This window comes from Gossypium arboreum, chromosome 13, assembly GCF_025698485.1.
Source record: "Gossypium arboreum isolate Shixiya-1 chromosome 13, ASM2569848v2, whole genome shotgun sequence".
In the NCBI taxonomy this organism is placed as follows: Eukaryota; Viridiplantae; Streptophyta; class Magnoliopsida; order Malvales; family Malvaceae; genus Gossypium; species Gossypium arboreum.
In genome coordinates this window covers 12,368,684-12,512,862 of record NC_069082.1, presented here as the reverse complement: position 1 = coordinate 12,512,862, position 144,179 = coordinate 12,368,684, and the positions used below count along the sequence as shown (strand labels likewise).

Sequence of the window (144,179 nt, the reverse complement as noted above, 5' to 3'; positions counted from 1 at the left end):
GAAAGGAGGAGGGAGTCATTTGATGTTGGAATCGTATAGAGAAAAGCATTGGATTGTTGCGCATGGATTGGCAGGTATTGTCCATGTGTTAATGGACATGACCAGATGAGGCTAAGGATGTAAAAAGCCTTATTAGATATAGGTGTTAGCCTCAATTAAAGTAAAGAGAAACATGATGCATTGCAAGTAAAATATCGAAGAAATATGTAACACCCCAAAAAATGTGAGTTTTCTTTTTAGTTTGTGTCAATGGAAATGTGGGGTGTTTCTGTGATAATGTGCTTTAGTTGCTCACTAAAGGTCTTAGGTTCAACTCTTATGTTTAGAAGTTTTGCGTATTCTTTAATTGAATTATTAGACTTGCACGTATCACTTAAGTTAGATTCTGTGTGTTGAAGTTTAAAGAATGAACTTGTTCGTTCAATGGTTCAGCATATGTGTAATAGCCCAATTTTCAGTAGTATCGAAAATAGTGATTCGAGATCACTAAATCCGACGAGTAAGTTTGAAAATTTAATAAATTAATATTTATGAGTCAAATGTGATTTTTGAAATATTCTTGAATTAGTGAATTTTGTGAATTAAAAGAATTTATTAGGTAAGTTGGGTCAAAAATGTGGTACCGAGACCTTAATTTTATCAACCGAGCTGTAAATATTTTTATAAATATTTACGGAGTGTTAGTGAATTAGTATTAAAGTTTCGTTAGAAAATTTTAATGTTTTGATAGTTAATTAATTAAAAAGGACTAAATTAAAAAATGTACAAAACTTGCAAATTAAGGAAATAATGATTAAATAGTTCAAGTAATAAATAAATAAAGACTTAAAGGGCAAATTAGCCCTAAATTGAATGGCTGAAACGGTGAAGGCAAAAAAAACCAAAGAAATTGGATGATAAAGGGGCAAAATAGGAAATAAAGAAAATTTTAATCAGATAAATTGGGACTTAAAAGAAATCTAGACATTTCCTCATAATTCTTCAGCCAAAAACACCATGGGAGGTCTCCAAGAAGCTGGATTTTCATACTTTTACGCCATGTAAGCTTAATTCTTGATTATTTCATGTAATTTTTATGTTTTTGAGACTTTTACAATTAGGTCTAACTATATATTTCATTAGTTTTTGATTCTATGGGTAATTTTGAAAATTCCATTGATTATTTCTAGGTATTTATGATGAATTAACATGGAATTAAAGCTTTAATTTTCTTATATGATGATTTTATCAAGTAATTTCAATAGAAATTGATTTTAGGACCTAATTATGAAAGAGTTTAGAATTAGGGTTTGGTGTTGAAATTCTGAATATCAAAGGCTGTATAGTAGTGTAAAATAATTAGATAAAGTGTTAATTAAGAAAAAAATTAGCTCAATTGATGGATTAATTGATTAGGGATTAAATTGTAAAAATTGTAAAATTTAAGGTAAATGTGTAATTTCAAAAATTAAAGGGCATAAATTGTGAAGTGAATTAGAATTGAATAAGATGATAATGAATGAATAATTTTACATTATAGATCAAGAACTCGAAGATAAATGCGAAAAAGAGAAATTAACAGAATAGTCCCTAAATTTCTACAACTTTTACAATCTACCCCAGGTAAGTTCATATGGTTGAATTTTTATGATAAATTTTTTATTTAGGAATGATATAATGTATTATTTCATATTTTTATTATTTATTTATGATTATAATAATAATAATTGAATGTTCAAATTAAGTGGAACGCAGGATTGAGTACGATTGTTCCGTGACACAAGATGAATTGACGAATAAAACCATAGCTGGGCTATGGCATTTCATTGAAAAGACCATAACTAGGTTATGACATTGTGAACGTAAGACCATGGTTGGACCATGGCCATATATGTATAAGTGTAAGACCAAAGTTGGGCTATGGCATTCTGATGGTAAGACCATAACTGGGTTATGGCACTCGAGTGTAAGACCGTGGCAGGGCCATGGCATTATATATGTAAGACCATAGTTGGACTATGGCATTAAGAAAATGATGTACTTAAATCCGTAAGACGTTCTCTAATTTGATAAGTATTGGTAAGTGTCATATGGATTTATTGTGAAAGAATCTAAGAAGTTATTTATATTGAGCTCAACCAAGTGAATTTTATTAATTGAAATTATGACTGGTAGGAAATATTAGTGAAATGCCTTGTTTAATGTTTTATTATAGTTTGTTTGGTAAGATTTATTTTTAAAGTCTATGAACTTACTAAGCTTTTATAAGCTTACTCTTGTGCGTTTAATGTTCCTTATAGATTGACGTGAGTTCGGAGGATCGGATCAACACATCAGGCCACATTATCCAAATTTCTCTGGTAGATTTTTTAATACAATCCTATGGTTTATATGGCATGTATAGGGTTGAGTTAAAAAAAAATTAAACTTGAAACATAGTTATGAATGATACATATGTGTATATTTTTTTGTGTGCATCTAGTAGTAATTTTTAGTAAACAAGGAATGGAGTTATTATTGTGAGTTTATGCAACTGAGTCTTATGATTACATATCATGTTTAAAACACGAATTTTGACATGAATTGGTTGCTTGGTTGGGATATATTTGTGTATTTCTATGTTATGCGCAAGTTGATGTTAATAAGGATGAGAAAAGTGGTCTTAAAATGGCCTATTTTTGTCCACACGGGCGTGTGTCTCAGCCGTGTGTAACACACGACCTAGCACATGGGCGTGTAGTCTGACCGTGTGTCCCCTGCACCTTGAAATTTCAAAACAGAATGCCCAGGTTATTGCACACGGCCAAGCACACAGGCATGTGACTTGGCTGTGTGACCCCTGCACTTTATACACGGCATAGCACACTGAGGTGTGGTTGACCTTATCACCCAAGTCAGTAGCTACCTTAATTTGGACACAGCCTACGACACTGGCATGTCTCCTGGCCGTGTAAGCCACACGGACTTGTGTTCCCTGCTCCTAAGAAAAAAAATTGAGATTTTGGGAAAAATTTCCTAAGCGTTGGGATTAGTCTCGATTCACTACTAATGTGTATTTTAGGCTTTGAGGGCCCATCTAAGGGACAATATGAGTGTTTTATGATTGATTTTTGATATGAATAATAAAGGTTGAGAAATGTCTGTAATTAATCTGTAAAGTTCGGTAATGCTCAGTAACCCTATTCCTACAACAGATAAAGGTTAGGGGTGCTATATTTATTGGTATCAGAGCTTCGATTCAATCAATTCTCAGAATGAATGTAACGTGTAAAGTGTCTAGTAATACATGTCATATAAATTTGTGATAGTGTGATATGTATAATCTGATTTAATCTTTGTATTTCTTATTGATTGTAAAGATGTTTGATAGATCTGAACATGCTAAACTGATGAAGCTAATAGAATAGTACAAACATCTGAACATGGGACAAGTAGTAGTGTCCTAATTTCTTCAGTGCAAGAACAGGAACTCAAACTTATGTTCTATGGGTTTATGAACAAATGGTTTAATGGAATGATGCAAGAAAGAAATCAAGCTCAACAACCTCCTCCTCCTACTACACCAACTATAGCACCTTCGATTGCTCCTCCTCCTTTGATAATTGAATCAAGTAAGCTACTCCAGTAGAAAAACTCAAAAAGTTTAAGGCCGAAGAATTTTGGGGTAGGACAGATGATGACCCAGTCAAAGCTGAGTATTGGCTTCAAAATACAATGAAAGTTTTTGAAGAAATGCCTTGTTCTCCAGATGATTATTTGAGGTGTGATGTTTCCTTATTGAAACATATAATTAGTGGATGACCATTGTGGCTGTAGCACCAAGAGAGAAATCACTTGGAATATTTTCAGAGTGAATTTAAAAAGAAATATGTCGGTAGAAGGTATTTGGATAAAAAGAAGAGAGAATTTCTTGATTTACGACAAGGTAACCGATCAGTAGTTGAGTACGAAAGGGAATTTGTATATCTCAGTACATATGCTCGGGAAATTGTATAAACAGAAAAAGAAATGTGTATTTAGTTTGAGGAAGGGTTAAATGATGAAATCAGAGTGATGATTGAGGGCACAGAGATACGGGAATTTGTTGTTCTGTCAGATTTTGCTCAAAAAATAAAAGAGGTGTACAATATAAAAATACAATGACAAAGAAGGAATAAAGAATCATATAAGAAAAGCCCTTCCAAATTATTTTCAACAATTCCGGCTAAAAAGTTTAGAGATGATTCCAGTCGATCTACCACAATGTTAGAATAATCAAGTAAGAACAAGTTGAATCAACAGGATTTTGGGGTAACTGTTAAACCTACAGCTAGTGTTGGTAGTGTACAAAATACTCCTAGGCCTAGATGCAAGTATTGTGGAAAACCTCACTCCAGTTATAACGACCAGTTTTTAGAGAAATCAGAACAGTGGTTTCGGGACCACAAATCTGATGTCATAAAAATTTATTTTAATATTATTTTGAGGTCTACAACATGATTGTATTATTGCATAAAAATTTCGTTAAAAAATTATATCGTTTGTATACTCAAATTGTGAAAAAGGACTAAATCGCGTAAAATATAAAAGTGGCATTCTATTAGATAAAATATTAAATAGCTATAGAAATTTAAAGTGGAGGTCCTTGTAAAGTAATTAGACCATTGAAAGTGATAGAGGATGTGCATGGCTTGGTAATTGTGTAAATTTTAAAAGTAGGTAAAGGTAATTTGGTAATTAGGTAATAAATGATAAAAATAAACAAAAAAAAATTAAAGCATCATCATCATCTTCGTTGCTTCAGCCAAAAATACCAAGGGAGAAAGCCATGGAAGTGTTTTAGCTTGTCATCCTTGTGTTGCTTGCATGTAAGTGCATTTAGGTACCATTTTTAATGATTTTTATGTTTCCGGATCGTGGTAGCTTAATCTAACTAACTAAGGGATTAATTTTCAAACTATTGAATTGTTTGAGTGTTTCCATTGATGAATATATTGAGTTTTTAAATTTTTATGGTAGGAAAATAGTAGTTGTTGATATATATATATATATTTTGTTAAGATGTTTTAATGAAATTCATCATTAGGGATTAAATTGTGTAATGTGAGAAATGGTGAAATATATGGGTTTCTATACGCATGTAGTAAATTCGGCTAGGCTTGGTTAGGGGTGAAATTACATGAATTTCATTTTACGAGCCTAAAGACTAAATTGTAAATAAGTTAAAAGTATAGGGGTAAAATAGTAATTTTGCCATATTATGATTTTTTGGATTGAATTAAATTGAATGAGATTTGAATAAATTAAATTTGAACATATAGATCAAAGAAAACAACGTACGGACGAAGATCATGGGAAGGATAAAGCTTTGGACTAAACGGTGGTTTCTTCGTGCGAGTAAGTTTGTGGACTCGAACTTAATTACATTTATTTTTATTATATGAAATGAGTAATGTCAAACTTAATTTTGATATAAAACGTATGTATATTATTGGATTAATGTAAGGATAATAATGAGAAATTGATGTATATAACCGTTGTATAATCGTCGATACCTTTGACTAGCACTGGGCGCAAACCTTGTCAGCTTGTCTGCCCAGTGCTGGGCACAAATTGTCGGTTCATCCGACTCATGCTGGGCAAAAATTGTCGGTTCATCCGACTAGCGCTGGGCGCAATCACTGTTGGTTCATCCAAGTAGAGCTGGGTTCAAAATCAATATCGTCGATATACCCAACTAGCACTGGGTGTAAATATCATTGGCTTGTCCAATTAGAGCTGGGCTTACTTGCATTATCGTCAGTTAATCTAACTAGCGCTAGGCGCAACCTTTTTGCAGTTTTCCGCTAGGCACCAAGTGCCACATTGTTAATAAGTATTACAATAAGGTTAATTGAATTATTAAAATCTTAATTGATTAAGCTAGAAGTTCCTATTAATAGTGATTAGAATGGAGTTTAACAAATAATTGGAATTTAATAATAATCAAAATTAATTTACATGTTGCAGGTTAGATAAGTAGTAGATTCGGACTCTGCATTCCATAAGAATCTCACACTCAATGTTGGTGACGTCTTCCTTTTTATGTTTTTGACATGTACCTAGGATGCAAACTAATGTAGCGTCTCTTTTGGTTTATGGAGTCTTAGGTTAAATGATTTTGTAAGTGCAAATATTGTAAATACATGTTTGAAGTATTATGTTATATCATAAGTGAAGTTTGCTTAAAGGAACTGGTTATTTAGGTAATTTATTTTATTTTGTTTAATTCTGTTTTTTTTTTTTACATATGTGTTAATGTTATTTATGTGATGTTGAATGGTTGAAATGCTTGAGAATTTAGATCAAATGATGCATATTTGTTAATGGTCTTTTTGATGGAATGAGAAGATAAGGATTTGTATGAACTTAGATGGCATAATGTGGTACTTTTGATTTGTGTTGGTATGATTTGAAATGGCATGAGATAGCCTTGGTTGTGGTTGGATTGCATGCATATTTATGCCTTGTTTTGGTGTCATTTGAGATTGATCTAGATGTGCACAAATTGGGTGGAAAAATGGCTTGGAAAACGGCCTATTTTGTTTACACGGCGTAGCACACGGGCGTGTGGCTTGGTTGTGTTGCACCCAATTTTCACACGGGCGTGTGGTTGGTCATGTAGTACAAGTCAGTAAGCTCCCTAGTTTTGGCATGGCCTAGACACGGGCGTATATGGCACACGGGCTAGACACACGGGCGTATGGTCTGGCCATGTGAGGCAAGTCAGAGAGTTACAAGGGGTAAGACACGGGATGGGACACGGCCATGTGATTCCATTTCGAATGTCCACACGGCTTGAGACACAGGTGTGTCTCCTGGCAGTGTGAAGCACACGGCCGGGTCACATGGGCGTGTGACCCCTGCAGTTTGAAAGATTTCCTAAGCTTTGTAAAAGTTTCTCGAGTTCCTGGTTTAGTCCCGAACCACTCCCAGTGTATGTTTAAGGCCTCGTAGGCTCGTTTAAGGGACACTATGATTGATTATGATTGAATTGTATTTGAATTGATAAATTGTATATGAAATGTATGTTTTAAAGTGTTGTAAGTTCGATAATACTCCGTAACCTTATTTCGGTAATGAATACAGGTGAGGGGTGTTTCACCAGTGAATGTAGAGGTAAGACAGGAGCTTGTTACAAGTGCAAGGCTATTGATCGTTTTATTCGAGATTGTCATTAACTGCTAAAAGAGGAAGGAGAACGAAAAGAAAAGTAATTAGTCACTCCTCAAAGAAGTAGATGTTTAGGTCAAAGTAGTGTGACTGGGACTACTCGTTCGGGTATGAGAAATTTTTTTGCCCGATTAGAAGTTAGAGCACCTGCATGTACTTATGCTATCCGAGCAAGAGAGGAAGCTACAGCTCCAAATGTAATTGCTGGTACATTCTATCTCTTCGATGTTACTGTGTATGCATTAATTGACCCTGGGTCTACACATTCTTATGTTTTCACTGCATTAGCATCAGACAAGAAATTGTCTGTTGAACCTACTGATTATGATGTTCAAGTCACTAATCCATTAGGTCAAAGTGTGATGGTTAATCTAGTGTGCCGTGACTGTCCGCTGAAAATAAAAGGTTGTGAATTTCCTGCTAATTTGATGTTGTTACCCTTTCAAGAATTTGATGTTATTTTGGGAATAGATTAGTTGACGAAACATGATGCTGTAGTAAATTGTAGAGAAAAATAAATTGATCTGAAATGTCAGACAGGTGAAATGATTATTGTTGAGTGTGAAAATTTCAAAGGAACTGTCAGAATTATTTCAGCTTTTTCAGCTCAGAAGTTAATGCGGAAAGGTAATGAGGCATTTTTAGCCTATTTCTTGATACTTAGAATTATGACTCGAAGTTAGAATAGTTACTAGTTTTTAATGAGTTTGCTGTTGTATTTCCTGAGGAATTTCTGAGTTTACCACCTGATCGTGAAGTTGAATTTGTGATTGATGTAATTCTGGGAACAGCTCCAATATCGATAACACCGTACCTTAAGCCACTAGCTGAGTTAAAGGAATTAAAGACACAATTGCAAGAGTTACTAGACAAAGGGTTTATCAGATCGAGTATGTCTCCTTGAGGTGCACCTGTTTTATTTTTAAAAAAGAAAGACGGATCTTTGATATTGTGCATAGATTACAGATAGCTGAATAAGGTCACAATAAAGAATAAATAACCTTTACTGCGTATTGACGATTTGTTTGATCAGCTGAAAGGTGCTGCAGTATTTTCGAAGATAGACCTCAGATCCGTTTATTATCAGTTGAAAGTTAAAGAATGTGATGTGCCAAAGACTGCTTTCAGGACTTAGCATGGTCATTATGAATTATTGGTAATGCCTTTTGGTTTGACTAATGCTCCTACTACTTTTATGGATTTGATTAATCAAATTTCCCAATCATATTTTGATAGATTTTTGGTTGTGTTTATTGATGATATACTAATCTATTCTAAGACAGAATCCGATCATGCACAACACTTGAGAATTGTGTTACAGACTTTGAGAGAAAATTAGTTGTATGCAAAGTTTAGCAAATGTGAATTTTGGTTACATGAGATTGGATTTCTGAGTCATATTGTGTTAGCCGAAGGGATTCGAGTAGATCCGAGCAAAGTGTTTGTAGTGGTAAATTGGAAAATTCCAAAGAATATAATAGAAGTGAGAAATTTTCTTAACAGGTTATTATCGTTGTTTTGTTAAAAATTTCTAGATGATTGCTTCACCGATAACCCGATTATTACAAAAGAATGTTGAATTTGTATGGTCTAATGAATGTCAACAGATTTTTGAATAGTTAAAGAAAATGTTGACTGAAGCTCCAGTATTAACCCAGCCAGAATCGGGTGTACCTTATGTTGTATATAGCGATGCATCTCTAAATAGATTGGGTTGTGTCTTAATGCAGTCAGGAAAAGTAGTGGCTTATGCTTCTCGGCAGTTAAAACCGCATGAGAGGAATTATCCTACACATGATCTTGAGTTGGCTACAATCGTTTTTGCTTTAAAAATTTGGAGACACTACTTGTACGGTGAGAAGTGTTATGTGTATACAGATCATAAGAGTTTAAAGTATTTAATGACTCAGAAGGAGCTGAATCTAAGGCAGAGACAGTGGCTAGAGCTACTAAAATATTATGATTTGATTATTGACTACCATCTAGGAAAGGTTAACATGGTTGAGGATGCACTCAGTCGAAAGTCATCCTTGTTTGCACTTCAAACAATGAATACTCATTTATCTATTAATGAAGACGGCTCTGTATTAGTAGAATTGAGAACGAAACCTTTGTTCCTTCAACGGATTCGAGAGTTGCAAGATTATGATCCAAAATTGGTGTTGAAAAGACAGATGGTGTAACAGCTCAATTTTGGGCCTAGTCGGAACAGTGGTTTGGGACCACGAATCTGACGTAATGAAATATGTTTTTATTATATTTTTATGGTCTACAATTTTATGGAATGATTTCGTGAAAATTTCGTTAGAAAATTTTGACGTTTGAGCACTTAATTTAGTAAAAAGGACTAAATTGTAAAAAGTGCAAAAGTTGAGTTCTACATGCTAGAGGTGTCTAATTGTTATGAAATTTTAAATTGAAGGTCCTTAAATGGTAATTAGCCATTTTACTTTAAGTTGGACAAAAATAGACATAAGGTAAGAGAATTTTACTGTTTTAAGAAAAAGGTATTTTGGTCATTTAGTAATTAAATGAATTAAAAGCAAAAATTAAGCCAAAATTTAGTCCATCTTCTTCATGCTTGAGCTGAAATTTATAAGGGAAGCCATAGCTAGGGTTTGGCCACTTTCAAGCTTGATTGTAACTCCGTTCTTTCCCTTTTTTTAATGCTCTTTACATTTTTTAAGTCGTTATCACTCAATCTATCTATTTCTACCATTAATTTGAGAAATGATTAAGGCCTAAGTTTTGACCCATGTTGGATATGAGTTTATTTTGATGTCTAATGGTAGAAAATGTATGTTTGGTGTATGATAAACAACTTTTGCTAGGTGATTTTTGATGAAAATGTCAAAATGACTTATTTATAAAAAAAAAAGTTATGAAATGTGTGTAAAAGTGTGATTTAATGAAAAATGTTGGCTGTTATAAGCATAAAAGAGGTTCGGCTAGGCTTGGGAATTGAAGAAATTGAATCTATTTCATTTTACGAGCCTAAGGACCAAAATGTAAAAATGTCAAAGTTTAGGGGTAAAAATGTAATTTTTCATAGTGTAATTTTTTTACTGAATTGAATAATGTGAGTAATAAGTGAGTTAAATTTTCTATTACAGATCAAGAGAAATGGGTTCGGACCTAGATCGGGGGAAAAACAAAGTGTTTGACGATTAGGTCCCATTTCTACTAATTTTGCACTGAGGTAAGTTCTTATGTAAATAATGCATTGTTTTAATTCTATTTTAAATGCTTTATTATTGTATGAATTGTGATTGACTCATGGACATATTCGACAAAGTTACGACAAGTGTGAAATCCCGGTTGAACCTTAAGAATAGATAGGATACAAATGTCATGACATTAGGGTTACTAAGTCTATGTGTAAGACCATATCTAAGATATGGCATCAATATGAGACTTCGTGTAAGACCATATCTGGGATATGACATCAATATGAGATTTCATGTAAGACCATAGCTAGGCTATTGGCATCGATATAAGATTACATGTAAGACCATATCTGGGATATGGCATTGGTATGGTACCATGTGTACAGGACTCCCGAGTATCCTTTAGTATTCCAAGTGGTTCAACGGGTAATTTAATGAGTATGTCAAAGATGAATTATGTGTAAATCCAATTCTAGATGACTCAGGAATGTACGTAAAAGTTATACGTTATGATCTCGTTATGTAATGAATCCTTGGTAAGGTTATGATTGAGTAAGTTATGATTATAAGATCTTAATAATATTTATGTCAATTATCATCGTGTTGATTGTATGTTAAATGTGTGTTTATTATTCCTAATATTTGCATGGGAACTTACTAAGCTATATAGCTTACTCCCCTTTCTTTTTCCTTGTCTTATAGTGTCGCCAAGCTAGCTCAAATTTGGGGATCGTCGGAGACTCCATCACACTATCAACTAATTATTTTAGGTACCAATGAATTTGACATTTTAAGTTATGGTATGTATAAGGACTTGGTTATTTTGTTGTATGTCACAATTGAATTGGCCAAATGGATTGGCCTATATTGGTTGATAATTCACTTTGTAAATGGCCATATGGAATTGGCTAATATTGGTTTAAGTATATATGCATATGATGAGGTTTTCATGGATGTGGAAGTTTGCATGATTGAAGTTGATAGGTATGTGATGTTGTGAGAAATGGTAACATGTGAATGATGTGTGGATGTTTTGATTGTGGCTGAATTGGTTAAATGTAATTGCTTGGATCGATGTTATGTTTTGTTGTGTAGGTGTGTTCATAAAAGGGTGACAAAATGGCTTCATAAATAGCCTTGTTTTTATCCACACGGGTAGACACATGGGCATGTGTCTAGGCCATGTGTGACACACGGCTTGCCCAATGGGCGTGTGTTCCAGCCGTGTGTCTGCTGCACTTTAATTGTTGCAAAATAAAATACTCAGAATTGAGCACATGGGCGCGTGTTTCAGCCGTGTGGATGACACGGCCTCAGGCATGGGCGTGTGTCCTGGGCGTGTGAAGTTTGCACTATTTTATAAAAAATTATGAAAATTAAATCAACCACACGGCCTAGCACACGGGCGTGTGACACGGGCGTGTGACTTGGCCGTGTGTCTTCAATTTGTTCTTGAGTGACAAATAGAGAGTTATACAGGTTAAGGATACAGGCGTGTGTGACCACACGGCCTGCCCACACGGGCGTGTCCCAAGCCAAACGGGCGTATGGCTCTTAAAATATGAAAAAAAATTTAAGTATTGTGAAATTTTCTAAAGTTCTCAGTTTAGTCTTGAACTATTCCAATGCATGTTTTGAGCCTTATAGGCTCGTTTTAGGGACGAAATGAATGTATATGAAAAGTTTAAAATTTGGATGTAAATTTACCTCTCGATTTTGTATGATCGCTTGTGTATAAGTCCGGTAATGCCTTGTACCTTGTTCCGGCATCGAATACTGGTAAGGGGTGTTATAGATGGTTCAGGACAATTTGAGCACAGAGTATACCATTGATGATAGTGGTATGTTATATTATCGTAACAGAATTTGTGTTCCGAACAATTTAGATCTGAAAAATGATATTTTATCTGAAGCTCACAGTAGCATGTATTCCATTCATCTATGTAGTACGAAAATGTATTGTGATTTGAAAAAGATGTATTGCTGGCCGGGTATGAAACGGGAAATCTGCGAATTTGTGGCAAAGTGTCTGATTTATCAGCAAGTCAAAGTAGAGCATCAAGTACCAACAGGTTTGCTACAGCCTGTCATGATTCTTGAATGGAAATGGGAGCATGTCACGTTGGATTTTGTATCCGAATTACCTGTGACTCTGAGAAAACAAAGATTCGATCTGGGTGATTGTTGATAGATTGACTAAGTCGGCACATTTTATCTCGGTCAAAATAAACTTTTCACTTTAAAAGTTAGTAGAAATATATATGTCTGAGATTGTAAGACTACACTAGGTTCCGACATCTATTATTTCGGATTGAGATTTGAGATTTACATCGAGATTTTGGAGTAAACTACAAGAAACCTTAAGTACTAAGCTAAATTTTAGCACAACATTTCATCCTCAGGTTGATGGGCAATCAGAACGAGTAATTCAGATTTTAGAAGACATGTTGAGATGTTGTATACTCGAGTTTGGAGATAGCTAGGAAAGGTATTTACCTTTAGTTGAATTTGCTTATAATAATAGTTATCAGTCCAGTATAAAAATGACACCATTTGAAGCTCTTTATGGAATAAAATGTAAGACTCTATTGTATTGGTCTGAATTGAGTGAATCCAAGTTATTGGGAGTCGATTTGGTCCGAGAAACTGAAGAAAAAGTTCGAATCATCCGGGATAGTTTGAAAGCTGCTTCAGACCGTCAAAAATCATATGCAAATTTGAAAAGAAGAGATATATAATTTGCGGTTGGCAATCGAGTGTTCTTAAAAGCTTTACTCTGGAAGAAAGTGTTACGGTTTGGCAGAAAAGGGAAACTGACTCTAAGATTTATCGGACTATATGAAATTGTTGAAAGAATTGGTCCTGTGGCTTATCGGTTAACTTTACCTCCGGAACTTGGGAAAATTCATAATGTGTTTCATGCATCTATGTTGAGACGGTAGAGATCAGATCCTTCACATGTGATTCCTCATACTTATCGGTTAGCTTTACCTCAGAAACTTGGGAAAATTCATAAAGTGTTGTGGCATCGTCATAGTTCGTAGGAGGCAACCTGGGAAACTGAGGAATCAATGAGATCACAGTATCCTAACTTATTTTTAGGTAACAAATTTCGAGGACAAAATTTCCTAAAGAAGGGGAGAGTTGTAATAGCCCAATTTTCAGTGGTATCGAAAATAGTGATTTAAGATCACTAAATCCGACAAGTAAGTTTAAAAATTTAATAAATTAATATTTATGAGTCAAATTTGATTTTTGAAATATTCTTGAATTAGTGAGTTTTGTGAATTAAAAGAATTTATTAGGTAAATTGGGTCAAAAACGAGGTACCAAGACCTCAATTAAATAAACTGAGCCATAAATATTTTTATAAATATTTACGGAGTGTTAGTGAATTAGTATTAAAATCTCGTTAGAAAATTTTAACATTTTTATAGTTAATTAATTAAAAATGACTAAATTAAAAAAGGTACAAAACTTGCAAATTAAGGAAATAATGATTAAATAGTTCAAGTAATAAATAAAGAAGGACTTAAAGAGAAAATTAGCCCTAAATTGAATGGCTGAAACGGTGAAGGCAGAAAAAAAACAAAGAAATTGGATGATAAATGGGCAAAATGGGAAATTAAGAAAATTTTAATTAGATAAATTGGGACTTGAAAGAAATCTAGACAATTCTTCATAATTCTTCAGCCAAAAACACCATAAGAGGTCTCTAAGAAGCTGGTTTTTCATAGTTTTACTCCATGTAACCTTAATTCTTGATTATTTCATGTATTTTTTATGTTTTTAATACTTTTACAATTAGGTCCACCTATTTAGTTCATTAGTTTTTGATTTTATGGTAATTTTGAAAATTTCCATTGATGAGTGCTGGGTATTTATGATGAATTAACATGGAATTGAAGCTTTAATTTTATTATATGATGATTTTATCAAGTAATTTCAATAGAAATTGATTTTAGGACCTAATTGTGAAAAATTTTAGAATTAGGGTTTGGTGTTAAAATTCTGAATATCAAAAGCTGTATAGTAGTGTAAAATAATTAGATAAAGTGTTAATTGAGAAAAATTAGCTCAATTGATGGATTGATTGATTAGGGATTAAATTGTAAAAATTGTAAAATTTAAGGTAAATGTGTAATTTCAAAAATTGAAGGGCATAAATTGTGAAGTGAATTAGAATTGAATTAGATGCTAATCAATGAATAATTTTACATTACAGATCAAGAACCCGAAGATAAACGCGAAAAAGAGAAATTAACAGAATAGTCACTGAATTTCTACAACTTCTACAATCTACCCCAAGTAAGTTCAAATGGTTGAATTTTTATGATAAATTGTTGATTTAGGAATGATATAATGTATTATTTTATATTTTTATTATTGATTTATGATTATGGTAATAATAAGACCATCGTATGTGCAGGTCGTGTGGTAGCCGTGTTGAAAGTTGAGTGGTGGACCATGCAATAGACTGACTTCATATTTGAGACACACAAATGAGCTACACGGGTGTGTGGTAGGCCTTGCGTGAAACATTAATGTGCAGTGGTCACACAAGCTGGCACATAGTCGTGTGTCCAGACCATGTGACTTATTATTTATGTATTAGGGACACACGGGTGTGTGTCAAACCGTGTAAGGTACACGGGCAACACATGGGCATGTGCCTAGACCGTGTAACTCACTGACTTGGTGAACAAGGGCACATGGACAACCACACAGCCGTGTGTCAGACCGTGTAGAGTCACACAGGCACCCACACGGGCATGTGAACCTAAATCACTAAATTTCAATTAACGCCATAATTGTTGTACGAGTCGAGTGTAAGCCGTTTGTAAGATATGTATGAACTAAATTGACTTGTATGATCTGCTTTATCATGATTATAAACTGGCCCTACATACCCGGATAAGACAATTCGTAAGAATTTCAACCCTCTGTTATATTAGAACTGTATGATTGTATCTGCATAAGTAAATATATATATTGGTCAATTGTTCTCTACATTTGCATGAGGTGAAATTTACGAATTAAAGGAAGTGTTTTGTACTGATTTGGTGGTCAAATGACTTGTAATGATATTTGATCTAGCAGTTAGATTGTAAACGCTGCAACGTGTCGTACCAACATTATGATGTGTATAAGGCTAGAAGGGTATTATATACCTACTGGTGTGTTAAATTGGTCGGAGATGGTCTACAACAGATGGGGGTAGGATAATTGCATTTGTATCTGTATTTACATCTGAATCTGTTTGTGTATCTAATCTGCTGAGTATTTGAACTACTCTGCATCCTAAACTATTGGGAATTATTAATCTAATCGAATAAGAGTGAGTGTGCTATTTGAAATCTTAGTGATATCTGAGTCATTTTATGTACTTTGAGTAATTATACTTTACATTAGATTTCAATGTACTAACTACACTGGATGAATTTTAGGAACCTCCCTGAACTAGGCGGCCGACGGACATGGGACTTCGTAATCTAATGGTCCTATATTTAAATATATGTGTATGTGTTTAAAATTGTTGTTTGTTTCCAACTTAAAGTTTTAAGATTGGATTGTGTTGAATGGTTGGTGGTTTTAAGATGTATCTATGCATTGGTTAAATCGACTTTGTGTGCATGTGTTTTCTGGTAAGTTCAATTGACACCTTAAACTTGATCTATCCATTTAGGTCGGGTTTAGGACATTACAAAATATTAGAACATAAATGTCGCCATGTGTTAACTCTAGGAAAGAAATATATTGTATGAAGAACAAATGTTAACTGAAACTACTCTTAATGCATTGACAAATAACCAAGCATTACTAACACGTCATACTTGTCACAATCCTCTGGGATTGTTTTAATATCTAGGTATAGATAGATAGATAGATTATAGCTACTAGAGAAAGAACTACGGCATATTCCTAGTCCTAGAATTGCTAGATTTATTGGAATAACTTCCATCATTAAATATTAAGCATTAATGGATTCACCCTGACTTGTATTTGCTTGCAACTTTAAGTTCAATACAAAGTAATTCTTTCTTCAAGGTTTTGCTACTAAAAGAAATAAAATTAGCAACAAACCACAATCTTTGTATCGTGACGGAATTAGAATTCATTAGAATCTGTGTGTTCTTTAGGTCTTTGGAGATGATGAAATTCTTGAAGCAGCAGAGGTGGTGTGGAACCGCGGGTTGCTGAAGCGTGTAGGAATTTGCCATGGCATTAGTGGGAATGCTTGTGTTCTCCTTTCACTCTACCCAAAAACAGGCAATGTAAAGGTTTTTTATAGGGCAAAAGCATTTGCTTGCATTTTGCTTGATCAGGCTCACAAGCTTATATCTTCTCCTAGACATGGTTGAGCCCTTGGGGCCCCAAACTCCCTGCATATGAGCTTTAATTTGTACACAAAATACAATAGGTAACGCTTGTCTACTTTCCTGGAAGACATGCTTTTGGATAACACTTGCAATGAATTATTTGCAATTATGAAATGGTTGAAGCATACATCTTTAAGTTCCGGATTATTTGGTCTCTTATTTGTAGTGTATGTGAACCTGATACTAACGCACTATGTTTCCACCTCCAATACTTTAATCAGCTCAAAATTGGAATTTGTGGCCGTTCTTATCTTCCTCACAAATTCTGCTCTTTTTACAGGTATCTTTTTCTCTAGCTTCGTTTAATTAATGGAGCTGGTAGCATACTTGTAAGCTTCCAATTTGGCACTCAAGCCTGTTGATTTGGATTTGGTTGTTAAATGATACCGTCAGCTAATCTTGGTGTAAGAGTGAATACTTAATTGAACTGAAATGAAGATTCTCAACTCCCAATACATTCAAATTTGACCATTTTGAGGTCATATTATTCTTTATTTAAATGGCACGAGGTCCTTTTATTCAGCGGTGAAGAAGGAAGAAGATGAAGAAGCAACTAGGTCATCAGTTTCCTCTATTCGCAGTGCTTGTTAAGGAAGGAGATAATGAGATGATTCACCTCCTCAGGAAGTTGTTCTTGGACGAAATGGGTCCCTTGTGCCAAAAATGTGACATCCAAATTGGGCACAAACTCCTTGACTTTGCCGCTCCTGATATAGTCTTCCAGCCCTGGGAATTTCATGATATAGTCCTTCTCTCCCATGATCACAAGTCCTGAAGCTCTGATTTTCCCATCATCCAGCCCACAGGGCAGCATCATAGTCCTGCATGTAAGATAAGAATATATATGTATAAAATACATATTTGATCAAAACACACCAGTTATGGCATAGGACTGGTTTGACTTATTGGAACATAATCAATCATGCTTCATCCATGTATGCAGGCTTACCTGTATGGAACTTGCAGTGCCGTGCGGAATCCACTTTTCTCGTATAAAGAACCATATTCTGCAAGATCCTCCTCGCTCAACCATCGTGGGAGAGGTGCAGATGAGTCGATCAATTCCATTATCTCTTGATTATCAGCAGCAACCGGGGGTAAACTTCCAGAGAACATAATATAAACCTTGCGAATAACCGTCTTTGTGTCAAAGCGGCCAAAATCTGCTTCAGCTCCTCCTGGCACCTGCAGGTAATTTACAACACAACATGATGGAAACGAGAGATGGGATTGAAAAAGATTAGCAGCAGATGAAATGAAATTACTTACCATCCATCTTAGCATATAAAAGCCTGGTGGAATGAGATGAAGTTGAGACTGGAGTGGAGAGAGACCTGGTAGCAGGAAAGGAACGCCTAGTAAAATGATGGTGGACACTCTATCAGGGTGAAGTATGCCCACCATGGCTGCTACAAAGGCCCCAAAATCCTTGGCAACAAGATGCGCCTGGTTTCAACAGTTAAAAAAAGAAGCTTCAACATATGTGCTGAATTTAGCTCTTATACACATCAAAGCCATTAATGGTACCTTAGTGATGCCCAAAGAGTCGAGAACGGCAACGACATCATCAACAAAATCATTAAAGGTTGCCTTCTCTGGTTCTGATGGATGCTCTGAGAGTCCATAGCCCCTAAAATCAATGGAAATAGCTCGATAGCCAGCATTAGCCACCGCAACCATCTGGTGCCTCCATGAATACCAAATTTCCGGGAACCCATGCAAGAATACCACCACTTTGGGACCTGCATGCCCACACCCCCATCATCATTAGAAGCTAGCTAGCCACAAGTATTATTAATTAGTCAAATTACGTACACTATATATATAAAATAAGCAAATGTAAAGAAGAGAATTGTCTAACCAGTTCCAATCTGGGCAACATGAAGCTTTAGTCCTTTAGCTTGTACATGGTTGTGCTGAATCTTTTCCATTGTTTAGAGTGGTGGATGAAGCTTTTTTTTCTTTTTGTGCACGTATACTGGTAATCGGATCAAAGCTATTTAAAGCGCAATCATGTATGTATTATATAATGCTTATTGATAATGTATGAGATTTAATATTGTTATATTCCTTGAAATGTTAAATTAATTTAAAACGTGAACTGTGCATGGACTATTTTTATTATTATCACTTCGTTGTGGCCAGTTAGTAGTGGATGAAGTTCAAATAAAATCAAAATAGTAATTAAAAATTTCGACTGCAAACAGTCCACTTGCCATTGGACAGGTTAGCTTTTATCATAATCTGATGTCTTTCTGGCATAAAAGAGGACAATGATACCTGCAGTTGCTTAGTTGTTGACCGAATCTAAGATTTGAATAATTTGGATTGGATAAATTAATTTTTATTTTTTAAGGAAAGCGTCGTTACATATCTCCAACAATTTTTTAAGATTATTTTTCACGGTCTGTTTAGAATTTGACAACTTCACAGGAAAATATCTCGTATTTGACAAGTCCACACAAAAATACCTCTGCCTAAAAAGTCCAACCATGTTGATCTAACTCAACCCATCACCCATGGCATATAGATCATTAATGAAGGAATCATTAATAAGTTTATTGGCAGAGATTCATCGACAAGTTTAAATCATAAGTCAAACAACTCTTGCCGACAAAAATCGATTGGTCTGCTGTTTTTAGAAGTGTTGATGGCCGAGCTACCTTGACCCGAAGGCCTGCTCAAAATGTAAGAGTGTTTGAGTAAAAATATAAATTTAAAAAATAGGTTTCGACAAAAAATAAGGCCCGTTTAAAAAATGGGTCTGACATTGAGTAAGGTATTTTTAGTCCAGGTCTGGCCCGGCCCGAATTCACTCAAGGACAAAAAATTATTTTTTTTATTTTTGAATGTTATTTTCTTATTGTTTTCTCCCTATTTTACTACCATTTTATTATCATGTTACTACTATTTTGTTGTTATTGTTTAAATATTGTATAAAACTTATTTTATTGTTAATTTTGTTATTATTTTAAAGGTATTTGTTAATTTTTTATTATTTTAGAGGCATTTACTTGTTAAGTTGCATCTATCTTAGTGTTATTTAAGTCTACATAGTTTTTAAAATTTATTTTAATTTGTTGAAAAATATTTATTTTGATGTTTTAGTGTTTTTAATGTATTATATATTTAAAAATAATATAAAAATTAATACTGGTGGACCGGCTTGGACTCGGGTTTTAGTATTTTTATCTGAGTCGGGTTTGAAAAAAATTTTGGCCTATTTTGGGCCCAGCCAGCTTGAGCCCAATAAATGGGCCTAATTTTTTAACTAAGTCCAACTCAAACCCAGCCTGGCCCGACCCATGAACACCTCTAGTTGTGTTTCTTTAGGTTTAATTGTTTTTCTTAGGTTTTGTTTTGTTTTCTTTAATGATAGGAATTAAATTTGCTTATAGGTGGAGTTACTCAATTTACCATAAAAGTAAGAGAATTAAGGTAAAAATATAGGTTCAAAAAATAAATTTTAAAAAAATATATTTTAAAAACGAACCGAACTTTAAGTAAGATATTTTTGCCCGAGCTCAACCTGGCTCAAATTCCCTAAATGATAAAAAAAAAAAGATTTGTCTTTTTTTTATTTCAATGATATTTTCTCGTTGTTTTCTCTTTATTGTACTATCATTGCACTATTATGTTACTATTATTTTGTTATTATTGTTTAAATATTATATAACACTAGTTTTATTGTTAATTTTGTTATTAGTTTAGAGATATTTTCTTATTATATTACATCTATCTTATTATTATTTAAATATACATACTTTTAAATTTTTATTTTTAATTTATTCAAAAATATTTATTTTAATATTTTAATATATTATATATATTTAAAATTTATGTAAAATATAATATAATATAAAAAATTTAATATGAACAAATCAAATTAAATCCAAATTTTAACATTTTAATTAAATCATATTTAATAAAATTTTTAAACTCATTTTTCAGTCGGGCCCATACCTCACAAATAAACTTAAATTTTTTATTTGAATTAGAGTCTACTTATTATCACCTCTAATAAGAATCAGTACGGATGTATTTAATGCTTTCTTCTCTTTTCTTTTGTATTGCCACCAACCACAGCGAATTGTTTCTGGACGGCTGGCAAGTTGGTAGTATGTAACCGTCAGTTTCTTCCACTTAATACATCAGTATAAATCATACAAGGGTAAGGATGGAATGTTGCTATGTCCATATTATTACACTTCTCTTGATACAAATAATATCCCCACTATGCTCTGCTTTACCTGAAAGACTAATGTAGGAAAAAAGCATAAAAATTGTACATGGGGTGAAATTCCTTGGTAGGGAACTTTACTCTTTCACCAGTCACTACAAGGAATCCTCCAAGTCGCCTAAATGATGTTTCTCATCTCTCTTTACAACTGAGATATCGATTCGTTTATTCCTGACAAATAAAATTGAAGATTGAAATACATTAGTACAACATGAAAAGGAAGTGAATGCCTAGAGATGAACTTCAGTACCATAAATCAATTACTATGTAAACTTCATTTATCATTCAAAATATATGCCAAAGGATGCAAAACATTCTTCTAGCTCTACCTCAGGAGGATTGTTTAATGAATTCGAGTCTGCATCCATCATTGGCTCAGTTATACGTGCTTCTGATTTCTCATTAGAATAACTTCAAGATGAAAACACCAGCCCGCGTTAGAAAGAAATTCCAATCGAAACAAATATAACAAGCACGGAAAGAAACAGAAAAATGATTAAATTCTGTTGCACGCTATTCAAAACATATTACCGTGGAATTTGTATCAGTTTATATGACAAGCGAATATGTAGTTGTACCATGTATGAAGATTTGTCAAAAAGATAGACCAACTAGAGAGAAAAATGGCCAACAATCATACAGGGATTAATGAGAAAAGGATAAAAAGTAAGAAGCCAGAATAGCATATAATCCTGGTTCTGCAATTTGGTTGTTAAGAATGCAGGAGACAAGACGAGTACAGAAAATATAGTGAAAAGTACACACAACACCTAATAAATGATTATATGGTTGTAGCAACTAAATGATATACTAAGAATGTGCTGCAGAAACAGTGGCATATGTCTTCACATATTAGACAAGATGGCAGAGATACGTACGTTGACAATATTGTTACCCAGATAAGCTCCACACAATCAACCCAAAGGAGCCTTTGTTCAACAGGTATGACACCATAGGTAATCACATGAGCAAATGGCCAAAGCTTCCAACCTGCCTGTGAAGTGTGTGTAATTTATTAGTAATAAATCATGTTTAGCATGATATACAAATAAAAAAGGTGTTAACTGCACATTCATCAAACTCAAGTACAGAACAAACATAACAGTCAAATTTCCAATATGGAAACCCAGGGTAGATTTGACAGAGCAACCCCGGTTGCTAACAGCATAGAAAATTTTCGGAGTGTGCCAATGTTGGTGAAATGTTTCATCAAATGCACTTTCCTTTGTGATTTTTCATTTTTACCAAAAAGCCATAGAGATTTCATCAAAAATAACCATGGAGATTATAAAAGAGAAATACACAACTTCTCCATTCACCCTATCAGCAGAAATCAATCAAAACAGTTCTCAGCATAGGCATGGTTTCACAGTTAGCTATGATGTAGCTTGAGGTCAGTTATATAGTACTAAATTAAAATATACAGATTTCTCCTTCTCCGCACAGCATTTTTTCTAAGCCGATTTTAAGGTCGACCTGTTAAGAAAGCTTGAATCCTCCAATACATCATGGAGAAGAGGTAGACATTTTACATTGACAGTGATTAATGTAAAAGAAAAAGGAGCATATATGATAAATCCTGCTCTAACAAATAAAGCATGAAATAGAATTCCAGCCTATCAAAAATCATGGGTAGAGTAGACTACATCGTTTGCAATGCATACCACAACCATTGACACCTAAAATATGCATCAAAAGAAACAGAAGAAAAGCTTCTTACAGTCAGCATAGGCCAAAATGTTGCCTTCAGTTCTTTATAGATATTAGCCGAGGACTCAAAACGCAAGAACCCCAAAACTACATAATATATACTGTTCCAGATTGCAGCCCAAACTGTTTGATCAAAGATAACTTTTGCTGGAACCACCCACCAGTCATTGAAAGGAAACAGAGCCTGGAACTCAAAGTGTTTCAGTGCTCCATGGAAAAAAATTGACTCAAAGCAGCAAAACATATAAACCATGAACCACAAGTATTACCTCACAAAACTGGTAATAATGATGAGAAAGGGATCCATGAAGAGTAAATCCAACAAGGCCCGATCTGAACATACGTGTCCGGTCAAAGTCGAAAAGAGGCTTTCCTTCATAACACTACACACAGGCTATACAATATGAGCTGAATGCAATATATGTTTAAGTTTAAAGGATTAATAGAGAGAGTGGAGAAGAGAGAGAAACTACTTGTGCAATCCAATCTCCTATTGAATAGACTATCCCACTTATTGCCATTTTGGCTATCACTGGGTTGGCTTTAAGAGCTTGTTCGTATGCAATCCAATTATGTTCTGGAACATATCGGAGTACCTCATAAAGTGTCCATCCCTGTTAATCATTCATAAGAATCAAATAAATACTGAGATAGGAAAAAAAAACAATATTGTAGCACTTAGATTTTCACTTCATTTTATTTTGAGGACTCCAGCTTTCACTTGGTTTTTGAAAGCTAATCTGCATAAAACCTCAAATTTCCAGGAAAGCACAAATCATAAATGAAGACCCCCTTTTTTTTTACAAGCAAAGTTTCAGATTTCATGGTTAGTTTAGAAAGTTATAAACACCTCAACAATTTTCAAGAATAAAATCATAAAATGACGAACGAAAGAGATTAACCAACTCTAGCAGAGAGAGAAGTGAAACCAAGGAAAACTACTACCAAACGAAAATACCCTTCTCAAAACAAGAGCATACCAAAGGAAAGCTCTTTTGAAACGAATCATTATTCAACTCTAAGTAAAACAGGAAATAAAATTAAAATGCAAAAAAAATGAAAAACCTAGGAGAAAACTTACATGCCAGTAATCATGATCAATTGTAAGCAACTTGGATACAGCAAGCGTGCCAAATCCAAGAACAATAGAGGCATTGATTGCTCTACTACTCAACTTCTCGACATCATCATGGCCATCACCATCATCACCGTGACCGCCTCCAACCTCTGAAGAAGAAGCCTCCAAAGTTTTGGAGCCATTTGGGAACAAAAGCTTCTTAGGTTCATGGGAATGACTGTTCTTCTTTGGAGCCAATTCTTTGTCCTCTGTGACTGATTGAATGACCCAATTTCTTCTGTTTTTGGGGTTGAGCTTTAACAGGTTTGAGCTGGTTTTGTGAGAGAGACGAGTGGAGGGGAGAATTGGAGAGAAATCGGGGAAACTCTGGGATTTAACGATGGGTTTACGGCAGGCGATACTGTTGAGAGCGGCCATGGATAGGGAGGTTTCGTGTAGTACCAGAATTTCAAATTTGAGTTTTTTTTTTTCTTAAACTTCTATTATTGGCTTATTGAAGATCATTCTGATTAGGATAATATCGGATTACAGTATGCTTTTTATGAAAAAGAAAAATTTATCACTTTACACAGTCTCACTGATTCCTTTTTGCCTCTTTTAAATTTCATTCAACCAATTTACACATCAAAACACCAATTAATGTTCACCTCGTTCAGCTTCAACGTGGTATACAGTTGTTTGTGGTAAAATCGGATTTGAATTGGGTACTAAAAAAATTTTAAGTTTGATTGTTTAGTTTCGATTAGGTTCTTTTGGATAATTTTTATAATTTCAATCTAAATAAAAATATTAAAATTTAAGTTCAACTCAACTTGTTTTATTTTTTATATAGAAAATTTTAAAAATATAATACATCAAATACACTAAAAGATTAAAATAAATATTTCTTAACAAATTAAAAATAAATTTAAAAAATCTTTACACTTAAATAACTTTGGATAAATATCTCTTAACAAGCAAATATTTCTAAAATAATAATAAAATTAACAATAAACAAGTGTTATACAATATATAAACATTAACAAAAAAATAATAACAATATAATAATAAAATAATAACAAAAAGTGAGAAAATAACAATAAAATATAAAAAAATAACAGCAAAAATAACAAAAAAAATTTATTAAAAATTCAAGTCAAATCGGATCCGAACAAAAAAAACACCTTATCCGAAATCTGATCCATTTTCTAAACTTACATTTTGGATCTACCTTAAACCATCTCACTTTTGGCATGAAGAACTCTAGTGTCTTTAATTTTGACCGCGTTGTGTGTTGAAGAAATTTTAAACGTTAAGTTTGAGGAAATTTGTTAAATAAGGGCAGAGCCGAAACTTTGAAGAACAAAAAAGTAATGATTTTAGAATTGGACGGTATAAATCCAAGCTGCAGGGTTGAGGGGGATAAAATATAAATATTTACGACCATCCCTTTTAAACCTTTAATTTAGAACAGGGAAAGATAATGAAGCAAAAGAAAAGCAGAATCTCCGGTATCATGGAAATGTAAAAGGAAAAAAACATCATCTTGGCAAATGGAAGTAATACATACATATAGCATAACCACAAATGGGGAAGAAACTTTATCACTTTCAATCGATGGCTTAATTATGAACATGGAGGGAAACTATGATTGGGTTTGGTCCCAGCCATATTTTACTCCAAATCCAGGAGAATCTCTATCTGAAATGATAAACTCCGTCACTTGTGGTCTATAACCCATCGTACAAATTCCATGATGGAACTTCTGCAAACAAATGGAGGTTTGTTGAGCCTTTCAATAAGGGACAATGACCTTAGCTATTATAATTAGGCCACAGGCATGAATGTGAGATTTTCGACCGTGGGCTCCCTCCTTTCCTTTTGTGTATTTCTGATTCTGAGACGCACACACCCAAAAAACCACAACCTGCTACACCAATATATATGCACACGTATTCCTCATTTCTTTGGTTTTTGTTTTAGGCTCCTCTGTTGCTTTTGCAGCGCTTGATGGAAGCAGCTCAAGTTGTGACCAGTAATGGCAATGCCGATGGTAACTACCAGTACGAAATTATCAGTTGGTTCGATAGTGTATCGAAGAACGCCGCCATGGTCCAGACGGAGACACTTGGTCAGATTCTTCATCTCAACTATGGTGTGGAGTACCTGAAAAAATGGTTTGGGGACATGAAGATCCAGGACATGGATGCTTGTGCATTGGAATCTCTTTACGCCTCTTTAGTTCCTCTAGCCTCCCATGCAGATTTTGAGCCTTTTATTCAACGAATTGCAGATGGGGACACTGCTCCTATTCTCACCCAACAACCTATTACTACTCTCTCTCTAAGGTAACATCTTTTTCAGTACTCCTTTTCTCTTTTTCTTTTTTCCTTTATGTTTCGGGTCTTCACTGTCCCAAAAAGCCATCTTTTAGATGAGACTCTTGCCTTGGATCCGTCTCTCATAACGTTTTTATTACGGCTTATCTGCAATTTGTTTGTAGCTCCGGTACCACAGAAGGGAGACAGAAGCTTTTACCCTTTACTCGCCATAGCTCCCAGACCACCTTGCATATATATAGGTTGGCAGCAGCTTACAGATCAAGGTCATCCATCCCATACTCAGATATAAATGTATAATTTGTTTTGCAATGCGTGCTGATCCCATTATTCCCATACTTTTTTTGTATTTTTTTAAAGGGTTTATCCAATAAGAGAAGGTGGAAGAATCTTGGAGTTCATATACAGCAGTAAACAGTTAAAAACAAAGGGAGGATTAACAGCGGGAACAGCAACCACCCACTATTATGCTAGTGAAGAATACAACATCAAACAGGAGAAGACCAAGTCATTCACTTGCAGCCCACAGGAAGTGATTTTCGGGGGAGATTATAAACAATCTACTTATTGCCATCTATTACTCGGCCTCTTGTTTTGGGATGAGGTCGAGTTAATCGCCTCAACCTTCGCTTACAGCATAGTCCAAGCCTTTGCCACTTTTGAAGAGCAATGGGAAGAAATATGCAGTGATATCAAGGACGGCACATTGAGCTCAAGGATAACACTGCCCAGGATGCGAAAAGCCGTGTTGGATATAATTTCTCCAAGCCCATGTTTGGCATCACAGATTGAAGCCATTTGCAGGGACTCCAAAGCTTCCAACTGGTATGGCATCGTTCCCAGGCTGTGGCCGAATGCAAAGTATGTGTACTCTATCATGACCGGTTCAATGCAACCCTACTTGAAGAAGCTTAGGCACTATGCTGCCTCGTTACCGCTAGTGAGTGCTGACTACGGGTCAACCGAGGGTTGGATTGGGGTGAACTTGGATCCTTGTTTGCCGCCTGAAGATGTCAATTTTGCTGTAATCCCTACTTTTTCTTATTTCGAGTTTATACCCCTGAACAAAAAGAAGCAAGATTTGACTTCCGGCACAGTTGGTTACATAGAAGATGAACCAGTCCCACTCTCCCAAGTCAAGATTGGACAAGAATATGAGCTTGTCCTTACAACTTTTACTGGTATATTATATATGCTCATGTTTCTTTCACTAATTTAATTATGAGATGGTCTAACATGATTGTTACATCCATGTCCGACTGCACTTCGCTTAAGTTTCCTTCTTTTGAAGATGGTTGGATGGATGATTAGATAACTTGTTTCACTTGTATGTAATTCTTGTCAGGGCTTTACAGATATCGGCTAGGAGATGTGGTGGAAGTGGCTGGATTTCATAATGGGACCCCGAAATTAAATTTCATATTCAGGAGGGAGCTAATATTAACGGTTAACATAGACAAGAACACAGAAAATGACCTGCAGCTGGCGGTAGAAAGAGGGTCAGAGGTGCTAAACAAGTATGGAGGGGAGCTGGTTGATTTCACGAGCCATGCGGAGGTGATGCATCAACCAGGGCACTACATGATTTACTGGGAAATAAAAGGGGAAGTGGAGGAGAGGGTGCTAGGTGAGTGCTGTGGCGTAATGGATGCTTCTTTTGTGGATCACGGCTATGTTGTGTCCAGGAGAACCAACTCCATTGGACCTTTAGAGCTTTGCATTGTGGAAACAGGGACTTTCAACAAGGTTTTGGATTATTTCATAGGGAATGGAGCAGCACTTGGCCAATTCAAGACTCCAAGGTGCACCAACAACCATATCCTCCTTCGAATCCTTAATCTTTGCACCATTAAAAGGTTCCACAGCACTGCTTACAATTAACAACAACACAGGCTTATCTACCAAGTGCTCTTTAATTTCACATATTATTCCTTTTCTCTTCCCACTATCAAAAATACCATCGATTTCAGGTGTAATAGGGAAAAAAACATATTTTAGAGTTTAGGTTGATGCTTTTTCTTCTTCTTTTTTTTTTCATTTTGCAACTTAGATAATTAACCTGCATTATTATTATTATGAGGGATGAGTGAATGCTAATGTCCATTTCAGAGTGTTGATGATTGGAACCAAGCATTCCATTTTTAGTACAGGTGGATGATTCATCTCTTCTGGGTAAACTGTAAAATGAGAAGGATTATTGTTATATACTGTGTAAAAACACGGGATGAGTGGATTTTCTTTAACTGGGTAGAATTTATAAAACAAATGAATAAAGGGGTATCTATTAATTACTCCAAACAGATAGGAGTTGAACAGGTACGGGTGGTGGACACAAGTTTTACCATTAAGACAACAATGTGGTAGATCCTGAAGATATTAATAGCTTTTATCTTGGAGAAAAAAGAAAAAGAGGGGCATAACTACTACGGAAACTGCATTAATCAACGTGTCCCGGCTTTCCATGTTTTAACAAAATTTGACACACAAAGTTCTTTCCCAACTTGTTGTCAGGTCGTGTTTTGGACAGCACAATGATTTGGAACCATACACGTGACTCACAACGTGGGGTGTTAAATCTCTAAGCTCCTTGCTGTCTTATATATTAAAGGGATACTGCTTTATTTTGTACTCCAATTTTATTAAAAATATATTTTAATCTTTTATTTAAATTTTTATGTTTAGCCTTTGATTTTATTTATTAAATCACCTTAAAATTAATAAAAAATTATCCTAAAATAAATGAAAAGGTTAACTTTTATTAATGTTGCTAACGTGAAACACAAGTGGATTATCGTGTGGATATCATATCAATAATTAATTTTTTAATATTTAAAAATTCAAAAATATAAAAATTATTAAAATTATTTAAAAATTATATAATTTTTAAAATTAAGTAATTGATAAGTAGCATATACGTGGATACTATGTCAGTAAAGTTAACAGACATTAACTTTTTCATATATTTTGAGGTGATTTGACAAACAATACTATTTAATAGCTAAAAGAGACGAAAAATTAAATGAAAAACTAAAATAATTTTTTTTTTAAAGTTGGAGGGTCAAATAAGTTATTTTGTCCATCTATAGTGGAGTGGGGCGAGTGATAGAACAGACCGGCTAACTGTGGAGCAGTGATGGATTTGACAATATTTGTCTCCACTCCGCTCCATTGCCATTCCTACTCATATGAAAAAAATTATATAATAAACATATTTATAAAAAGTTGTTTTAAGAAGACATAGTAAAAACATTGATAATAATGAGATTTGGGGTTCAAATCCTATCAATTTTTTTTAAAATTTCCAAATGACAAAAATATTCTCACGATAATATTTATTATTTTATAAAATGAATGGTTTTTAATAATTGTTCAATTAAATTGGATCCAGTTGAAGGATAACACCAACTCAATAAACCCCTTAGATATAGTACACATAAAAAGAAAGGGTTTTGAGTAATTGTTCAATTGAGAATTGAGACCTAATGAAGGACGACATCAACTCAATAAATCCCATAACCATAGTATAGATAAAATAAAGATTTTGATAATTACTCAATTGAGTTAAGACCTAGTTAAAAGGTGACACTAAATGAGTAAATCTATAATATATATAAATTAAAATTATCTTTAAAAAATAATTTTAAGCACCTAATAATAATATATCATATTATCTATTTTAAAGGAAATTCTAATTAATTTAATGCACTTTCTAGATAAATTTTGTAATGTTTTAACCTTAAGGTTTAAAGTTGACTAAATTTTCATTATCCAAAAAAACTTGAGTAAAATTTAGTGTTTCATATTTAGAGTTTAGAATTTAGTGTTTATAATTTGGTTAGGTTTTAAAATTTAAAGTTTAAGGTTTTAAAATTTTATAAAATAAATAATTAATTTTTAAAATCCTATACAAAACTTGATTGTGGGACTTACATATTTCGAGAGTTGGCAAATCTTTTGACTATTTGATTTTATTTCTTTGTTTGTTAGAGTTAAAAAAATGAGAATAATTTACATAATGACGATCCTAAAAATTAAGGTTTTTAGACACATCATCAAATTTTAAAGACATGAAACTATTATCATACACTTATCTATAGAGAAAATATTTTGTGGACCCTTCCCACTACATTATTCATGGTCCCTTTCTAATTATTTAATGATATTTCAACAAATTTTCTATGTCATTTACGCATGGTTTTGAAAATTTTTATACCCTAAACCCTAAATCTAGAATCTCAAACCTTAAACCCAACATATAGAACAACAAACCTAAACATGAACACCAAACTCATAACCCCAAATCATTGAACTCAAATCATAAACCCGAGCTCATAACCCATAACCCGAAACCCTTAAACATTGAACTCAAATCATAAACCTCAAACTCTTGAATCATAAACTTAACCTCAAACCCCAAACCCAAACCCAAACTCAAACCTTAAACCTTAAATCTCAAACCCTAAATCTTGGGGTTTGGGGTTCAAGATTTAAGGTTCAAGGTTCTGAGTATAGGGTAAAATAATTACCAAAATTATATGTAACATGGAAAAAGAATTGCACAAAATTTACTAATTTTTTAAATTGGTTGCACAAAAATAAAAATATCAATTTATGGAAAAAATGATTAAAATTTTAATTTAAAAATTAATAATTTTAAGTAATTTAACTTTACTAAAGTTAAATTAAGTTGGAGAAGATATTAGATATAGATGAGTGTATAATAATATTTTATTATCTTTAAAATTTAATGACGTGACACTATTTTATTGATGCCTAAAATTGATCCTGATATAATTTATTCCCTTAAAATAATCATAAAAGCTAACTTAGTATTTCTTGATATATTATATTGTTCATTCTCTCTAAAAAAATATGATATGGTATATTATTATTATTATTATTATTATTATTATTATTATTATTATTATTATTATTAAGGGTAAAATTAACTTTTAAAACATCTTGATCAAGTTAAGTTCTTAAATAAATATTAAAAATCATCTGACATAATATAGTTAAGATGATTGAGTGTTGATTAGTAACTTAACAAGCATCTAAGTTTGAGTTTCATAATACACGAAATATCACTTTCAGTTCTCTATAAAATCAATAGCATGTTTACTTGATCACGTCACTATTTTAATAATGAAATTGTGTAAATTTCAAATCAATTAACATGATATTCAAAATTCTATCTCTATATTCATCAAGCCTTTTTGTTATTTTTAGGATCTTAAACAAAATAATAAAATAGAATTTTAAATTTTTAAAAATTAGAAAAATTCTTTTAGGGCCCTTAAAAACTAAAAAAAAAGTTTTTTAGGCTCATTAGAAGTTGGTAAAATTTTTTATTTTAAAAGTTCAAAAAAGAATTTTTTAGGCCCATAAAAGTTGAAAAATCATATTTTAAATTTTGTCCGTCTTAAATTCTAAGCAATCGCACTTTCAGATAATCTTAAGACTAAATCTGTATTCATAAATCTCATTCCTTTTTTAAATTATGTATTCTAAATCCATAATTGGAATAATCTCTCTCATAATATGACCAGAAAAAAAAAATCCACAAAACTTAGCATATTAAATAATCAAATAAATAAGGATGTTGTGAAATGAATGTTTAGACAATCTCATTAGTATGGGGAGGGGCGTGACGAAGATTGATCGAAGGATAAGCGTTGTCAGTTGTGAGAGAAGGAAAAGCCTACACTCTATTATTTGTCGGGGCTAACCCAATTACTACTATTCAGTTTTTGAGTTTGATTTTTTTTTTTTTTTTTGCTTCAATCTGTTTCCCAAGTCTTAAAGCTACCAATTATTCATTTTGGTTCTTGCTTCTTGCTCAAGGATAGAACCTCCTTATGCCTGGCCTGCATTTTATACACTGATGTAGAATGTTTATGATCTATTGGTTCTTGAGGCTAAAAATATCTCCGGATTGCATTTTCTTTTTTATTTTTTATTTAAAATAAATTAATAAATTAATCTTTATATGTTGGGTTAATAATTAAATTAATTTTTTTGTTAAAAATTACATTCATTTTTCTTGTTGAAAACTGATGTGACTAATAGATAACTAGAAAATTACACGTAATATGTCACGTGTATCTCGTACTAAAGTACAAGGACCAGTTTTTTATAATAAAAATGTATGAAAATTTTAACAGACTGACTGGTTTACTCTTTAATCTAATATAAAATGATTAATTTATCCATTTTTAAGTAAAGAGGACAAAAATGCAATCTAACTTTTAATATATAAACATTTGTGATACATTTACCGATCTTAAAAGTTTTTTTACTAAATTTTTTCCACTCATACGCAAGTAGTTTTAATTAATTTTTATTTAAGTTAATTGCTATTCATTTTGCATTAATTCCTTTGTGTTTGAAGACATAAGCTCAAATTTTTAGAGACACATTTAACCCTGACAAAACTTTAATAAATTAATCGATGTCTAAAAAGGATGATACTGAACCATCCACTCATGATAAGATTGAATGAATTATAACAGGAGCAAATTCAGAATTCTTTTTGCAGGGGTTGAAATTTAATTATAAATTTTTCATAGACCAGAATATAAATTTATTATGTGTTAATTTATAATTTTATATATTTAAAAGATTAAACATAAATTATTTCATTTTTATGGGGGAGAAAACTAAAAACAAAATCAATTTGGTGGCCAAGCCCCTCCCCTTCATATTTGCCTCTAAATTATGATATTTTAATCACTATTCCATTTGGAATTTAGTGATATATTTGCAATGATGAAACACATGTTCGAAAATGAAATAGTAGCTGTGTTGTACTTTCACTCCAACGGGAAATCATTTTAATTCTATTTGGAATTCTGATGCTGTTTTTTATTTGCTACACTTCATGTCAAATGTTGTTATAACTCACACCGCATTTCACCATTAAACTTTTTTTTTTTTGGTTAAAAAATACTTTTAAGTAAAATTCAAAATTTTATCCTTCTGTTTTTTTTGTTAAAAAGTATTTTTATAAAGTCTTTTTTTGTCTCAATAATATTTTAAAAGTTAAAAAGCATCTTATTTAGTAATATTTTTATCTCAAAAGTACTTTTTGGTCCAAAAATAATTTTGAGAAACAATGTTAAATTGGCACTTAATCAATTTTTTCATGTATTGGATAAGAAACAGTTTTTTAAAAAAATTATCAATATATTACAACTATTAATTAGTAATTTAGTCTTTTATTTTATATATATATATATATATCATTTCTATTAAGTTTAACAAAATTTATTAATTAGTTTTATATTTTTAGAATATTAATATTTGATACACTAACAGTATATATATATATATATATATATATATATATATATATATATATATATATATATATATATATATATATATTAATTTCACAAGCATATTTAAAAATAATTGTGTCTAAAACTCCATTTATAATATATCAAATATTTTTCTTTTTTAAAATATTATTTTACTTACTATTTTAAATTCATTATATGTACAAATATTAAGTGTTTGCATAAGTTTGTTGTCACAAGTTAATTGACACCATCTCAATCATTATATTAACAAAAAAATTCTTATATTTTTTATCCATACGTTTATTTGGGAGGATATTTGGTTTCATGCACCATCAATTATAACAAAATGGCACATCAGTCGATTAAGTTTTAGCTTGATTAGTATCGGTATTGTTGTTAGTGGAGGAGGATGTGAGTTCGAGCGTGTTAAAGCGCATTATCCTCCTATTTAAGGGTTGATGGGGGTTATAAATAGTTCTAGGCATTGTATAAAAAAACAAATATAATAAAAACTTATAATGAGATTAATGTTAAAAACAAAAAAAAAAAAAAAATGGCACACCATTGGTGTAAAACAAAAAATATGGAAGGGTTTTCAATAATTTAAGTAACTTTTATTTAAAAAGTACATATTAATTATAATTATGAAGCCTAAAAAAATACAAAAAAAAAGTCAAATTTAAAATCCAAAATTCGAAACTTAAAACTCAAATCTAAAAATCAAAACCGAAATCCAAAAACAAAACTCAAAACCCAAAAAGAAACATAAAATTATAATTTATATTTAATTATATTTAAATAAAGTTCATAATATTTAATTCACTTAATACCTCTTTTGTCATTTACTGTAGTTAAATTATCACCTTCGTACTTGTCTTCTTATTTTATTAATTTGACCCTTGTATTTTCATTCTGTACAGCCTATTACCCCAATTTAGTTTTCAGTTAAAAATTAAACCAACTAATAACACGCTACCACATGTCAAAAAAAAATTACTTAAAATTTTAAAAGAAAACAAAAGAAAATAAGAAATATATTAAAATCCAAAAAATTAAAACAAAGAAATTATAAAAAGTAAAACAAAAATCTAATTTTGAAAATTACAAAAATATTTTTAGAAAACTTATAAGTATATGCGAAACTTCAAAGAAATAAAATTTAAAAAATTGTATGTTTGAAAATTTAGGTTTTTTGAAAATTTTAGAATTTCATGAAAATTTTAAGAAATTTATGGTGTTTTTGAAAATTTTAGGGTTTTTTTTCTGCATTTTACAAAATTTTCATATTTAAAGGAATTTTGAATTTTAATTAAAAATACTATAATTTTTTTAAAATTCCTAAAATTCTAAAATTTTCTAAAATAAAAATTTATGAATTTTTTATTTTTGAAGTTTTCTTACTAATAATTTTGTAATCCCTATACTTTAATTTGATGCATGAATTTTAATTCAATGCAATTATACACATGAATCTTTAATTTTGATTCAATCATACACATTTAAAGAAATAAATATATTTATTAGAAAAAAATACATCTATTTATTTTTATATTGGATCGATATAATTATATGAGTATGCAATATATAAACAGAAAATGATGTCATATAAATAATCGTATTAATAATTTATGAGAATTAGATCAAATCAAAATTTTATTTATAAAATTACACATCAAACTAAAATTCATATATAGTATTGAGATTTATCATATTGTAGTAACATCTTTTCAAAATAATGATGATATTATTGACTAAGTATCATTCCATCTAAGTACTACTGATTGATGATAAAGTGTCATCCCAACTAACTAATAATTAATGATTAAGACTAATTTACCAATAAATGCTAGAAAAAAATTACGTGAATAAATCGATTTTAGAAAAAATTACGAGAATAGGCCATTTTTGAAAACACCTCCAGATAGAAGCATTTTTTCCCTGATTTTTTCAACGTCATTTTTTTTTATTTTAAAATTACGGTTATTGATTTTTAGGGTATTTAAAGTAGGGTTTTAAGGTTTCTTTTGATTTTTTAATTTTTTATTTTGTATTAATTTTTTGAGATGTTAAATAATAGTTTATTTCAAAAATTAAAAATGTCGTATTTACGCCAATCGTATATTCGAATTGAAAAATTGAATTGGAATCATAATCGAAACTCGGCCTACTCGGCAGCGATGAAATATTAGTTATTAAAGTTTTCCCACCTTCTTAATATTAGTTTGATCTAATTTTTCAGTAAATTATTTATTCTCTTATCTATTATTTTCAAATTATGAGGTTCAAAAAATATATCTTGGGATATATATATGATGGGTTTCTTGGAATAAGGCTAGGGTTGAAATTTATAAAGAGAAAACACTTCAAGTAGTATGCATTGTCATCAGAAGCACTGAAAGTGCGTCCAACTAAAAGCTTTTTCAACTGACATGATACTGAAAACACTTCTAGCTAGACGCTCTTTTAGTGCTTTTGCTTATAGTGCGTCCTACTTGGAGCATTTTCTCTCTACAATTTTCAACTCCCCATTGAGCCTGAGGAATTTTTTGAACCAACTACGAGTTACTTCTAGTCTATAAAACCAACTTAATTCATCATCGAGTGGCAAAATGCATTTACGAGCAAAGAAAAATCGTAGAAAGATTAGAAGAGAAGAAGTTCGCACATAAGGCATAAGTTGGAGCAACCTATTTGTTTAAAGTAAGCATTGATTTTTGTTGTTCATATTTAATTACAACATTATTTCTCTGTATGATGTTTTTGTTTTGAACATGTGGAACAGGTTATCTGAATTTGAAAGTGAGTGGAAGAATTAATATCATTATTTACTACGATGGTGAAGTGCGTGACACCAAGAATGGTGTCACTTTTTTATAAGAGAACATAACGCGATTGGTTTTTAACCAGAACATTGAATTGCCAAAACTTTGAAAAAGAATTAGGCAGAAAATTTTCAGATCCAACTAGATGAGAGTATCGTCCCTTAATTGGTTTTGTGCTTCAGTCGACCCAGTCATATATGACGCTTTCAAAATCAAAGTTGCGAGGGGGTTGGAGACGATGATGCAAACATATATTGGCAGTGGATCACCATTTCTTGAATTATATTGCGAAGGGGTTTATGTTTATAAAATAGTCACTTATATAGTTTATTTTGAATTGATTTGGATGATATTTAAGTATAATGTTTGGAAATTGTAGGTTAAATAGTTATTGAAAATACGTGAGTTAAATCGTTATACTATTGGTTTTAGTATGTATTAGATATGTTTAATCATGTTTTGGACTAGTTGAAATATTGTATTTTAAATTGCTTGCTATTCAAGGTGTGCAGAGTTGGTAAATTTGAACTATAAGCAATTCAAGGTGTGCAGAGTTGGTAAATTTGAACTATAAGGTTCATTTTGAGTCCTCATGGCATGTCACAGGGGCGTGTGATCAGATTGTATGAGACACAAGGCTTGCACACGGGCATGTTGATAGACCGTGTGTCCCTTGCATCCTTAAATGTGAAGTCAGGATAGTACACGGGCAAAAGACACGGCTATGTGTATTAGTCGTGTGAAGGACACGGGTTTCAAGCATGGTCGTGTGTCAAAATTGTGTGAAAATAGCTTAAAAATGGTGAAAAATCAGTTTACCACACGGCCTAGCCACATGGGCGTGTGCCCAGGCCGTGTGCCCCTTTTTTGCTTAAGAAATTACAAGTCAGAACTGCCTACGGGCTGGCCACACGACCATGTGAGCCACACGAGCGTGTGCCCCTAACTTCAAGAAATTTTTTTCGAAGTTTTCCAAAGTTACCGGTTTAGTTCCAAATCACTTCTAAAGCATGTAATGGGCCCCGTAGGCCCATATTAGGGACTTTATGGTGAAATTTGAAAAGTTTTGATTTGGAATGCAAATTTATGACTCTATTTTGTATAAATGCTGGTGTATGAGTCTGGTAATACCTCGTGACCCTATTCCGGTGATGGATAGAGGTTAGGGGTGTTACATACATGAACATGAACCAAATGGTCACATTAAGCTCCCATCTTTCCAAACGTTCATGAATATGAATGTTGCATTGAATTTGGTCAATAACAAGCACATGCACCATTGAATCTGCCCCTTTGTATTTGAATGATCAGCAACCAATGTGAACAACCTGTAAAAACACATTTAAACTCGGCTTAAACACAATTTAATTTGTCTGAACTAAAAATAAGTATTAAAGACATCTAAACTAAGACATATTTAAAACATATATTAAAGATGTCCTAAACTATGACATAATTAAAAACCCTTATTAAAGATGTTCAGATTATGACATAATTAAAGTCTTAAACTGATTTTAACTAAATAACTAAAATGGATAAAAATCTTTATTTTCCCGTAACCAAATTAACAAACTAAAATTAAAAGCTTCATTTTGCACTTGGGCCCCTCGTGCTTAGGCCAATTTTGATGTCGTCGAATTGTATCAAGACATGATACGGCCTAGATCACATCAGTAATGATTTTGTTTTGAGATACCTATTAAGGTAACCTTATGGTATTATCATGAGTACAAATATTATGGTTTGATTGAGGTATACATATAATGATATATTATGATAGATGCTTGAATTGGTCTTGATATACTACTTGGATTGGTTGGTATTTGGATGTAAGTTTTGGTGCAGGATATTGATAAAATTTTGGATGAGAAATAAAGCTAGAAATGACTCTATTTTGTCCACACGGGTAGACACACGGGCGTGTGTCTAGACCATGTGTTATACACGGCCTGGTACATAGGCGTGTGGTTAGGTCGTGTGTCCCCTGCATCTTAAATTTAAGAAACAGAATGCTTAGAATTGAGCACACAGGCGTGTGTCTTAGCCGTGTGTACTACACGGCCTAGAAGATGGGTGTGTGTTTTGGCCGTGTGAACCCTGCACCTAATTTTTGAAAATTGAATTGATCACTCGGCCTACTCACATAGGCGTGTGGTTGGCCGTATGGCACAAGTCAGAGAGTTACATGGAGTCGAACACGACCTGCAATACGGGCGTGTCCCTAGACCATACGGGCATGTGAGCCCTGCACCTAGGAAAAATTTTAGAAATTTTGCGAAAAATTCTTAGAGTTCCCGATTAAGTCCCAACTCAATTCTAATACTCGATTTGGGCCTCGAGGGTCCATTTAAGGGTCATTAAGAATAATTTTAGTAAAAGAATAGAAATTAACGTGAATTATTTGTAAATGTTCCAAAAGTTTCAGTAATGCTCTGTAAGCTTGTTCCGGCGATAGATACGAGTTAGGGGTGTTACATGCCATAACAAGGCATTCAAAACAAGTTAAAAATCAAGTCTCAAACATGCATTATCACCACATACAACTAATATGTCTTTAGGCACCTTAAATGATAACTAAAAAAAAATGTCAGCCAAGTATCCAAACTTACCTATTTAATTTATCTAACCAAGTTACCAAAGTTCACTATAATAAAAACATACATACATATATCAGTTATACTAACATCACAATCATACCTTAACTTCATACCAATAAGTATGTTGGTTATATAAACAAAATATTATTCATAATATTTACATAAGCTAAACTTTGACTAAGTCTGTACAAAATCCTATACATGCCATATAAACCGTATTTAATGTTTCAAAAACTACTGAGATAAGCTGGATAGTGTGACTTGAGTGCTGATCTGATCGTCCAACCTTCGGAAAATCTACAAAAACATTAAACAATACAAATAAGCTTAATGAAGCTTAGTAAGTCCGACAGGTTAAACAAAATCTTATCGAATCTACTATAACAAGTCAAATAAATAAAATCATTCATTTCAATTCCATGTCATTCACTGTCAATTCTTGTCATTCACAACTTCCATTGATAAATACATTCGTATTCAAATCAATATAAAAATAAATAATATGTCTTTCAAATTCATTTAAAAAATCAACTTGCCGATTTTTTTTTCCATTTGAAGAATAACTTACGGATAGGAGTACATCATCAATAGAAGCTCACAAGAGCTGGTCCATCTGAATATGCCAACAGAAGCTCGAAAGCTGAATAGAAGCTCGTAAGAGCTGAATAGAAGCTCGTAAGAGCTGATTCACCCAAATACGCAAAACAGAAAGTAAAACACAAGAGTTCACAACAAATGCTGAACTTTAGTTTACTTGGAAAAAATGTCGTTGTCTCCTTCCAATAAAATCATACACCAAATTACGAACGTACTCAAATCTCGCGTTCCATTCAAACCGAAATCCAATTCAGTATTATAATTCCAACAATAATTCATTTTCAACAATAGAATAAATAAATAATATCATTCATCAATTTATAAAAATATTGAATTTTATCCGTATGAACTTACCTGGACTGAATTGTAGTAATTGCAGAAGTTTAGGGACTATTCTGCTATTTTTCCTTTTTCATGAGTATCTACGAAATCTTGATCTAAAATATAAAATTACTCATTCATTAGCATATATTTCATTTCCAATTCATTTCACAATTAATACCCTTTTATTTTTTGAATTTACACAATTACCCCAAATTTTTAAAATTTTTGTACTTTAATCTTTTAATTAGTTAATCTATCAAATTAACTAAGTTTTCTTAATCAATAATTTATCCAAATATTCTAAGCCATTATAAAGGCCCTAATAATCTAAAATTCTCTATCAAACCCTAATATTTTAATATTTTAAATTTAATCCTAAAATCAATATTTAACAAAATCACTTTATAAAATTATCATACAACACAATCAAAGTTCTAAATCCATGTTATTCATAAAAAATATTTAATATTCATCAATAGCAACTTCCAAAAATTTTTATTAAAATAAAAAAAACTAAGATAAGGTTTAATTGAACCTAATTGCAACAATCTCAAAAACATAAAAATTATAAGAAATGAGTAAGAATTGAACTCACATAAATCAAAAATATGAAAAACCTGCTTAAAGAGTTCTCTCCTAAGTCGGTTTAAGTCGAAATTAGAAGATGAATTGAATAGAAAGCTTTAAAATTCAATTTGTATGTTTTAATTTAATCAAAATTACTCTTTTGCCTTTCATTTGCTTTATTTTTTTATTTTATCTTCATATGCCTTCCCACCATTTAATTTAGGTATATTTGTTACTTAAGTCCTTTCTTATTTATTAATCAAGCATTTAATCACTTAAATATTATAAGTAGCAAGTTTTGCACTTTTTTTAATTTAGTTCTTTTTGATTAATTAACTATCGAAACTTTAAATATTTCAACGGAACTTTAATACCATCTTAATGACACTCTGTAAATATTTATAAAAATATTACGGCTCGGTTTATAAAAACGAGGTCTCGATATCTCACTTTCTAAAACCACTTGACTTAGGGCCTTACCACTCGAACCTAATAAATTATTATAAAACACAAATTACCAATTCAAAAACTTTTTTAAAACCATATTTGACTTGTAAATATTAAATAATAATATTTATGAACTTACTCGCTGGATTTGGTGGCCTCGAAACCACTGAAAAATTGAGTTGTTAAAATAAATTTCAAAATTCACATGATATTTAATTTAATATGCAATCTAATATGATAAAAATAATTTATTATGAAAATAAGGGAGTAATTCACTTACACCGATATAAAATTAAAATAAAATTACATCTTTTCATATATTATTATATAATTAATATTTTGACGATTGAATTTATCAATATAGTTATACTTGTTATGAATGTAAATTTTGAATCAATTCGATATTTCTATCATATTGATATAAAATAATGTATATAATAATATTTATTGAACGATTGAAAATTTTTACATAAAATAAATAGTTAGAAATTTTTAATTTATATTAAAATTTACATGTATAACTTATATGAACAGAAAATTGAATTTTGAAATATTAATTATAAAAAAGTGAAAATATGTAAAAACTAATGAAACCAATTCGTTTTACATAAATAAAAAATAAAATTGGCATTAAATTTTTTTATCTTCATGATTAATTTAAAAATAAAATTTTGTAATAATTCGATATAGTATTAAACAAATATTTTCATTTTAATACATTTTAAATTAATATAAAATCTTTTTAATTTTGATTTTTAAAGTAAGATAAATTAAGGAATATTGTGATAAACAGTAGTAATTAAAGGCATGGAAATTTTGTAGTGGACAACAAACGGAGGCCCAGTTCTCAAAATAGTGGGCCCATAATTTCATTACACGACCTAACCATCATGTTCTGTACTATACGCACACCGCAGCACCATCAAAAGAAGAGAAAGAATGAGTACTATGAATGATAGAGCCGAAGCAAAAAAATAAAATTAAAAAAATAAAAGGTGGTTAGCAGTTAAGACTTCACATGAGCCCAAGACTATCACAGGCCCAGTGAGCTGACCCCACATAAGCCCAAGGGCCATTGACGGAGTTGTGCGGGTGGCAGATGAGAGTTCAATAAGATATGGGCAGGTGGCATGATGGGACTAGTACTCAGATTGATAACACGTGTTTTACGTGGTCCCCCGTCCCCTGTGGCTGTAAAGTCATGCACGGGAGGCATGTGAAGTTTTCTACCTTGAGTTGGACACTCCGCACCGCACAACACCACATATGAATTTTTTTTCTTTTTATATATTTTTTAAAAAATTATCATCAATTTTGATTTCACAATTGTGAAATGGAAAGCTATAAAAACTAAAATTAATTAAAATATAATCAGTGGAAGAGTAAAGGAGTGTCCAGGACCTAAAATGAATTTTTTTTATTTAAGTATTTTATAATTTATAAAATTTTAAATTAATAATAATAAAATTATATTTTGGCCCCTAAAATAATAAAATTTTAATTTAATCTTTTAAAAATTATAAAGATATCATCTATTAAAATGATGAAATTAAATTTTATTATCATAAAAATATACAATTTAATTTCACCTAATTTTTTTTAATTCTGTCAATGAATGTATTTATTGAATACTAAAAATATTTTTTCATAATCTTTACTAACCCAATATCAAAAGAGTTTCAAGAGTGTGTGGATTTGATTTTGAATCCAAATAAAATATAATTTATGTTTAAAAAGAAACTGAAAATTAATCATTGTAGAATAGGGCAAAAACATCTAGAATTATGTGAATATAAAATAAATTTTTTGAGAAATAAGATAATTTTTACTGAGTGTTTTTCTGTGTGTCCCTTCAGATGAGTTAATTTTGTGTATTTATATGATATAATTATTATTCATAGATGTGACATGTTAGATAAGTTTCCATGCATGATGACACATATCCTACCTTAGAGTTAATACGTGTATACTCGAAGTGGATTCACGCCGTATGTAGGCAAACTATATTACGTATTACGTGTCCCCATCTAGGGGTCGCCCATACTACGCATGTACGAACTCATACAGAATGCAGGTCAAGACTTGACGGACTAGCAGGTTAGTGGGTTGATAATAGTTAGTATCATAACAATTTTATTTTAATTAATCGTGTCAAAATATTTATATTTAACCAACAAGTATTATTAGCAATGGTAAGGTATATTATATTTTCAATGAGAGATCTAGATTTGAACTTGAATACCACATTATTGAGAGGAGCAACTATGAACTTTAAACATAAAAATTTTATATAAATTTTGCAAAAAAAAATTAAATTTTTTCTCTTTCCTTTATTTCTTATTTCTTCATCGAAATATAAGAAAAATTGAAAGATAGATTAAGGAGAAATAAATTTGGTTGACATAGAAATGTCAACTATTTACTATATAGTACTTCAAAATTTACAATTAAAGGATGCACAAATTGATAAAAATCTAAACGGAAGTGATCCATAAATAAATTATTTTCTTTGTTTAGTATTTTGAGTGCTTGAAAATCAAGTTAGATGTGTAGTTAGATGTGTATAAGGGACCACCTCGTGGTTCATGTAACGAGATCCTCTGTTATTGGTTGCTTGCTACTAACAAATTTGGAGGCTCTAATTAGTAATTTTCCGTTATATTTTGTATATCAGTATAATAAGTTAGAATTTATCCAACACTTTTTATTACTTTATTATTAAAACTAAAAAATAAAAATAAAATATCAATATCTATCTTTTTAATAATTTTCTCATATAGCTCATATATATTTGTTATACTCCTACGTCTCTTAGACACGTATTAAAAGAATAGACATTGTTTATCTCTTGTTGACTTCACCTAAATATCACTTACTCTAAACAATGATGCATTACCCCCCTCATGTTCTCAACCACTCGCTATGCCAGGAAGGCTCTCAACCCTCTATTTTCCTGAATGGCTAAGCATCTAGCTTTTAGGTGAAAATAATCCTCAAGTATGAACAAAACCTTAAATGCATGTGGGATCCACCTGAGTATAACAACCTTGTATTGATCGAATACATAACAGAATGGGCTTCACAATGCATGCCCTTCACGTATCAAATGATGATTACTTCTTTCACGATGATTTGCCACGTTTCACTAGTGGACAAGATAGTTTCTTCTATAAATACCCTTATCAACGATGAAAAAAGAATCATTTTTCAATACCCTAAAGTTACTCTAAACAATTGCTTCCTCAAACAGTCAGCTTGCCCTCTAGTTCCTATCCTAACTATTTGTCTTTTTAGGTGAACCAGCTTTCATTGCCCCACCACTACCCCTTCATTGTCTCCTCCTTGCCTTCTTCTTTTGTTGTACACTATATCAACATCCAAATAAAATATATATTATTATTTTTCATTTTAAGGTTCTTTTTTTTCTGGTATAAAAGATGTTGAAACCTATAAAAATAGAAAAATGTTGAATCTAAATTTCTTTTAGAGTTTGAAGTATGAAGTTATTCAAAGAATGAATCTAAAATTTATGTTAATAGAATACTTAAATATAAATATTTTATCACTCTATTAATGTTTCAACATATAAAAACAAGCTAAAATTGATTCCTAAAACCATTATTCATTTTACTAAACTTAAATTTTTATTTTGTATGTTGAATATCAACGCCACTTGTTGCAAAATGTGTTTTGTTAGTGTTTATTGTTGTGGAAAGTTTAGTTTTTGTCTTTAGTTTTTAAGCACTAAGTTTAGTTTAAGTATTTTGTTAGTAGTGGAATAAATCTCACATCATTCAAGAACAAAAGGTAAAGGGTAATGAGTTTATATAAAAACCCATGTCTTATATAGCTCAAAAACATAAAGGTAGTGAGACTTTGGGTCTATATAAGATCTATGTTGTAAGTATTATTTACACCAAATCAAATATTAATTCTTCTATTTGGTTCTTTAAATCCCTTCTTTATTTTTTTATTTAGGAAGTGTAGCTAAATTTTAGTTTAACGGCGTCGTGAGCTTAAGTGTTTTACAATTGGTATTAAAGCTAGGTTAAAGGGGTTGAACTTTTCTTAGTATGCTTTGTGGTTGCGGTATTGTCTGATCTTCCACATCAGAAAAGAAATTCTCATACTTGAAATTTTCCATGGTTGCTTAGTTTTTGGAAAGAAGTGTGGTAGTGTGAAATTGCATACCTAGGAAATGTTCTAGTTAATGAAAGACTTGATACTTAAGAGTGTCCATTCTGACCCACATCTCTTTTCTAGGAACTACTTGGTACATTGTTCACGAAATACTTTCACCCTTTAGGTATTTAATTGTGAGAATCATCTGCCGATACAATGACGGAACTGTAAGTTTTTGGCTAAATGGAAAATAAAATTCGATAAAGTAATGTTCACATTGAAGACGACGGTTGAAAAGGATGTGCTCCAGATGCCAAAACTCTCAAAGAAGTAGGAGATACATTGGCAAGTTTGTTCTCCAAGAGAAATGACACAAAAATTTAACTCCTCGAGGGTACAACATGACACGACAATCTCACAATATTTTCACAAGGTGAAGTTGTTATACCAAGAGATTGGTGATTTGGATCCACAAGCTCCGATTAGCGACACTAGTGTAAAGAGGATAATCATCCGTGGTTTGAGACCAGAGTTTAGAGGCTTTGTTATTGCAATACAAGGATGGAAAATCCAACTATCACTTGTTGAGTTTGATAATTCATTTGTTGGACAAGAAGCGTTAGTAAAGAATACGGAAGGAGTAAGCATTCTATGCCAACAAGAGCAGTTGGAATTCCAATGAGCAAGGTGGATTGAAAAGGAACGAGGACAATGTGAAGAGTTTTTGGGATAAAAGAAGTTCTCATGTAGGGGGAGTTGCGAAGCCATATGTCAGTAACAGAAAGTTTAGAAAGAGCCGTTACAATTGCAGTAAAAAGCGTCATAAGGCACACTCTTGCTGGTTGAAGAAAAAGCCTATGAAAGGTAATGTTGCTACCGTCAACAGTGAACAAAAATGGGATGTTGAGGCATTATTTGTTGCGAAAAAGAAAATGGTTCTTACAACTGTAATGTCCAATCAAATTGATCATAAGAACCATTAGATTGTTGGTTCGAGCTATTCAAATCACATGATAGGTGATAAGAAGAAATTGAAAAATTTGTATGAGTACAAAGGAAGCCGTGCGTAGTTGACTGTAAACTTGTTTACAAAAGGCTTTTCTAACAACAAACTCAGAAGCTTCTGCCATCAGTTTGGCAAAGTGAAAGTTAGTGTTGAGTGGGAGTCTTGAATATCAATACTAACTTACTGAAAAATATATTTTGTTAATGTTTATTTTGTAAAAATTTTAACTTCGGTGAGTAGTCTTTAGGTATTAATTTTAGTATTAAGTTTTATATTATTAGGGGAATGAATCCCACATTATTTAGGAATAAAAGGCAAAGGGTTATGAGTTTTTATAAAAATCCATATCCCACATAGCTCAAAAACATAAAGGTAGTTAGACTTTGAGTCTATATAAAGACTTATGTTGTAAGTACTATTTGCACCAAACCAAATATTGAATCTTCTATTTGATTTTTTAAATTCTTCTTTTTTTCTTTTTTTTTTTAGTTTTAGGAGGTGTAGCTAAATTTTAGTTTAATGTTGTTGTGGGCCTAAGTATTCTACAATTGGTATCAAAGTAGGGTGGAAAGAGTGAAACTTTTCTTAGTATGCTCTGTGGTTATAGAACATTCAAGTTCATGACACCATTAAACTAAAATTTAGCTACATCTCTTAAAACTCCAAAATAACAAAATAAAGGAAGACTTTAAAGAACCAAGTAGAAGATTCAATATTTGGTTTGGTGCAAATAATACTAACAACCTTTTGATTTTTGTTCCTAAATAATGTGAGATTTATTCCACTACTAACAAAATATTTAAGCTAAACATAGTTCCTAAAAACTAAAGACAAGTTCAACTTTGAATAACGATGAACACTAACAAAACACATTTTCCATCAAGCTGGTGTTGATATTGACCTGCCACAAATTGTAGTGGCAATTTAAGTACTTTTTGACACTTAACAGGCTTGTTTTTAAGTCGTTTAGTGTTTAATTATTGCATTTTAAGTTTTATTAGTTTAGATTTAGTTTAGATTTAAATTATTACAAAATAAACATTTTTACGCAATATTTCGAGTTAGTTAACCTATTGGGTCAATATCGACTTTAAGGTAGTTTTAATGATTTAATTGAGTGTGCATGGCACCTATTTTCAGGTCCAAAAGCATCAGGAAGGACAACCGAGTCGCAACACAAGCTTCTGGTGTCGCAACATAGTTGAACGAGCATAAGAATTTATATTTGAAGTTGTGTATCGCAACACGCACTAGGCTGTGCCGCGACATAGGTCTGATAGAGGGAAAAAATTAAGCAAGGGTAATTTTGTCCGTACAATCAATATTTAGTGCAATTGAGGCTTGTAATTAACCTAATTAGGGCTGCTAACTTTGCCTATAAATATGAGGCTTATGCTCAACTAGAGAGAGCTTTTGCCAAGTCGTTTTAGGGCTTTAGTTTAGTAGTTTAGGATTTTAACTTAGTTTTATTTTATTTTAAAAATAGTTTTATTTTTTGTTATTCAACTTGGATTCGATTTGAGTCCAAGTCTTTGTTATTAAGTATTTTCATAATTTTCTTTTACATTTCTCTTGCAAACGACGATATCTCGACAACTATTAAAAGATTTAACAAATTCGAGCACATCCATTTTATCAAATGGATCAATTTCTATCCTTCTTTTGTTTTAATTTAATTTGTGTGTTTTGCATGATTAATTTAATTCTAATGAAGATGGTAATTGAATCAATGAATGGCTAAGTCCTTTAGGGATATTAACGAGTGGATGTGGGAGTGATTAATGGAAGAATGAGAGTTTCTCATACGATTTAGTTGGTATAAATTTATGTGTGCTTAAATCCTAGGATTGAAACAAGGCCGAAAGATAAGTTTGCTGAGTAAATCGTGATTTATCCCGGTTAGAAAAGTGAGATCGAGAGATAAGTGAGTACTAGTCAATTAATTAATTAGTAAAGGCCGAGAGGTAATACGGGTTAGTTAATAATTCACTAATAAAACCCGAACCACTGAAGCAAGTTAATCTTTTGCTTATTATTAGAGAGTTTTTCGTTTGTCAACTTCATTTTAATAATTTTGTTTTTATTGTATAACCTTAATTTTTACTATTACTTATCATAATATAATTTTTAGTGATTACTGTTTAGACCTGTTACCGTAGAAGATAATTTTAGATTTAATTCAACCTCCATTAGGTACGATCCTCGAAATACTTACTGATGTTTCGTTGCAACACTTCTATATTACAATTTGACCTGTTTGCTTTCAGATACTGCACTTTAATTATATATTTTATTTGTACGATCTTTATTTTAAATGTTTGCACGTTTAGAGGCGGTTAGATATTCAACACTCCCCCTCTAAACCAGCTTACTTCCTTTCCAACATACCTAGTTGGTGACAAAAACTTCAATCTTGTTGCCACTCAAACCTTTCGTGAATAAGTATGCAACTTGCTCTTCCATCTTAACATGTTGCCACTTAATCTCTTCTTGCAGCACTTTCTCATTAATGAAGTGATAATGAACCTCCACATGTTTAGTTCTTGCATGAAAAACTAGGTTCTCTGCCAAACGCATTGCTGACACGTTATCAAAGAACAGATTAGCACACTCTATTGGTTAATGAAAATCCTGTAACACTTGCACTTTCTCGAGCTACCATCGTTACTGCTCGATATTCACTTCTGTTGTTGACAAAAAAAAAAACAATCTACTGCCTTTTATTGCATCAAGAAACTGCTTTCGACCTAAACAAAAACACATACCCAGTCATTGAGCGTTTGGTATCATGATCACCCACATAATCAACATCACAAAGACCAACCAACTTGCAGTCTCCTCCTGTATGAGAACCCCTTTCATCTCATAGACTCTCTGCCTTGTCCTTGTTTCTTTTTTGTCCACAATGCTGCTTGAAATTCCAACTGCTCTTGTTGGCATAAACTGTTTGCTCCTCCCATATTCTTTGCTAACGTTTCTTGATCAGCAAGCAAATTCTCAAACTCTGGGTTTGTTATCCTTGTACTGTAGTAACAAAGCCTCTGAACTCTAGTCTCAAACCATGGATGATTATCCTCTTCACCCTAGTGTCCCCTATCAGAGCTTGTGCATCCAAATCACCAATCTCTCAGCATATCGACTTCACCTTGTGGAAATACTGCGAGATTGCCATGTCACATTGTGCCATCGACAATAATTCGCCCTTAAGGATTTGAAGCTTTGTGTCATTTCTCTTGGAGAACAAACTTGCCAATGTATCCCATGCTTCTTTGACAGTTTTGGCGTCCTAGATGTGCTCTAGCACATCCATTTTTCTTAGCGTACCACTTGCATCCTCGACTTCTAATTGTGTCCCTTCATTACTGTTGACAAAAGCTAAACTTCACACAACAATAAACATTAACAAAACACATTGGGGTTGATATTCAACATTGTATTCCTAAGTTCAAACGCAACAATGCTGCCCAAAAAAGTTAATCCAGAACTAATTTTGTAATTAATGAACCGTAGATGCGTATCTATCTTGCTAAGAATTACCAAATCCGGTCTGAAAATTTTTAATACGAAAATTTCCAATAATTAAGACAAAAATATGTACTAAAACCTTAGATTTAAGTAAAGATTCTAAATTAATGTCAGCCAATAAAAAAAAATCTAAACTCCGGTAATGATAGTGGTACTCGTATAGTGACAACTTTGCGTAGCATCATATTTGGAGTAAATGCTGCATTAATAGTAATAATGATTTTATTTAAAAAAAATTTGAAACAACAGTAACTATATCTATATTTTATATATATACAGGAGAATGCAAAGATTGAATTGTAAGAGCCAAGAGGTGAGTAAGAAGAAGCAATAAAAGGTCTATTTTTCAGACGACCCAAAAAAGCTTTCTCATTTTCAACCGGCGGTAATACCCTGTTCATCCATCCTCTCTTCTTAAAAGGCTTGAAGGGCAAAGAACATTCAAAGTGTTGGTGCATATTATAAACCTTGAGAGGAAGAAGATCCAGTGCCTCAAACTTGAAGTGGTGTTTTTTTTTTTTTTTGTTGAGGCATGTTATAATTAATGGAGGATAGGATACTATCATACTACATGCATACATGGGAATAGGATGGCTCTCTGATCATGTTTACAAGTGTTTTTGCTTGATTCTGCTCCTTATACAACAAGGTTGGTTGGTGTGTTTTTGGGTTAATGGGTGGTGAATATTACTGGGAAACGGTGCCACCTACTGCCACAGTGGATCCATTGAGTTTAGAGAGGGAAGAGCATTGGAGACGTTTCGACAACTCGGTGAATGCGGTGTCGTTTGGGTTTGTAGCTACTGCAATTCTCATATCAATGTTCCTTGTTATGGCTATCTTCGAGAGGTTCATCAGGCCAACTTCCGATACCTCTACAACCCCTAATGACCTTGAGTCTCACAATATTTTCAATGCCAAGCTTAATTACCCTTCTCCCAAAGTAAGCTCTCTCTCTCTCTCTCTGAACTTTCCCCCTTTTTTTTTTGGTTGAATTCAAGTATTCGAAATTTGCCATAGGATTTTCTTGGTATGTGGAAACAAAATGGAATGAGTGATCCAGAATAATAGAAAAGGATTATACATGAAAACTTTAATATTAGAAATGGTTACCTTTCACTCTCTTTCTATCTCTATATAAGTTTCTTGCAATTTGATGTTTTATTTTTGCTGTTTAGCGGAGTTAATGAGTGGGCTTGGCAGCATTATTGTGACTCTTCTTTTGTTGTCTGTAATTATAGCTAATTTGGTGCATCACTTTGATCATTATGCACACTGCATTGTTGCATCAAAACTAATCCATTTCGTTACTACACTTTTAGCATAAAGTTTGTGCTCTTCTTTTTTTATCTTCCTCCCTCGAACACTCGACAAATTTTGAAAAAAAATAAAAATAAAATTGTATTTTGTCTTTTTTTATTAAAAATTAAATAAATTAGTCTCTATATATTAGATCAAAGAGTAAATTGATTCTTTTTGTTAAAATTTTCATTGTTAAAAACTGACGTGACTAACACAATAATTAGGCATTGACATATGGCTTATCATGTGTACTCCGTGATGATGTACAAAGATAAGATTTTAACAATAGAAATAGAAATAAATTTTAATAAAAGGATCGATTTATTTTTTAATCTAATGTATAAGGACTAATTTATTTTTTTTAGTAAAGAAAGCAAAATGTAATCTAAATTATACAACAGTTCCTCAATGATTATTTTCTAAAAAAAAAAAAGAAGAAAGAGTTATCAAGGCTTGAACTTAGTCTTTGATACTATCATACGGTAACCTTCAACTGCGTGTTTATTGGGTTATTTAAGTATTTCAATTTGTGGACAACTTTGTTTTTGGTCTTTGTTGAGGACAAAATCTCTTTTCCTTAGACAAAAAGGTTAGTGGCAAGGACCCATCTTCTACATGTATGCTGACCATCTTGCCAGTTGCCATGCCTCCTTTTTCTCACTCGTGAAACCATGGCCTTTTTGTTTGTCCCCATGGTATTATGCTGTATGGCTCTAATAGCATTTAGGGTTTAGCTTAATTAGTTGATTGAGGATTGTGGGTTAATTTTAGGATAAGGCATGCCGATTAAATACTAATCCCATCATCTCCATGGAAGATGGCAGTGGATGGCTCGGAATTCTCAGTTCACACAGCGGTATGCATTATGTATTATTATAGTAATAATATCTTATAACATAGATACACAACACAGGATAAGCATTATATATCTGTATGCTGTCTATGTGGGTTCACAGGGGTAATGAGAGCATTATGCATCACCAGCATGTGATCTTTGTCTCAAATGTCACACTTAATGACCGGCAGACTTGAAGTGTTGCCTAACTTTTGTTTATTTTTTAATATCTAAATCTTTCCCATCATTTTGACTTTTTGAGGTTCCTTCCAATCAAAAGTCGGCAACCCGGGGGTGGGGGGTCATAATGAAGGAACATCGCCTTAAGATCTTAACAGGGGATAGCAACAAAATCTTTAATGCCATAAATGTCCTTTTGCATTAAGTGCATTGACAAAAGGGTGGAGCGTTCCATGCTGAATTGTTGGTTGGATGCAAGTTTTGGCTAAACCATTGGCCAACACCATCACCTGATGTGTTACTTAGCTGAAGCATAGAATAATAATAACATATGGTGCTGTGGATTCCCCACTTTGTATGATCAAAGCATGGCACGCTTTCATCTTTCCCTTAGTTTAATAATATATCATCTCCGCTTTGCTTGCTAGCTACTTGCCTAGTTGAGTTGTGCCTATTTTTCAATGTCATCCGGTTGTTGGAAACCCCCACCCCTTTATTTGTGGGGAAAAGGTAGAAAATTTTGCAGACAATGGTTTTGTTTTATTAGTGGGGAATGGTGTTGGCTACATATAATTATTCTTAATCTTACCTCAATTATTTTTATATGCTATTTATGCCTGTATCCCAAGAATGAAATAACTCATCCTTTTGTCTCTTCTAAGGCTTTCAACTCTCTTGGTTAATGGACGAACAATATAATAATAAATGTTAAACCACAATTAAGACTTTGTCTGGTTTCATGAATTAATGTACCTTCACTAATTTGGATCCTCTTCCTTCTTTACAATTACTTCGCTGTTTTGTTGCTTAAACATTGAAAATCTGTTTAATTATGCAGATGACAGTTTATGCGAATGAAGTATCAGTTTTAATGCCTGGTGAGGAAACTCCTACTTTCATTGCACATCCTACTCCAGCTCTGGTGCCATGTCCACCAGACCGTGTCTTGAGACCTCTGCATCAAAAGAGCCAAAGCATTGGTGTTCCTTCAAGCTTAAGCTGATGCTGCAACTGAGACAAGAAGCAGGCATGGAATGGAAAAAAAGCACCAGGATATTTTTATATTTGTACATTTGCATTTTAAGAAAACTAACATTTTCATTTGCTGCCTTTTTTTTGGGACAAACGAGATGGAATTCACAAAAGGAAAATTTGCAATATCTTAGGACTTAAGTGTGTGAATCAATCTTTTGAATTAACTTCAAACTTAACGTCCGATCAATGTTCCATCTAGCTTTATTATGGCGACAACGAGTTTAAACTAATCCCAAACAACACAACACTAACTAAAGGGTCTAAATCCATCCATGTATGACCATTCTTTCTTTGTTCTTCGTATATGAGCTGTTAATTGAGCAACCTAAACCCATAGACTGCAAACGAAGGGCCTAAAAATGTGCTGAGGTCCAAAAGGATTTGGGGGCCGCATTGCTATCCCATTTTGATCCTAAACAATTCTCTTTTCATAATTCAATCGTATACCATATGGACAAGTCAAAATATAGGCTCATGATTATATACTGAAGTCTTTTATTAAGCCTAACAGAGTGTAAGCATTTGGTAGCTTATTGGCACAAGCATGAAAAATAAAATATTTCCTATCTAATACAATGTCTGAGGAGTTTGAGCATGATCACAAATTCTAACACCCTCATACATAGGCTAGCAGCCCTATGGAATGGAATGAAAACACTTGTATAGTACTTGAGGGCAAAAATGCATGATTATACAATTAAAACCTAAACCTTGATCATAATATTTCATAAAGCACCAAAAGTGTAGCTTACGTACAATTACAACATCAACAAGTACAATACAAATCTCAATTAGAAATTGGTGCCGATATACTGCAACAATTGGAGTACCGAATCATTGGCTGTCAGCCTCCAAACCAATTTATTAGCCAAACAGTGTAGTATCAGAAGCAAGTTAATGATAGCCAAAGAAAAAGAATAACATAGGGAATGAAGAGAAAAGGAACTATGAAGCAGCAGCAGAACGATCAGATTCTATCATAGATTTGATGTAGAATTCTCCTGCCTTGTAGGATGATCTGACCATGGGACCAGATGCCACATATCGAAATCCCTGCATATTCACACTTTTTTACTAAGTACTATTACAACTTCAATAGCTGATTCAATATTCTGGCAAAAAAGAAACACTATTGCAATAGCAAACTAGTATATTTATTTAAGAAAAGAAACTTAAAGAGTTCTTAAAGAATGATGTGTAAACTAATTAAGACTAAGCATAAAAGCAAAGCAAAACAATTAGCAATATATCCCTATCAGTATTAGGAATTTAGACATACCAGTTAAGATTTCATCTCTTTATTTTTATTATTTCATTATCTTCTATAAAATAAATATTATGGTTGTTCGTAGGCTTGTTCGAATCTCATTTTAAACAACTTATAAACATATCATGTATGCAAATTTATGAATGAAAATAAACAAAACTTTATCCTAAAAATCACTTTTAAGAAAACGTTGAGAAAGCTCTACATCAACCTGGAATGGATACGAGTGCCACTAGTACAATTAGAACTCGTTAACTGTCTGCTCCAATCATGAATGGCAGGTGTTTTAAAAGGGGAAAGCAAAAAGATGAGATGAATATAGTTGGCAAGCTAGCATTGGCAATTATATTGTCATACATTCTAACATTTTCATTTCTCAATTTTAGATCCCTTCCGCAAAAGCACTTAAGAACCATTGGTCAAAGCAACTTAACAAGATCCATTAAAGGAAGATACCCTTTTTCTTTCAACAAGCAATTGTAGTCAACCAAGCCAAAGACAGACTATGAAAATTATCAAAAGAAACCAGAGAAGGTAAATTGGTTAGGCATTCAATCAATATGAGCAGAGACATAGCTGGTAATTTATGAAGAAAACTATAATTTTTAGAATCAAACATCACAGGCATACCATTTCCATGCCAAGGGCTCGATATTTTCCAAAAGCTTCAGGTGTAATATATTCTGATACGGGCATGTGACGCTTTGATGGTCTCATGTACTGACCGAATGTCATTACATCAACACCTGCTGCTCTGACCTTCTCCATTGTTTTCACAACTTGATCAGGCGTTTCTCCACATCCTAACATAATCGAAGTCTTGGTAAGTGTTCCAGCAGGAACATACTCTTTGGCCATCATTAGAACATCCAAAGATTGCTTAAAATTAGCACGGTGATCACGTACAACCCTTTGAAGTTCTTCAACAGTCTCGATATTATGAGCAAAGACGTCCAATCCAGATTTTGCAACTTTCTCTACACAGGCAGCATCTGCCCGGAAATCAGGAACTAAAAGATTGAAAACAGTGCAAGCCAAAATCAGCTAAGATGTACGAACTCAGACTGGATAAGAAATCCTGAAGAGGTAAATAAGCAAGAACAGCCCCTCATTGCAATTTTTTTTTTTTATGTCAAACTACAGAATTTTGTGAAAATAAATCCCTAACAACCATAAATGCCGAAACCTGATTAAGGATTTTACTTCTACAAGGGCATTTACTTATTATCTATATATAGAAAGGAGCTAAGCATCAACCTTCAGTGTCAGAGGACATGCCGATAAGTAAAAATTTTAAGTAAAGTTTAAGGTGTAATTGATACCCAAGGCTTCTATAAGCATATTTGGCTTCAAAGTTTTCAACTTCTCAACGGTTTCCGCAAAATGCCCACTTCCTTGATCAGCCAAATCATCCCGGTCCACGCTCGTAATCACCACGTAATCCAAACCCCACGATGCAATTGCCTCCGCAACATTCCTCGGTTCATCGGGATCCGGTGGAGGCGGCGTTCGCGACGTCTTCACGTTGCAAAACCTGGAAAGATCACAAACAATAAAATTTGATAAGTAAATATATATATTTATAGGCATCACATTTACTTTTTACTTAAAAAAAAGAAGGAATACCTGCAACCGCGAGTACAAGTATCACCCAGGATCATTATGGTGGCAGTTGCGGTCCCAGTCTCGCCACCGGACCAGCACTCGCCAAGATTGGGGCATCGAGCTTCTTCGCAGACAGTGTGGAGTTTTAATTCCCTTAATTTGGCTTTAATCTGAACGTATTTTTCGCCGCCGGGAATGGATTCTCTCATCCATTTGGGCTTAGGGAGCGGTTTTTTCTTGGTGCCGACTTCGACCGAATAGAGGTTATTGGTTTGGAGACCGAAAAAATCGGAGAGGGTGGGAGATTCGGCGGCAAGGCGGGCCCGGAGGCCAGCAAGGGTGGGAGGGAAATCGGGTTTGGTGGGGGTAGGTGAATCGATGGTGGATGAGAAGGGCCTTGCCTTTGCGGCGGATGATATGGCACGAACAACAGAGGTAAAGCGAGATTGCATCATTTCTCCTCTCTATTTCTAGCTTCTCTTTTCAGGTGGTCAAGTGAAAAGAGATGAGGATGGTGTTGAGATGGCTTTGGTGAGGATGGGAGGGGAATGGGTGGCTAGTTCCACCTTCACCTGCGCTGCTGATTTGTCAGTTTTCAGTTATTAGATTTGGGCTTCCTTTTGGACTTCAAATATTTGTTGTTGGGCTTTTAAAAACTGCTCTTTTCCCTTCAGGCTGGGGATATCGTGGGTGCTGGATCTCTCCCTTATTCATTCATTTTCTATAAGCTTCTCATAATAGGATGAATGGATGGTCCACCCATACATCATCAATTTTTTATTCATACTTTCACTTCAATTCAATACATTGTTTAAAAAAAAAATAGTTTCAATCGATTTTTTAATTCAACTTAATTGATTGATAACAAATCACGAATCGATCATCTAACTCTTATTTTAGATTGATATCTCAATTAATTTTCGAATCAACGATTTTAAACAATAGTCAATATTATATTGAATCATAATTTTTTTCTATTTATTAAATTTAAATATCACTATCCAATTTTTGTAAGGGAGGGAGAATCATCATCCAAATTAAATGTCTTTTCCTTCAACAGCATGACTCATCACTAATAATTTAATCCTTAAGGTGTTGGCTGTTGAGTCATAGTTGACTAACGAGATCTAAAATAAAGAAATCAACAAATATACATTTTTAAGATTAATTATTCCCAATTCCAAACACAAAATGATTATAATTAAATCTTTAAAATATCACTATCATATTCATAAGGTCTTTCTATTAGTTCAGTCCTCATCTTGAATGTAAAATATTAACTCAGATATAATGTAACCCGTAATCAAATTTTTAAGCATTAATATGAAAAACTTTGGATTTACATGCATAAAATTTAATAACATTGTCTCTCTTTTCTCTAAATTGTGAATCAATAATGCTTCACGTCTAATACTCAAGGGACTTGATTGATCAATTTTTGAAATTTCGTGACAGATTTCAACACGGAAACATGATAGTTTGAAAACGTATGTGCAATTAATCCATTTTTCTCGATATACAATTAATCCCTTTTTTTAATTGATTAAAAGGAACAATGCTGCTAGCCGCTAAAGAAAGACGCGGAATTGGCCCAAAATTGGACATAATTCAAGCCCATTACGATTCGTATTTAAAACCCCAACCGCGGCTTACTTGATCCCTTTGCTTTGGTCACACTTCTTTCTCCCCTTTATCTTCTCCAAATCCGTCTTTTAGTTTCCTTTAACTATCATTGTCACCAAACCTTTTTTATTCTCAGTGTCTCAAATTCAGATCTATATCGCATTGCCTTAGTCTTGACAGTTTCATTTTTGAGATTCGATGAGTCGCTTCGATGCTAACCCTTTCGCGGAGGAAGAGGTCAATCCTTTTTCGGTAAGTTTTGTATGCAAGTTTTCACGTATTCATATTCCATTTTTCTCTTCATAAATTCCAGTGCCACCGATTGTAGGTTTTCACATTCTTCTGAATTCTTCCGACGAGATTTGATCTGTAGGTTTTGAGGATGACTGATTAGCTAAATTGCTAGATCTGTTTCATTTGCGCTGCTGATTGGAAATTTTTATGTTAAAATTAGTTCACTTTATGTAGGATTTCTTGTTTTCCATAATGTAGTTCTGGCAACTGTCTTCATGTACTTTTTTCTTCATTGCGGGAAATGTAAAGCTACGAAGTGAAAGAAACTGCCTTAGACTCTAATAATGCCAGTATTCTAATAGTAAGCTTTGTTTCTGATACGTAAAACTGATGCTTGTGATGATGTGAATTTATGGTGTATAAGGCTTTTCTTTGTTGAATACGGTTTACTTTTTTTTTTTTTTTGAGTTTGAACGCACTGAACCTCGTAATGGTATCCCTTCAAAATTGGTAGTGATTTAACTTTTGCATGATGATTTTTTTGTTAAAGCACTTAATTATTGTTTTTGCTTGGAATGATCTGTATGTTTCCATTTTATTTATCGCAGGATCCAGCAGTTAGGAAAGGATCGGGGCAATCAAATTATGGTGGAGGTGCCTTTTATACTACTGTAAGTACTATTTTTCCTACAATTGTCTTGCTACCTCTACCTGCATAATGTTTGAATAGTACAATTTCAATCGTGGGAATAGCAAAATCTGGTGACAGGTGTACTAAGCTCTTCTGTATGTGTCTTGTAATGCATAGGTTGGTTGCAATGACTAGTGAAAGTTGATCATCGATTTTCACATGATAATCATGCTTTGACTTTATTCTAACTAATTAATGGTAGTGCACTAAGTTGTAGCTTCGTGGTGGTTTCAATGATGAAATTGGTTATCATTACGGCGAAGAAGCTATCAATGTTTGATATGATTGGAAATGCTTCATTTTTAATGGTCTGTGATTGCTACTGTTAGCATTGATAGCCGTGCCAGAATTTTTTTCTTGGATGAATTTATAACCCTTCCCAGCCACTGCATATGTTGCTGGGTTTAAATTCTTTTATTTCCCTGTTCTTAAACAGCTTGTTTTCTTTAGAATGGAGATCAGATAGATCCAAAATAGGTGCTCCATGAAAGGCCACATTACACAGTCCAAGAATGAAGGCAAAGCTCAAGGAGAGCTGTTATGGAGGGATGAGCATGCCTTCTCCATGTGACAGGAGATCTGGCATGAAAGTCATGTATATCATGATATTTAGGAATATGGCTTGTTGAAACCTGATTGCAGATGCAGTTTTGTGCAACATCGTTTATCCAAAATTTGCATGGGATCTGATTTCCCATTAGCTTATACCTTGTGCTTTGTGAAACTTTTTTGCAAGACTGCTTGTTGACCATGTAATACTTTCTCATGTGACTGGTTTACTTTCGTGTCCTATATATGCTGCTATACGTGTTGTGCTTCTGTATGCATAAATAAATGATCCTATGCAAATGCTTAAAGTCTTGCTTGTAAAATACACAATATAGAACCCCGGTAGTGTTCCTCCTGCAACATCAAGGCTTTCACCCCTTCCTCCTGAGCCATATGACCGTGGTGCAACTGTAGATATTCCTCTTGATTCTGCCAAGGTATCCTAAAAGTTTTCATATATTGGATGGCCGTTTGTCATGTTTTTGGATATTATGTTTAAGCAAAAGACTTCTTTTGATGTTTTTGTCTTATCAAATCTAGGATCTGAAAGCAAGAGAGAAGGAACTTAAAGCAAAAGAGGCTGAACTGAATAAGCGTGAACAGGTAATTTGTTGTTGGCTGTTTACACTCGAGTGAGGCTGGCCCTTGAATAATAAGTCTGGTGCTTCTGATTTATTTTTGCAGTATTCGATATCAATTGTGATAAGTTGTTCCTTTCGCAGTGCAGTTACAAATTATACAGATTTCTGAAGTAATTTAAATATTGCTATCTTGGCACAAAAAAATCAAAACCATAGTTTTTGAATCTGAATTTCCTATTCATATTTCAGTTTAGTTTTTCTGTCTGAATGCTTGTAAAATATCTTTATGTTCTGTAGTCTTTTTATTATGAAAATACTAAAATTATGCAATGACTTGATTCTTATATGTTCGGATGCAATATGTAACTGTGTTGTATGTAAGGTGGTTTTGCTATTCATTTTGCTCTTAGAATAATTTGTCCTTGTAGTAACTGAATGTTAACTTTATATTTTGCAGGAATTGAGAAGAAAAGAGGATGCAATAGCACGAGGTAGGTTCTTTTTTATTTTTTATCTTGATGAGTCCCGGGCTTATGCATTACCAGTTTGATTTTGACATGAGTTCTTGCCTTGTTCTTGGCAGCTGGAATTGTAATAGAGGACAAAAATTGGCCACCGTATTTTCCTATTATCCATCATGATATTGCAAATGAAATACCAGTCCACCTACAAAAGATTCAGTATGTTGCTTTCACAACATTGTTAGGTGAGTTCAAGTTCAGGTTTTTCTGTTTCTTTTGAAAAAACTTTCACCAGTAAAAAATGGAATGCTTGGATGTTGGTTTTGGTTTGGTCTTGTTCTTTTTCCAATTTTTTCTTGCTCTTCTTACATATAAGTCTTCAGTGAGTCTTTCAGTTAAAAATGTGATTTGTATTGGCTTTAATGTTCACTTCTGTTCACATCTTGAAAAACGTCTAAATTGTCAATTTGTTATTATGGCCAATGCTGACTTAAGTCTGTAATTTTGTTTGGATGGAAGGTTTGGTTCTTTGTCTCACTTGGAATGTGGTAGCCGTTACTACAGCCTGGATCAAAGGAGAAGGTGGGTTTTCAAAGTTAGTATTGTGCTTAATCTGTCAAGTGTTTAATTTCTATTTTGACATCTTTGTCATGGTTTAAGTTTATATTTTATTCCAGGTCCAACAATTTGGTTTCTTGCCATTATATATTTCATATCTGGGGTCCCTGGTGGCTACGTAATGTGGTATCGCCCTCTCTATCGTGCTATGAGGTACTACTTTTGGGTTATTCCTTGTTTGGTTTACAAGTAACTAAAAACTGTATCTGTCCAATTATTGCTTAGATTGTAGTACTTTGTGCAATTATTTCTACTGTCTTGATTCCAATGATTATAAATGTAAGCCTTTTGTGTAATCCTTAATCTTATCCTGTGTTGCTATGTTCCTGTTCATTTTACAGGACTGATAGTGCGTTGAAATTTGGATGGTTTTTTTTGTTTTACTTGGTATGCTTCTTGCTTTCCCACTGTAATTGTTCTATATTCATGGAAGACATATTAGAAAGCTTCTCATTTCTGATTCCTCTCTTCCACGCAGTTGCATATTGGCTTTTGCATCTTTGCTTCAGTTGCTCCCCCAATTATTTTCAAGGGCAAATCCCTTGCGTAAGTGTGTTAGAACTTTTTCCTCCCTAAAGGATTTTTTTTGTTACATTTATTTTTGGGTTTAATTCTTTTATAGAGAAGGTAACAATTTTTAGAGAGTGGATATCTTGCCTTTTTAAAACCTAAGATTTCCTTGGTGGGTTTTTGAATATTTCTACCTCAATATTCATACATGGTTTGTGTTCTACGGTTTTATACAATCTGAAGGGGAAGCAAATCTATCCCTGAATTTTCTACCACATTGGAAAATATGTTTTTATCTTTTTCATATATGAACAGTTTTTTTTACCAAAAAAAAAGAGATAGGAACAACTTTAATCTTGTATACTTGTACCTCTATGGTAAGCTATAGCTGATGTGTTAATGGTGCAGAGGTATTTTGCCTGCGATTGATCTCATTGGCCACAATGCTTTGGTGGGGGTAAGTTTTAGGCCATTAGGATGCTTTGCCTGCAATTGTTGTTTCTGGTTTTACTTCAATAAAATCTCTGAGAAGACTTGACATGGTATGCTTCATTTTGACTTGCAGATATTCTACTTCATTGGTTTTGGATTTTTCTGCATTGAATCATTGCTCAGTGTCTGGGTTATTCAGGTCATAAATTCCTCGTCTTTGATTACTTTTTCAGCAAAACTTTCCCCATTTTCGTTTCTTCTAAAGCCTTCAGTTTTCTTTTTCTCTTTCAAATTTGCAGCAAGTTTACATGTATTTCAGAGGTAGCGGTAAAGCTGACGAGATGAAGCGTGAGGCGGCAAGAAGAACCGTGGCTGCAGCACTCTGATAATGATAAGGAGGCCGTAGCAGAAGATGGTATTTGCTTGTATTGGACTTAGACCATGTCGGATAAGATACCATGTACTCAAATTGCATCTTCTTCCCATACCCTTCCTGGCTGGCTTACTTGCCTATTCATTTTATTGATATGTTGTTTAAATATATACACATACTGCTGAACGAAGAATGTTGAGAAATCAGATAAAACTTGGATACAATGACAATCAAAATTTGTGGTTAGTAAGATTTAGCAGTCTTAACTTTTAATAATATTTCTGTGTTGTTCTACTTAATCGAAGGATTCTTTGCTTTAATCTCTGCTTCCTGAGATGATGAACGAAGACGACCTGCAGTAGTCCTGTCTGTTGCTTTGCTTGTGTAGAGGGTTAACATTACATGCTAATTAGTGGTCTTTTTCTTCTGCTACATTTTGTGCTTGATACTTTGTACTAAATCTATATGATTTTAGGGTATGTTAATCAGAAACAGTGGTCTTTTTCTTCTGCTACATTTTGTGCTTGATACTTTGTACTAAATCTATAATGATTTTAGGGTATGTTAATCAGAAACAGTTTCCAGATGGCGTACACTTAACTTTCATTCAATATCTTCATCATGTTACATTTCTGGTGAGATTAAACTATGATAGGAAATGTGTTAAATGCTGGTGGTATGGTATGATGATTACTAACATTATTTATATATTTAATAATATTTAAAGTTATAAAATATTTTTATTTTTATGTTTATTTAAATATTTTAATTAATCCAGTCTATTAATTAATTAACTAATTACATCACTTATAAATTATTTTTTTTACAATTGTTATTCGAACTGAAGCTATTTTTGCTTAAATAAATAACTTAAATAAATAAATAAATTAACTTCGAGAAAAAAATTAAACATAATTTATTTAGAATATAAAGAAAGTAAAAAAAAAAAAAAAAAGTTATAAGAATGGAAATTTTGGACTTTCATTGGAGGGTCAAGTTGTTTAGTGGAGGTTGAAAATGGGGGATGAGTGGAAAATAATCACAGTGGAGTGTACATTCAAAGGATTTGAAACCAAAGTATCATCATTCCTGAGACAAGAAGGCATGTATGTTCCTAGTAGGTGTGGTTGGCTTCAGTCTTCTTAACTTCTCTATCTTTCATTAGCTTGTTAAGTTTAAAAGCATCATCCCATCGGCCTACTGCTTTATATACATTAGCCAACACAACTAAACTCACTTGTTGGTGAGGTGTAAGTTGAACCATTTCTCTTGCAATGCGCTCTGCAGTACTGGAATTTGTACTGGTTGAGCAAGCCGCAAGAATAACAGCCCATAGACATGAATCATCTTTAAAATCTGAATCCTCTATCAAACTTTCAGCTTCTTCCAGCAACCCAGCACAGCCCAACAGATCAGCCATATTCCCCAGTCATTAAGTTAAAATATCGTCTTCATCTACCAACCCAGTATGACTACAAGTGTAAAGAACCCCGGTAAAACTTATACAATCAGGCTCCATGCCCTCCATCTCATTAAATGTGGTTAGAGCTTCTCCACCTCTTCCATTCTGAGCAAACCCATAGATCATTGAGCTCCGTGTTATCAAGTTTCTATCAGACATCTGCATGAAGATGCGATGCGCTACATCAATAGCGCTGGATCTTGCGTAAAGATCCACCAAGGCTGATTCTACAACCACATTTCTCCAACCAATCCTTCTTACATACTGGCAATGAACTTGTTTCCCTTGTGTTAAAGCAGCCGCAATTGCACTTGCACTTGCACGAATTAATTTCATCACGCATTTCCCTAAATTTTCTAATAACAGATTCACATTCTTTATTCTGACAGTAGACACCAAGTAAGGCAGCCCAAGCAAGTGAATCCTTCTTTGACATCCTATCGAAAACATGCTGAGACTCCTCAGCCAACCCACACTTGCCATACATGTCAAGAAGAGACCGTTCTAGAACCGCATCACCAAGTCTACAAGTAATGACCTGCGCATGCACTTGCTTCCCCTGCCTCAAACCACCCCAAACTCCCACAAGCTGTCAAAATTGTCGCAAGTGTAAGTCCATCTAGGATCAACCCATACTTCCTTTTCATTATAAAATAGAAAAAACTCAACACTTCCTTGCACAAACCATTCCTTGTGAGAGCCGAAATCACAGAATCCAAACAAATTGTATCCGGTTCAGGCAATTCATCGAACATCTGGCACACCTCATTCAACTGCCCATTCCTCCCATAGAAATCAATCAACGCGGTCATAATTACATTATCCGAATCAAACTTACGTTTCATAATTCCCATGAAAGCAACATTCCAAGAATCGAACAGGCCTTTATCAGATAGAGTGAACCCACTAGGCTCAATTCCCAACCCCACTAATTCGAGAAACAGTTGAAGCGAACTCTTCGGTTTTCCCGCTCTAATATACTCCGAAACCATCAACTTACACGAATTATCATCTTTTACAAGCAACGTATCGAAAACTCTCCGAGTTTCTCTAAAATCGGTACACAAAGTAGAGAGCAAATAAACTGATACCTACAGAACGATCCATGTGGAGATCAGATTTAATGACGTGGGCGTGGAATTGGAGCCCGTGAGGAAAAGATTGAAGGTATGTGCATGCCTTCAAGAGGCGAGAGTATAGTGAAGGTTTAATGGAAGAGGATTTTTGGGCTGGGAAATCAAGAGTTTTTAGGAGATGGATTGCAGGGAAAAGATTATCCAACTTGCGCAATTGCAGGATTTGGGAATATTTGTCTGATCGGTAATGGTTGGATTTTGGAGGGTTAAACAACACCAATTGCGTTTAAACGACACCACCACCTTCATCTCTACTCAACTATGGCAAATCCATCAAAACCTTAATTATTATTAATTAAGCCTGAATTTTATAATAAAAAATTATTTAAATAAAATCAGCTCGGAGTTTTGATCCGATACAACTGTTATCCCAACTGATTTTTCATTTGACCGTATTGGAGTGTTTTCAGAGTAGTTAATCTAAATAGATGCCTGCAATTCAGAGCAACAATGGAGGGGCTATTACTATTGTGGTAAAAAGAAGAGGTGAACATTAAAACATGAATGCAGTGTGAGTGTGGAGTCCAGAATCAGCGCCTGAAAACAACTCCCATGCTGGTGGAGAGTAGTTGCATGATTGTTTCTACATGACAAGCAAATTAAGGAACACCAAGTATCCTCCTTTTATTATTTAAACATCTCCCTATCTTACTTGGTTGTTGATATCTGAAAAAGGAGTAAGAGATGACAATGGGAGGATTATTACTATCTCAGAAAGGGAATGGAAACGGGCAGCAGAGGCCAAGACCCTGTGGGTTGGTGCTGCTTTTGCCTTTTGGCCTTTGGGGTTGCAATGCTTGCTATTATAGCCCTCCACAAGCTCCGCGAGAGACAGCATTTTCAACCTCCTCCTCCAAGAGAACAGCCATCACCTCATTTCCCTTCAGCTCCTGCTGCAGGTCTCCCTGCTTTTCTATCATATATTACATAAATAATTTGTTTTGAGGGTTCTACATGTGTTGTGTTTTTCATTACAGAAACAAACAGAATACACCAAACAACTGAAAGGGAAAGCTGAAGAGACAAAAGCAAAGATGAACTCTCTTAGAAAGCAGAAAATGGAGTTGGATCATAGGCTCTTGGAAATGCTATCTACCATTGATTCCCTCAAAGACTAGCAAAAGACCATGGAGTCTGAACTGGTGGATAAACAAAACCAGATCAAACTCCTCCGACATTCCGGAAACCAAAATCCTCAGCTCCCAACTTTAATAACAACTTTGAAGCAAAAGGAGGATGAAATCCAGGACTTGAATCACCGCCTCAACTCCTCCTCTCTCACTACTCATCACCCAGCAAATCCTCCAACAAATATAACAATTATGGAGCCAAAGACAGCGTTGACACTTGGCCGTGAGGATGGTGGAGGTGCTGATAATTCTCCAAAAGGTCAGGACAAAACTAAATTGAGTTATCCTCATCATCAGGAAGACAACAGAGAATGGGTTGAAAATGGAGATGAGAAAAAGGGCGAGACAACATTGAAAATGAAATGAATTCTAAACATACAACAATGTATATGGAAAAGAATCATGCAAAAGCTACTGCAACATTTGAGCACATGTGGATGAAGGCAAAAACAGGAGTAGTCCCCAACAAGAAGGTGAGCTTCATAAAAGCAAACCAAGTCATCAAGGTAGGAACAAACTGGAAACGGATTAGAGTAGTAAGATTTCAAGCTTAGCAGAGAGATTTGGAAATTTAAGCACAACAAAAGGGATGATATTTGCAAAGAAGAGATTCCTTGAGAATGTTGGAAAATGTTTGAAGAATGCAAATTCTGAAATAGATGGAGTGGTAAGCACAAGTAGAATATTTTCAACAGAATATCAAGATGTAAGAAGCATGGAAGAGTGGGGCAAACCCAAAACAGGTCTGAGGAAGGAAATGGATCTTGCAACAGCTAATTGTTGAGGCATCACAACTCTGAGGCAATGTCCACCAACCAAGATAACTCCGAGGCAAGACAAGTATCAGAAAACACTGGTGTCAATGGAGAAGCCAGTAATAACACAAATGAAGTCAATCAGCAAAATTTTGAAGCAAGCAATGATAACAGCAGGGACGTGGAAGAACAGGAAAAGGAAGTTGCCGAAAGAGATGAAATGGAAGATATGGAGGTTACAGATAAACAAGCAGCAACAAATGGTGACCTTTCCGGTGATTTTATGTCTGATTCACAAGATAAACAAGGGTACAAGGAAGAAATGGGCGAGTCTTGAGACTGAGTTTTAGTTAACACCACTTCTCAAGTGTTATGTCCTAGCTTTTAAGTATCTTATTTCAGTAATTGACTATCCTTTCTTTAAGCAGTGAAGGAAATTATGTTTAGAATTAGTAAAATCTACATGGTAGTTCAAGTGTTCATTGTTGTTGGTCTTACTTTCACAAGTATATGCCTAAAAAAGTACTTTTCAATTGTTTGAAACATTTTTACCTTCTGTTTTCAAACAAACACGAAAAGGAATACGGAAATCATTTTCAGAAATAAATGAAACCTGGATTTCTCCTCTCTTTTTTAAATGATGGGTTGGTTCGCAAATCGAAGCACTGTATCCACATTACTTCAAGCTCCTGCTTGTTATAATATCAAACATATTGTATCACATAACATTAAACATAGTTATTAAGTTATATTTGGCATAGGGGTCAAGCAAAATCAAGACAACATGCATAAAAACATAGTTCATTAACTTTTCCAATTCATCAACACATTTTGGGTCTTAAAAACTGTTACATCCCATTACCAACAGGACAAGCCAATGAAACAGGCTGTATGTTCACTGACAAGAAGCTGACCTCCAAATTTACTTGAGGGAAAAAGAAAAGAAAAGAAAACAGAAAAGTGAAGATGATGCCCAAGGACATGGAAGTTCCAGCAACACATTATTCATGGACTATTTGTAAAATTTAGAAACTCCAACCTCATTAATGTGTCGTTTCCACCATGTTCTGTCACAAAACAAAAGTTAAAATGAAGGGATAAGCTATAATAGATACTCAACAATAATGTAAAGCTGAAAACATGCTTAGGCATTCCATCACGCTTTTAGAATAAGCACCCCATTGTCAATTTCTTGTTAGATACTCAATAAAACAAGGTCATCAACTAGTGGAAACATCTCCAACAAAATGAGATGAAGTTTGATTCAATAGAAAAGCCACAAGAAACATTGACCTAACCTAAGGCATTGTCAGGAGAAGGAAATTTTAATCAACTCAAGTAGCAGCATATGATGTTAATTGGTTCAACTCTGCTCCCAGGTATTGTGTAGCTAGAACTTGTGATGATGCAAACATGCATAAGCTGGTAGAGAATTTTATGGTTCAAGCATCAGATTCCTAGACATGATATCATCACTTGGATGGTAATTCTAAACATACTTCCTAATAAGGACAAACTTGGCTCATAGGAGATATCTCTTACTAGTTACTAATGCAATTTGTGTTGGTTTGTGATGAGCATTTGGAAACCAGGGTCATGTATTGATTTCTTGTTCTCACACTAAGTATGTATACAATCAAATTTGTAGCATTCATAAACAGGTTGGGGATTAGTCTAGTGAGTTCAGTTGAGTTCAGGCTTCATGATAAAGTTGCAAAGTCTGTTTCAACATTCTCAACAAATTCAGAAAACTGTTTGATTCAGAATTCCGAGACTACAACAGATTGCACAGGATGATATTAAATTACCCGATGCTTACAAAAAAAATGGAGATTAGAGTAAAACTTGCTTGTTCAATGACTATTTGTTTAATTGTAATCAGCGATGCATGTGTTTGTTCTGCTTAGTGCAGTCGTTTCATTTTCTTAATAGGCATTGACAGTCCATAATGACACTCCTTGAATTTCATCATATCACAGATAAATAGATAATAGAAAAGAAAATGTAGAGGTTCCAATCTAATAACAACCAAAGTTCAGTATAAAAGTACCTCTTCCTTCTTGCCTTTGCCTTTAGTGAAGAACTTGTATCCGCTAAAGAAAAGCAGGCCCCAACCGGATAAAGAGACAATAACAAACTGCACAACCATAAAAAAAGGTCAAGACAGTTTCCACATTTACAACTTGTCTAATTTCCACTACATTGTTTTCTCACCAATCTAAATTATATTGGTTCAGAAATAGTATCAATTAATTTGTACATAGTCGAGTAAAAAGCAAAAGAATCAGCTTGTATGCTGTGATGTAAAAGCTGCTCAAACTCAACAAATTTTTTTAACTTCAAGTGAATGAAATGAAGCACCGATCATTGAGACTGGACAGGGCTTAAATTAGGTGTACAAAATCAATTAACAGAAAACAGTTTTCAAAAATTTTCAAGGTAAAAACATGGAAAGAATTGGAACTAGCGTAAGAAATAAAAAGACAGAACTGAAATATAAGCATGAAAAAGAAACAAACTAACGTGCTCTTCTTTCCATTTAGATGGGTTCATTGGGTCTTGCCAACAATTAACCTTCGGGGGTCCATGGTGATCTGCAAAGCGCAAAAGAGTTGAAGAAATGTTGGGTGAAAATAGGATCTTCACTTCTAAGATCCTTTAGCTTCAACTATAATCTAAGGTAAATGAGACTCAAAAATGTTCAGACAAACTTTACATATATTTGAGTCAACAAAAACTTGTAAATTGTAACAATAAAAAAAGGGAAAACAGAGAATACCCGCAGCGCCGGCAAGACCACGGCGAGGAATGAGAGAAGCGGCTTGAGACAGAGCCGGGGATCGAGATAGAGTAGTTGCTCTACGACCTGCAGCCGCTAGCAAAGTAGCCATTTTGGTAGCTGCTTTCTGTCTTCTTTTTTAATGGAAGAGGGAGGGAGCAGAAGGGAAGGGAATCAATGGATGATGCTGTTTTACTACGAAACGGGAGTGTGACGATACGACCTGCAACTTCCAAGAAATAGGCAATCGTTTTGTTGGAAGGAATTGATACAAAACGCACCGCCTGATTCGTCCCGGCGAACCGGCGAAACAGCTAAAACGGTGCGTTACAACTTAACCTTTTAATAAAGGCTTAATTTATCGGTTGGTCCTCATTCTACGCCCTTTGTTTGAGTTAGTTAAGTTTTTTTTTTGGGTAAATTCCACTGACAGTTACTCAATTTTAGTTAGCTGACAAAATAGTCATTTAGATTTCAATTCAGTCACTTAACTTTTGAAAAATATCAAAATAGTAACTAACATTATTAAAAAGTGACAAATCAGTCACTTATTAACATTTTTCGTTACTGTCTTCACGAAATCGCTGATGTGGCAAGTTAACTTGCCACGTTAGTGAAGCAGTGGAAGGGTCAAAGTTTGAAATGAGTTTAGGAAAAAAATCTTAATAGATGAGTTAGTTTAGGGTAAAAAAACAAATATTAATTGTGATTAAGGGTAGAGGAAAAGAAAATTGATTAGGAAAAAATTAACAGGGTTTTGGGTTAGAAATTGATTCGGGAATCGATTAAAAAGGTTGGTTTGAGGTTAGAAAATCGATTGGAAAATTGACTAACAAGGTTTAGGGTTAGAAATCAATTAGTATTTTTCGTTTGGGGAGAAAAGAAGACAAAAAGGGAAACATATCAATGTTTTTGGTTTTTAGCGACATTGGTCAATAAAAGAGAAGCTGCTTGTAACACCCCCTAACCCTTTTTCGGCATCGGAACAAGATTATGGAGCATTACCAGTTACAAGAATATTCATTATACAGTTCATTAATTTGTCTTATTGACCCTTTAATGGACCTTCAAGGCCAAAAGAAGAAGTTAGAAACAAATCAGGACCCAATCAGAAACTTATAAATTTTTTCGTAAAATTTCCAAAATATTTATTATAAACAGTACCCACACGCCTGTGTGGTCTAGGAGAGACGCCCGTGTGTCTCTATGATATGCCTGTGTTGTCATACCGTGTGACTCACACGACCAGGACACGCCCGTGTCCCTTACCCGTGTAATTCTCTGACTTATTACTCATGAACAAATTAGTTTCACACGACCAAGACACATGCCCGTGTGCTTAGCCCGTGTTCGAATCTAATGCAGTTTTCACATGGCCAGGGCACATGCCCGTGTGCTGTGGCCGTGTGCCTCACACAGCTGAGACACACGCCTGCGTCTCTACCCATGTGGCTATTCTTAGGCATTCTGTTTACAACATTTAAAATGCAAGGGACACACGGCCTAACCACATGCCCGTGTGTAAGTCGTGTGCCTCACACGGTCTGATCACACGCCCGTGTGCCAAGCCGTGTGGACTCAAAATGAGCCTTATAATTCAAGTTTACCAACCCTGCAAAGCTTGAATAACAAGCAACTTAAAATCCAATTCTTCAATCAATCCAAAACATGATTAAATACATCTAAAACATGTCAAAACTGTCAATATAACGATCTAAATCATGTATGTTTATAGGTATCTAACATAAATTTTCTAAACATTTTATTTAAATACCATCCAAATCAATTCAAGTTAAACTATGTAAATGACCATATTATAAGACATATATTTATATATATAGATCAACCAATATCATCTTATACACCATTAATATTCACCTTTCAAAATGACTTCAAAAGACAACCTAGGTACATGTCATTCTTCAAAAAGGAAAATACATCACCACATATTTGCGTTCGGGATTGGCTTGGATGTTGAGTTGTTAGTCACTTTCGTACCTAACCTGCACACGGAAATAAACCGTACGCTGAGTATGCACTCAATGGTATTTCTATAAACCAACAATTAAATCAATTATTAACTCAAATGCATTTAAAATAAAAAAATTCAATTTTGTAACAATAACTATATTCACAACTTATTCTCAAAGAAATATTCAATTCAATTCAAAATCAATCAATAACAATTAGTTGTTCAGTACAGTAGTTTATCCCTATTAACATAATTCGGACCTGGACGGATACACGGATCCAACCAACACACCAGTACGGCACTTAGTGCCTCATCAGCTTTGCTGAAGTAAACAGTAATAGTTCGGTACTCAGTACCTAATCAGATTAAATCGAAGTAACAGTGACAGTACGATACTTATAGTGCCCCATCGACTCGAGGTCGAAGTATTCCTGAACACTTCCAATCCTATGGCATGCCAACTTTATCCGACTTTACCCGACATTGTTAATAGGGTATTTCAATAAATAATTTAATTTCCAATCAATATACAATTTCAAACCATTCCAATTCAATACACTTTTCAATCATACACATACTTCCACAAAACAATTCAATTCAATATCAATATATCAGATTCACCTTAATTTCACTTACCACACACATTAAATAATAAAAGCAACAGTTAATTACTAAGTTCGGTTTATAGAAATACAAACCGTAATTCTTGGATTACTCTTCGTCAACCTTCTCTCCGATACTACATTAGCTACAGAAATTAAACAATTTTACACGATCAATACAACATTAATTCACAATAAATAATTGAATTTCTATTTAATTCAAACCTTAATTCCAATTTGATCCTAATTAACTCTTTTACTTTTATCACTCAATTCATACTTCATTTCTATTCAATTTCCTATCATATCCACCGTAACCATCAAATATTCATGGTAAAACGCTAATCTCAAGTTTCTTTCAATTTAGTCCCTCTAACATAAAACTTATAGCTTCTTTTACAATTTAATCCCTTAATCAATTCTAACTTGATATTCATTCAATTAAATCCCTAATTCAACAATTTGTTCAACATGAACCATACCTAAAAATCTACTAACTTTCAAAATTTCCACATAAATCAAGTAATATTTGTCTCTAGGATTCCAAAAAATCAAAATTACAAGAAAATGGACTAAATTGACTTACCAATTAAGCTTCAAACTTCAAAACCCTAATTTCCCTTTTTTTTTCACTTTTTCTTTCTCTCTTTTCGTTCTTTCTCTGTTCTTGTTCTTTATTTTATTTATTTATTTTTATTTTATTTTACATTATGTTTTATTATATTATTATATTATATTTTAGTAATAATTATTATTAACTTAAATAATAAGTAAATACATACATGTATTAAAAATGTATGTATAGTATTTATTATCTAACACCCTTACCTATATTCGTCACCGAAATAGGGTACGAGGCATTACCGGAGTTTACCGAATTAATTTTTTTTGTTCAATATAACCCCTTTATAAATATCTAACCTTCCCTGCAAATTTTAAAACCAAGACCAACCCAACCAACCAATTCATTTCAATCAATTTGATACCAAATTATACTTCTATTATAATCATACCATTTAACATATTCATCATTCTTTACTTTAATGTGTATTCATTAATCAAGTCTTAGCATTTATATAATCATCAAACCTTATACATGAAAGCTACCGGAGATAATCTGGATAGTGTGATCCTCTGTGTTGATCCGATCCTCCGTATACTTCCACCTCAATCTACAAGAGACATTGAATACACTCAAGCAAGCTTATAGAAGCTTAGTAAGTTCATAGGCATAAAACATAAATCTTACCAAATATTTATACACTTATACAATATACATAATTATTAAGTTCACCTGTCAACCACAGTCATTGGTGAGTTCCCTTGTATAAACTTACTACCACTTATCCATTTCCTTTAATTCTTTTAGGCCCATTTGTCACATATCATTCTTTAACCAGATTAGGGAACGGTTATGGAAATTTGAGTACTTTACTTTCACTTTGCCATAGTATAACTATGGTCTTGCGTATGATCACTTTTCACTTTTTGAAGTCATAGTCCTGTCACGGTCTTACACTGATCACATTTATCACTTGTCACTGATCAGATAAGTGTAGCTAAAACTACCACTTATCACTTATCACTTGTCATTGATCATATAAGTGTAGCTAAAGCTATCACTTATCATTTATCACTTGTCACTGATCAGATAAGTGTAGCTAAAGCTACCACTTATCACTTGTCACTGATCAGAAGTACTCAAATCCGACGTTCCGCTCAATTTGATCATTTATTCGAATTTCAGGTTGTTATTTTATTTTCTATTCATCAATAAATAAATTTCATCATACATTAAATAATTCATAAAATTAACATATAATCATTAAACTTCAACCATATGAACTTACCTGGGTCGATTTGCAAAATTTGTGAAAGTTCAGGGACTAATCAGCTACTTTTTCTTTTCCTTGACTTGCTTCGGGTTCTCGATCTATCATTGCAAAATCATTCACTTATCAGTATGACTTCATCTTCAACCCGCTTATAAGTAATATTATCTATAATTTCATTATTTACTTATGTATATTCCAATGTTGTCCATCCGTGTCATAGTCACTAAATTATTTTTATCTTTTGCTACAGAACTCAAAATTAAGATCCGCTAATTTTCCCTGAAACTAGATTCACATATCTTCTTACCATAAAAATTTCATAATTTTTGGTTGGGCCAATTAATACAGTTTATTCATTGAAATCTCCCCTGTTCTGCTATCTGACAGTTCCGACCCTTCTTCACTAAAAATTAATTATCTCCTTGTACAGGATTCAAATGATTTTCCCGTTTGTTTCTATTGAAAATAGACTCATTTAGGATTTTACACATATAAATTTAAACCCCTAATTATTTTTATTAAATTTTTTATTATTGTTAAAAGTCAGAACAGGGGAACTCGAATTCATTCTGACATTGTCTTACAAAATATATTATATCTCATGATTTACAATTCTGTTGCTTACACCGTTTCTTCTATAAGAAACTAGACTCGATAAGATTTAATTTCATATTTTATTCATTCTATAATTCGATTTCTACAATTTTTGGTGATTTTTCAAAATTAGACTACTGCTGCTGTCCAAAACTGTTTTAGTGCAAATGTTGATTTCGATTTTTGCCCCAAATTTCACAGTTCATACAATTCAGTCCTTGATCAATTAACCCCTCAATGAAGCTAATGTTTCAAAATTAATGCTTTACCTAGACATTATAAGTTATTTCACAATTATTTAAATTCAGAATTTCCACATAAAACCCTAACTTCAAACTCTTTCACCATTAGGTCCCAAACATTCAATTTCTATTCAATTCTTTCAATAAAATCAGCATATAAACAATTTAAAGCTCTAATTCCATGCTAAATCATCATAAAATTCCAGCACATATTCATATAAACTTCCAATTTCTTTCATAAAATTAAAAACTAGTGAATTCAACAAGTGGACCTAGTTGTAAAAGTCATAAAAACACAAAAATTTCAAGAAATAATCAAGAATTGAACTTGAAGTAAAAATATGAAAAACCAGCTTAAGAAAACCCTTCTATGGTGTTTTTACTGATGAGAATCCAGAAAAATAATGAGAAATCTAGATAATTCCACTTTAGTCCTAGCTTTATTAAGTAAATTTTGTAATATTCCAATTTTACCCTTAATTCATCAATTTTCCTGCTGATTTCATGCCCCTTGCCGTCCAGCCCAAATAGACCTTGGGTCTATTTGCCTTTTGAACCCTCTTTCTTTTATCATTTAAGCTATTTAATCATTTCCCATAATTTTACATTTGTTACAATTTAGTCCTTTTTATTCAATTAACTATCGAAACTTTAAAATTTCTTGACGGAACTTTAATACTAACTTATTAACACTCCATAAATATTTATAAAAATATTTATGGCTCGTTTTAAAATTTTCAAACTCTCGATATCTCATTTCCGATTCTAATTTTATTAAATATTTATTTCTAGTATACTATTCGCTATTTCAAAAATTTTCCTAACTTCACATTTAACTTATATTTACTAAATTATTAATATTTTCTACTCATTTGTTGGATTTAGTGATTTCGAATCACTATTCCGACACCATTGAAAATTTAGGCTATTACATATTACACATGTATTTAATTTTTACCATACATTTGGCACCTATGGCTTAATTGCTAATTTAGTCCCTTGATTTTTTTCTTTATTCTATAATTCAACTTTCACACTTTATTCAATCTAGTCCTTACACTAAATTAACCTTAATTCAAGCTAATTCACCTAGCCGAAATCTAATTAATCACTCAACTAACATTCGTAAATATTTCTAATAAATATTTACGAACCTGATTTACGAAAATAGTAAGCCAGAAGCACGATTTCTAATACCCATAAAATTCGAGTCATTACACTGCTAATGTGTTACATCTACTGTAACGAGTAAGTTTCTGTATTTGGTTTTTGATTTTTAGATTTAGGGTTATTTCGATATAAGGTTGTTTAGATTTAAATTTTGAAAATGTTGCATTCACATGGGGTTTATGCTAGATTTTGGTTTTATTTGTTATTAATGTGAATGACCGATTTTGATTTCATTTGTTATTCACATAGGGTTTAGAAGTGAATGGCAAATACTGTGTATAGTCTGCCTTGTGTATGATACTGTGTATGTCATGTTTATTGTTTGTATCAAACTGATTTAACTATTCAAATATGACTTATGAGTATTTTAAATATGTTTATTGAAATATTGTGTATTCAAATATGTCTTCCATTTGCATACTAATTGCCTTATTAAAGAGACAAATATGTTCCTATTTTTATGACTAACAATATCAAGTTTGGTTATTTTTTGTTATAAAAAGACAAATCAGTTCCTAGTTTCAAATCTCAATTGGATTAAATTTATTCTTTAGCTTATATATTGTGTTGGTTATTGTCTATCATTGCCTAGGTTTAGGGTTAAAGTGTTTGGTTATTGTTTGTCATGTGCGTGATAGAAATGGATGTGTTTGTATTAAATTATTTTTGTATTAGTTATTGTTTGTCATGTTGTATTAAATTGTTTGGTTGTTTGCCTTTATTGACGTTAAATTTGTTTGGCAGGTTTAATTGATGATAATTTCAATGAGAGTGAAGAAGAAATGTTTGATTGTGATGTATATGTTAGTAATGTATCTGATAGTGATGTGTCTAACAGGATTAGGGTTAATTTAGATGGTTTAAACCTAGATGATATAGAAGTAGGGGAACTGTGTGATAGTGATGATTCTGGGAAGTTAAATAGTGCACATGAATCTAACGCCAATGGCTAAAATTGGCTTGAGTTCAACTTAGACAGTGACATGAGTAATCCTAAACTTCAGGTTGGAATGTTATTTAATTTCAAAGACAGTCTAAAAGAAGCTGCTAAGTAGTATGGTAGGTTGAATAGTTATTTTATTAAGTTCCCAAAAATTGATCTAAAGAGGTTAAAGGCAGTCTACATTCAAAATGTTCTTGGTACATACGGACCTCTAGACTAAACCTTAATGACCCTATTGACCAGACTTGGCAAATTAGGAGTTCAAACCCTAACCATAATTGCTCTGAAGTCTATAAAAATAATAATGTAACCTCATCTTGGATAGGTCAACATTATAAAGAAAGGTTCATTGTTGATCTTGATTATTCTTTGACATCATTGCAACAAAATGTCAAAAGAGATTTTCGTTGCCTTGTCTCACTAACCAAATGTATGAGGGCTAAACTTAGAGCACTAGAATTAATTGAATGAGCCCATAAGGCTCAATATGATAAGATTTATAAGTATTTGTTAGAGGTTAGGACCCAAAATGAGGGAACAACAACAATCTGTTATCTGGATAAAAGGTTGTTTCAAAGGATGTATGTCTCTATAAGCATGCAAAGATGGCTATAAGGTTGGTTGTAGGAGGATAATAGGTTTAGACAGATGTTTCTTGAAAGACTACTTTGGTGGCTACTTAGTGGAAACTGTTTGGATAGATGCAAATAATGACATCTATCCTATTGCATATGCTACTGTCAAAAGTGAAAACCAAACATCATGGCTCTGGTTCTTGGAGCTACTCGCATTAGACTTGGAAATTGTGACCTCATACCAGATATCTTTCGTGTCTGACAAACAAAAGGTAAAACTCTATTTGTCTACTTTGTTTTATGTTGTTTCTATTTAGGGTTTATGGCATGTCAAAGAATTAAACTATTTTTATTCTATTTGCAGGGACTTTGAGAAGCAATATATATGTTGTTTCCTAATATAGTAACAAGACGTTGTATTAGATACTAACATGCCAATTTCAAGAAAGCTGATTTCTGAACAAAAGAATTGAAAGATTTTTTTTGGAAAGCTATCAGAGCAAGCACTCCAAAGGATTTTGTAGAGGTTTTGGAAAGCTGTCAGAGTAAGCACTCCAAATATGCTTATGATTGGTTGAAGGAAAAGAACTTTACTCACTGGTCAAGGTCTCATTTCTCAATTAGGAGCCAGTCTGACATGTTGGGGAATAATCTTTCTGAATGTTTTAACAAGGTAAACCCCTATTTTTATGTCACTTATTAATCATTAAGGACATGCAGTTCACTAATCCTTTATTTTGCTTACTGGTAAGAGATATTGGAAGTAAGAGGGAAACTTATTCTGACCATGATGGAAACAATTAGGACCAAGATTATGTTACTGATTGTCAAGAAAAAAGAAGATGATGAAAAAATTAAAAGAATCTTGTGCCCAAAGATCAAGAAAAAGCTTGATGTCAATATCAAAGATTCACTAAGGTAAATAGATAATTTTTTAATATATTGATGCCTTTATTCTGCCTTGTGTATGATTGCTGGTGGAGTTGATCACATGTTGTTAGACCAATACATGTATGTCTTTATTCTGTAATTTTTTAATATATTTATGCCTTGTGTATGATTGTTCGTAGGGCTAATCACATATTGTTTTTAATATTGTTTTAGTGACTAGTTTTTAGGTGTGTTCCATCACATATCAGTGGGGATAGGTATCAGGTTGAATGTGGTCTAGGCAGTCAGCATGTTGTGGACTTTGACAATTCCTACTTCTGTAGGAATTGTGATCTCTGTGGCATCCCTTGCATGTATGCAGTGGCTGTCATTGTAACAGCTCGATTTAGACCCTAATCAGAACAGTGGTTTTGGGACCACGAATCTGAGTTAGAAAAATATTTTAAAATTATTTTCTGTGTTTATTTTTTATGGACTTATATCTGTGAAAATTTCGTGATTTAATTTTGTCGTTTACGTATTCGATTAAATAAAAGGATTTAATCGCGTATGATGAAATTTTGATGGTTTAATATGGGAGGACCAAATTGTTGTTGTCTTTTTAATAGGAAGTATTTATGTTGTAAATAGGCCATATTTAATATTGGTGGATGGTAGTGGCCATAGTTTATAACAGTTTTATGTTATATTAGTAAGGTTATTTAGGTAATTTAGTTAATAAACTTATATTAAATAAAACCAAAGTTAATAAACACATTATTTTCATTTGTTCATCTACTGAAATAACAAATAAAGAAAAGAAATAAGAGAAAGCAAGGGTTCGACACTTACTCAAGCTCAATCAAGGTTCGTTTTTGTTCAGTTTTTGATAATTTCTACGTTTTTGAGATCGTTGCTTCGAGTACTACAAAACCCATGCTTAAATTTTTAAATTTGGTGAATATTTTGAGTTATGCCATTTTTGAGAGCTTGTGATTTTTGTTGTTTGATGATGAAAAATAAAAGATATGTTTTAGATTAACATGTTTTGTATTGGGGTTTTTGATGATTTTGAGTAAATAGGACTAAATTGTAAAAATAATAAGTTGAGGGACTAAAAGGTGAAATAAATGAAACATATGACTTGTATGAACACTACGAATATTCGGCCAAACATGGATATAGGGAAATTTTGCATATTTTGTGTTTTGTGCAATAGGGACTAAATTGTAAAAATTGTAAATGTTAGGGGTAAAATGGTAATTTGCCTATTTATGTGTTTTTGGACTAAATTGAATGAAAATATGATTGAATGAGCTTAATTTGAATATGTTTAGATCAAGAATCAAAGAAATCAGATTTGGATTGGGGAAAAACGAAGGTTATCGACTAGCTGTCTCGTTCCATTTTATATCGTCCGAGGTAAGTTTATAAGCAAATAGTCATACTCAATTTTAAATAAATGCAAAGTATATATGCTGAATGATATGTATGAATTATTATATGCTATAGCCGAATATGAATAGGCTTGATTACACTGTTTCCGAATTCGTTTCGACTGAGTTACGCAGTTCGAAAGCCCCGTATGAACCTTAAGAATAGTTAGGATACATATGTCATGACGTAGGATTCCGATATATGTGTGCGAGTAAGACCCTGTCTGGGACAGTGGCATCGATTTGTGATTACATGTAAGACCACGTTTGGGACGTTGGCATTGTACGATATGTGTGATTATCAGAGTGTCCTATCCAATTTTGAATGGTTCATCGGGCAAGGATAAGTTGTGTTCGAATAAGTAAAACGAGCTAAATGGCCAGGTATGAGCTAACTTGTTACCCATGTAAGATAAGGTAAATGAGTACTTTGAATATTTGTTTAAAATCATGTATGTTAGAAATGGAAAATATATGTGAGATTAGTATGTATATTCGGTCTTGTGCCTAAATAATTTGAACATTAATGAAATGATTCTTAATTATTTGTATATGTGTGACCATGTATATTCCGCCATATAGGTAATGTACATCTGTGATGTTATATATATGACCTTGTGTATTCGGCCAAATAAGTGATGTATGTATATGAAGTTAAACCTTGTTTTGTGAGCTTGTGTAAATGAGTGGAAGTATACTTGAATGTATAATGATATCTGGCTATGGAAGTTGAATGAAAATTTACAAAATTTTAACCTTATAAGAATTCGGTCAAAGTGATAGTTATGTCTAAAAATGTGAGGTTATGGAATGTATAAATTGTTTTAAATGTGACAATGATGGATTAGTTTAAATTTAATGAGTTGACTATATTGTTGGGTTGTTATTTGCTTATAACTTACTAAGCTAAGTTAGGTTACTCTGTGTGTTCATGTTACTTTGTTTTATAGATTTTGGGATACACGTTACAAGCTCGGGGATCGTCAGCAAAGTTCATCACACTATCTACTACTATGGTATTTAAATAGTCAAACTTAAATTATGGCATGTATAGGCTAGAACATACTTTTGAAATGTTGATTTTGGTTATGTATTTAAAGCCATGCGAAATGGCTTGTTATTTATGTTTAGACTTGGTTTTAAGTGTACTTAGTCATAATGTTTAGTGAGCTTGGTTTTGATAATTTGGTTATGCTTAATTGTGGTTTAAATTTGTTTTATTTAAAGTGTCTAATTTTATGAATGGATGATGTTCGAGGTAAATGTTTTATGCATTGAAAATGGCTTTATTCTTAGGCTTGATTTCAGTTTTAGTTGAATCATGGTTAAAGTCCATTTGATTATTATGCCGCATGTCATGGTTGATCATAATCTTTACGTTATTTTGAAAGTGTATCTAAGTATATAAAGCTTGTGAAGGTACTTTGTGTTTCGGCTATATGTTTATAATAGATGTTAATTAAGCTAGGGTTGGCCATATGTTGTTAAGTAAAAATTAAGACTTATATATGATATAATTTGGTGTTCAATTATAATTTATACTAAGTCATGTGTATATGATATTCGGCCTTATTATATTAGTTGAATTTTTTTATATGTTTTACTTGTGTATAAAAGTGTTTATATTATGGATGTTATGTGTGTATATATATACATGTGGTTATATATATAAATTTGCTAGTTACCTATAACTTTGCAAATAGGTACAAAAGATTTGTGATAGTGAATAGACTAGAAAATGAAATGAGTTTACTTATAACCGAAAGTTTGTTTTAATTGGTGTTAATATGCAAATATATATATAATTTCATATAAATTAAATAGTTGATGCCGCATATATGGTTAAAAAGAGTTGACAAGTAAATTTTATTTCAAATGGTGTGTAACTTTTGAAAGTGCAAGGCTTTAATAAAAATAGATCTAATATTCAATATTGAAATTATTGATGTATTAAATATTCAGTATATGTACAAATGGTTCTGAAATTTATACTATGCTGTGAATGACATTTATTCTTGAGTTTCAATAATTGATTTAGTTATAATCATTAATGTAATTAAAATTTCGAACTATATTATGTGATGCATATCTGTGTGAATTGTAATATGATCGGTAATACCTCATAACCCTAATTCGGCGAAGGATACGGGCTAGGGGCGTTACATATTTTTGGCATCAGAGCTACGGTTTAGTCGGTTCTAGGACTAACATAGTTGTGTGAGTCTAGCTATACATGTCATATTACATACTGCGATAGTGTGATAACTTCTGACATTTGAAAATGTGCTTTCATATAGTAAATGAATCCCGACAGAGCTGTAGCTGATGATGTCGAGAGTGTAGCGCCTGCTCCCCCGCAAGGGACAGCGCCAGCTGATTCTCGACCGATTTTGAGTAACTAGGAAGGAGAGGCTAGACAAGCCTTCTACCAAATGATGAATGATTGGTTTACGTAATATATCCGGACTAATCCGGCTACACAACAACCTCCATCCCCGACAAATCCATCTTCGATGCCTGCTGTACCTCAAGTAAGTGATCCACTGGGATTATATAAGCCATATGTTGATAAAATCAGAAAACACGGGGCTGAAGAGTTTAAAGCTACTGATGATGATGATGCTGAGCGGGCTAACTTTTGGCTTTATAATACTATTCTTGTGTTTGATGAGCTATCCTTCACCCCGGATGAGTGTTTGAAATGTGCTATATCTTTGTATCGAGACACAGCATATCACTGGTGGAATACCCTAGTATCAGTGGTTCCAAAAGAGCGGGTGACCTGGGATTTCTTCCAAACTGAGTTCTGTAAGAAATATATCAGCCAGAGATTTATTAACCAAAAGCGCAAAGAATTTCTGGAGCTGAAACAGGGTCGGATGACCGTGATAGAGTATAAGCGAAAATTTGTGAGACTTAGTTGGTATACCCAAGAGTGTGTTTCTACCAAAGCCATAATGTGTAAAAGATTTGAAGATGGCCTGAATGAAGACATTAAACTGTTAGTTGGCATACTTGAGATAAAAGAGTTCGTAGTACTGGTTGAGCGAGCCTGCAAAGTTGAAGAGCTCGGGAAAGAGAAAAGAAAAGCTGACTTTGAAGCTAGAGATACATGTAAAAGAACATCCAGTAAGTCATTCCAGTCGGCACCAAAGAAGTTCTGAGATGATTTCAGCCTTTTTAAAGCCACTTCGAGTTATTCTAGATGGGATCAGAGTAGACCACCTATGAGCTCGAGAGCTACCTTAGTAGCTAGTATGGGTGATGGCAGATCAAATCAACTTAAGTGTAAACATTGTAGCAAACGACATCCCGTTAGTTGCAGATTACATGATCGGGCTTGTTTTAAATGTGGATCGATGAATCATTATATACGTGATTGCCCAGTGTTAGCTAAAGAAAATTTAGTGCAGAATACGAGATCGGGTAATACTGCAGCTCGAGGAAGACCACCCAGAAATGTGGGTAATGCGAGTGGCAGTCAATGAGGGACTAAAGATACAACAGTCAGATCTGAGGCTCGTGCACCTGCCAGAGCCTATGCTATTCGCGCACGTGAGGAGGCTTCATCCCGAGATGTCATTACTGGTACATTCACTCTCTATGATACTAATGTAATTGCATTGATTGATCTTGGTTTGATTCATTCTTATGTGTGTGAGACTTAGTATTCAGTAAGACTCTACTTGTTGAATCTACTGAGTTTGTGATTAGAGTGTCAAACCCTTTGAGCAAGTGTGTTATAATAGACAAAGTGTGTAAGAATTGTCTCTTGATGGTTCGAGATTCGTGCTTTCCGGCTGACTTGATGTTGTTTCCATTTGATGAGTTCGACATAATTTTAGGTATGGACTGGTTGACTTTGCATGATACTGTTGTAAACAGTAAGAGAAAGACTATTGATTTACGGTGCCAATATGATGAGATTATTTGGATTGAATCTAATGATCTGAATGGGTTACCAGCAGTGATTTCTTCGATGCTAGCTCAGAAATATGTGAGAAAAGGCTCGAAGCTTACTTTGTATATGTGCTTGATAGTAAAGTAGCCGAAAGAAACATTGAATCGGTACCTGTTGTGTGCGAGTATCCGGATGTGTTTCCTGAAAAATTACCGAGTTTTCCACCTATTCGGGAGGTAGAGTTTCGTATTGAGTTAATGCCTGGGACGATTCCGATATCCATAGCTCCTTACAGAATGGCACCTACTGAATTAAAAGATTTGAAAGCTCAGTTACAAGAATTGATAGATAGATGTGTGCGACTGAGTTTCTCACCTTGGGGTGCACCAGTGTTGTTTGTGAAAAAGAAAGATGGAACTATGAGAATGTGCATTGATTATAGACAGCTCAAAAAGGTGACTATAAAGAATAAATACCCGTTATCGCGGGTTGATGATTTGTTTGATCAACTGAAAGGGGCTACAGTGTTTTTGAAGATAGATTTGAGATCAGGTTACTATCAGTTGCGAGTTAAAGACTCCGATGTGCCAAAGACTGCTTTTTGAACGAGGTACGGACACTATGAGTTTTTGGTTATGCCTTTCAGACTTACTAATACACTTACTGTTTTTATTGATTTGATGAATTGGATTTTCAGACAGTATCTGAATTGGTTTGTAGTTGTGTTCATAGATGACATTTTGATCTACTCCCGTGATGAAACCGAACATGCCGAACATCTGAGACTGGTGTTATAGACTTTGTGAGATAAATAGTTGTATGCGAAGTTCAGTAAATGTGAGTTTTGGTTAAGTGAAGTCAGTTTTTTTAGGCCATGTTGTATCAGCATCGGGTATTCGGGTTGATCTGAGTAAAATTTCATCTATACTTGATTGGAAACCTCCTAAGAATGTTTCTGAAGTCTGAAGTTTTTTGGGACTTGCTGGTTATTATAGATGGTTCGTGAAAGGTTTTTCTATGATTGCAGCCCTAATGACAAAGCTATGACAAAGCTAGTTACCTATAAGTTTGCAAATAGGTACAAAAGATTTGTGATAGTCGAATAGACTAGGAAATGAATTGAGTTTACTTATAACCGAAAGTTTGTTTTAATTGGTGTTAATATGCAAATATATATATAAGTTTCATATAGATTAAATAGTTGATGCCGCATAAATGGTTAAAAAGAGTTGACAAGTAAATTTTATTTCAAATGGTGTGTAACTTTTGAAAGTGCAAGGCTTTTATAAAAATATATCTAATATTCAATATTGAAATTATTGATGTATTAAATATTCAGTATATGTATAAATGGTTCTGAAATTTATACTATGCTGTGAATGACATTTATTCTTGAGTTTCGATAATTGATTTAATTATAATCATTGATGTAATTAAAATTTCGAACTATATTATGTGATGCATATCTGTGTGAATTGTAATATGATCGGTAATGCCTCATAACCCTAATCGGTGACGGATACGGGCTAGGGGTGTTACAGTCATTCATCTAAAAGTTGAGTTCCCAGAAACTTATGTAAAAACATGGTACACCAAGCAAACCCAACTTGCCATTTACTCTAACTTTATAAGGCCAGTAAGGGGTCCTAAGCAATAGGTGTCTGTGCCAAATATGTTGCCAATCTTGCCTCCTACACTAAGAAAGCCACCTGACAAACCTATTAAGGTGAGAATGAAAGAACCTGATGAACCAAAATAATAAAAAGGTTGACCAATAGAGGGGTGGAAATGAGGTGCAGTAAATGCAACAAAATAGGCCACAATAAAAGGAGTTGCAAAGGGGAAGTTAGCCAACACATCCCAGTAAGTCATCTGCCTTTGCTTCATTATATTACTTATAAATGAAATTTTTTTAATGGATTTCACTTGTTCCTGTAGGTCAAAAGACACAAATTTGGTGTTCATAACCAAGTGGTTGCCCCAACTCAGTAACATGTTACCCCCAACTCAGTTAGAGGTTACCCTAACTCAGTTACAAACTGCCCCAACTCACCAACAAGATGCTACCCCAAGAGAAAAGCTTCCATTCAAGAGGGAACCAATGACTATTAGATAGATGCCTTCTACTCAAAAGTTATCTGTGACAGACCAACGATGACATTGCGAACATGACGTTATTTTGTTAACTTTTTGAACTTGTGTAAACTTGCCAATATGTACTACTGATTTCTTAACTTAGGCAGATTATTTTTTGTAAATTTGCCTACAATTCAAATATATTTCATTGTACTAAATTGTAGGCAAATTTGGCAATTGTTTACCCTTCCTTTTGTAAACATTTTGGCCTTAATATATAAAAGAAGTTTAATGCTGACCAATGTGTTTTTGTTTTTTTTTTCATCTATTTTATCTCTTTTAACATATGACCATTTATCCATGCAATATAACAAAATAAAAAACAATAACCAAGTACTCTTTCAAGCCTTAAAAGAAGATTAAACATTCAAAAAATGAAATGAAATGAAATACAATTGTAAGAGAGTACTAGACCATTACAATAACTAAATACTCTCCCATTACAATTAGTATTTAAACTTTCAAGTTTGTAAGCATACTTCTACCCTTTACAGACCATTACATTTAGGACCCCTAGCTTTCACTCACTATTAATGAATAACAAAACAGTATACCAGCAGCCACATAAGCTAGTTTTCAGTGCTAACAACAACACCAGCTATCACATAAGTTGGTTTAGGGTTTAAAAAACAGCAACAATATTACAAATATAAGCACCAAAACCCATTTTTTCCTCTCCCTCCTCCTTACATTCTTCAATATCCTCACTTTTTTCAGAAGACCCAACAACACAATTTGTGTACGGGGTGTCAATGGTGGATCAAACCAGGTGAAGAAACTACATGGTTTTTGAAATCCACTCCTAAACTTTTTACACCTAACAACCTCCTACCTGGGTTATCATTGGACTAAGACGTGTTTAAGTTGGCTGGGTTTCCACAATAGCAAGTCGAAATCACGGTTAGCATCTCTATTTTTTCTCTTCTCCTTCTTCTCCTTCTCCTTCTTCTCCTCCTCTTCTTTTTTTTTCTTCTTCTCCTCCTTTTTCTACTACCTAAACCCTAAATTGGTGCTAAAAGGGCTGTTTAAATTGGTGCTAATCGACCAGTTGGACGGTTAATGACAATAACGAATTTGTCATCTGCCATATCACTTTTTCGTTATGTCTATAACGGAAAATGGTTAAAAGGATTGTTTTGTTATTTTTTTAAAATTGAGCGACTAAATTGCAACCTGAGTGATTATTTTGTCAGCTACCCTAAAGTTGAGTGACTATTGGTGTAATTTACCCTTTTTTTTTTGTCGAATTCAGTACCAATGCTGACCTATATTGTTACACGAGCTAACCAAATTATGACACATCATACCTTTATTTATTTATTTTTTTTGTTTTTTCTTTTTTCATTAATCTTTAACTTATTCACCGTCCCATCCTATGTCTTTTTTTCGGATTTAAAACAACATTACTGAAAACTCATCTTTAAAGCTTTATCTATCTATCAATGGGGAAACAATTTGGAAAAGAAAACCATCAATGGCCATCTCTGAGCACTACAATCGAAGTAGTTTTATAGTCTTGATTTTTCCATCTCTGTTACTACACTCTACAATGAAATAGGAGAAGGTGGGAGAAAGAGGAATATTTTTTAATTTATTTAATATTAATATAATTATTAATAATAATTTGATTTAATATGATTTTAATTACATCTTGTTTCTTAATTAAATGTAGAAGTTTTTTTTTAATAAATGTAACGGTAATGGCTAGCGTTGACTATAAAAATAAAGTTTAGGTATTTAATTTGATAAAAAAATTTAAATACTTAACTTTAAAAAGACATGATTTGAGGGTCAATTATTAAATTAAACTTTTAAGAAAAATGGTTTCTTTTGGGGTACAAACAAAGCTTAATGAAGGGTTTCTCTAGCATTGAACATAGATATAATCTTAAAGGAAGAAATAGTATATTTGGGATTCAACCCAATACAACATGCTATTACTTGAACACATAAAAGTTGTAATGAGACAGAGGTGAATCCAGAAGGGTTGGTAGGAGCCCTAGCCCCTCTTAAAATAGAAAATTGTTATTTTGGCCATTTAGAAATTTTTAAAATTTTAAATTAGTAGAGATAAAATTGTACTTTGCCCTCTAAAATTAAGAAAATTTAATTTAATCATTAAAAAATTATAAAGATATAGACTTTTAAAAATTAAAATTTCATTTTGCCCCCTAAAAAAATTGTCTGGCTTCACCCCTGTAACAAGATTAATAGCTTGTTGGCCTTATTGGAGTTTTATTATTTGAAAAAATTGAAATCCACAATATTAAAATATGAAGTTAACTATATTGGGATTCCATTTATCATGTACTGAGATTTTTTTTACCAAATGGCCCTTAATACAATTAGGGCTAGTCAATGGGAAATCCAGGTACTGGTAGGTACTCAAATTTTCTATTTAAGTCTTTTTATAGTTTATAAAATTTTAAATTAATAATGGTAAAATTGTACTTTGACTACCAAAAAATGATAAAAATTCATTTAATTTTTAAAAATTATAAAGATATATAGGCTGTTCAAATGGTAAAATTATATTTTTATTATCGTAAAAATATACAATTTAATTCTGCCTGAATTTTTTTTTTTATTTTGCCCCTAGAGCTAGTACACATAACATGAAACCCAAAATCAAATATGTGGGTAGTCAAATGATTAAAATAACAACTCCCCATTCCTACCAAAACATAAGCAACTAGATTGCTTTCTTTAAAAGCATGCTTTATTCTCCACTGTTGTATCCCATTGATGAGTGTTCTAGAATGCAAAATTAAAGTGGAAAATGTTTGATTATGAGATGTGTTTTGCAAAAAATTAACAACACAAGTAGGATTAAGCTCAATTTCCAATCAAGCAACACTAAGGGCATATTTGAAAATGCCTTTAGAAGTTTAAAAGCAGCAATCCCAAACATATTGATTTTTCAGTTAAAAACACTTTCAAATGGAGAAGTTGGTATCAAGTGCAGAGGTTGTTGACTTTAGCTGTTTAGGGGTGAAAAAGGACTTACATTTACTTCACTTTGTACTTGAGTAGATACGAGTAATGTAAGTGTTTATTCCAGCCTATGTTTGAAACAGAGGTCTGAGAATTTTAATTCTAAATGGTTTATTTTATGGTGAACTCCAAGCTCACACCAAAATATCCAATATCATGCAACTTCAGTTTTTTTTTTTTTCTTATCCATGATTCAAAATTATAAACAATCATTATTAATTTTTGTAATGTTAAAATGTATAGATGCATAAATTTCACCGTAATTGCTATTATTAAACTAATAGTAATTGTTATTATATTACTAATATCTAATATATGGCACATATATTTAATTAAAATTACTTAAATATTATTTGATTAACTAATTTAATAGTGATTGTACTGCTTGTGTAATTTTTATTATATGGATTTATTATTTTTCAACGTAATGTCTAAAATAGATATTTTAACTTTCAACCCTAATTTTTGACAATAATGTCAAACACTTGAAATAAACAAATAACACTTTTTCATAACACTATTTCATAGCTCTTTTAAGGAACACTTTTTTCAACTGTAACTTTTCAAAAACACTTCTGCATCGCAATAACAATACCAAACTAGTCCTAAGAGCTTAAGCAAGGGAAAATTTATCTCGGAAAGCTATAGTTCAATCTCAACACCTGTGGCTCTAGGGATATACCTAAATGATCCCTTATCCCATTGGTTATCTTGGTCACAATTATACACTCGACTCTAAATTTGCCTGAATTTTTAATGACGGATCCATCCATATTCAACGAATTCGACTGTTATGCAATTGTACAACTTAAAATATCAACTCAAGCTACATATACTAAGACTTACAACATTGCACCAACAAGCCATTTGTACAAATGAAAGTGAGTAGGCTAAACCACTTAAAGATTCTAGGCCTAATAATGTAACAAATGCAATATCTAGACCAAAAACTAAGCATGAAGTGGTTTAAGTTATGGAGAGGCAGGAGGGATTGTAAAGTTTTTTTTCATGAGTTTGGATGTGTTAGACATTTGGTCTTAGTCCAACAATCTTTCAAAAAATTATAGAATCTATTTGTGTGTTTCACCCATCACACAGTTTTAGTATTTTTAGGGTGTGCAGTAATAACTTCTAATCCTTCCATTTACGAACATCTTATCTAGAGCTTTGTAGCAGTTGCTTATTAGATATTAAAGGCATTGAGAATGCACCTTGACATATGCTACCTATATAAGTGTTGTCTATAATTCTTTGGATTGATTAGTATGATGTAGAAGAGACAGAGAAAGTAACATATTTACAAGCGAAATACATGTCAAGAGGTACATAAATTTTGGAGAAGTTTGTATTCAAAGTTTTTATGGGCCTAAACAGCAATACCCAAGAAAACCCAGAGGTGAAAGTAGCCCAACCTACCAAAACAGAACCTTGAAGATAATGGCGAAACCTCTCAGTTCACAAATCCTCTGCTAATGGCGAAACCTTTCTAAACCCTAAACCACCTCACTGTTTCAATGACGATCCCAACCATTGCTTCTAATTTCTCACTCAACCCATCACTCTTTCCTCTTAAAACTTCTTCAATTTCTCGGCGCACTGTCCTATCCCGTCATCAAACCCCCCCTTCATTTCTCTCAATACCCCAAGCTTTCATTCCCAGGCCGGCCCCAAATTTCCTTTTACTTTCTGGGAAACGGTTGGGGCTTTCTCTCAATCGAAAATCCAAGTTTTATGCTAATGCTGGCAATGGAGGAGAAGATGGTGGTGTTGATGAAGCGGAGAGGTTGGCAAGAGGAGAGAGTACAATGCCGGAGAGGTTCCGATACTTGACCAAAGAAGCTCCTGATCCTCCTGTTAGGTGGCCTTTCTTTGTTGGTGAGCTTCTTCATATGTCCTATTCAGCTGAGTATTAGAATTTCGCCATGTAATTAGTGAAAATCCCATGAAAACTATTCAAAACATAGGTTCCAACGAGTTTAGGGCATTGTTAAAGTTGTCATGTATTACTACCGTTCGGTCACGCCATTACAATCATATAAAGCAAAGAATTGCCATAAAAAAAGTTTAACATAATGCTAATTAATCCACTTTCTCTTTGGACCATGTGCAGCTGTGGCATTCCTTCTCTATGCATGGAGGGCTGTTTTGTTAGAGCTATCTAATTGGAGAAACGCTGCTTTTGGTGTTGTTCGTTTTGTGGGGTACATCTTGAAGCTTGCACTTGCCCTTATTTTCTATTTCATTGGGGATCCAATCACCTCCATGATCAGGTGTATAGAGACTTTGATCTATAGTGTCAGAGCTTTCTACTCTGGGATTGTGGCATATGCCCCTGTTAAAGAACTTACTGTGATTATTGTGCTTGCATCAGCGGTTCTCGCCATTGCTGAGGCTACTGTTCCCAACTCCATAAGTTGTCAACCATATATGCTCACAATATCCGGTCTCATTGGCTATGCAGCCGTGACTGGCTATATCTCTGAGCCACTCTACTGGACTCTATTATTGGGGTTATATAGTTTCTCGCGGGTTATTAAAAAGCGAGATGATGTTACATCAGCACTGCCTGTTGCAGCTGTAATGGCTGCCATCGGGGAACCTTGGGTTAGGATCTTGGTGATCACTTCTTATCTAGCGTTAGCTATCTTTAACCATTCAAAGAAGCTTTCAGAAGTAAGGGAGCAAACAGAAGGTATTGCTATGGAGAGACGGCTTCCAATGCCATTATTAGGTGCAGCCTTGGCTATCGGAATCAATCTTGCTGCCAAGTGGGTTGGTTACCGGCATTTGACATGGATGATAGTGTGAGGACAGTTAATCGGTTTCACACATCTACTGTAACGACATTGATCTTTTGTCTGGAAATAATTTTGTGTCATGTAGATTCATTTCATGGTTTTGGGTTTGGTAGCGTATTTTTCCCCTGTTTTTGTTTTGCTGTGCTATGACATATTGACACAACAGCAACCATACAATATCGGGATGGCATCATTCCTCAAATCTGATGTTCTTCATGCCTTGCAGAGAAGAAACTGTTAATGACAAGTGTATCATGGGGAACCTTGATATTTGTGTTAATGATTCAAGTAGGAAGAATTCGTAGCCAATAATGGCTGTAACATTGGCATATATATATAAAGAGAAAAATATTACCCAACATTAAGAAATAGCATGAGGAGAAGTAAAACGAGTACGAAGAAAAAAGAAAGCTCAAATAGACAACATCAGCAAGCTCAATGCATACACACTTTCTAGGACTAGGAACTATAGGTAACAGCGGAGAAAGAATTTTACGCAGATGGTCAATTGGACGGTTTGGGTGAATCAGGGTAATTTGGATTTTAAAATTTTTCCATCAACTCAATTTGAGAGTTAGGTTGTTTTAGGATAGGATTATTTTACTATTTGGGTTGGGTTTATTTCAGGTTGAGTCAATTTAAGTTTGGATCTATTAGTATTAGTTAGTGATCCCAATTCAATGAGTCCTTTCTTCCGTGATTGATTGTTGGCATTAATCTTAGTCTTGTAAATCAAGAAAATAGGGGCTCAGTGAGAAGAGAGAAGCAATGAGGATTACTATATTTTTTTCCAAATATACAACATAGATTATGACAATGCAATAGAGTTGGACTTTCATGTGGATCTGAATGAATTATCTTTTCCATGAAGGTAAATCCTTGCTTGCTAGGCAAGATGATAGCAAGTTACAAATTTTATTTCAATAGGAGATATATTTCTATTACTATAAAATTCATAAATGAAATAATTAATCGTGAGGTTACCATTATCTTATTTGTAGTAACGAATCTTGTATGTGTTCTTAAGAAAAGAAAAGAAATTTGTCAAAAAAAAATTGGGGGCTTTAAAAGGTGGGTAATTCAGGTTTAAGTTGAATATGTTTGAAATATTGAAATTTCATGATGAAATTGATATAGTCATCAATAAAGTTACTTAAATTAGACCAGACCTATCAAGGTACCAGTCTGAAGAACGACATTAAATTAATTAACTTGAGAATCGATACAGATGAATTGAATATAATATAATATTTTATTTTATTTTTAAATTATTTAATGATTAATTTAACTGAATCAATTCAACACATTGAATCAAACCAATGAATTAATAGTCTCACCACTCATATAATTTTGAAAACCTTAATCATCAAATTTGAAAGGCCCAAATATAAGAAATTGTGAGTCTAAAAGTTTAGTAATGAGCTAAGTTTTATTGACGGTGAGCCCAGCACCCCAGTAGTTTTATTGAAGTAGTTAACTAGGGTTTGTTTCAAAGTTGTCTATAAATGATAGAAGAGCGCCTCTGTTGTTCATATTCTCGTCCCAGAGCTTCCGTCCTTGTCCATTGTTTTCCATTTGTTCTGATGCCAAAAGTAACATATGCACAAACTCTCCCGGGCTTATCTGATTTTTAGATTTGAAGAAAAATGCCCCAATGTTGGTGCTAAAACCATGCTGTTTTACGTGTTGAGGAACAGCCTTTCTTTACCACTGGCTCTTCTGTGTCAAATCGGCGGCTACATCCCCATCTCATTTTTCTTTTTAAAGTTGTGCTGGCGATGATTACTTTTATTTTATCCGCGCTTCCGAGAGCAATCGATGAAGCAAATAAGTAATAAAAATGGTTGAATTTCTTGATATGAGCCAGCAACCCACCATTTATAATAAGAAAAAAAAATGACTTTTTTGTTTAATGGATCTTGGCAATGAGGATTTATATGCAGCTTTAAAATGCCAGTTTTGCTTCTGAAGATTCTTGATTGAGAAAGCTGTTTTATTCCTGAGCCTGTAGACATGTTTTAAACAATAAATGTTTTAGAACTTGGTCCATGATGAGTAATCCATTTCATTGAGATGTAGATTTCCTCAAGACCCTGTTTTCCAGGGTGAACTTACTTGAGGCGCTACATTGTTCATGACTTTACTGGATCTACGTGAGACCTCCCATTTTTTTCAATAAAAAATCTTTCTTTTCTGCTTTCATTGGAAGTGACTATGTTGTGAACCAATTGTTATATGATAAATCCAGTTTGGACCATGAGGGAGAGAGGGAGAGAGGTAGAGAGAGCATGACTTTTATGAATTATACAACTCTTTGAAAATCTGAAGTAGTCAAGTTTATGAGTGCACTTTAACAAAAAAATTAAAGGAAAACCATAATGAACGTGACATGGTTCTTCCAAATTCCACAAATTTGTTACTTATATACCCCATTATCTACAATAAATTTGGGGACATGACAGTCGTTGAACAATGGAATTCAGCTCAAATTTACCACATATGACAACATAAACAGAAAGCAATGGAAAAGATTGAATGGAGTTGGTAATTGCTAAGTAGGAGCAACACCTTCAACCTGCTGCTTAGCTAGGTATCTTTCCCTCCGTTCTTTCCATTCATCTATAACCAGTCCTTCCCCTACGATACGCGGTCCCGTCTCTTCTTGTGGCTTTTTCCGCGATTCCAGTGCTGCTTCTGCCTCCGCCAGTTGACGTTTTAGTTTTTCCAGTGCCTTTGAGACCAATATGTTTTTTAGAAACAGACTACGAATAAACCAAGTAATCCAGTTCTGATTATGTTTTGATTACTTACAGGACAAGAACGTTCTGGGTCTAGAAAAACTACAAGTAATATCTGCTCAACTGTGACCTCATCCTTTTGCTCCTCAAACTGTTGCAAGATTGTTATACCACACGTTTTCAGTTTCACTATTTGACATGAAGAAATTTTATGTTCTAAATGTATCTGCAGAATTATACCAGTTCTGGGACATAATCTGTTTCTCCTTTCACTTTTAAGCTCATGATCTTGAACTTAACCCTGCTCTTTTTTTCCATTGGTTTCTCATTGTTCTCCGGTGGTTCCACAAACTTGAATACTGTTCGTCAGAAAAAACAACTCATTAAAACCATAAATCAATCAGTGTTCTTCTGCCAATGCATAGAAAGTAGTAATGGGGTTATTTAAATTGATGGATTACCGGTTGCGATAATGCTTTCTCCGGGACCAAGTATACCTTCCGGAGGTCGCATGTAACAACTCTTTGGTGCGGTTGTTTGGAACTGTAGAAGGAGCCACAAAGCTCTCACTCATTAGATGTTTTGAATCAATGTAGAACCAGTAGCAACATGTTTTTACCACACATCAGACATTAATAAGGACATGCTCCATACCTTGAATGCTACATGGGACTTGCTAGTGTTCTTAATGTCAATGGCACTCCTGACCTGTTTACCTGGTTCATCTACAGAAACCACAAACTTCAACCTCATGCACCCAGATTGAGTTACTCAAATTAACTTAGTGGCAATTATAGCACATCACTAGCCATGAAATCTCACTTTTAGCAATTGAATCACTTGAGCAGAAACGCATTTGCAATAAGTAAAAGGACCCCTTTATCAGTTCCACAAACAGAATAGGATCATGCAACAGAAACCAAATCATAAAAGCCAAAAAATTTACTTGAAAACCCCATCCCAGTTAAAAGGTGAGAAACTTACAAGGAAAATATAACTTGTTGGAAGGATCAAGCCTAAGTCTTCTTCGAGCAGGAAGCAAAGATTTGGCCATAGAAAAAAATGCATTTGAAGAAGTCACAGTTGATCTTTCACTACTTGGGGTTTGCTGGTAAACATTGTTGTTCCCCATTGATGATGAAGAAGATGAAGATGAGCCATTCCCATTGCCACTACTCATCTGCCACAACTTCGGCATCCTACAAAGACTCCAAACTTTCCCTTCACCTTCAGATTTCTCCTCATCAACACCCATCATATTTTTTGGCTTTACACACACACTTGGATCTGTCTATGTTTGTCAAGTTCAATACACAGAAGCAAATAAAAAGTCGAAACAAGGGTGGAATTTTGTTCGTAAATGGATATGGGGTAGGAATTAAATATTAAACTAAGTTATTATATCAGTTTTGGGGATGTGGTTTGAGTTGTCACTGTTGTTGAAAGCTCCTTAACGTCTAATAACATATGCTTGCAAGCAAAACATATATTTTTGTTTTGTTTTCTTGGCATTCAACTTTCATGGTTACTTAATTTTCATTGTTGGAAAATGACAGTGCAATGCTGATGTCTATTCATTTTTTGATTCCATGTAATCATTTGATATAAATATATATTTTTGTAGAAAATAAGCCTTAATTTTGCTTAGAAAGAATGGATTGAAAGGTTCGAAAAATACAATATCGAGATGAGCTCATGGAGTGTGCTCTGTTTTTGATGAAATGTTATGATGTAAACAACATATATTACTTTTGGAGCATTAAAATAACATCCACCCATGTGGCCCTCTTGCAAAATTATTCAAAATCTAATAATAAATATAAAAGAAAAGCATCTTTCTTTTTTTCATCCCAATGTCAAATCAGGTTTGACAGGCAATGATTTCACCCACAACACTTTGGATCTTTGCAAATATTTTCATTTTTGTTTTTTTTATATATATATTTTTTCTTTAACCAATCACACTGTATACGGCATAATATTTTTATATTTTTATGTATAAATATAATTAAAACATTTGTTACCCATCCGTTAATTATCTTTTACGGTGAAACTATAAATTCACATGACATATTAAATTATTATTTTAGACAAAAATTTTAGGTTAAATAATATAATTAGCCTCTATATTTAACTTAACTTTTTATTTTAATTTTATTCTCTTATATTTCTCCTCAGTTTTCCTCCTTTCTCTCAATGTTTTATGTTCTTTTTAAGTTTATTTTTTTCTTCTTTTATGTTCCCTCATTCCTTCTCCATATTCCAATGACGGTTTCAAGAGTTGCCTCAAATGATTTTTGTGTAACGAGGCTCTTAAATTCATCGTATGGTTAAATATTACATATTAACAAGTAAACTTTAGTTGACTGTTTGACATAAATTGTAGACACCTCATGTTTGAAATCCCAATTCTTTGAATTAATTATTAGATCATTCAAGCAAAACAATTTTCTAGATGCCTCATGTTTGAAATCTCATTTCTTTAAATTAATTACGTGGAAAATAGAGATGAAGAAGAAGGGAAAACAAAGGTAAATGCAAAAGAGAAAAGAAAATAAAGAAAGAAAAAAAAGAAAGTTAAAAGAACATAAATGAAAAAAATTAAATTGCTCAAAACGAAAAAATATGAGGAGTAATTATATAATTTAATCTAAACTTTTTATTTGAAATAATGATTTAACGTGCCACGTCAGCTTACTGTTATACCGTTAATGACAATTAACAGTTTAGTGGCTAAAATATTTACAAAATGTTAACATAAGTGACTAAAAATATAACATTTCACATATAAGTGACTAAAATATAACCTAAGATAAAATAAAAGTGAGTATTAGATAGTTTAGCCATAAAACTATGGTTGGTCTTGAAAATTTAAAAAAATGTTTTATTTAAAAAAAAAAAGAAGGAAAAATGATGAATTTGCATTCATAGAAATTTCGTGTTGAACTCATAAATGAAAACTTATATTGATATTTTATTTTAAAACTTTTGAAGCTTATAAACGTTACTTACCACTCTCATTTTGTGACTCATATACTTCACGTGCATTCTTAAATAAGAATTCCCAATATAATTTTATGTATTTGGGGTGTAATATACAAGATATATTAAGAAATCTATTTACCAGTTTAAAATGCACAATAAATTAGATAAAACTCATATAAGATAAATTAATTTGAGACCTAAAATTAAAACCCAGAAGGCCTCAAATATTAATTAATTTACACCTACTTGCCTAAGTAGTTTCTCCTAGATCTATATATTGGTTGCATTGGTCTACTACACATGCAAAAGTTTGCTTGTCTAATAACCCAGTTGATTTATCATTTAACTTGACTATGTTTCAAATTAAAAGAAAAAGAGGTTGAGAAACCTACTATTGTGCATAATACTCACTCTGAAATTAATATGTATAATAAATTTCTTCCCTTCTGCATGAAAAAGAAAAAAAAGGGAAAACTTTGATATATCCTTGGATAATGTTATGATTGGTTTGGCAAATGGAAAACCTTAAATTTGGTCATCATTTTCTTTGCATTTGATTTGAAGCTATAACGATATTTAAACCATATACATTAATAAGTCAGTCACCCTCTCCATGTATTACAAACTGTATATAAAATGCACAAATATCCCTCTTTTTTTCCTTCTTGTTATCCTTTCACTGTATTTCCCATTGTTATGGTTTTGATCAGTTGGGTCCCCAGCAACTTAAGTACATAATTGTTCTAAGTGATTCTTCAGATTGATGGCGCATTTCTTCCCTGTCTCTCCTCCTTGAACAAGTGGATGCTGCTGCTGATGATGGTCTCTCCCTTTGTGAGGATCCCACCACATTATTAATGGCAGCTTGGTGGTGGTGCTTAGCTGATCTCCATAGGCATAGCTTTTTTTCCTTGGAAACTTCAGCTGCCGTAAGAGTAGTGGCGGCAACAGCCCACGCCTTACTCTTCCAACTCATTCCTACAACATATATAAACACACAGAGAGCAGCGAAAAACTTAGGGTTAGATGAGGCATATAAATATTAATGAAGGGAGAGAGAGGAAAATAAGGATATTAAAAGGAAAGAGGCAGTTACTTTTTTATAGCATGTTGTTTTGGCGAATACCAAAGGCCCTTCTCCTTCTTCTTCTTCTTCTAACCAGCGGCTACTTTTGTTATGTTCAGCCCATAATATATGGAACAAGTTACTGTTTTTCCCTCTTCTTTTCTTCATCACTTACCTTATGTTACATTCTCCTCCTATCATTTCTAAATAAATTTCTATATCTTGTATCCCAATTAATTTTAAAATCCAACTGGATTAATTTCCTAAATGATGGATAATCTCTCTCTACATTAGTTTTTTTTTTTTCATTTATAAGATTTAATGATTCAATAACTTGAACACTTAAAAGTTTAAGCCACTAACCTTACTATTATAAAGCTTTTAATTGCACTTGAATTCAATATTACTAACTTAGTAAAATTATCAAAAGAAAAAAATTATTAGATATCCATGTCATTACTTTAAAAACATCTGTTCATATAAAAATTCCTTATTTTGATTTATTTTACTTTTAATATTATATTTGTTTCTAATAAATATTATTTACCCTTTAAAATTATTTGTATTTAAGTGGGTGTTACGAATTTTGGTATACCAAAATAAAAATAATAAATGAGTGCAAAAAAAAATAGATATGAAATTAGGTCTTAATCAAAGGGAAAATTTGAAGAAAATATTGTTTTTAAAAAATAATTAGGGATTTAGAGCCAATTTCTCAATATTTTAAAAAATAAGTTAATTTTGAAGAGATAAATAGAAAACATGTCTTGCAGGAAGGTTTTCTGCTGATATATGCTTAAGTCTCAAGTTTGATTCCTCTCCTATTTTTTACATTTATATTTTTTATTTTATATTATTTTAATTTTTTTAAAATTTTTAATTAATAATGAATAAATATATTATTTTCAAGTTCTTTAATTCATCTTTATAATTAATAATTCTTTTATTTATATAAATAAAATAATAAATATGTAATTATATATTTTATATTTATCATTTGTGTTATATATTTTGTTTCTCCTCCAAAATCGATCTATTTTCCTAAATATCTAAAAATTAACTTATTTCCCGATTATCTTTCAAAATCGACATACATTGCTAATTAATTAACCCCTTAATGAAAAGCTCCTAGTGTCCTTCAAGTTAGGTTTCCAGCGGGCCTTAGTAATGGATGGGATGAAAGCGATAATTTAAACTAAACCTTTGCAGAATTTCATCAAACGCATCAACGCTCCTTAACATACAATTTTTATTTGTACAAGAGAGGCAAAAGCCTAGCTATACAGGCAAGCCAACTTTTACAACATGGAACATATATTTGTACAAACTAAAGAAAAAAGAAAGGTACTATACGTACAAATACTCTGTCGACTGTTAGGCAGCTTTAGAAGAAGTTAAGGCACTCAAAAGAGTCAAAGTAAAAGGTTAAGGACATTGAATCAGTTGATGAACATATTTGGTTGAGATTAATTAGGAGTTGGGACCCCAGCAGCTCAAGTACATGACAGTCCTGAGGGAATCCTCAGCCTGTTTAAGCTTGCTCTCATTACTGCTTTTACCAGACTTATCAGTACTCATTGGATCAAAGCATCCTGAAATGCCTTTTACTGGCTTTGAACAACATCCCATACCCGACTCAGTTTTTGGAGCTTGGTCTTTGGTGCTTGTGTTCCTCAAGCTCATCTCTGCCTACTTTTCTATACTTGTCTCTTCTGTGTAATCAAGGGAGTGGGAGAGAGAAAGAAAGAAAGAAAGAAAGAGAATTTTGGAGAAAATTACACGAGAGAGATGACTGGAAATCATGTATATATAATTACCACCTTGGGACCAATACCAGTTTTAAATTGGTGGTCTTTAGGAAAAGAAAATTGTTTATTGGAGATGGTTTCCACTTGACATGTATGATGGATACATAAATAGATTAATCCATTGAGGAATATCTAATTCATCTGATTAATCCACCTGGCGAAATCCATTCCATCTAAATTTAATATTGTGCAGTAGAGTTGAATTTCATTCCACCTCACCTCTGCTTCATGATCTTTTCTACCAATGGATTTATTACCTACAAAAGCATCAATTGGGTTGTATTTTATTGTCTCTAACCTGTGATTTAACCTTAGTATCTCAACTGTGTTACAGAGAAGAAGTGAGTGGCAAATGCAACACTGCCAGGTTTCTAGGTACTAATGCATGTTAGTGGGCTAGATTCCATTAGAGGAAAGACTGACATGAATAAAGTTAAAAATCAATCCCTATATCCCATCTCAGTCTTTATGGAAACTATTATATATGGCAATACCTACATTTCCCCCCTTTCTTCCTTATTCTTTCTGGGGGTTCTACTTTACTAATAAAAATAACTTTGAAAATATTGCAGGTTGAGGAAGATGCTGCGCACGTTCCTTCCTTCCTTAGGCATTGGAGCACAAGGCATATATGCACGTGAGTTGATGAATACCCTGGACACGTTCATCACTCAACACTCACGGGATAAGACTGACACATAACTCTCCACTGCCACTTGCAATTTAGTTTTTGTTTACTACTTTGAATCAAAGACTGAACAAAAGATAGTAGTTGATATTTAAGTAACATTTGAGGCAAATCCTAGTTTTGAAGCTATCTTTTTTAAGTTGGTGCTAAATTAGTGCCTTCTTTATACAAGAAAAGAGTTATTCTCCGAAACCTAATGCACTGCTCGGTCTGCAGTTTGTATTAAATTGAAGTCCAGAACAGTTGAGTATTGATCCATTGATATGATTAATGATTAAAAATTAAGTGAACAGAAACTACAATTGTACTACAAAGTTCATGGTTAGATTAATTAAATATAACTTGTAAAACTGTAACAGTAATGTAGCGTTAAATCCTATTAGGTTTTTGACACACTTTAACCGGGTAAAGTAAGAATTTCAAACAGAGCACCAGCAGCAACGTATTATACCCGGATAAAATATGAAGGAAAAATACTTGAAGTTCAAGCTTTTAGCTATTGTTGGGGATTTTTGACAGCAGAAGAACGGAGCAGAGGAAGAAATACAAGATAGAACAAGGCAGTATTTTTACTTGCTCACAAATGTGCAGCAAGGGAGCTATGGCTTCAGCTCATTTAGCTCATTCATTCAATTAGAAAAACAATACATTTATAGATAAAACACATTACCAAATACTACCTACTCCCACTTAGTAGCCTAGGGACTTGCTAAGCATTACTTGTACACATCAATAAGCTGAATTATCAGCTCAATCATCACCTAAACCTATCAAAACATCAATAACTAAGTTCATTTTCAACCAAACTAAACTAAGTTGCAACTATAATGATCAACATGTTGTCAAAAGATGCAAAGATGCATACAAGCCGTATGCACTCAACAAAAACATAACAAAGAGATGGATGGCCAATTTCCAACACTCTTCCTTGGACTCCATGCTTGCAAATGTCATTCATTCATCAAGTTTTTGAACTTGGCGGTCCTTAGATGCTTTCTTTCAAGTCGACCTGCACAAGCACTTCATTTTCAACCTTGGCAAATGGAGTCTTCTCCTCCTTCACGACCTTGGTTGACAACACATCTTGCCTTGTCCTCTATTACAGTCCGCTTCTTCTTGCATAAACAACTTGCAAGTATAGTTTGCTTGCCTTCAGTCTGCCATTTTTGGCTTGCACCCACTCGGGCTTGCATTTTGTTTGCTCATAACTATACACCTTTGACAGCTCGCTTTTTTGCTTCTTGCTTTCAACAGTGTCTTCAACTTTGTTTGCTTGCAACCATACACCTTTGATGAGCTCGCACTTTGGCTTCCTGTCTTCAGTTGGTGTCTTCAATAGGCTCGCAACTATCACTTCTTGCTAAGCTTGCAGCTTTGACATCTTGCTAAGCTTGCAGCTTGCACATTGGAAAGCTCACATTCTTTCCTTGAAACTCCTCCTTCAGTCTATCCCAGGCTTGTTTTGGTGTCTTCATTTTAACCACCCATATGTGATAGCCTTCTCCATTGGAGGCTGGTGGTGCAGCTGGTGAGAAGCCTGATGAAGCCATCGTTTTTTTTTTAAAGTTTGCTAGAACAGGTCCCTTAAGAATGCAACTCTAGATACCAATTGTTGGGTTTTTGACACACTTTAACCGAGTAAAGTAAGAATTTCAAACAGAGCACCAGCAGCAACGTATTATACCCGGATAAAATATGAAGAAAAAATGCTTGAAGTTCAAGCTTTTAGCTATTGTTGGGGATTTTTGACAGCAGAGGAACGAGCAGGAGGAAGAAATACAGATGAGAACAAGGTAGTATTTTTACTTGCTCACAAATGTGCAAAGGGAGCTATGGCTTCACTCATTTAGCTCATTCATTCAATTAGAAAAACAATACATTTATAGATAAAACACATTACCAAATACTACCTACTCCCACTTAGTAGCCTAGGGACTTGCTAAGCATTACTTGTACACATCAATAAGCTGAATTATCAGCTCAATCATCACCTAAACCCATCAAAACATCAATAACTAAGTTCATTTTCAACCAAACTAAACTAAGTTGCAACTACAACAGTCAACATGTTGCTGCAGCATGCAGCATGCATACAAGCCGTATGCACTCAACAAAAACATAACAGCAGCATGGATGGCCAATTTCCAACAAATCCCTCCATATTACTCTTCTAGATGTAGCAATTAATATTCATCCACCGGTTTACGTATTGATCTCGCTTTTGAATCTCGATTAATTGAGTCTCCTGTTTCAGGTATTATTTCGAGACCTTCCGCTTATGACTATCTTTAAATATGATTATTGTTATTGATTCAATGATTTTTATAGGACGTGGTTAGCGAGAATTAATTATTGACGATAGATTGACTGGTAAAACAACAATAGCCATGGATATGATTCTCAATTAGTAAGGGCAAAATATAATATGTGTTTATGTAGTTATTAGTCAAAAAACATCTTCCGTGCACTACTGCAAAACAGGTTTTTAGCGGCGTTTGAATAGAAAACGCCACTAAAAATCGAATAGATTGAGTATTAGCGGCGCTTTCTTAAAAACGCCGCTAAAAGATTAAGCATAACTACATCGTTTTACTTCAGTGGCATAGTGGTGCTTTGTGGAAAACGCCGCAATAGCTTGAGTTTTGGCGGCGCTTTTTTAAAAACGCCATTATAGATCTAAACTATTTTAAGGTTTATGGATTATGGGTTTAAGGGTTGGGATTTAAGGTTGATGGTCTATGTTTTATGATTTAGGGGTTTGGAGACTATAGTTAATGGGTTTAGGGTCTAAATTAATTAGTATTTTTAATTTATATATTAAATAATCTCTTATATAATTATAAAAGAGATAATATTAATTTTAATATTTTAAAATTATAACAAATTATTTATTGAAAAATAAATAAAAAAGTAATGATTGATATGGATAGGTAATTATCTATTTTGGATAAGACCAATTTATAACAAATTAAATAAGGTCTTATTTTTATTTTGAATTCGATTTTATTTTGATCATATCTAAAACCGACTTTATAAACAATATAAATTAACTACACTATTCACTTAGCCATGGGAAAGTTAATTTCATTTTATTTACTTGATCATGAAAAGTTATACTTTGATAACTAAACTATTTAATTAGAAGTTTTCATTTAATTAAGTTACTGAAGTCATTAAAATCAATGTTATTGCTTTCTTTAAACACTAACCCTAATCTCTTAAATCAATAACCCTTTAACCCCAAACCCTAAATCTCTAATCATAAACCCTTAAAACTACAAACACTAATTAATTACTCTTTAAACACCACACCCTAAATCTCAAATCATAACCCCTTAAGACTAAAAACGATAAACCTTAATCCCAACACCTTAAACCCTAAATCTCAAATCATAAACCCTTAAAACTCCAAACTGTAAACCCTAACACCCAAACCCCAATCCTTAAACTCCAAGCCCTAAAACTAACTTTTAAACCCATAAAATGTAGATCATAAATCCCAAACCCTAAACTATAACCCATAAATCATAAACCCTAAAATCTAAAAATAAATTTCATATGGATATTAAGTATATATATAATGATTTAATGTAAGAGCAAAAAACAAAACACAAAAAAAAAAAAAAGAAAAAAAAAATGAAATGGCAAAATGATTGCAAAATGTTGCTGTTTTCAAGCTTTATTTTATATGTTAATTTAAAAATTATAAAAATATTTAAAAAATTAAAATTAAAAATTAAAAATTAAAAATTTAATATTTAATATTTTAGTTTTATTTCGATTAAAAGTTCAATATTCAAAATTTTAAAAAAATTCGAAAAATAATAAACTCAAAGACAAAAATTTTGGAAGAAAAAATAAAAAAAGTTAAAAATGAAAAAATTAAAATTAAATAAAAGTTTAGATATAGTGGCGTTTTGATGAAAACGCAAAAAGACCAATAATTTTAGTTCCCCGCTCATTACTCCCTCCTCTTCTCATCTCTGTCGCGCCTTAAATCCCCAAATTATTTTGTACTTATTCCTTTTTCCCTTTTACTCTGAAAATTTGCCCCCAAATTCGCCCCTCTTCTCTCCCTCGTCTCTGCAAATCAGTTTTTTTCTTCTCATCTCAGTTCTCGCCCACCGCCGTCTCCGCTGATTTTTTCCGGATCTGACCTGATTTTTTACGCGTTTCCTTTCGCTACAAATTCTTTCATTTTTCTTTCCTTTTTTTCTGTAAACCAAAAGCTTTGGCAGCAAATTACTAATCAATGGCTTTCTACTTGAACTACAATACCCACTTTTCACTCTTTTTCTCCCTTTTGAGCTTCTCCTTCTCCCAATTCGATGTCGTCGAAGCTCCATCTCCGGCCGTCGATTCTTGCAACGGTATCTTCTTGTCTTATGCTTACAGTTCCGGGACCAAGTTGAAACCCACCGATCCTACCCACCAGCCCTACAGGTTCGAATCGGTTTTGATGGTGCTCAACAACGGCGATGACGAGCTTAAATCGTGGAAGGTTTCTGTGGAGTTTCAAAACGATGAGTAATACAAATTCTTGTGCAGGTAGTCAAACTTTCTTGTGCAGTTAGATTCTGCTATTCTTTTGAAATCTCTTATATCCCATCTCGTAAAAAAGCTTAATACAAATTCTTTTTTCTGCAGTACATGAAATTGAAACCATCCGCAAAAGTTTCCCAGCTAATGCAGTCATTAAGTCCATTAAACTCTCAGAATGGGACTCATGGTGATGCCTTATCCGGATCGAGCTCAATGGATTCCAACGGAGCAGCTTGGACTAGTCAAAATGTTTAATCCACTTGATAAAATTTGAATGCATGGGTGAAGTGGCTATCCCTTTTCTACCCTTTTTTTTTTTTGCTTTATATATTGAGATGAAAATACGATGTGCTTGTTATCATTAGTGACAGTGGATTGGAATAAGTTACAACGGATCCAATCCTAAGTTCTACCTGGGTTTTTAACATAGGATTTTTTAAGGTATAAAAACAAGATTGAGAGAGAGAGGGTGGGAATAGGTTTATATTATGTCCGCAATGTAAGGATGTGGGGTAAATAGTGCGATCTGGTTTTAACTAGTGGTTGAGGGACACAATTCAACAAATAGCTTATGGTTTATTTATTTTATCATTTGAAATTGAAGAAAAGAGGAAAGAAAAAATAGTGTCTTACAAAGGGAAAGCTTCATTTCATATGGTTTCCTCTGAAGTCTGGACACAATCTGTCTAAAGTGTTTCAAGATGGAAAGATTAGTTTCACCCAATGCTTTCAATCTTCACTTTTTCAAGAACCTCAGATTCGAAATTTTATGCTTTAGTGCATTGAGTGGGTTTTCTCTTTTGGTTGCATGCAGAGCTAAAGATTAGGCCATGCCCTGTTGTCTTTTCATCTTTTTTGGTGGCCCTAAGGCCTGCATGTACAAGGTTCTTCAGTTATACTTTGAAAACTCCATTTTTATAACCTTATATGTGAAAATACTTGTTTCCATTTGTTTCGTGGTGATATAGCTTTATGATTTCTTTCTTGCAGATGATTGTGGGATCTGTGAAGTGGAAGTAAATCCAGAAATTATCTTTCGACAACTTTTAAATCATGCTATTGTATTCATTCTTTCCGTTTTCTTTTGATTCTTGAATAGATTAAAATTGGTTTTATTGTTAAGAGAAATATTACCACATCAATCCCGAAAATCATTGTCTCTCTTTCCATATGACATAAAAATAAACCAATTGTTGGTATAATGGCATTTTAGGAAAGATGCTTTCCTAGAGTAATAATCAATATGGTTTATGAACATTGCTACGGACATTTAAGTTCTCTTGGTCTAGTAAATCTTCTTTGACTTAGATGAAGGATGACCTCCAACCGGTGAAGGAGTGCTTTTCAGCCATATTTTTATTCCATCCGATGGATTTTACCGATGATTTGGGTGCACGATTTGTTGTTCACCCAACAGTTCTCGAATGTCTCATCCTCCAAGAATAGCATCATGGATAGCAAATGGCATTGCTTCGGACTTGATGCTCTCTTCCTCGATGAGGTTTGAATCCCATCGTCTTTGAGTATTGACAGACTCTATATGCTTCTATTGTAAGTGTACTATAAATTTTATTAGTCAACTTATTACTTTCATTTTTCTTATATTTATTGTTTACTCATTACCATTCTTTTGCAGAGGATGGGGGCACCATATCTCATATTATGCTCGGAAACTGACGATCTTGCTCCTTATCAAATCATCCACAATTTCGCTCAAAGAATACAACAACTTGGGGGTGACGTAAAACTTGTTAAGTCTAATGGTTCTCCTCATGTAGGTTTGTTTCTAAACTTATGAGAAACTGCTTATATTAGAACATGATCATACTATATATAAAGTGTTAATCGGGGTTCGGCAACACAAAGAATAACATATTGGGCCCGTGTGTGTGTATTGGGGAGGAATTATAATTGATAGTCATGCATTCATCTTCAAGCATCCATCACATGGGTCCGGACCCATGTTGTTTGCATGCATAAGAATAGGTTTGTAAATTTATTTCTTAAACATAAGCCTAGCTGATGCATCAGTGGAGAAAAATGAAAGAAAGATATCAAAAAGAGAAGGAGAAGATGTACGAATAGAGAAATTTCTTGTAACTGTTTCTAGTTGGTCAAAGCTTCTTGATTTGAAATAACTAGGTAGTTGGTGGTGAAATTATCATAGATCACTTATATAACTTTAACAAATCTAGATATATAATATGTGGTGGAGTCCATCAAATATATAGAATTGATAAAATGAATTCTAAAATATAATAGTTTCATTTGCAGCAGAGATTTAGCTTCTTGTTTTTGAATACAAGTGAAAGCTTATTCAGCAATAGCATTGGCATTCAACTTGTGTCAATTAATGGTCTTTACTGGTCATTATCGAGATTATCCAATTGATTACTGAAATTTGTTGTGGTGAGCTTATTGGTAAGGCATCCGCTTTATATTTTGGAAGAATTCAATAACTTGAGGGTGAACAAGTGGGATCACTGAGGCACATGATGAGATCTCGAGCCAATCTCCAATATGGGAAAAATAGCTTTAAGCCCAAACCGAGTTTTCGGGAACTCCTCGATGCAAAGTGATCATTTCCTCTTGCCTAGTTCAATAGAATACTATGAAGGTAGAGATTTTGGGTCAGTGCAAGATGAAATATAGTTTGTATAGTATATTTGAAGAAAGGAACATTTGTTCAGATAAAATATAGTATATATAGTATATATTATTATTCTTTAAAGAATAATTTCTATATAACGTTAAACAACAGTAGGAGGTAAAATATAGTTTGAGGTGGAATTGAGCAAAGGCTTCAAAACTGTGATTTTGAGTTGAGTATCACAGCTGTGAACTAATTTTCTCATCAAATACCATAATCTCATGGACATTTATATGCAGAAATTGGAGAGAAGAAGAGAAGAACTTGAATAATTGCTCTTGGGAGAAAGGGTATGAGAGAATGTGGGTGATTAAGTCAAATGGAGAAAGGGACATCATGTCCTTGTTGTGTGCAAGTGTTTTCTCCCTAAGACAGGCAAGGAACCATATATTAGAATGGTTCAACTTAAATATGCTTCCTTGTACTCATTCTCATACTCTTTATATTTTCCAATGCTTTCTTCAAGTAGGATACTAAGAATTTCCTGTACTATTCTTTCTGATTGCTTATAAAATAGTTTGCTCATTAGAACCTTCATTTTCTCGTCTTTTATTTATTTGTGTAAATCATTTTTCTTTGTTTAGTGACACAACGAATCTTTGAACATAATTTCATTGAGTTACATATAAATGGTTTTAAAAATTGTGTATAGTTTAAAGTTCAAATTTCAAAATAAAAATAATATAATATTTATCATAGAAAATAAATATTATTTAATTGAAATATATTTTTTAAAGTTTATATTTTTAGCGGCGTTTTTAAAAAAGCGTCATTAAAGGTTTGTTATATAGTGGCGTCTTGAAAAAAAGCGCTGCTAAATGTCATGGTCTTTAGCGGCGTTTTTTAAAAAAGCGCCGCGAAAAGTCTTGGTCTTTAGCGGCGTTTTTTAAAAAAGCGCCGCTAAAAGTCCTAGTCTTTAGCGGCATTTTTTTTCTAAAAAACGCCGCTAATTTTTGTGGCGCTGCATATAGCGACGTTTTTTGCCGCGCTTGGGAAAGCGCCACTAAAAGTATTAGCGGCGTTTTTAAGCGCCGCTAAAGGCAAAAAAAAATGCCGCTAAAAGTCTGTTTTCCTGTAGTGGTGGCTCAAGTATTGACCACTTTCTAATAATGGGGAGTGAACATTGGATAGCCGAAACAGTAGATTCCAAAGCTACATTATAATATCTTGCTCCTTAATGAGGGATTGGTTTGGCTAAATAATTTATATTGATTAAGTTCAAAACGGTAAAAGTGAAAAAGTTCAATAGTTGAGCAATTGATAATGCAGTTAAAATTGAGAATGAGTTAATAAGTGAATATGGGTTCCGGATAGAGATATTAGATTTTGAAAATTACTTGGGATATACAATACCACTGCTAAAGAAAGAAGTTAATTATAGGAAAATTGATTTATTCAGATAAGGTATTTACAGAATGGTTAATTGAAAATTTCTTCCGAATTAGTTTTTTGAGTAAACTGAATGATATGAAATTTTTGATGACTATATTAGTAAATGAAATTAGTGAATAAATTACAAAAATATTTGAATATAACTATTATAATTGGGTATATTACAGTAGATTTTTGGGATTTTATATAGGTGTCTTATATATACTGATATTTTCAGAGGTATATACAACTGTTCATGTTTGGGTGCTATAACCATTATATGGAAAGATTGCATAAATATGCAAACAGATAGAAATTTTCGCAAGTCTGATTAATTCACAATATCACTCTATCTCTCTTTGGTTTTCCAAGCCAATATATGTGATAGAATACTTGATGCTAAAATTCATATGATATTATCTTCTAATTTATGTTGGTGGAAGCTTTGAAAAGCAAATCTGAAATATTAAATTAAAATAATTTGTGAAACGAAAGGATAAAGAATAGATATAAATAATAAACTAGGTAAATATGTGCAGAAAGAACTATAGAATTATAAAAATAACAAAGTTCATGATCAAAATAAAACAAGGAAATTTCGAGGACAAAATTTCTTTTAAGGGGGAGAGAAATGTAGCACCCCGAAAATTTATACAGTAAGATATTATTCTTAATATAGTAAAATAAGGAAATAAAGTGACAAGAAAAGGAAAATTGAGTTATGTCGCTGGGAAGTATATTATGACATATTGATTCAAGAAAAGATTAAATTGTAGAAGTAAGAAAAGTATTGTGGCCCAAGAGTAAATAATCAAAATTTGGGGGATTAAAGTGTAAATATGAAAAATTTGAAGGGCTAATAGTGCAAATATTTTAAGGGTGGAAGGATCTGGAAACCAAGGAAAAATTGATGAATTAGGACCAAATTGAATAGGTGAAGAATTATGAGGGACTAAATTGTAATTTTACCAAAATTAAGTGATGACTCAATAATGAAATTTTAAAAGATCACGAAGGGCAAAATAGTCAATTGGAAGAGAGAGAAATCTAGAAAGTAATGATGATGTTGGAGATATTTTAGATTAATTAATTAATTAATTATTAGTTATTAATATTTTAATTTGCTTTTTTATATGATATTTTATTATTTTATTATTATTTTATTAGTATATATAAAGAAAGAAAGATGAGGAAATTCTCATCCATTTTCCATGCATTCACGTTAGGAAGAAGAGAAGAGAAAAAAGAAACTTTTCATTCTTTACAATTTAGTCTTTCTACCAAAAATTCACCATTTTCACCTAGAAATCAAAAGAATTTCTATAGCTACCAAGGGAGAAAAATGTTAAGGAGACTATGGGGAGTTAGAATATCAAATTGGATTCAAGGAATAGAAGCTGGAGTAGAGAGAAAATCAAATTAAAGATTGGAATCAATAGAACAAGGTAAGTATATCAATATTTCAATATATTTTTAAGTTTGTTATTATTGAGAAAACATGGAAATAATGTTATAGTAGAGTCTTCTTATATGAGGTTCTATGATCATGAGTTGGTGAAGGGAAATAGGAGAAAGTGATGGAAAATATTGTAGAGAAAGGGAATAAGGGTGTTATAAACGTGGTAAATAATATCTTGCACTAAAACAGTTTTGGACAGCAGCAGTAAGCTAATTTTGAAAAATCACCAAAAATTGTGTAAGTTGAATTAGAGGTTGAATAAAACATGAAATTAAAGCTTATTGAGTCTAGTTTCTTATATAAGAAACGATGTAAGTAATGGAATTTTAAATCATGAAATATGATAAATTTTGTGAGACAAGGTCAAAATGATTTCTGGTTCCCCTGTTCTGACTTTGTAAAATCATAAAAAATTTATAAAAATAATTATGGGCTTAAATTTATATGTTTATAATCCTAAATGAGTCTATTTTCAAGAGAAACAAACTAGAACATCATTTGAATCCTGTACGAAGATATAATTAATTTTTAGTAAAGAAGGGTCAGAACTGTCAGACAGCAGAATAGAAGTGACTCTAAAGAATAAATTGTACTTATTGGATAAACCAAAAATTATGAAATTTTTTTTGTAAGAATATATGTAAGTCTAATTTTATGGAAAATTATCCGATCTTAATTTTGAGGTCTGTAGCTCAACATATAAATAATTTAGTGACTATGACGCAAATGGACAGTTTTGAATATACATATAAGTGAATAGTGAAAGTATTGATAATGTTACTTGTAGCATGTTATATAAATTAAGGATGAGGAATGGAGAGGAGGAGGAGGAGAATATGTATGAATATTCAGCTAGCATGGCTAATTTGTATGTTTTAGGCTCAGAGACTAAATTGAATAAAAGTAAAATTTTAGGGGCAATTTTGTAAGGATATAAAAAATGACCAATTTGAAGGAAATGAATTGACTTATTGACTAAATTAATAAATTGAATGGAATTATCAATTTAGATCAAGATCCGATGAAAATCGGGGAAAATAAAAAATTACCAAAATGCCCCTAAATCTGGATATTTTTGCAATTTTGTCAAGTAAATTTGTGTATCATAATTGAGCATGAAAATATGTTAAATTGTATGTTATTTTGGGTTGAATGTGAAATATTAGTACATTCAGTATAATATGAAACAATATGAATCTGAAATGAATTATTATCATATATGCTTGAAGTATATATATAATGATTTGTACATGTTATATGGACACATGGTGTGGAAAGTATGTGCATATAGAATTTGATTTATGTTAAGTTTGATATGAATTATTATTGGAATAAATATACGTGAAATATATGGAAATTATGGTACATGAATTTTAATATAATGAAATAAATGATTTTAAATGGTAAGAGAATGATATATTTCATGACATGCACATATATGATTATCTTTGATTTATTGATACAAGGAAATTATGTAGGTGGAGACAATTATTAAACTCAAGTGTGACGTGTTGAGAAAATAAGTATATCAATGTTAAATTTATATAAAATATGCGTAAGTATACTAACAATGCTGATTGATGCTAAGGCAAGTGCCAAGCTATTGATTGAATGATAATTTATTTATCTATATGATGTATTGAATCGGTAAATATTTAACGAGAATTTTTGCTAAATGATATGTAAATCCGAGTAATGCTCCGAAACCTTGTTCCGGCGACGGATACGGGTTAAGGGTGTTACATTTTATGTATTGTGGACGGCACACCTTAATCATTTATGATGATATTTTCAACCAAGCACAAGCTTATTATCAAATGTCTCTTCTATTAGGAAGACCACCAGGTTGTGAAGTTTATCCAGTAGATATTAACTCAAGAAGATTTTATATATATTTTTCATTTCTTAAAGAAAATCTAAAGGATTGTATAAACTTAGGAGGTTCAACTTCAAAGCAATTGGTATATCCTATTAATGTATGAATCCTCTCATTCATTTGCTTTAAGCTTTTTAGGGTTTTAAAAGATTCAGATTGATTTCAAATACCCAAATAGGAGGTAGCTGCTGCAATGCTTTCAAGTTCCAAAAAAAAAAAGGATACAACGAGTAACAGTAATAAAAACAAAAATAGGGGATTCGTAATGCTGATGGAGTGCAAGTTACAACCAAATTACCAAAGCAAAATCAAATTACTGGGAAGCTAATGGCGTCATTAAGATGGGATCATTTGGTTTCTGGTTTAAAAAGCGGCAATTTAACTATGAGTTATAACCTTTTACGGCAATATTTAAACCAAATGAACACCAAACATTATTACAGTGAATAAGTAATGAACACAAGAAATGGAATTATCAGATGTTTAACTAAGTTGAGAAATATCAATCTCATCTGGGATTCTGAACGTGTCTGCTGCACCAAATTTCCTGAACTCTGGCTCAGCTCTAGAGTCATCTTCATCACTAAAATCATCATCTTCTTCACCATTATGATGACTAGTTGATGAGGAAACATCGCTCACACTTTTCGATCGGCAATTTTGGGTTGCGAGCATGTTGACTTGTCCAAGGTGGGAAATTTCAACTACAACTGCGTCATCATCTTTTGGCAGTGGTTGCTTCCACGGTTCCCCATCGATCCTCATATATGTATGGTCAGCAGCACCTTTGTGAAACTCAAAGCGGATTCGGTGTGCCTATTTTCCATGACAAAAACAAATCAAGCACTACCAAACGACTGTATATGGAACTGAACACCGACAGAGATTAATACCAATAAAAAATAAGGTATAATGACTTTTTTGACCTTCCAACTTTACAAAAAAAAAACTTTTTATTTAATTTTATCTTTTTTAATCTTTAAGCTATTTTTTGTCAAATCACCTCAAAATGAATAGACAAGTTAACATTTGTTAACTTCGCTGATGTGGCATGCATGTGGATTGCCACGTGAATGACATATAAACATTTAATTAATTTTTTAAAAATAAAAAAAATATTTTTTTATATTTTTTAAATAATTTTAATGATATTTAATTTTAACAATATTTTTTAATACTATTTTTTAAATTTTAAAAAATTAATTAAATATTGACATGTCATCCACGTGGCAATCCATGAGTATATCACATTAGCAAAGTTAAAAAAGCGTAAATTTTTCTATACATTTTGGGGTGATTTGACAAAAAATAGCTTGAAGGTTAAAAAAGATAAAATTAACTAAAAAACTAAAATAAATTTTTTTGTAAAATTAGAAGTCCAAATAAATTATTATGCCTAAAAACAAATATGACCATGTGAGCACGCACACAAAAAGAAGTATACTAATTTTATGGTCCTTTTAACTTTTTTACACACATCTAGGTCCTTGTAACAATGCAACGAAATAAGAAAAGAAGCAAAATCATTGGTTTGAAAAATTCTCTCATAAAGTTTTAAAATAGTTTGGGGGAGAGAGAATTGAACTAGGGATGTCCAATCTAAACAGGGTTTGACTACTGAAATATGCCTGCCTTCTTTAATTATTTACCTGTGCCAGGCGAGTTCCATGTCCCTTTGGAGCCAGCAACACGAGCCCATGCCATGCATCTCTAAAACCAACAACTTCCAGAAGGCCATCATCTACATAAGGTGCAGTCAAGTCTCTCTGTAAATTCATGGGAAAAAAAACCATCTATCAGGTTCTTACAAGCAAAGTTGGTTGATAATCTTCACAAAAAGGCAAACCAAATGTCATATATCAAACAAATCATCAAAAACAGGAACTAACTTCATTCTTTTTTCTGCCACTTGGTGTTCCCCAAGGATTTAGACCACCAGAAAAGCTGGGCAAGTTGAGGCATATGATCGACCTTATGCTGTTTAAATTCAGGAGGGGGACCAGGGACATAAGAGAAAGATATTAGAAGCACTGTTGGGTAACTATGGGAGAAATATTAGGAAATTAAGCAGAAAAATCTGAAATAAGCACTAGACAATGATTTTATTTAACAGAAAGCTCTATAACTACATTTTCATTGTTAAAATGCAAAGCATGAATCGTCTAATTAAGAAAAATAGTGCATGAAACTTGAGAAGATGAAAAAAGAGGCATTGTTATTGCCAAAAACCACGAGAAACACATTTTATGTTTCGATAATGTTGTTAAGCTTTACAACAAGATGTGGGATTAGAAGCTCTATAACATAGCATGACCAACTTTTGCAAATATCTAAGAAAATTTGTCATGAATAGTGGGTTACCAGTTTTCTCTGTCCACCCAGAGAACTATTGGGTCTTCTACTTTCTTTTATTCAGGTTAGTAATCTCTTTTATACTTCTTCGGTTATTCTATTTATTAATGAATTTCTTACACAAAAGCATTAAACCAAACGCCAATGCCAATGATATTTGGCTCAGTAACCCAACTATCAAGTAAATTGGCATGTTCTACCAGTCACTTCTGCAGTGGTCGAATCATGCAGATTTTGAACTTTTCAGCCAACTTAAAATTGTTTTGTCAAGTTTGTTAGGCATCTTAGTGTTGGCTTTAGTCTCAAGACATAAAGGACCTTGCCTCAAGACACAATTGTGTCACAAGGCATGTTAACTTCAAAGCTAAAAATCCCAAAATTATTTATGACCTGTCTCGAGACATAAATTTGACATTTGAGTTTGGATTTGAGTCCTAACTCTAAATTTAACCCATATAACCCCCATAAAGTGATGGAATGAAATCAATGAGTGTATAAACGCATGCTTATGAATTATTTGGATGCTTGAATTGAATGTATTTGTGTTATAGTAGCTTAAGTTGCTTCAGCGAAGTAATATGACATCACATACTCAGGTCCAGTGACAAGGTCGGGTCTGGAGTGTTACATTTAGTTAATATCTTTTCCAAGTATTGTAACATATAAAATGAATTACCATATAGGCAGCAAAAAGACTCCTATAATTGAATATGTGAGCTATATATCTTGTCAGCACATGCTTCTCATGAATTGTAATCAATGCTTTTACTCATCATTTGAACCCTATTGCTATACTTTTCCTCTACATTATGTCACAATCGAGATTTCTGGTATGACCGGATCATTTTCTTTCACATATGACAACTATGAATGGTTTATAGCCAGCAAAGCTGCTTTAGACCAAATGAAAGTTACCTCTGTGGTATGTGGAGGTCCTGCCATTGACCATGTTTCTTCATGATTTTCACTTTTGCAAGCTGGGCAACATTCCTGTAGTTTAAGATCATATAAAACTTTCAATTTACTAAGAAAAGAGGGGAAATTTATCTGGCCAGAGGCGCTCTATGGTATCCAGCCAACTATTAGGACCTAGAGTACTAAAAGATATTCCTGTATGCATGCCATTATTTATTTCAAATGAAAGGCTAAAATGCAATTTTAACACAGAAGGTGATAGTACAAATGTACAATATGGAACAAAGCAGACTTTTCACATTATAAACTCTTCCACCTTCCCCTTTCCTAGTTTTTCTTTTGAATTTATTTTTTATTTTCCATTATCAAGAATTCATTAGAGAAAAATTGTCAATCTTTGATTAAAGGAAAATGCATGAAACCTGAATGTGAACCTGATCTTTCGTTTGAATAGAAAACTTTAACTATTACACATAAATATAAAAAAGGCAACCAAGCTCACTTTGAAGAGGGATGAAAAACAGAAGCAGCAAACCACCCCTGGGTACAGCCAAGCTTTGCATAAGTGCTCTGTTGGAAAGAAGGTAAGGGAACATAAAAAATTCAGTAACTTGAATATCTTTCTGAGGGAGAAGCAGCATCAGAGACATGCAAGATCCTGGTAACATATACATATTCCTTTTACTGAACAGTAGATCAATGTCTAGCAGTTAACCATCTCAGTATGCATAGCAGATCAATGCCAAACCAGTAACGTGCATTAGTTTCTCAACAAACCAATGCCCTAATTATGTAATTAATTTTTAATTCAACAGCATATTCTAGCATGCAGATATCATTAAACTGTTATCCAATGAAATTTGTCGCGCACTTTACAAGACCACCAAATTTATCTGGTGTCATGTATGGTTTCTAGTTCCTTCAATTTTTTAGAGATATAACGAATTTTAAAATACTTAATAACCAGTACTAAGTTACAAATTGTAACATAACTAACTCTAGAAAAAGACTGTCCTCAAAGCTGAAAGAGAATAAGTCTATCATGACTACATAAGCTAGCAGTAAACATGTAACATTATTAAAAAGGAAAGTCTAATGATCTGACAACAAGCGTCTATGCATAATCAAACAAAGCAGATAACATTATGACAGAATCATACCTGATTAACCAACTGGTTTTTAAATTTTTCAGGATGCAACTTCCGCTCTGAGTGAAAAGCATAAGATACTTGAGCATCCATTCCTGTAGACAACATTACAATGCTATTAATGAGGTTAACCAATAGTCAATTTGTCATGTTAAAACAAATATGAGTAAACCAGGTAACTAGAGGGTGAGAGTAAAGGAATCTGTTCTTTTATGTTGAATCATACAATAGTAATCTGTTATGCGCCTTGGCGTAGGATCTAGTCACAGGTCTAGATGAGAAAGAATTCTTGCTTCGACTTATGGTTACTCAAAAGGCAGATTCGTCCTTGACTGAACCCCCTCTCAAAATAACGTTTCTTTTGATAGAATAATTGCTTACCTCTTTATTTCATATTGACAGCCTTTTATAGACTGTTAATGACAAAGGAAATAGTCCTAATTGACATAAAATAGAATTCCTAACTTAGAGTTTACGAAGGAAATAAAAACCTAATATAATAGATAAAATAAGTAAAACTAAAACTCTTAATAAAACCTGATATATAATAAATAAATAAAACTAAAAAATCCTATTGCAATTAAAGTGTCCATATCATTACTCCCCTTCTCGGAATTGAGCTTGTCCTCAAGCTCAAATTCAAAATAAACTTCAGAACTTATCCAAAATCATCTATCTCATCATCATCTTGCTTGCCTTCAACACCTGGTACTTCTATCCAAAATAACCTTTTACATTTGTGTCCCATGGAATAAGACTCGTCACAATTATAACACAGCCCTTTAGCCCTTCTTTCCGCCATTTCTATTCGTGTCAATCTCTTAATAAATGGTGCAGAAGAACCTATTTTGCCATTGTTCCCTATTGGTTCTATTGTTTGTCCCCCTCCCTTTGCAATGTTCTGAGTTGTTGGAATGATTGAATTGCTGTAAGTGTTTTGGGAAGTTGACCAGTTTAGATTGGTTTGAGATAACATCTTGGAAGAGACTTTTTGTTTACGTTCCAAAGCTCGAGCCATATTCATGGCAACTCCAAGGTTTCCAGGTTGGTGCATCTCAATATCAATTCTAAGTTCCTCTACCAATCCAGCAGTAAAAAGGTTTACTTGTTGTCGAGGTTTAAGATCAGTAGTCCTAGCGAGTAGTGATTGAAATTGGCGTTGATATTCTTCTACCGTCCCAGTTTGTCTCAAGTTTGCAAGTTCCCCCAAGGGGTTATTACTCATAGGTGGCCCAAACCTGATATGACAACACACTCTGAAGCGTTCCCAATCCAAATTTGCCTCCTCTTCTTCGATTTGATCAAACCATAATTGTGTCTCTCCTAAAAGATGGAATGAAGCTAGGCCGACTTTGTCTTCTTCGTTGGTCCGTTGATTGCCAAAAAAATTTTCGCATCTTTTTAAACATCCTAAAAGATCTCTAACCCCATCATAAGTGGGAAATTCCATCTTAGAATATCGTGGCACCATGCCCTCACCGTGTTGCGAATCTGAATTTCTTTTCTTGCCACCACTGCTGCCTTGTTCTTCATTATTTTTTTTTTTGAATCCCCTTTCGTTGTCTTTTGGACCGAAAGAGATAACATCGCCACCTGCTCCTCTAACGCTTGTTGCCTTGTAGCCATTTGTTCCATGAATGCCTCCAACTTGGCTGTCAAAGTTTTTTCGTCACCCATGACAGCTGGCTACGATACCAAATTGTTATGCGCCTTGGCGTAGGATCTAGTCACAGGTCTAGATGAGAAAGAATTCTTGCTTCGACTTATGGTTACTCAAAAGGCAGATTCGTCCTTGACTGAACCCCCTCTCAAAATAAACTGTTAATGACAAAGGAAATAGTCCTAATTGACATAAAATAAAATTCCTAACTTAGAGTTTATGAAGGAAATAAAAACCTAATATAATAGATAAAATAGGTAAAACTAAAACTCTTAGTAAAACCTGATATATAATAAATAAATAAAACTAAAAACTCCTATTGCAATTAAAGTGTCCATATCATAATCCAGGTGTCAACTAGCTTAGCAGGTAAAGTCTTTTGGTGGTTGTACAGGACCAGTGATCTAATCCTGCCTTTCACTTACAGGAAAAGAGAGGATAAGTTTCCCTTGTTTAGCCTAAAAGGTGGCTACAAAAGAGGGGGGGAGGGGGAGGATACTGTATGGTAGAACACACCTATTTGCTCCCACTCTTCATTTTTCATGAAACACCCATGTCCGACACCAAAGTCCAATGCATATAAATACATACAAGGAAACCTTAAATTTTTCAAAGTTTTTCTTCAATCATATCTTTGACAATATCATATATTCTTTACTGGATTGTTCAAATTCCATTAGGCAACAGACAGTAAAAAAAAATGAAAAGAAAGTTAATTTATGATAGCAGAAAGTATAATCAACTGTACATTAAAGTATCAATATGGAAACATGTGTACTGTATCCACAGTCATAAATAACACACTCTGTAAGAAGATTGATAGCTTTATTTATTGATAGCTTTATTTTAGCAACATAAAATCCTTACCCATGCTGAAGTAATTCCAGAATCCCCCACGAAATGTATGGTAACCTTCCTGAGGATCAATACTTTCCATGTAAGGATGCAATACGATACAAAATATGTTATGCTTCTTTACACATATTGCATTTCTTTTATAAAACTTGATGATTAGGTAGAAAATGGTAACTGGAACTGGAAGTTAGACCAAAGGTGCCAGGAAGAGTTATGTGCTAAAATATTCAATGGTATAAAGAGAAAAAGGAATTTTTCTTTTCTAAAAAAGGCATTTGAAATCAGAAAAGGTATTTAAGGTTTTCACGGCAAGTTAGAAAGTTTAAAAAATATACAAATACTTGATAGCAAAGAAACATAGACTTAAGGAAAAGAAATGATCTTAAGAAGACAAAGGAGGTAATGGTAGAATGTCTCACCATGTTCAGTTCATCTGTTGAAGAGACTCGACCAAATGCATGTAAAGAATGTGGTAGTTCCAGAGGTGCAATAGGATCACATGGACCTTCCTTTGGAGCTCTCATCCTCATGAGAATATGCCAACTGAACCACAAAAAGGCATATATCAGTAAGACAGAACTATGCTGCAGTTCCTTATGTTAGTAAACCCCATAATTTAATTGAAAAAATCATTTCAATGTATGTTGGAAGGAGAATATCTTTACAAATAAATATTGTCATCCATATAGAGACGTACAAGTGATAAGAATCAAATAATGCAGTTATGTAGTTTTAAATTTAGCTTTGATCTTTAAGGAGAACAGGATGCAAAAATGCTTCTAAGTTTTGGCCTCCCTAAAAGAGATTGTAGAGAAAATGGAGTAAGGAATCAAAAGAGAGGAAAAAGAATGTTCTCTTGATGATGTAGCTAAATAGGAATGAACTTTGTTTTTAGATCTTACACCTGTCCCAGAAGATTTCTTTTGTCAAAAAAGTTAACCATTTAATTTTTTGGTTCCCAGAACTTATTCCATTAAGAAGTTACACCAGAAGGGTTGACCATTAATAGATAATGATTCTTCCCTACTGCATACTTCATAGCACATTTGTACTTGGTCAGAGGATTGATGGATGTGTTTTTCTGGTAAACATTTACACAATACTCCACCTAGAGGTGGAGTATATACTTCATATATTGTATAACTAAAGGTTAGAAGAGGCGAAGTCCTAATTCATTGAAATTGAATATTCAAAACACAATGCCAAATCAGGGAATTCCTCAGTCTACAAATACACCTCAAGAATGTGTGTGCAAGTGTGTGTGTGTGAGAGAGAGAGAGAGAGGAGTTATGAGTTATGACAGCATTACTTGTCTATTTTCATTTCCTTTGCTTTCATTACTTGTTCCAAGAATGACAGCACAGAATTCCGATCAGTCCCAGGATTCTTCTTTCCCTGTAGAAAGCAGTTGAACAAATGCTCAATAGCTCGTAAAATTTGAAGGAGATTATTCATGATATAGAGATTTCTAGCAGACTCATGTTGCCTACTATAGCGTCAATCAAGAATTGCAAGAATTTTCAGCTAACATTACAAATTTACTGAAAGGGAAGGCTTTAATTATTTTTTTGACTAAGTGTGTAAACTTAGTTCAGCTCACACACAAGAAATGAAACTGAGATGGATACGCCAAATATTACCAAGCCAATTAAAAGTACGTTCTGAGCAAAAAAGGAATTAACAGCGTGACCAATAATTCATTGCTCTAATTGATATAACATATCTTGATAGTTGAACTCTCATCCTATCACTTGATTTTACAACTAAAAGCAAGTAAATTCTCACCCAGCCAAATGAAAAAGGCAGATTGTTTCCGGTACCCAGAGGAACTGTAGCAATGGGAGGTGGATGTGGCAATTTAAGATCACAAACAACCCCCAGAAGCCAGCCAGCTGTCCCATCACCACCAGCAACCTAAATATCAATCTAGATGTAAGGAATAAAAAACAAAATAAAATAACAATATTTGAATTAATAATAGCTGCAGTGATGGTCGCTGTTATTTATAACTGCCTGAAAAATATATATAGACCTGTAAGATTGTACAGTATCAGGCACGACTTACAATTATTCTTAATCTCTCATGAATATTCGTGGCAAATTCATCTTTTTCTTGTTTCAGCTTTTCTAATCTGGTGTAAACTTTGCGAAGCACCTTATCAGGGGCCTCTTCCCCCACATCGAAAATCTGAAATTAATCACACTAAGATTAGCCATAAATCAAATATCCAATATGCATTCTGAAAGAGTAAAGGTACCTGATGCTCATTGAGGACACTTCTATATGTATTAAGAAGATCGCCACCCAATTGACCACCACTTTTGGAGTTGATAAACACAAGCACTGGAAACTTAGGTGCATCACGAACATCAGAAAATTTTGTTTCATCATTAAATATATACGCAGGAATGTAGAATTCCTTCAAAAAGTCAGTGTCCGACTTAGATTCTGCCATTGTTGGGCCCAACTGTATTATGAAAATGACTACTGATCGTCAAAACCAAGGTGCCACAGAAAATTACCTTGGATAAAAACAAATATTCGAAAAACATAATATACAAGAACTTTAAAAGTCGACCAAGATGAACCAAGAAAAAGATTGATTAAAGTAATAGAGCTATAAAGTTTCTTATGTTAAGTCCCTGCAGTAATTATTTCCAGCAGCACATTCATTCAACAATAACAACAACAAAGCGATTTATAATACCATATCGGCTTACTTGTAGATTATACCACGAGCAATTTATCCATAACAAAAGGATAAGAAAAAAAAAAAAAAGAGGTTCAAAACAGAAAGAAAAGTCAACTCATTTTAGATCATCATTCAAAACAGTAAAAGGATTTACGTTATGATATATGATTCGGATTCAGGCATTTTAACAAACACATGAAATGTAAAACAACAAAGATTCAAGGAAAATGAACTCAACCGAATTTGGTTACTGTTGAACTGAAGCTTAGAAAGGCTTTCTCGCAGTTGCAGGATGAGAATTACAACACCAAACAAAGAGTGAAAAGATAGATTCGATAAGCTTTGCTGAATTTGAAACAAGGAAATGAGGAGAGATCGGTGTGACTAGAAGCTGAATTTTGATTGAGAGAAGAAGAAGCGAGATTTATGGGTTACCTGGAAAATGAATCAGCAGAGATCTGGTTTCGTAGCGTACTTCCTTTCTTAATCTAAAGTGTAGACAAATGCGAAGAACAGTGGACGTTAAGGAAACGGAAGGAAATTTCAAGGGATCTTCAAGATTTGGAAGGGCTAAGCGTTAAAACGTGTGGAGGAGGGAAAGTAAAAAGGAAATGAATATTCTTCTGCCGTTGCAAAGCAGCCCCTATGATTCGTCGTTGAAGTAAAAACTTCGATAACCCATGCCGACGTTAGATTGCACTTGGCAAAAAAAATTTGGTAGGGTCTACCATTCTTGATCCAATGATTCCCTTTTAGAAAAATACTTTCCCTTTTAAGATCATTTTCTATTTAGTCCTAATGATTAATTTGGTTTTTAACCATTATATCTTTTCTTTTTCTTTTTCTTTTTCTTTTTTAAATTTAACTCTCTTTTAAATTTAACCTCAATTACTTAAAATGGTGGAATTTAATCTTCAATTTTTTAAAAAAATATTAGGTTAAATTTTTAAATATGAAAATTCAGGTATACTTTATATTAGTATTTTTGAATTTTATACACTTTTCAATTTTAAATTTTTATCATTTTTAAATTATGTATTGGCATTAAATATTAATAAAAATAATACCATATTAGTATGAAGTACATGTAAAGATGCCAATATCATTAAAAAATTAATGCTCTTATCAATATTTTGTAAATAAAATGATTTGACTTTTTTAAAGTTAATGACTAAATTTAACTAAAAATAATGGTTAAATTAACAAAATGTAAATGTTGAAAGATATATTTGTTTTCAAACAAGCTTTTAAATTATGAAAAACATAAAATATCCACACATAATAATTCAATCATGTTACTTGTTAAACGGGAAATTAGCTCTTTTATTGGCAGTGTTTTTATCCACTAAGACCTTTTAAAGACTTGGCTTCAAATCTCATCGAAGTTAAAACGATAAAATATTTTTTTGATCGGTTTTAAGCGCTTTGGATAAATTTCATGAACCCTTTTAGGCTATTCTCAGAGGATACAAAATTCTAGGGCTAAAATCGAATATAGATACCCTGAAAACAATATCTCAATTGTTTAAAGCTCAAATCAACATCTTAAAGAACAACACTTTAAAACTTCTCCTAATAAAAAGTGGACACTAACCGTAGTTTGAAATCTATATGTATAAATATATATATATATATATATATATATATATATATTGTTCTTTACTTATTTTACATTCTTTAAAAAAAACTATTCATGCCTTACATTTATAATTACTTAGAGTTCCTCCCAACCCTTAAATAAGAGAACAATACATTTCAATGTATGCAAACCCATAATCTCTTGCACTGATAATAATACCAATACTAATTGAACTAAGACTCATCAATGTAAATCGAAAATTATAAAAACATTATTACTCTTGAGTAGTTTTTTTAATTACTATGTATGTATTATGCTTTGAATAATAATTATAATGTCTAAAAATAATAAAATATTCTCAAAATCCATTATATTTTAGTAAATAGAGGTATTTTGAGTCATTTAAATAAAATAAAATCGTAAAAAAAATTTTTAAAGGTTAATTTAAATTTTTAAAAATGGAAATATTTTAAATAAATTATAAAGAGCGAGAATTTGATATATATATTTTTAATTTTACAAACAATTTTAAAAAGTGATATGTATTTCTTTCTTCTTCTTCTTTTTAATATTTTACTATTCTACCAAATAATTTCTCTATTATAAATTATATTATTACATTACAATCAATTGTTTTTAACAAACATTTTAATTAAAAGAAATTGTTTGGTATATTATTATTATTATTAATGTATTAGGAGTTGATAAGTATCTTATAAAAATATAATAACATATTATTTTTACAGTTGCTTGTGAAATAAAAATATACATGAGTGTATTAAATACAACCCTTTAATTAATTGTTTTTAGTTATTATGCGCAAATATTTATGTTTTGGTGGTTACAGTTTTCCATTATGCATATATATCGTTATTTATTTATTTATAGTAATTTCGTTTCGTTCTCTTTTTAAAGTTAAAGAAAATTTGTCAAAATGTAATTATTTTTTAAAATATTAATTTGTACCAGTTAAATTATTTTAATAGTTATGTTTTAATTTTAGTGAGTATATAAAATATTTTTAACTTCCATCCTTTTAGAATAAATGGAATATTTAATTAAAAAATAAATCGTACGTATTTTGTAATTATTTATGTAAATGCCTATTACTTAGCTTTAGAATTAATGAAAAAATAATTAAGTCATAAAAGGAATTGAGTTATTAAAAAAACAAATCACATAATCCTAATATATAAATAAAGGCAAGAAATAACTCTAAAATAAATTTGAATAAATAGAGTATCACATACAAAAACTTGCATTTCCTTAAACAGCCCTAGTCATCCTCACCCTTCATTCTTTTACAAACATGTATATATATATATATATATATAAATATCCACAATTAAGCAAATTATTGAGTCATAATTCCTATCCTATACAAGGTGCACATGACTGACCCTCATTACAATTCAAAACTGCAAAGCAAGAGCAATTATTATTATGCTTCCGCCAAATTGGAGTAACAAAACTGAAACCCTATACAATACAGATTAAGAAAGCAAAGATAATTAACCTGGTTTGGTTTGAAACGAGACTTCCTTCTACATATTCCATGTCCTCCACTGCTGTTTTCATTCAGATGATTTCCGCATGAAACAGGGGAATTTCCCATTACCTGCGAAAAACAAGGCTGGCTTAAGTCCGATGATGAGGTTTTTTGGGTCTGCCGAAGTTGCTGTTTCAACAAGGATGGTGTTTACTTTATGGTTACGCCCTCCCTCACGTGGGAGCTTACTTGGTTTATACAGATTTAGCATTTTAATATTGATTTAGGTCTTTTATTATAACATTTCTTTTTTCTACCAATATAAATAAAATACTCTTAAATCAAATATGGAAACTTTTATCTCGTAATTCGAGTTCCTTACTTTGATGATTCAACTTAAAAGGGACAAAAACATGGCATAAAATCATGATATTTTTAACTTGTTAAAAATTACCGTTTTCCACGTAACCAGAATTTTATAAAATTCAAAATATATAATATTACTATTTGATACACTGATAATATATTTTTTATTCTACAAATATTTTAAAAAATTATCACGTATATCTTTTCTTTAAATATCTATTTTTTAATATTAAATCAGTGTGAAGCCGACAATATTTTTAGGGTGACTAGGATTAAATTGTATATTTTTACAATAATATAAATACAATTTTACCATTTTAATAGCCTATATCTTTATAACTTTTAAAGAATTAAATTAAAATTTTATCATTTTGGGGGCTAAAGTGTAATTTTACCATTACCACTTTAAAATATTATAAATTATAAAAGAGCTTAAATGAGAAATTTTCTATTTTAGGGGAGGCTAAGGCCAATAGAGATGAGCAAAACTTGATTCGATTCGAAAAATCAATTTTTTTTTTTCAAATTTTGATTTAATTGAATCGAATTATTCGAGTCAACTTAAATAAGTGATTCGAGTTCAAGATAAGTTGAATTTTATAATTCAAATAACTCGAATAATTCAAATGACAAACTGGTATAAATATCCCTTTTGTCCATATCAATTTTGAAAATGAGCAAACTGGTCCTTCTCTCAACAAAATTTACAATAAAAAAAGCCAAAATAATTTTCAAATTCAAAATATTTATAAAAATTATATATTTTATATTTTAAAAATAATTTAAAAATTTTAAAAATAAAGAATATATAAAAGTTAAAATTTTGAAAAAATTCTAAAATAATAATTTTGGGACCTAAATAAATTAATTAACTATTCAAGTTTATCATATTAAAATATCTTATTTTTATTATTTTGTTTTGAAAAGATTTTAAAATTTATGTGTTCTAACATAGAATTACTTATATCCTAATAAGATTTTAGTTTGATATATTTAATTTTTTAATTTAATTCAAACAATTTCACTTTATTCGACTCAATTCGATTAAAGAATATTTCAAATAGAGTTAGGATGATAAAATAAGACTTGTCAATTCAATTGACTCGAAATTTTTGCCACTATATTATATTATATCATTAAAAGACATTTGTCAACCTCTAACCCTACTTATAGAATATAAAAGTTTTACTGGTAGTGTACTAAATAGAAATAAAACTTTGTAAAATCTCCATTAATAAGAAAAAAAGAGAAAAATAATATAGACAAAGAGGAACTGATAAAGGAAAGAACCGAAATTGGAAAGCTGGAGGGAAAAGCGGAGGGGAGGTGAGCTGGGGAGGCACACGCTTCTCCCACCGGCCACCAACCTCATATTTTTTTAAATTTGTTCATTAATTTTGACTTTTTTATTTTATTTTTTTACTTAAATTTTTTATTTTAATTTGATATATAAAATATTAATTTTCTCTATTTTTACTCATTTTGTAATGAATGTTAAAAAAATTTATTACGCAACTTTGGTTAATAAAAAAGTGTCATGCGACATATTTGGGTTTTTTACCTTAATATTATAAAAAAAAAATTTATACACCAAAATGAGTTGTCAGTCAGATTAATTACGAAAATGGTATATTTTTTGGGGTTGTGCCTACACCAGCACAACCCATTATTTTATTATTAAATTTCTTTTTTGTTTTAAAAATTATTATTATATTATTTTTAATATTTATATTAATATATAGATAAAAATACGGGTTTTACGGATAAAAATACCAAACAGGTCAAGCTCGTCGGTAAACACGACTAGTCGTGCTCTGACAACAAACACAACACCCTGCACATTTCCTTTTCTTTCTTTGCATTTTACAAAAAATTGGTCTTATATCACTTTTGGTCCCTCTACTAGGCCTAAAATTAAAATTCAATCTTTATACTTGAATATCTACAATAATATTTGGTTCTATTTTTATAAATTTTTCCAAATAATTAACATTGTTAATTACTCGATAAAATTTTGACGTGTTTTTAAACAAAAATTTAGTTTAACAAAACAATGATATGTTAAGTTAGAATAAGTTTTAAATAATAAAATTTCAAACAAAATTGTATTAAAATTTGTGAAAAATAAAATAGAATAAAATAAATAAAAATAAAGAACACATAAATTTTACGTGGAAACCCTTTCGGAAAAAAACCACAGGCGAGGAGAAGAAAATTCACTATGTCGAAAAATTTTTTTACTCAAATACAAGAGGAATAGACTATGTCTATTTATAGGCTTGCAAAGCCATATTCTAGTAGGATTGAAACACCTTATCTAATCAATATAAAATAGATGGAGTTTAATAAGGTTTAAAACCTTATTCTAAAATAAAATAAAAGAAGTCTAGTTCTATATGGATTTTACTTTTATTTTATTTTCCATCGTATTTTATTTAAATAAGAATTTGGGTCACTTAATTCTAACAATCTCCACCTTGACACAAATTCTCAATGAACAAGTTCTTCATCGCGAACTTTCAATAAACAAGTTCTTCACCTCTTCCAAAAACCCCTTAAGGGTTTAACTTCAACAATGAACACCAACCAAGTCTAAGCAATGCTCAAACTTGGTTATAGGAAGTGACTTAGTCATCATATCTGCAGGATTTTCATGAGTGCTAATTTTGCTCACAACAATATCACCACGAGCAATAATATCACGAACAAAATGATACCGAATATCAATGTGTTTTGTTCTCTCATGAAACATTTGATCTTTTGTAAGAAAGATGGCACTGACCGTCACCCTTTGCAACAAGCCTTGCTTTATATCCGGGTTCTTCAACTCCAGAGTCCCTTCTTTCTTTTAAACACCCATTTACAACGAATGACCTTTTTACCTTTAGGAAGTTTTACAAGATCCCATGTTCTGTTTTTGTGGAGTGATTCCATCTCCTCTTGCATAGCAAACATCCACTTTTCGAGTCTTCACGCTAATCGCCTCGAATAATTAAATGGCTCTTGATTCGCATCTATATCTTCACCACATTTAAAGCATAAGCAACTAGATCAACCTCGGCATACTTCTTTGGAGGTTTAATTTCTCTTCTTGTCTGTTTTTGGCGATAGAGTATTGCGGTGAAGAAGCAACTCTATTCTCAATTTTTGTCTTGGCTTGAGGAGTTGATTACGTATTAATCGATGCTCCACCGCTTTTGGTTTTCTTTATTGGAAGAGTCTTTAAGAGATAAGTTAGGTAGCATAGCGGTTTCATCAAAAACAACATCTCTGCTAATCACAACTTTTCTATTTTCAGGACACCATAACTTATAGCCTTTTACACCACTTTATAACCAAGAAAACGCATTTAATGGATCTTGGTTCCAATTTTCCATTATCAACATGAGCATCGCAGGACACCCAAAATCTTTAAATCGGAATAATTAGCGGGATTACCGGACCATACCTCTTGTGGAGTCTTTTCTCAATGGCAGCGGATGGAGATCGGTTGATCAAAAACATGCGATGAGAGTCGCTACGCCCAAAATGACTTGATAAGTTGGCATTTGACAACATACATCGAACCTTCTCCATGATCGTTCGTTCATTCGTTCGCAACGCCGTTTTGTTGTGGAGTATGACGAATCGTCAAGTGTCTCATGATCCTTCGACTTGCACAATCTATTAAACTCATCGAGCGTAACTCTAAGCCATTGTGCATGCGGAGGTATTTTATCTGCTTTTCCGTCTGCTTTTTCAATCATAATTTTCCAAGACTTAAATGTGGAAAACACATCGCTTTTCGCTTGGAAGAACGCCCAAACTTTTCGGAAAAATCATCAATAAAGGTTAGCATATAATTAGCTCCACCTCTCGAAGGCACTCGGGCGGCCCCCACGATCGAATGGATATACTCCAACGTTTCCTTCGTGTTATGGATTCCTCTAGTGAATCGAACTCTCTTTGCTTCCCAAAACACACGGTGCTCACGAAATTCAGTTTGCAAATTCCTTGCCCATTAAGAAGTCCTCTTTGCTTAATTACGCCATGCCATTCTCACTCATATGCCCTAGGCGCATATGCCAAAGTTTAGTAATATCATCATCGACAAGGAAGAGGAAGCGACAATTGCATCACCGATATGATAGAACCACAGAAACATATAACTTGGCAATCTTTCTTTGCCCTTTCATCACAACAAGGACCCTTTGAAATCTTTAAAACCCCACTTTCACTGTATCATGCCCTTTTGAATCAAGAGTACTCAACGAAATTAAATTTCTTTTCAATTCGGAACATGCCGCACGTCACTAAGTATTCGACAACTCCATCAAACATCTTAACTTTAATTGTTCCAACACTGCGATTTTACATGAAGCATTATTTCCCATCAAAACAACACCTTCAGATCTTTGTTTCATAAGTTGTAAACCAATCCCGATTGGGACTCATGTGGAAGGTGCAGACTGAATCAAGTATCCACTCCTCGCTTACTTTAGAATCATTGATGAAGCAACTAGAAGTTCACCATCATTGTAGTCTTCTACAACATCGACTTCACGAATTTTTCCGTTGTTTTCCTTTTGATTCGACCTCCCTTTTAATCTTATTTTGTAGCTTATAGCACTCAGATTTAATGTGCCCTTTCTTCTTGCGAAGTTGCAAGTTTTACCTCTGTTTGAAGATTTCGATCTACCCTTAGATTTACCACGAGGATTCCGTTCTCGTGTTCTACCACGATCATCATCAACATTCGGTTTTGTCTCCCACGAACAATGAGACCCTCTCCCGAGAGTTGGGTTTAACCACAAGATGCTTCATCTTATCATACGAGGTTAAAGAATCATAAACCTCATCAACTGTGAGAGACTCATGGCTATATAAAATCGTGTCTCTAAAGGTTGAATAAGGCAGGGCAACGAACAAAGTAGAATCAACCCTAGATCTTCCTTATCATCTTGAACCTCCATGGCCTCCAAGTTTGAGAGAATTTCTTTAAACACTTTATTAAGTGTTCGTGTACGACGCACCTTCCTCCAAACGATGAGCATAAAGACGCCGCTTCATATGCAACTTGCTTGTTAGAGTTTTCGACATACATATTTGTTCTAGCCTCTTCCATAATGCAATGGCAGTTTTCTCTTTCATCACATCCTGCAAAATTTCGTTGGACAAATGCGAGATGTAATTGTGTTAATGCCTTTCGATCCTTACGCTTCTTCTCTTCATCTGTTAATGTCGAAGGCATCTTATCTATCCTAGCAGGGCATCCTCTAGATCCATCTGCAAGAAGCGCTTGCATCTTAATTTGCCACAACGCAAATCTGGTGTTGCGATCCAACAATGAATTTCATACTTCAAAGACGCCATTACCGTGATCGAGATGAATAACCCTAAGCTCGATACCAATTTGTGAAAAATAAAATAGAATAAAATAAATAAAATAAAGAACACATAAATTTTACGTGAAACCCTTTCGGAAAAAAAACCACAGGCGAGGAGAAGAAAATTCACTATGTCGAAAAATTTTTTACTCAAATACAAGAGGAATAGACTATGTCTATTTATAGGCTTGCAAAGCCATATTCTAGTAGGATTGAAACACCTTATCCTAATCAATATAAAATAGATGGAGTTTAATAAGGTTTAAAACCTTATTCTAAAATAAAATAAAAGAAGTCTAGTTCTATATGGATTTTACTTTTATTTTATTTTCCATCGTATTTTATTTAAATAAGAATTTGGGTCACTTAATTCTAACAAAATTTTTGTTAATTACTCTATAAAATTTTGATTAGTTTAACAAATCAATGATATGTTAAGTTGGAATAAGTTTTAAATAATAAAATTTCTAACAAAATTGTATTAAAATTTTTGTTAATTACTCGATAAAATTTTTGTCGTGTTTTTAAATAAAATATTAGTTTAACAAAACAATGATATGTTAAGTTGGAATATATTTTTGTTAGAAATTTTATTATTTAAAACTTATTACGACTTAACATATCATTGTTTTATTAAACTAATATTTTGTTTAAAAAACACGTTAAAAACTTTAATGAGTAATTAACAATATTAATTATTTGGAAAAAAATTATAAAAAATAGGACCAAATATTATTGTAGAAATTCAAGTATAAAGATTGAATTTTAATTTTAGGCCTAGTAGAGGACCAAAAGTGATATAAGACCAATTTTTGTAAAATGCAAATAAAGAAAAGGGAAATGTGGGTGTTGTGCCTACACATGTCAGCACGACTAGTCGTGCCTACTGACGAGCTTGACCTGCTTTGAGTATTTTTATCCGTAAAACCCGTATTTTTATCTATATATTAATATAAATATTAAAATAATATAATAATAATTTTTAAAACAAAAAATAAATTTAATAATAAAATAATGGGTTGTGCCTGTCGTAGGCACAACCCAAAAAGTATACCACTTTCGTAATTAATCAGGTGACAACTCATTTTGGTGTATAAATTTTTTTATAATATTAGGGTAAAAACCCGACATATTTTGATCAATAAAAAATTGTCACGAGCAATTAGGTGTAATTAAAATAAATACATTAATTTTAAATTAAAAATAGGAAATTATAATATTAAATATTTAAATATTAAAAACACTTTTTAACTTTAACCGACGATAGGCATTGACTATCTATTGACCGCCACATAGTGCTATTAGAACACACCATGGGTCTTTTTTAAATTTTAGTAGTTTATATATTATATTGATTGAAAATGTAAAAAATTCATATATAATATATAAAAATATTTACAAAATTTTAAATATAATTTTTTTAGAAAATTCTAAAATATACTATTATAAATTTTAAAAAGTCAAAATAATATATAAAATTAAAAATTTTATTTAAAATTCAAATAATTAAAAAACTTGAAATTTAAATTCCTTTGTAGAATTTTATAATTATGTAATTTAGAATTTTATAAAAAATATTTTTGTTATGAATATCTTATTAAGTGGATGTCTACCATAATCAAAATAAAGTTTTAATGTACTTTAAATTCTAATAGTTATTAGAATTAGATCTCTACTTCTTTTATACTTCTTATGCTTATAAATAAAAATTCTGATGAAACATTGTAATCATCCCTTTTGATCAGTAAAGTATTTTCTCTATTGCTTTCATAGTTTCTTTGTTCTTTATCCTCTCCATCTCTCTTTATTTTATAACACGTTATTAGCACGATCTTGCTCAAAGTGATAGTTCCTTTTATCGGTGATCAAATTTATCCTTCTTGATTTTCAATATCTTTGACAGCAAGATGCAAAGTTTTTACAGAAAGTTTCTTTTATTTAATGTTTCATATCTGATTATTATTTTTCGTTATTCTTTCATTATACGTTATCATTGTTTTGATTGACTTATTTTACTTTTTGTTCTTAAGGATGGTGAAAGATTTGATACCACTATCTATATAAAATCGAGAAGTAAGATTCACTCTCAAAGTTTGCTTTTTGATATTTGCTTGGGGATGATCTCTATTTCTTCATTATAAAGGATATTTATAATCATTACTTCTCATCTATGGTAACGTAAGTCAATCTAATTAACTTCTTTTGAAATTTGATTTGATTTTTTATTAAAAGATCAATTTATATAATTCACTATCCGTATCTCTATAAATTTATAAAACCCTTTATGCATTTAGTTATTGGATTTTTATGTGGAGATAAATATTTTTTATTTTAATAGAATTAATTGGTTTAATTTTGATTTTGATTAAGATATACGATTATTGCGGAATGTGAGAAAAAATACTTACTTGTCATGAACTTTGGGATATTCACCTGTTTGTAATAATTTCATATCATTGTAAAATTTGAGATGAAATTATGTCATAAGATGTGGAGGTTAGAAAATGTTTATGTTTAAACTTTTATAGCTGTAAAATTATTTTAATTTGAATTTATAATATTTTGTATTTTTTGTGTTATGATATATAAAATATATATTATCTAACCACAATGATTTATTAGTGACATGAATTTATTATTTGTTACGTTTAATATATATATATATATATATTATTTATACCTATTCATTTTATTTTAATATGAATAAATAAAATTTTATTTAAATAAATTAAGCATTGATTAAGGTTATACAATAAAATGATTATATGCTTTTAAAGAGCTAATATTGCATCAAAGCGTAAAAAGCTCTTTAAGAGCTTATATTTTAGCTCCTTATAATGCAAAATTTTATAAAATATAATATTATTTTTCATATCAAGAAGATATATGTTGAATAAAACATTCATGTGTTTTACATTACACTATATGATTGAAATATCTATTGTGCACCTACAGTAGCAATATTGTGAAAACGACTTTAATAGTATTTTCGAACAATCTCATACCTACAAGGGACTAAGCAAAATAATAAAGTACTAATGAAAAACTATGAAATTCTTCCCTCTAGTTTTGCTTCATTCCTTGAAGTGAATGCAGCAGTGCAAAACAATTATGAAAAATGAAAATATAGAGATCATGATTGTTATTGTAATTGAGGATGTGATTGGAGACTAGTCATGTCAACATGAATAGATAGATTTTGATTTCAAATCCACGCATGTTTTGCAATGGTGATTATGAAATAAAGAATCAATGGAGGCGTTTAGAAGTCTATCCTACTAGATTTATTGCATTTCCTGAAGTGAATGCAAACATAAAGAAAATAAAAGATATAATCATGGACTACTAAAAGTGGGAACATAGTAATAAATAAGAGAACAATGAGAGTTCTCAAGATAACTTTTCAAAGGGTAAAGATAACTTATGTTCTCAATGTGATATGAAAGTTTATTGGCTACATATATGGCATATGTTTAAATATCTTGTTTCTATTTTAATATTCCTTGAGGAAGGATATGAGAATGTAGTAATAAATTCTATCATTATAGATAGAAAGCATTTATCTTATTTGGTACTAAAATAAACAAATATTATTCTAATATTTGATAGTACAAAATTAGTCAAAAGCTCTAGAAGAGCTAATATATTAATATCTTGTGATGGTTAATCTATTGGTTTTAAAATATATTTGTAATGGATTTTATATTGAGATCGTGAATGAGGAAAATATTATATTTCATATGAATCACTATTATTGCTATAAATATCTATTTTGAAATGATGAAAAGAGATGATTGAGTTATTAATTTATATATATATTTATAATATTTGTGATCTTCTTTTGTCATCATTCTTATTAAGGGTTGGAAGCAAAATATTTGACTATGAAAAATCTATTTATGAGCAATAAAAATATGATAATTCTATCTAAAGCTCGTTATGGTTTGATGAACCTAGAGTTGTAATTTTTTTAGATATTTGAAGATTTTGGCATATTCCTAAAGTGAATATTACATATAATTGTTTGGAAATTATATTTCTTTTGTTGACTTAGTAACATTATAATATTCACATTAATTTAGCCATTTCAGTAGTAAATGTCACAATAACACTTATATGTGGATAAAAGGTAAAAGGAATTATAGTAAAATTATTAATTTGTTACAATTTAGTACAATTGAAGCACATGTTAAAGTAAATCAGAAGTTTACTGATAGAAATGTATTTACTACTTGGCATGACCAGTTAGACCATCTTGGGTCATATATGATGTAAACATTTATTGAGAATTTATATGGACATTCATTAAAGAACTAGAAGATTCTTTAATTTAAAAGAATTCTCATATGTTGCTTGTTCTCAATGAAAATTAATTATTAGAAATTCACTAGCTAAAGTTGAGATTTAATGTCTTCCATTTCTGAAACAAATATGGGTCCATTCATCCACCATGTGGGTGGTTTTGATAATATATGATTTTGGTAGATGCATCTACAAAATAATCACGGATGTGTTATGTAACATCCCGAATTAGGGCCTAGTCAGAACAGTGGTTTCGAGAGTACAAATCCGAGATAGAAATAATTATTTTATGAATCTCATGAGGTTTATGTTATGAATGCATTCTTGTGTGAAAGTTTCATAAAGAAATTCTATGCATAAAATGTCTAATTGCATTTTAGGGACCAAATTGAATAAAGTGCAAAACTTGCATTCTAGAAGTTTTAAGCATGAAATTGCATTATATATTGAATTAGAGGGTCTTAATTAGCAATTTGACCAATTTCTATAATTTTGGACAAAAATGGACATGCATAGGAAAAATGTGAAAGAAAAATCCTAAGGGCATTTTAGTTATTTGGTAATTAAAAAAATAAAAAGGGAAAAATAAGTCAAAATTGTGTCCATCTTCTTCCTTCATTGTCAAAAATTTGCAAGACACCATAGCTAGGGTTGTTCAACATTTCCAAGCTTGATTGTAAGTGCATCCTTGCCCCGTTTTTAATGTTCTTTGCATTTTTGAAGTCCTTGAAGCATGATCTACCCATTTCTAGCTATATTTTAAGCTAGGGTTCAAGTATAAAATTTGACCCATGTGTAACATTCATTTGTTTTTTATTATTAATGGAGGAATATGAATGTTTGATGCATGATAAACATATTTTACTAGGTGATTTTTAGTGAAAACACCTAAATAAGGGACTTGTTTGTAAAAGTGTAAAAGAGAATAGTAATAATGTGAAATAAGAGAAAACATGGGCTGATATAAGCTTAGTAAAGGCTCGGCTAGGCTTGGGTAACCAAGAAAATGCATGCATTTCATTTTACGAGTCTAAGGGCCAAAGTGCAAATATGTGAAAGTTTAGGGGTCAAAATGTAAAAATTCAAAAGTATGATTTATGGACCCATTTGAACAATGTGAATAATAAATAAGTTAAATTTGACATTATAGATCAAGAAAAACGTGAACTGGGACTTGATCGAGGAAGGAATTAAGTACACGATGATTAAGCTCGATTATCATCATTTTGTACTGAGGTAAGTACATATGCAAATAATGTGGTGTTGTAGTATTTTTTAATGCTTTAATATATTGTAATAATTGTTTTATTGTAATTATGAGTTATATACTTGCTAATTGTTATGAAAGCATGAATGTTATTATGGTCATTATCCACGATGTTACGAGTAAGTACGATGGAGATACTTTATGCAAGTAAGGAAAAATCCCATTTGAACCTTAGAAATAGTTTAGGATATAAGTGACATGTCACTAGGAACTAAGAAGTTCGAACTCGTTGAGTGGTTCTGGTTCGTGAGATATGTTGCATCCGAACTTGTTGAGAGGCCCAAGTTCATTACGGATGCGAGCATCTAAGCTCGTTGAGAGGTCCGAGTTCATTACGGATGTGTTATATGTTATGTGGTAGCCTCGGCTACATTTGTATATGTGGCACTTATGTGTAAATTTTTCGTGTATCTATTAGTATTCTGAGTATTCAACGGGTAATGTAATGAATGTAATGAGAGTCCCGAAGAGGAAATATGAAAGAGGTATGGTTATGGATACTTTATGATGAGTATAGGTATATATGCTAAACTCATGAGCAATGCCTTGATGAAGAATGACTTATGGTGAGAAGTTTATGTATATGTAAATATATGAACATATGATAAGTATACAAAAAAGTTTGAATGATGAATAAACTTTATGTATATGTTGCTATGTTTCTGCATGTTAATTCCTTACTACCAGTTCATATTATTTGTATGTGGACTTATTAAGCTTTAATGCTTACTCCCCTTTCTTTCCATCCTTTGTAGTTTCGCCAAGCTAGTTCTGGGATCGGAAGCTGTCGGAGTATTCGATCACACTATCAAAGGACTATTGGGTATAGTGAAATTATTATTTTGAGTATTGCATGTATAGGAAACTTGGTCATTTTGTGATATGTGTCAAGCTATTTGGCTAAATTGTGAAAGCCTATGATAATGATGATTCATTTTGTAATGGCAATGTGATATGGCTCATATTTGATCATTGGGTTGTAATTTAATTGCCCATGCATGCACTAGTGTTTTGATAGTAGGATATGTTATTACTTGGTGAGTGCATGGTAATGGAGTGATATGTTGTTGATCGATGAATGTATGGTAAAGTATGAATCTGGTATTAAGGGATAAATGGGTGACTTAATAGTTTAAAATGACTATATGCATGAGTGCTTAATTTGAAGTTATGGTAATAAGTGTAATAATGCATGAAATTGGTGTGGAATGTCTCTAAGTGGTGTAGCAAATGAATGTACAATAGGATGACATTATAAAGATGTGAGAGTGCCATGGTGTGGAATATTTGAATGCCTAAATATGTCATGTTGCATGTTATAAAGTATGTTTGAATGTATGGGTGATTGTGGGTGACTATTGGCTTGAAAAATAGCCTTTAAGTGGTCTACACGGATAGACGCACGGGCATGTGTCTAGACAGTGTGTGACACACGGTCTACCCCATGGGCATGTTGAATGGCCGTGTGTCCCATGCACCTAAAATTTCTATGACAATATGAATGGTAGTAAACACACAGGTAGAGACACGACTGTGTATCTCAACCGTGTGGAGGGCACGGCCTAGCACACGGGTGTGTGCCTTAGCCGTGTGCCCCTAAATGAGCGATGATGTCATAAATAGAATGTCCAGGTTTTTGGACATGGGCGATGACACGGGCGTGTCTAGGCCGTGTGAGGGACACGGGCATGTGCTCGGCCGTGTAAAAACCCCTGTAGGTTTGAAATGAAAAATAAATTCTAGAAATTCCCCACAGGTATGGGACACGGGCGTGTCCCAATGCACACGGGCGTGTGAGGCTTAAACCTAGAAACTTTCTTAGAATTTTCTTAAGTTCACAGTTTAGTTCTGGATTGCTTTTAAATGTTTGTTTTGGACTTCATAGGTCCATAATAAAGATAATATGACTTTGTTTGGTCGATTTTTAATTTAGAATGAAATTTTATGACCCGTATTTTTTAAAAATACCTCTTTCCTTGTCTCGGTCTCGGATACGGGTAAGGGGTGTTACATTTAGTGGTATTAGAGTTATGGTTTAGTCTATTCTCAGACTAACGTATCGTGTTTGAGTCTAGCTATACATGCCATACATATATATATATAAGTAAAGATAGTGTGACGACTCCTGACAATATTAAAATATGTTTCCATATAGTAAATAGATCCCGATAGAGTAGTGGCGGATGACGTAGAAAGTAACGCGTCTGCTCTAGTAGAAGGAGCGATGTCATCTGAAAGTAGTCCTAAAACTGTCAGTAGATGAGAAGGAGGTCACGAGGCTTTTCTCCACATGATGAATGCATGGTATACGGAGTTCATTCAAACGAACCCGAATGCTTAACCTCCCCCACCTCCCCTAAATCTTTAACCTGCACCTGTGATGCCTCAACATATAGATTTCATGAGATTTGCTAGAGCACCTATTGATAGAATTCAAAAACAAGGTGCCGAGGAATTTAAGGCAAATGCCAATGATGACCTCGAAAGAGCAGAGTTCTGGTTAAAGAACTCGATATGGGTATTTGATGAATTGTCATATACACCCGAGGAGTGTTTAAAATGTGTCATATCTCTGTTGAGAGGTGCAGCGTATCACTGGTGGAGAACGCTGATATCGGTAGTACCACCAAAGAGGGTTACTTGGAAATTCTTTCAAGAGGAATTTCGAAAGAAATACATTAGTGAAAGATTCATCGAATAGAAGAGTAAGGAATTCCTAGAATTGAAATAGGGTCGTATGACAGTCAGTTAATATGAGAGAGAATTCATCAGATTTAGCAAATATGCTCGGGAGTGTGTACCCTCCGAAGCTAAGATGTGTAGAAGATTTGAAGATGGGCTCAATGAGGATATTAAGACTTTAGTGGGTATTCTCGAGTTGAAAGAATTTGTGGTACTTTTTGAAATGGCTTGTAAAGCCGAAGACTTGGTTAAAGAGAGGAAGAAGGCCGAGTCTGATACAAGAGATACAAGAAAAAGGTACATAAGGTAAGTCGTTGCCATTCCAGTCTAAGAAATCTAAAGAGATGTATTCTCGTTCACATATGTCAGCTGGACATTCATACGAGAATCCTAGAAAGCAGAATTCGGGTTTTAGATCTTAGGCTACGTCTTTGGAAAGCGTGGGTAACGCTAAACCTTCCAAGGCTGAATGTCCACAATGTGGTAGACGTAATTCTGGCAACTGTAGAGTGAGTGAGGGATCATGTTTTAAATGTGGTTCTTTAGACCACTTCATTAAGGACTGTCATAAGATGATGGAAAAAGAAAGATTTCAGAGTCCAAGACAGAGTGGCGCAGCTTCTAGGGGAATACCCTCGAGAAATGTCGGGAATGAGTCTAGTAGTAAAAATGTGACGCGAGATACAGCAGTAAGGTCTGAAGCTAGGGCTCCGGCTAGAGCCTATGCCATACGTGCACGCGAAGACGCAACTTCTCCTGATGTGATCACTGGTAAACTTTTTCTCTATAATACTAATGTTATTGCTTTGATAGACCCTGACTCCACTTATTCGTATGTATGTATGTATGAAATTGGCATATAGTATGAATATTCCAGTCGAGTCTACAGAATTTGTAATTAAGGAGTCTAACCCGTTAGGAAAGCATGTGATAATTGATAAAGTATGTAAGAAATGTCCTTTGATGGTTAAAGATCATTATTTTTCGGCTGACTTAATGTTGTTGCCATTTGATGAATTTGATGTTATACTAGGTATGGATTGGTTGACACTACATGGGGCAATAGTGAATTGTAGACAGAAAGTTATGGAATTGAAAAGTGAAAATGGTAAAATTCTTCAGGTTGAATCAGATGATGCAGATAAGTCGCCAATGATGATTTCTTCAATGATTACTCCGAGATACTTGAGAAAAGGGTATGAAACTTATTTAGCATATATATTGAATACAAAAGAATCCGAATTGAAAATCGAATCAGTGTCAGTTATGTGTGAGTATGCGGATGTATTTATGGAGGAATTGCTGGGTTTGCCTCCGGTTAAAAAAATGGAATTCAATATTGAACTAATGCCAAGGACGGTACCCATCTCATTGCCTCATACAAAATGACCCGGACTGAACTAAAAGAATTGAAGTCACAGTTACAAGAGCTAACCGACAAAGATTTTGCGAGACCAAGTTTTTTATCATGGGGTACTCCCGTACTGTTCGTAAAAAAGAAAGATGGCTCTATGAGATTATGCATTGATTACCGCCAACTCAATAAAGTGACAAACAAAAATAAGTATCCTCTTCTAAGGATTGATGACTTGTTTGATCAGCTGAAGGGAGCGACGTGGTTCTTTAAGATAGACTTGAGGTCTGGATACTACCAATTACGAGTGAAAGAGTCTGATGTGCCTAAGATTGCCTTTAGAAAGAGGTATGGCCACTATGAGTTTCTTGTTATGCTATTTGGACTAACGAATGCTCCTACCGTGTTTATGGATTTAATGAACCGAATTTTTCGGCAATATTTAGATAAGTTTGTTGTAGTGTTTATCGATGATATTCTGATTTATTCTAGAGGCGATGCAGAGCAAGCCGAGCACTTGAAAACTATTTTACAGACTCTGAGGGATAAACAGTTATATGCCAAGTTTAGTAAAAGCGAGTTTTGGCTTTGAGAGGTTGGGTTTTTGGCCACATTACTTTAGGGGATGGTATACAAGTCGATCCTAGTAAGATTTCTGCTATTGTCGAATAGAAGCTGCCGAGGAATGTAACGGAAGTTAGAAGCTTTTTGGGTTTAGCCGGTTATTACAGATGGTTTGTGAAAGGATTTTTGATGATAGCCACCCCAATGACGAGGTTGTTGCAAAAGAATGTTAAGTTTGAATGGACGGAGAAGTGCCAACAGAGTTTTGAGAAACTAAAAGCATTGTTAACCGAGGCACCAGTGTTAGTACAACTGGAAGTAGGGAAAAAATTTGTGATTTATAGTGATGTATCCATGAATGGATTAGGCTGTGTCCTTATGCAAGAAAGTAAGGTAGTGGCTTATGCGTCGAGGCAACTGAAGCCTCATTAGAAGAACTATCCTACGCATGATTTAGAATTAGCCGCTATTGTATTTGCTTTGAAGATTTTCCAGTATTACCTATTCAGGGAGAAATGCCATGTCTATTCAGACCATAAAAGTCTTAAATATCTGATAACACAAAAAGACTTGAACTTGAGGCAACGAAGGTGACTTGAATTGTTAAAAGATTATGAGCTTGTGATAGATTATCACCCCGGTAAGGAAAATATGGTTGCCGGTGCCTTGAGCAAAAAGTCTTTATTTGCTTTGAGAGCTATGAATGCACGGCTAGCCCTATCTCATGACGGCGCTATTCTAACAGAGTTAAAAGCTGATAAAGAGTTACAAGCTAAGAAAGCTCAGAGTGAGTCGAGTAGTGAATCAGATTTCTAGAGAGGTCCTGATTGTTGTTTGAGGTTCCGTGGAAGGATTTGTGTCTCGAAGAATGCTGAGTTGATTTGGGATATTTTGTATGAGGCTCATAATGGAGGTATGTCAGTTTAACCGGGTAGCACAAAAATGTACAATGATTTAAAGAAAATGTATTAGTAGAATGGCATGAAAAGAGATATATCTGAATTTGTATCGAGATGCTCGCTGAACACCAGGTACCTTCAAGTTTACTTCAGCCTATCTTAGTTCCTGAATGGAAATGGGACAAAATTACTATGGACTTTGTGACAGGCTTGCCGTTGACACCAAGAAAGAAAGATACCGTATGGGTAGTGGTTGACAGATTGACTAAGTTGGCTTATTTTATATTGCTACGCGTTGATTATTCACTTGATAAGTTAGCCAAACTATATATTTCTGAGATTGTGAGACTTCATGAAGTACCTTTATCGATTATTTCAGATAGAGATTCGACGTTCACTTTGCAGTTTTAGAAGAAGTTACATGAAGCTTTGGGTATAAAGCTGAATTTTAATACTGCTTTTCATCCACAGACTGATGGACAATCTGATAGAGTAATTCAGACACTTGAAGATATGCTTAGATGTTGTGTTCTTGAATTCCAAGGTAGTTGGGAAAAGTACCTACCTTTGGTTGAATTTACCTATAACAATAGCTAACAAACGAGTTTAAAAATGGAACCTTATGAAGCATTGTATGGACGTAAATGTCGTACACCGTTGTATTGGACTGAGCTCAAGGAGAATAAGGTTCATGAGATAGATTTGATTAAGGAAACCGAGGAAAAGGTGAAAATAATTCGTGATTGTTTGAAAGCAGCGTCAGATAGACAAAAGTTGTATACAGATTTGAAAAGGAAAGAAATTGAGTATTAGGTTGGTGATAAGGTATTCCTGAAAGTATCCCCATAGAAGAAGATTTTGTGATTCGGTAGAAAAGGCAAGTTGAGTCCTCGTTTTATAGGACTGTATAAGGTTACCGAAAGGATAGAGCCTGTTGTTTATCGATTGGCTTTACCGATTGAATTAGAAAAGATTCACAATGTGTTTCATGTGTCCATGTTGTGTTACTATAGATCTGACCCTTCACATGTAATTGTATCGATAGAGGTTGAGAACAGGCCGGAAATGACTTATGGTAAGGAACCTGTTAAGATCTTGTCTTAGGAAGTCAAGCAATTGAGAAACAAAAGTGTTGCTCTTGTAAAAGTTTTATGGCAAAGACATGGGGTTGAAGAGGCTACATGGGAGCCTGATGAGGCTATGAGGAAACAATATCCAAACCTTTTTACCGGTAAGATTTTAGGGGACGAAAATCCCTAAAGGGGGAAGAGTTGTAACATCCTGAGTTAGGGCCTAGTCGGAACAGTGGTTTCAAGACCACAAATCTGAGATAGAAATAATTATTTTATAAATCTCATGAGGTTTATGTTATGAATGCATGCTTGTGTGAAAGTTTCATGAAGAAATTTTATGCATAAAATGTCTAATTGCATTTTAGGGACCAAATTGAATAAAGTGCAAAAATTGTATTCTAGAAGCATTAAGCATGAAATTGCATTATATATTAAATTAGAGGGTTCTAATTAGCAATTTGACCAATTTCTATAATTTTGGACAAAAATGGACATGCATAGGAAAAATGTGAAAGAAAAACCCTAAGGGCATTTTGGTTATTTGGTAATTAAAAGAATAAAAAGGGAAAAATAAGTCAAAATTGGTATCCATATTCTTCTTTCATTGTCGAAAATTTGCAAGACACCATAGCTAGGGTTTGTTCAATATTCCCAAGCTTGATTGTAGGTGCATCTTAGCCCTGTTTTTAATGTTCTTTGCATTTTTGAAGTCCTTGAAGCATGATCTACCCATTTCTAGTTATATTTTAAGCTAGGGTTCATGTATAAAATTTGACCCATGTGTAATATGCATGTATTTTGATGATTAATGGAGGAATATGAATGTTTGATGCATGATAAACATATTTTACTAGGTGATTTTTAGTGAAAACACCTAAACAAGGGACTTGTTTGTAAAAGTGTAAAAGAGACACTACAGGAAAATAGACTTTTAGCGGCGCTTTTAGTGGCGTTTTAACAAAAAATGCCGCAAATAATATACATTAGCGGCGTTTGTCCGAAACGCTACTAAAAGCTAAATTATAGCGGCGTTTTTGCCAAAAACGCCACTAAAAACTGGTCAATAGCGGCGTTTTAATCTCAAACGCCACTAAATTGCGGCGTTTTTGTCCCTAACGCCACAAAAAACTGATCAATTGTGGCGTTTTTATCCAAAACGCCACTAAAAACTGATTAATAGCGGCGTTTTTGGTCCAAACGCCGTAAAAAGTTTAGCAGGCATTTTTTAGTAGGGTAACCGACACTCGTTTTGATTTGATCTGATTTAATTTTCATATTATTTTCTTATTTTTATTTTGAATTTGATTTAATTATTTTTGTATTTAAAGCTAACTTTATAAAAAAATGGGAACTACACTATTCATCACTTAGCTATGAGAAAGTTTCATTTTTGTTACTTAATTATGAAAAGTTACAAATTGATAACTAAACTATT

At 32.9% G+C, this 144,179-nt stretch overlaps 11 protein-coding genes, 4 non-coding genes and 2 pseudogenes across 17 annotated transcripts; 10 read left to right on the top strand and 7 right to left on the bottom strand.

The window, feature by feature from the left end:
• Positions 1 to 17,116: 17,116 nt before the first annotated feature.
• On the bottom strand, positions 17,117 to 18,756 carry LOC108463266 (uncharacterized). The gene is made up of 5 exons (XM_017763214.2): positions 18,579 to 18,756; positions 18,245 to 18,459; positions 17,987 to 18,163; positions 17,667 to 17,902; positions 17,117 to 17,538 (listed from the first exon to the last, which is right to left on the bottom strand). Exons 1-5 carry the CDS (start codon positions 18,646 to 18,648, stop codon positions 17,289 to 17,291), a joined length of 948 nt encoding a protein of 315 aa, XP_017618703.1. The 5' UTR covers positions 18,649 to 18,756; the 3' UTR covers positions 17,117 to 17,288.
• Positions 18,757 to 20,754: 1,998 nt separating this feature from the next.
• On the bottom strand, positions 20,755 to 24,408 carry LOC108461350 (uncharacterized). The gene is made up of 7 exons (XM_017761173.2): positions 23,749 to 24,408; positions 23,141 to 23,281; positions 22,937 to 23,050; positions 22,678 to 22,851; positions 21,836 to 21,951; positions 21,287 to 21,368; positions 20,755 to 21,128 (listed from the first exon to the last, which is right to left on the bottom strand). The coding sequence occupies exons 1-7, from the start codon at positions 24,160 to 24,162 to the stop codon at positions 21,123 to 21,125; spliced, it is 1,047 nt and encodes a 348-aa protein (XP_017616662.1). The 5' UTR covers positions 24,163 to 24,408; the 3' UTR covers positions 20,755 to 21,122.
• An 857-nt stretch (positions 24,409 to 25,265) lies between these two features.
• LOC108461349 (indole-3-acetic acid-amido synthetase GH3.10-like) lies at positions 25,266 to 28,732 on the top strand. Its single transcript, XM_017761172.2, has 4 exons — positions 25,266 to 26,072; positions 26,228 to 26,329; positions 26,424 to 27,244; positions 27,409 to 28,732. Exons 1-4 carry the CDS (start codon positions 25,735 to 25,737, stop codon positions 27,942 to 27,944), a joined length of 1,797 nt encoding a protein of 598 aa, XP_017616661.1. The 5' UTR covers positions 25,266 to 25,734; the 3' UTR covers positions 27,945 to 28,732.
• A 20,814-nt stretch (positions 28,733 to 49,546) lies between these two features.
• On the top strand, positions 49,547 to 52,861 carry LOC108463175 (uncharacterized). The gene is made up of 2 exons (XM_017763119.2): positions 49,547 to 50,314; positions 52,527 to 52,861. The coding sequence occupies exons 1-2, from the start codon at positions 50,045 to 50,047 to the stop codon at positions 52,689 to 52,691; spliced, it is 435 nt and encodes a 144-aa protein (XP_017618608.1). The 5' UTR covers positions 49,547 to 50,044; the 3' UTR covers positions 52,692 to 52,861.
• Positions 52,862 to 53,412: 551 nt separating this feature from the next.
• Positions 53,413 to 56,262, bottom strand: LOC108464618 (lipoyl synthase, mitochondrial). The gene is made up of 4 exons (XM_017764986.2): positions 55,617 to 56,262; positions 55,313 to 55,524; positions 54,621 to 55,000; positions 53,413 to 53,776 (listed from the first exon to the last, which is right to left on the bottom strand). The coding sequence occupies exons 1-4, from the start codon at positions 56,048 to 56,050 to the stop codon at positions 53,669 to 53,671; spliced, it is 1,134 nt and encodes a 377-aa protein (XP_017620475.1). The 5' UTR covers positions 56,051 to 56,262; the 3' UTR covers positions 53,413 to 53,668.
• A 965-nt stretch (positions 56,263 to 57,227) lies between these two features.
• On the top strand, positions 57,228 to 61,966 carry LOC108464449 (secretory carrier-associated membrane protein 1-like). The gene is made up of 13 exons (XM_017764752.2): positions 57,228 to 57,470; positions 58,061 to 58,123; positions 59,028 to 59,129; positions 59,233 to 59,295; positions 59,731 to 59,764; positions 59,857 to 59,979; positions 60,254 to 60,316; positions 60,412 to 60,505; positions 60,694 to 60,739; positions 60,831 to 60,898; positions 61,271 to 61,319; positions 61,428 to 61,493; positions 61,594 to 61,966. Exons 1-13 carry the CDS (start codon positions 57,417 to 57,419, stop codon positions 61,678 to 61,680), a joined length of 912 nt encoding a protein of 303 aa, XP_017620241.1. The 5' UTR covers positions 57,228 to 57,416; the 3' UTR covers positions 61,681 to 61,966.
• Positions 61,967 to 63,099: 1,133 nt separating this feature from the next.
• On the bottom strand, positions 63,100 to 64,121 carry LOC128286788 (pentatricopeptide repeat-containing protein At1g03540-like). Its single transcript, XM_053024501.1, has 3 exons — positions 63,801 to 64,121; positions 63,395 to 63,718; positions 63,100 to 63,288 (listed from the first exon to the last, which is right to left on the bottom strand). Exons 1-3 carry the CDS (start codon positions 64,119 to 64,121, stop codon positions 63,100 to 63,102), a joined length of 834 nt encoding a protein of 277 aa, XP_052880461.1.
• Positions 64,122 to 64,790: 669 nt separating this feature from the next.
• On the top strand, positions 64,791 to 65,383 carry LOC108461430 (uncharacterized; annotated as a pseudogene).
• A 1,552-nt stretch (positions 65,384 to 66,935) lies between these two features.
• Positions 66,936 to 69,191, bottom strand: LOC108461429 (uncharacterized). Its single transcript, XM_017761270.2, has 4 exons — positions 68,930 to 69,191; positions 68,674 to 68,744; positions 68,201 to 68,287; positions 66,936 to 67,217 (listed from the first exon to the last, which is right to left on the bottom strand). Exons 1-4 carry the CDS (start codon positions 69,039 to 69,041, stop codon positions 67,194 to 67,196), a joined length of 294 nt encoding a protein of 97 aa, XP_017616759.1. The 5' UTR covers positions 69,042 to 69,191; the 3' UTR covers positions 66,936 to 67,193.
• A 20,348-nt stretch (positions 69,192 to 89,539) lies between these two features.
• Positions 89,540 to 91,309, top strand: LOC108461476 (uncharacterized). The gene is made up of 2 exons (XM_053024293.1): positions 89,540 to 90,074; positions 90,310 to 91,309. Exons 1-2 carry the CDS (start codon positions 89,714 to 89,716, stop codon positions 91,005 to 91,007), a joined length of 1,059 nt encoding a protein of 352 aa, XP_052880253.1. The 5' UTR covers positions 89,540 to 89,713; the 3' UTR covers positions 91,008 to 91,309.
• Positions 91,310 to 92,596: 1,287 nt separating this feature from the next.
• On the top strand, positions 92,597 to 92,741 carry LOC128287289 (small nucleolar RNA snoR134). The gene has a single exon (XR_008277988.1). It is a non-coding gene; the product is annotated as a small nucleolar RNA snoR134 (small nucleolar RNA).
• Positions 92,742 to 92,770: 29 nt separating this feature from the next.
• On the top strand, positions 92,771 to 92,863 carry LOC128287287 (small nucleolar RNA U36a). The gene has a single exon (XR_008277986.1). It is a non-coding gene; the product is annotated as a small nucleolar RNA U36a (small nucleolar RNA).
• A 51-nt stretch (positions 92,864 to 92,914) lies between these two features.
• On the top strand, positions 92,915 to 93,007 carry LOC128287254 (small nucleolar RNA Z223). Its single transcript, XR_008277949.1, has one exon. It is a non-coding gene; the product is annotated as a small nucleolar RNA Z223 (small nucleolar RNA).
• A 34-nt stretch (positions 93,008 to 93,041) lies between these two features.
• Positions 93,042 to 93,157, top strand: LOC128287261 (small nucleolar RNA Z278). Its single transcript, XR_008277956.1, has one exon. It is a non-coding gene; the product is annotated as a small nucleolar RNA Z278 (small nucleolar RNA).
• A 133-nt stretch (positions 93,158 to 93,290) lies between these two features.
• On the bottom strand, positions 93,291 to 95,290 carry LOC108461850 (vesicle-associated protein 4-2-like). Its single transcript, XM_017761817.2, has 6 exons — positions 94,720 to 95,290; positions 94,390 to 94,460; positions 94,197 to 94,278; positions 93,976 to 94,094; positions 93,809 to 93,886; positions 93,291 to 93,728 (listed from the first exon to the last, which is right to left on the bottom strand). The coding sequence occupies exons 1-6, from the start codon at positions 94,991 to 94,993 to the stop codon at positions 93,549 to 93,551; spliced, it is 804 nt and encodes a 267-aa protein (XP_017617306.1). The 5' UTR covers positions 94,994 to 95,290; the 3' UTR covers positions 93,291 to 93,548.
• A 9,244-nt stretch (positions 95,291 to 104,534) lies between these two features.
• On the top strand, positions 104,535 to 106,622 carry LOC108463444 (uncharacterized; annotated as a pseudogene).
• A 5,798-nt stretch (positions 106,623 to 112,420) lies between these two features.
• Positions 112,421 to 122,593, bottom strand: LOC108464241 (diacylglycerol kinase 5-like). 3 transcript variants are annotated; one of them, XM_053024061.1, is made up of 14 exons: positions 122,239 to 122,569; positions 122,042 to 122,148; positions 121,369 to 121,578; positions 121,176 to 121,298; positions 120,896 to 121,024; positions 120,420 to 120,505; positions 119,530 to 119,653; positions 119,123 to 119,171; positions 116,608 to 116,690; positions 115,950 to 116,017; positions 115,448 to 115,522; positions 114,070 to 114,157; positions 113,830 to 113,946; positions 112,421 to 112,996 (listed from the first exon to the last, which is right to left on the bottom strand). In XM_053024061.1, exons 3-14 carry the CDS (start codon positions 121,564 to 121,566, stop codon positions 112,664 to 112,666), a joined length of 1,473 nt encoding a protein of 490 aa, XP_052880021.1. In that variant the 5' UTR covers positions 121,567 to 121,578; positions 122,042 to 122,148; positions 122,239 to 122,569; the 3' UTR covers positions 112,421 to 112,663. The 3 variants fall into 3 exon arrangements, with proteins under 3 accessions (XP_052880021.1, XP_017619916.1, XP_017619915.1); XM_017764427.2 differs by having other exon boundaries at positions 122,042 to 122,077; XM_017764426.2 differs by lacking the exon at positions 122,042 to 122,148 and having other exon boundaries at positions 122,239 to 122,593.
• Between the last annotated feature and the right edge of the window lie 21,586 nt (positions 122,594 to 144,179).

Coding starts and splice junctions, on each gene's coding strand:
- LOC108463266 (XM_017763214.2), bottom strand. CDS start 18,648: ATGGAAAAGATTCAGCACAACCATGTACAAGCTAAAGGACTAAAGCTT. Junction 18,460..18,578: donor TGTTGCCCAGATTGGAACTG/GTTAGACAATTC, acceptor GTGGGCATGCAG/GTCCCAAAGTGGTGGTATTC. Junction 18,164..18,244: donor ACTCTTTGGGCATCACTAAG/GTACCATTAATG, acceptor TGTTGAAACCAG/GCGCATCTTGTTGCCAAGGA.
- LOC108461350 (XM_017761173.2), bottom strand. CDS start 24,162: ATGGCCGCTCTCAACAGTATCGCCTGCCGTAAACCCATCGTTAAATCC. Junction 23,051..23,140: donor TAGGAGATTGGATTGCACAA/GTAGTTTCTCTC, acceptor GCCTGTGTGTAG/TGTTATGAAGGAAAGCCTCT. Junction 22,852..22,936: donor ATTATTACCAGTTTTGTGAG/GTAATACTTGTG, acceptor TTTGAGTTCCAG/GCTCTGTTTCCTTTCAATGA.
- LOC108461349 (XM_017761172.2), top strand. CDS start 25,735: ATGGAAGCAGCTCAAGTTGTGACCAGTAATGGCAATGCCGATGGTAAC. Junction 26,073..26,227: donor ATTACTACTCTCTCTCTAAG/GTAACATCTTTT, acceptor ATTTGTTTGTAG/CTCCGGTACCACAGAAGGGA. Junction 26,330..26,423: donor GCAGCAGCTTACAGATCAAG/GTCATCCATCCC, acceptor ATTTTTTTAAAG/GGTTTATCCAATAAGAGAAG.
- LOC108463175 (XM_017763119.2), top strand. CDS start 50,045: ATGGGTGGTGAATATTACTGGGAAACGGTGCCACCTACTGCCACAGTG. Junction 50,315..52,526: donor TTAATTACCCTTCTCCCAAA/GTAAGCTCTCTC, acceptor TTAATTATGCAG/ATGACAGTTTATGCGAATGA.
- LOC108464618 (XM_017764986.2), bottom strand. CDS start 56,050: ATGATGCAATCTCGCTTTACCTCTGTTGTTCGTGCCATATCATCCGCC. Junction 55,001..55,312: donor TATGCTTATAGAAGCCTTGG/GTATCAATTACA, acceptor TCAATCTTTTAG/TTCCTGATTTCCGGGCAGAT. Junction 53,777..54,620: donor GAGCCCTTGGCATGGAAATG/GTATGCCTGTGA, acceptor GTGAATATGCAG/GGATTTCGATATGTGGCATC.
- LOC108464449 (XM_017764752.2), top strand. CDS start 57,417: ATGAGTCGCTTCGATGCTAACCCTTTCGCGGAGGAAGAGGTCAATCCT. Junction 60,506..60,693: donor CCTCTCTATCGTGCTATGAG/GTACTACTTTTG, acceptor TTCATTTTACAG/GACTGATAGTGCGTTGAAAT. Junction 60,899..61,270: donor TTCAAGGGCAAATCCCTTGC/GTAAGTGTGTTA, acceptor TTAATGGTGCAG/AGGTATTTTGCCTGCGATTG.
- LOC128286788 (XM_053024501.1), bottom strand. CDS start 64,121: ATGGTTTCGGAGTATATTAGAGCGGGAAAACCGAAGAGTTCGCTTCAA. Junction 63,719..63,800: donor GGAATGGTTTGTGCAAGGAA/GTGTTGAGTTTT, acceptor CAATTTTGACAG/CTTGTGGGAGTTTGGGGTGG. Junction 63,289..63,394: donor GGGAAACAAGTTCATTGCCA/GTATGTAAGAAG, acceptor ATCTTCATGCAG/ATGTCTGATAGAAACTTGAT.
- LOC108461429 (XM_017761270.2), bottom strand. CDS start 69,041: ATGGCTACTTTGCTAGCGGCTGCAGGTCGTAGAGCAACTACTCTATCT. Junction 68,288..68,673: donor CTAAATGGAAAGAAGAGCAC/GTTAGTTTGTTT, acceptor ATGGTTGTGCAG/TTTGTTATTGTCTCTTTATC. Junction 67,218..68,200: donor GCAAAGGCAAGAAGGAAGAG/GTACTTTTATAC, acceptor GTTTTGTGACAG/AACATGGTGGAAACGACACA.
- LOC108461476 (XM_053024293.1), top strand. CDS start 89,714: ATGACGATCCCAACCATTGCTTCTAATTTCTCACTCAACCCATCACTC. Junction 90,075..90,309: donor TAGGTGGCCTTTCTTTGTTG/GTGAGCTTCTTC, acceptor GACCATGTGCAG/CTGTGGCATTCCTTCTCTAT.
- LOC108461850 (XM_017761817.2), bottom strand. CDS start 94,993: ATGATGGGTGTTGATGAGGAGAAATCTGAAGGTGAAGGGAAAGTTTGG. Junction 94,461..94,719: donor CAACAAGTTATATTTTCCTT/GTAAGTTTCTCA, acceptor TGGTTTCTGTAG/ATGAACCAGGTAAACAGGTC. Junction 93,729..93,808: donor ACCCAGAACGTTCTTGTCCT/GTAAGTAATCAA, acceptor TTGGTCTCAAAG/GCACTGGAAAAACTAAAACG.
- LOC108464241 (XM_017764426.2), bottom strand. CDS start 121,566: ATGGCAGAATCTAAGTCGGACACTGACTTTTTGAAGGAATTCTACATT. Junction 119,172..119,529: donor CAACAGATGAACTGAACATG/GTGAGACATTCT, acceptor ATTGATCCTCAG/GAAGGTTACCATACATTTCG. Junction 115,523..115,949: donor GTTTTTCATCCCTCTTCAAA/GTGAGCTTGGTT, acceptor CTTAAACTACAG/GAATGTTGCCCAGCTTGCAA.